The sequence below is a fragment of the Cajanus cajan genome, chromosome 6 (genome assembly GCF_000230855.2).
Source record: "Cajanus cajan strain Asha chromosome 6, NIPB_CcT2T_4, whole genome shotgun sequence".
NCBI lineage: Eukaryota > Viridiplantae > Streptophyta > Magnoliopsida > Fabales > Fabaceae > Cajanus > Cajanus cajan.
Window position 1 is genome coordinate 39,890,035 of NC_138522.1, and position 102,743 is coordinate 39,992,777.

The 102,743-nt window shown below is 33.4% G+C and overlaps 5 protein-coding genes, 2 non-coding genes and 1 pseudogene across 12 annotated transcripts; 4 read left to right on the forward strand and 4 right to left on the reverse strand.

Annotated features, from left to right (window-relative positions):
• Nucleotides 1-24,072: 24,072 nt before the first annotated feature.
• Nucleotides 24,073-27,536, reverse strand: LOC109806899 (proteasome subunit beta type-3-A). The gene is made up of 5 exons (XM_020369431.3): nucleotides 27,142-27,536; nucleotides 26,846-26,935; nucleotides 26,132-26,216; nucleotides 25,247-25,341; nucleotides 24,073-24,596 (listed from the first exon to the last, which is right to left on the reverse strand). The coding sequence occupies exons 1-5, from the start codon at nucleotides 27,435-27,437 to the stop codon at nucleotides 24,548-24,550; spliced, it is 615 nt and encodes a 204-aa protein (XP_020225020.1). The 5' UTR covers nucleotides 27,438-27,536; the 3' UTR covers nucleotides 24,073-24,547.
• Nucleotides 27,537-28,554: 1,018 nt separating this feature from the next.
• LOC109808662 (chlorophyllide a oxygenase, chloroplastic) lies at nucleotides 28,555-33,447 on the reverse strand. The gene is made up of 9 exons (XM_020371746.3): nucleotides 33,296-33,447; nucleotides 32,980-33,210; nucleotides 32,682-32,786; nucleotides 32,269-32,544; nucleotides 31,675-31,822; nucleotides 31,278-31,462; nucleotides 31,050-31,162; nucleotides 30,205-30,499; nucleotides 28,555-29,133 (listed from the first exon to the last, which is right to left on the reverse strand). The coding sequence occupies exons 1-9, from the start codon at nucleotides 33,371-33,373 to the stop codon at nucleotides 28,969-28,971; spliced, it is 1,596 nt and encodes a 531-aa protein (XP_020227335.1). The 5' UTR covers nucleotides 33,374-33,447; the 3' UTR covers nucleotides 28,555-28,968.
• Nucleotides 33,448-37,413: 3,966 nt separating this feature from the next.
• LOC109807527 (TRAM, LAG1 and CLN8 (TLC) lipid-sensing domain containing protein) lies at nucleotides 37,414-42,317 on the forward strand. Its single transcript, XM_020370067.2, has 3 exons — nucleotides 37,414-37,698; nucleotides 38,627-38,904; nucleotides 41,773-42,317. The coding sequence occupies exons 1-3, from the start codon at nucleotides 37,470-37,472 to the stop codon at nucleotides 42,088-42,090; spliced, it is 825 nt and encodes a 274-aa protein (XP_020225656.1). The 5' UTR covers nucleotides 37,414-37,469; the 3' UTR covers nucleotides 42,091-42,317.
• A 3,602-nt stretch (nucleotides 42,318-45,919) lies between these two features.
• Nucleotides 45,920-46,004, forward strand: TRNAM-CAU (transfer RNA methionine (anticodon CAU)). The gene is given in 2 exon segments: nucleotides 45,920-45,957; nucleotides 45,969-46,004. It is a non-coding gene; the product is annotated as a tRNA-Met (tRNA).
• A 71-nt stretch (nucleotides 46,005-46,075) lies between these two features.
• On the reverse strand, nucleotides 46,076-50,723 carry LOC109807593 (filament-like plant protein). Of its 5 annotated transcripts, none has more exons than XM_020370139.3 (5): nucleotides 50,539-50,723; nucleotides 49,595-49,742; nucleotides 48,382-48,703; nucleotides 46,737-48,001; nucleotides 46,076-46,613 (listed from the first exon to the last, which is right to left on the reverse strand). In XM_020370139.3, exons 2-5 carry the CDS (start codon nucleotides 49,694-49,696, stop codon nucleotides 46,242-46,244), a joined length of 2,061 nt encoding a protein of 686 aa, XP_020225728.1. In that variant the 5' UTR covers nucleotides 49,697-49,742; nucleotides 50,539-50,723; the 3' UTR covers nucleotides 46,076-46,241. The 5 variants fall into 5 exon arrangements, with proteins under 5 accessions (XP_020225728.1, XP_020225729.1, XP_020225730.1 ...); XM_020370140.3 differs by lacking the exon at nucleotides 50,539-50,723 and adding an exon at nucleotides 50,385-50,517; XM_020370141.3 differs by lacking the exon at nucleotides 50,539-50,723 and adding an exon at nucleotides 50,328-50,504.
• Nucleotides 50,724-57,431: 6,708 nt separating this feature from the next.
• Nucleotides 57,432-64,073, forward strand: LOC145958693 (NPL4-like protein A; annotated as a pseudogene). Its single transcript, XR_014434366.1, has 6 exons — nucleotides 57,432-57,548; nucleotides 58,196-58,209; nucleotides 58,372-58,425; nucleotides 59,971-59,998; nucleotides 60,338-61,200; nucleotides 61,428-64,073. The product of XR_014434366.1 is annotated as an NPL4-like protein A (transcript).
• Nucleotides 64,074-76,779: 12,706 nt separating this feature from the next.
• NPQ4 (Chlorophyll A-B binding family protein) lies at nucleotides 76,780-77,979 on the forward strand. The gene is made up of 4 exons (XM_020372912.2): nucleotides 76,780-77,062; nucleotides 77,146-77,253; nucleotides 77,340-77,574; nucleotides 77,672-77,979. Exons 1-4 carry the CDS (start codon nucleotides 76,841-76,843, stop codon nucleotides 77,917-77,919), a joined length of 813 nt encoding a protein of 270 aa, XP_020228501.1. The 5' UTR covers nucleotides 76,780-76,840; the 3' UTR covers nucleotides 77,920-77,979.
• A 10,386-nt stretch (nucleotides 77,980-88,365) lies between these two features.
• LOC109809573 (uncharacterized) lies at nucleotides 88,366-90,257 on the reverse strand. Its single transcript, XR_014434665.1, has 2 exons — nucleotides 89,894-90,257; nucleotides 88,366-88,979 (listed from the first exon to the last, which is right to left on the reverse strand). It is a non-coding gene; the product is annotated as an uncharacterized LOC109809573 (transcript).
• Between the last annotated feature and the right edge of the window lie 12,486 nt (nucleotides 90,258-102,743).

The window sequence follows — 102,743 nt, forward strand, 5'->3', positions numbered from 1 at the left end:
GCGTGCCAAACACGAAACCAACCTAGCCGCAGTACGGGCCGCTAATGAGGCTGACCTAGTGGCTCTGCGCGCGGAAAACAAGAGGATTTACGCTCAACTCCAGCGGCGACACTCTGATCATCCCCCCGGCTCTCAACTCTAACCTGGTGGAGCAATACGAGCCAAGGAAAGCCAGGAAACAAGGTCAACTCCCCTACAGGGAATAATCAGTACGATCGCAGGAGGTTTCGCAGGAGGGGGCGTCAGCAGCTCGGCCCGAAAAAAACACCTGCGCAACGTCAACCACACACACTTCACCACCTCGGCTTCGCACCAGAGCTCGCCGACGATCACTTTCACCGACGACGACTATGTTGGGATCAATCCCAACCAGGATAATCCTATGGTCATAGCCGTGGCGCTAGCTAATTGGGAGGTTCACAAGACACTGATCGACCAAGGGAGCTCGGCCGACATCCTGTATTGGCCAACGTTCCTCAGGTTAGACGTCCCCCACTCTCTCATACAACCTCACACAGAGCCCCTAGTCGGTTTTGCAGGAAGAAGCGTTCACACTCGGGGTTACGTGGACCTACTGACGACTTTCGGAGCACCTCTGGCCATAAGGCAGGTCATGGTTCGATACCTCCTCGTGGAAGCCGACACCTCCTACAACATAATCATCGGGAGGCCGACTTTGAACCAACTCGGTGCAGTAGTGTCCACCCCACACCTCACCATGAAATTCCCGGGGCATGATGGGAAGATCATCTCCGTCAAGGCAAACCAGAAGACTGCACGGCAATGCTACACCGAAAGCCTGAAAGTCGCCTCATTCGGCGAGCAGTGCAAGAACGACCCTCCCACCGTGGCTCACACCGATCAAGAAGAAATCACCGATCTCGATCCAAGATCCAACTCTCACGACGAACGGCCCAGCCCCTTCGACAAGCTCGATGACCTCCAGATCGGGAAACTCCCCGGGCAATCCACAAAAATCAGCAGACAATTGACTCCAGAATTGCGACAGCAACTCGAAGCAGAAATCCGCCGACCTCTTCGCTTGGTCCAGCGCCGACATGCCAGGCATAGATGTCGATTTCATCTGCCACAGGCTAGCAATACACAAGGAAGCAAAATCAGTCGCCCAGAGGAAAAGGAAGGTCGGCGGTGAAAGGCGAGAGGCCATCATCACCGAAACACAGAAACTACTGAATGCTGGCTTCATCCGTGAGGTCAGGTACACCACATGGCTGGCGAACGTGGTCCTGGTAAAGAAGAACTCGGGGAAGTGGCGTATGTGCGTCGACTACACTGATCTGAACAAAGCATGCCCCAAAGACTCATACCCCTTGCCGAGCATTGACAGGTTGGTTGACGGAGCCTCCGGACACGCCCTCCTCAGTTTCCTCGATGCCTACTCCAGGTACAATCAGATAATGATGTACTCGCCTGACGAAGTGCATACATCCTTCATCACCGACCACGCAAACTACAGCTATCGGGTGATGCCCTTCGGCCTAAAAAACGCAGGCGCGACCTACCAGCGACTGATGGATAAGGTCTTTCACCAACAGATCGGGAGGAACATGGAAGTCTACGTCGACGACATGGTAGTCAAGACTACCTCGGCGACAGACCATGCTGCCGACCTTGCCGAAGTATTTGCCCAGGTCAGAAAGCACAACATTCGCCTCAACCCGGAGAAATGTGTCTTCGGCGTCTATGGAGGCAAATTCCTCGGTTTCATGATCACCAGCAGAGGAATTGAGGCCAACCTTGAGAAGTGTCAAGCGAGCATCCACATGCAGAGCCCACAAACGGTGAAAGAGGTCCAACGCCTAGCTGGACGATTGGTCTCATTATCCTGTTTTATCCCCAGACTCGCGAAAAAGGCAGGACCCATCTTCACCCTGCTACGAAAACCCAAAGATTTTCGGTGGACGGATCAGTGCGAAGAAGCTTTCCGAAGCTTCAAAACCTTCCTCACAACCCCTCCGATCTTACAGAGACCGGATTACAAAACCGACCTCCTCCTTTACTTGGCCGTAGCAGAAGGCGCTATTAGCGCGGTAATAGTACAAGAGCACCAGAAAGCGCAGACACCAATCTACTTCATCAGTCGAGTCCTCCAAGATGCAGAGAAGCGATATCAGATGATCGAGAAGCTGGCACTAGCACTTGTCACCGCAGCTCGACGTCTCCGACCTTACTTCCAGAGCCACCAGGTGGTAGTCAAAACTAACTATCCCATCAAGCAAATTCTGCGAAAGCCTGAGCTCGCCGGACGGATGATTGCGTGGTCGGTAGAATTATCTGAGTTTGGCATCCAGTACGAAAGTTGCGGACCCCTGAAAGCCCAATGCCTAGCCGACTTCGTAGCCGAGCTCACGCCTACTTCTGCTGAGGAACCCCAGGAATGGACTTTACATGTGGATGGATCCTCCAACTCTAAGGGTGGTGGTGCAGGCATCATATTGGAAGGACCAAACCAAGTCACCCTGGAGCAATCCCTCAAATTTGGCTTCAAAGTGACCAACAACCAGGCGGAGTACGAGGCACTTCTCGCTGGACTAAAACTAGCTCGCGACCTTGGAGCTCGAAAGGTGAGTTGCAACAGCGACTCAAAACTCATGGTGGAGCAGCTCAACGGGACGTACCAGGCAAAGGACACCCTGCTGCAGCGGTACTTTCACACTGCGTCCCACCAGATCTCGTCCTTCGACGAATTCACCATAAAGCACGTGCCACGAGAACAAAACGCCCGTGCCGACCTCCTGTCAAAGCTCGCCAGCACCAAAAGGCCTGGACAGCACCGAACCATCATCCAGGAAACCTTGCATTCACCCAGCTTAGGCGACAAAGTCGTCAATGTCAGCGACAACGAAGACCTGGGATGGATGGCAGGCATCTGGGGCTACTTGAAAGAAGGAACCCTACCCGAGGACAAAGACGAAGCTCGGAAGATAAGGATGAGATCAGCTAAGTTCATCATCATCGGAGATGAGTTATTCAAGCGCGGCGTTTCCTCTCCACTGCTGAAATGCTTGACTGCGTCTCAGGCAGCCTATGTCATCAGGGAAATTCACCAGGGGATATGCGGCATGCATTCCGGGGCGCGCTCAATGGCTACCAGAGTACTCCGAGCTGGATACTACTGGCCCACTCTGAAGTCGGATTGCCAAAGCCACATCCAAAAATGCAAAGAATGCCAGCAGTTCGGCAACGCACACCGACAACCGCCCGAAACTCTCCACCACATGATGTCGGCGTGACCTTTCTCCCAATGGGGAATAGACATCCTCGGGCCATTCCCCCCTGCGAAAGGCCAACTGAAGTTTCTCCTGGTGGCGATCGACTACTTCACCAAGTGGATCGACAACTGTAGGTTCGGAATCCCTCACGCCCTCGTTACTAACAACGGCCGACAATTCATCGCACAGGAATTTGAGGACTTCCTCCATGAACTCGGAATAAAACACCTTCCGACCTCGGTGGAACACCCCTAGACCAATGGTCAAGCCGAAGCTACCAACAAGGTCATCCTCAAGGAACTCAAAAAACGACTAGGAAACGCCAAAGGACAATGGCCTGATGAACTCCCCAGCATCCTCTGGGCGTATCATTGCACTCCTCAGTCAACCACGTAAGAGACGCCCTACAGGCTGACCTACGGAGCTGACGCAATGATCCCAGTAGAAGTCGGAGAAACATCCCACAGACGCCAAGTTTTCAACAACGAACAGAATGCCCGAGAGCTTGCAGCTGACCTCGATTTAGTGGACGAACTTAGAGACGAAGCTCAAATCCACGAGGAAGCTTGCAAGCTCTGAGCATCCCGAAGATAAAACACCAGAGTAAAACCTCACTCTTTCCGAGTAGGTGACCTAGTATGGCGATTACTAGGCAAAGCAAGAAAAGACACGTCAGAGGGGAAACTCGCACCCACTTGGGGTGGCCCCTTCCGAGTCACAGAAGACTTGGGAAATGGAGCGTATAGACTGGAAGAACTCAGCGGGAAACCTATACCGCGAACTTGGAATGTTAGGCATCTCAAGTTTTACTTCAGTTGAACTTTGTACGAAAGAGCTGTGCACTCTTTTCCCGCCTCGGTCTTTTGTCCCAAAAAACTGAAAGATGGGTTTTGGCTGAGAGGGTTTTTAACGAGGCACGTTTTTCCATCAATAAAATAACTCATACCCTTTTATTCGCCCTCTTTTACCTTCACCGTCTTCCTACAAAACGCCTATGTTTAACACACTTATCCGAGGTCGAATTCGAACCTTGATGAAACACACATCACTCCAAATCTGAGGTCGAGCACGAACCACTTATCCGAGGTCAAATTCGAACCTTGATGAAATGTATCACTCCAAATCCGAGGTCAAATTCGAACCTCGGCAAGATTAAGGTCAAGTTTGAACCTTTAATCTACGGTCAAGTTTGAACCATCACGAAAAGCTAAGGTCGAGTTCGACCACTTATCCGAGGTCAAATTCAAACCTTGATGAAATGTATCACTCCAAGTCCGAGGTCAAATTCGAACCTCAGCAAGATTAAGGTCAAGTTTGAACCTTCAATCTACGGTCAAGTTTGAACCATCACAAAAAGCTAAGGTCGAGTTCGACCACTTATCCAAGGTCGAATTCGAACCTTGATGAAATGTATCACTCCAAGTCCGAGGTCAAATTCGAACCTCGGCAAGATTAAGGTCAAGTTTGAACCTTCAATCTACGGTCAAGTTTGAACCATCACGAAAAGCTAAGGTCGAGTTCGACCACTTATCCGAGGTCGAATTAGAACCTTGATGAAATGTATCACTCCAAGTCCGAGGTCAAATTCGAACCTCGGCAGGATTAAGGTCAAGTTTGAACCTTCAATCTACGGTCAAGTTTGAACCATCACGAAAAGCTAAGGTCGAGTTCGAACCTCGGTTTTATTACGGTAAAATTTAAACCTTCATGTAAAAAATATATATATATATATACAAGTAAAGTTCCCAGGATTCAACACTTGAGTTTAAAACAGAAATAAATTACGATTACAAAATTGGCCTACACAGAGGCATTATCGCTGGAGCTATCCTCAACGTCGTCCTCCTTGACCAGCTTCCCAAAGCGAACGACCTTCTCCACATGTATGCCGGAGAAGTCAAACCCTGGCGCAAGGAGCCTGGCCTGACGAGCAGCCTTGAGGAAGCCCCTCTTATGCTCCACCACGATGGAGCACTCAACATCCTCAAGTCTCCTCTGCAATGCTGCCTTCTCGGCCTCCAGCGGCGAAAGGTCTACTCTCTGGGCAGCAATCTCCTGCTCTTTGCTACCAATAATGACCTCATCGCGGAGACGCTCCTCGGTTACCGACACCAGCTCGCCCTTCAAAAATGCGACTTCATCTTCCAGAGAGCGAACCCGTTCCCGAGAAGACATCACCTCGCCCCGGGACGAGGTAACCAGCCCCTGCAGCTCACCCACCCAAGAAGCATACTCTTCGTTGGAGCGAAGGGCGATCTCCAAGGACTTCTGGGCCCTGGCAAGGCCCCCCCTCGCCGCTTGGAGCTCGGCCCCCTTCATCTTCGCTTCACCGAGGGCGGCAGTTAGAACCCCGTTCTCCTCCTTCAGGACTTTATTCTCATCCTTCAGAGGCTGAACAAGGCTCCTCAGCTTCGCCATGTCCTCCTGCTGCCTCGACCACTTGTGTTTCCAGTAATCCACAATGGTCGTTCCTCACTGAAGGAAGATCTGGGCAGCATCAAAACTTCCCATTGGCCCGGCCGACTCGATCATCGCCTGATCAGTCGTGCTCAACGACCCCTTCGGGAAAAACTTCTCCAGAGTCACCGCGGCGCTCCACAGAGAGTCGACCTCCTCTGACGCACTCAAGTGCTCCAGCCGCATAGGCGCGCCCTCTTGCGCATAGCAATACGCAAGGTACGGCTGCTTCGACTTCAGCACCGGACCAGGGGTAGGGAGCCCGAAGCTCGACCCCTCCCTACGGACCTCGGTGGAAGTAGGCGCAGATACCCAAGTGCCGCTCCCCGCCTGCAAAAAGCAAGGACACTCTCCTAAGAACAAAAGTAAATAGAAGGGTAAAACGCCAAATACCACAAAAGGGCCAACGACTTACCTCGCCAACCGGAGCAGCAGGTACTGCACCCCGGATCACTTCCTCAGCGGCCAAGGTGGCCCGCCCGGCAACAAGGACCACTTCCTCGGCAACATCCCCTGCCTATAGAAAACAACCTCAAGTCAAAAGGTGAAAAAAAAAGACTACAACAAGAAAAATACTCACCACGGCAACCCGCTCAACAGCTTGAGCCGACACCTCGCCAGGCTGAACGACTGGCTCAGCAGCCGACGCCACCCCTTCGACAGCCACACAGTTCATCCCCTCCGACGGCGGACTCCCAGCAAGGTCCACCGCCCCAGCTTAAACAACCTGGGAGACACCCTCCCCTATCTCACGAGGGGCAGAAGTCCCCCCGATCTCTCTCCCACCCCTCTTTCGTTTTCGGTTGATTTTCAGCGGGGAAACCTCCTCCTCTGGAGGCTCGGAAACCCCGAGCTCGGTCACGTTAAAGCAGGGCTTCACCTCAAGCCACAAGTTTTTTCTTATAAGGCCTACAGACCGAAAATAAGGCACATCAGCAAAGAAGAATTACACAAACATCAACAAACTACCAAGATGCAAAATACTCACCCTCCAGGACTCTCTCCCTGTGCGCCGAGTTCGCAAGCGACAAGATCGACTTGCAATCCAACGGGCGAGGCAAAACCGAGAGATTCTTAACGACAGCAGCCTCCGAAGCCGTCAACTCCAAAGGGTTCACCTCGTGAAACCTAGACAGTTTAGGGCACCAGTAAAAGGGGAACTTTGGCAGTCCACCAAAGTAGAAATCCCCATCCTCCAAAGGGTCGACGTCCACGAGGACTACCCGGAAAAACTTGGATTTGAAGTTCTTATAAGATTGGGAGTAAAGAGTGAATAAACCCCCTTCTTTACTCCCGTTCAAAGAAAGAATGCCATACGGCGGAACACCCAGCTTCAGCTGGTAGAAATGAAGGAAAACGCGAAGGGACAACTCCAGCCTTAGGACCGCACACAGGACCTGAAACGCCCTCAAAAAACCCCAGCTATTGGGGTGCAGCTGGCAAGGGGCCGCGTTGATGTAGTTCAAGAAATCACACTCAAACTGAGTGAAAGGAAGACAAACGCCCAGGTCCCTGAAGAAACTCTGATAGACATAGAAGTGGGGGGGGGGGGGTCGGTTGACTTCCCCATGAACTCACCCTCACCAGTCGGACAAGGCTCGAGCCGAATCATCCGCGAAATGGTGGGGTCGCAAACCCGGTGCATCTCCCAAACCGCATCGACCTCCAGGCGCGACCTGAACACACTTTGGATACCCCACATCTCTCGCTTGACCCATCGTAACCAAGAACACCCGGCTCCAGGTCCTTAGGCGGGGGCGGGTCTTTCCTCTCGGCGGTGCCCTTCCCGGCAGCCACTGCCTTGTCGCGGGCCTTGCCCCTGGCAGGCGCAGAAGAACCGGCGCCACGACCACCAGCCATCAAGAAGACTCGAAGAAAGACTGTGAAAACGAAGACGAAGGACGAACGGAAGTGAGAAAGCTAGGAACGAGAAGGCACAGAGGACTATCGTACCTAAGAAGCCAAAGAGTAGAAGAAAGTGGAGTGAATGGGAAGGGACGCGGGAGAGAAAAAGAAAGGGGTTTTTCCCACATTTCAAAACCGCCACGCCACGTGTCGGCCAGGGGACACGCCTGGCGACACATTAATTGAAAACCATCATTACATAACCGTCACTCCCATTAACGCGCCACTTGCACGATTTCGGGAAATGAACAGTTACAACACATGGCATCTCAACAGGCAGGCGTACGCGAAAGGTCACCTCCCCCTAGCGAGCTCGGTCTTAACTCCTCGACTTGCGGTCTTCGGAGCTCGGGGGGCTAGTGTACTATCCGTACTGCCAAGCCGAGCTCCAAGCTCGGCACCACAACGCAAACTGACCTCGGACGCGCACCGCGTGCCGTCAGCTCGGCATTTAAGTGAATCACAACTGATTCCCGAGGATCTCGCCCCGGACAAGATCCGTTAGCTAATCATGTTATATCTTATCTCAGGCCCAAGGCCTAAGGCAACCCAAAATCATACCAAGGTACGTGCATTACTTATACGAGACATATACTCATACAAACCCTAACTTTAGCATCAGAGTCTCTTTTGCAGGTACCACCCCATCTTGGAGCACCAGCGTACCAGTGAAGGAGGCTCACCGATCTTACCTGGCGGATCAGCTCTACAACAGATTTCCGGTAAGAACATTATATATATGAAATTATCACATATAAAATATTTTTAGAACCATATTATTATATTACCTTTCTAATTTTTGAGACAACAATTCTTTTTTCACCATTTTCCAAAGTTGGGTTTTATCTACTATTACTGTAGAACTCCACCCAATAGAATATACTTTTAAACGATGAACCTCCACAAAGAAAATACTATTTAAATAGATAAGCAATAAAAAAATATGAAGACTACCAATGAATTAAATTGAACCTTGTTGTCAATGAGATAAATTATTGAGAGTGAATACTTGTCCTTCCAAATATTCCATAATTTTTCAAAGTCATCCTCCTAGTAAATATAAGTAATATAATGAAAAATAGATGATAATAAAGTTTCATAATAAGTACAATATTATTTTGTTAAAGAGACAAAGTGTAGGTTTCCATATAGTACAAAATAAGTACAATATTAATTTTAAATTTGAAGATAAAATTCATATAGGGTCGCGAATTGCTTATGCACCGCAAATATATATATATATATATATATATATATATATATATATATATATTATTAGAAATAAAATATATTATTAGAAATAAAAATATGACTATAAAGAGTTGAAAAGTAATAAATTAATACAATGACATTAAGAAAATGAGTTAAAAAACTACCAAATAAATAAGCAACAGTTGTTATGATATTAACAACATAAGTTGAGAAATTAACATGGTTTCATGGTAAAAACGGATTAAATTTGAGAAAAATATTTTATTTATTATTTTTAAGTTTAATTTAATATATATATATATATATATATATATATTTATTTACTTAGGTAATTAAAAATAATTAGTTAACATTATTTATTTAACAAAATGACCAAATTTAATATTTATTGTATAAATTATTAAGATAATTACATGGTATAAAAATGACTAAACTTAATAATTTATTGTAGAATTATTTTGAATTTTAATTTTAAAAAATTTTAAAATAAATCAAATTTTAAAATTAATAATTGTAGTTTATTATTTAAAATTTTTGAATAAATTTATTTGATTCTAAGTTTTAAAATGAAGATTTGAAATTTTCACACTATTAAAAATTAAATAAAATTTAGTGTTAGGCATAATTTAAATTTAAATTTTTAATAGGTATTTTAAATTTAAAATCGTTGAAAAAATAATGAAGAAAAATAGAGATCATTGTTAAAAAAGACTAAACTTACATATATAGTTAAGAAAATGTATAAAATAATTAATTGTTGGAAGTTATAGTTAGTTATTGTTTTCTCTTTAGTATGCAAAATGCCAACTATTGAGAAATATCCATAAAAATGCCAACGATGATGAAGATTCAAAAGAGAGGAATAATATAAACCTTACAGCCGTGGATCCGGAATTGATAAAGCCTAATTCCGTTAGCCTTCAAGAAATCGGATGTGGACTCTGGATACAGTTCAAGACACAAACAAACATTAGGCTTTTAAATTAAGTATAAATTACATTTATATCCATTAAAGTTTTGGGAAATTGTATATATACTTTCTTGAATTGTTTAAAAAATAGTATATTAATTAAGTCACACATTACTAAAACCTATGTTATTTGTTTAATTATTTAAAAAAGATTACATTAGATCATTAATAAAAAAAATTGTACAATTTGTCAATAATTAAATTTATCTCTTTCCATATGATGGTTTGGAAACACTTTTGCATGCACTAAAGAAGCCAATAAAACAAAAAAAAAAGTAGTAGAAAAAATGAAGATAAGATTGAAAGAATGTACCAGAGCAACTCTTTAGGAGCATTAATTAGTGAAAAAATAACTTTTCCATAAAAATGAAGATGAACTGGTAGATGATCAAACTGCATAATCTCAGCAAATCTCAAAATGTTCACACAGTATGTTAATGATCCTTAATCTACACTAACACTATAATTCACAGATTTTCACCAAAAATCACAAACAAATCATACAAACAATAACTGGTAAAAGAAAACTGCAAAACTAACAAAATATCATTTTGAGTCCTTACATGCGATGAATTTGTAAGTAAAAGAAAGTAAAAGGAAAAGCGTAACATGCGAATATATCATAGTTATGAAAATCAGATAATCCATTAAATATTTTTTTACAACTTCACATCATGAAAGGGATCGTATCATCCTGTACGAAAATATAGGACCAAAAAATAGAAAGGAAAAAAATAATTTTTTTTAATAAAATAAAGTGACGTAGCAAATTTAAAGTCATGTAGCAAAAATTCAAGTAAATGAATGAGTGAATGCACACACAAATGAAACAAAATCAAAGACTAAATTTGATTTCCTGTGTCATGTGTATGAATGCACGTGTCAATCACAAATTGGCATGCACTTTAAAAAAAAACTATATGTTATAACATGCAAGCACCAAAAATAAATTTAAACAAAATAAAAACACTGTATGTGCTTTAAATATCACAAACACAGAGACAGAGGGATAAAAACCTTAGGATGGAAACTGTGCGTTTCACGTTTGAATCATCCTGGAATTGAAATAGTCAACCTTATAAAGCACAAAGACGTAGTTAAAAATATAGATAGATTTCTATATAGTGAGGCAGAGAAGAGCACAAATTTCAGTGAAGTAAAGTGTTCACGATTCATGAATTAGGGTCCCATTCACGCTACTAAAGTAATTCTTCCCTTTTTTTTTCTACTTTTTATTCAATTGATAATTTCTATTATTTATTTCGCATATAAGAAGGATTTTTTTTTGTTCGTCCCTGGAGTATCCACCGCCGACAGCAGTGACTAATCTCCTCGCTACGTTGGAGGCACCTCAAAGGGTGGGATAGCTGGCCCCAAGATTTAACGCGGCTGCATACACAAGGCAGGATTCGAACCCATATAAGAAGGATTTTAAATAAAAGTCACCATTGATAATATCTTCATGATTCACGTTAAATTTCAAAACTTTCCTTTAATTTTATTTAACAACCATAATATGTGCCATTAAATAATAACAATAATTTTTTTATAATTAAATTAATTACATACATTTATGTAATTAATAAACTCAACGTATTTCTCAAGTTTAGTCTTTTTTTTACAATGATTTTTTTTTGTGTATTATTTTTACAAAGAATTTAATTTTACTCAAGTTATTAAAAATTTAAATTTAAAATATCTCTATTTTCTGAATTCTTTTTTTCCCTTTGAAATTAAAAAAAAAATCATATTTAAACATACTATCTTAATAGACTTAAAAATTTAAATATATAACTATATTTTATTTAAAATTCAAATTTAATATATGTCTAATTTTAAATTTTAAATTTTAAATTCTAAATTACAAATTCTAAATTTTAACTTTTAAATTTTAAATTTTAGATTTTAAATTTTAGAATAAAATCAAAGGTACTAATAGCCTTCATCGATCAAAACACAATATGGAAGACATTGATGTATATCATTGGCAATGAGTTATGGAATCAGGATTCAAGCAGGTAAGTCAATTTCAACAAAGCGTTTTGACTTTTTTTAGGACAAAAAATATGTTTTGTTTCTTGCTTGAAAGTATAGGGAGTGATGTTGTTAGAAGAATCATGTGCAACCCAGTTAGATACGATAATTGTGTGATTTGGTGATAGCGTTGAATGAAAATTTTGATGAGAGAAAAAAAACACTATCTTACAAAACGTTGGATTGGGACTCATAATAGAGTGAGAATGGATTTGGTTTATAATTTTTTTGAAAATAACATACTTAACCACGACTATTTGTGTGATTATTATTTTGAAAGAAAGTAACCACCGTATGATTATTATTTTGAAAGAAAGTAACTACCGTATGATTATTATTTTGAAAGAAAGTAACCTCCTTACAGTTATTATTTTGAAAGAAAGTAACCATCAATATCAATAATAATAAGGGGTAAAATTGGATAAAAGAAAGTGGAGACCAAATACTTATAAGTTTTAAAATATTTTTTTTTTGTAATTTTAAAACTATTAAAAATAAAATTCAAAATTCAAAATTAGGCATATTTTAAATTTGAATTTTTAATAAAATATGATTATATATTTAAAATTTTAAATCTATTAAGATATAAGTTTAAAAATGAATTTTTATAATTTAAAAGGAAAAAAATGAATTTGGAAAATAAAGATATCTTAAATTTGAATTTTTAAAAAGTTGAATAAATTTAAATTTACTGTAAAAATAATTCCAAAAAAATCATGGTAAAAAATGACTAAATTTACATAATTTAATGTAGAATTTTTTTAATGAGCCTAAGAAAATAAAATTGAGAAAAGAGAATCAACCTGAAAAAACATGGTTGAGGAATCTGAGCGGGAGTGAGAAACTCTCAATCCTTAGACGCAATTGCGAAACTTCCAATCCTTGAAATCCTTCCCATGTTGTTAGCCCATCTATTCGTTCTCATTCTACGTCAAAACCAACGAACAATGATGGTCGTAATGTATACAATTGGTGAAATGTTTATTGTGGGCAATTTAAGTGGATTGAAAAATGAAAAAAAAGTAGAAAGGTTTGAAGGAAATGGGCCTAAGGGTATGGAAGGGAAAACAGAGAGACAAAGACGATAACAGGATATGATAAAGAGAATAAGAAGAAGAAGAAGAAGAAAGGTGTGAGGGGTTTGTTGCGAGAAGAAAATAATGAAATAAAGTGGCTGGTGGGGGAGGAAAAAATCCCTTTCTCTCGAATCTCGACTTCCATGAGAAAGGATGTACCATGAAATGGAGGATATATTATGCAGGGATATGAAGTCACTTTAACAAAAAAGAGAGGAAGCAAGAAAGAAAGGAATGTGAAAGTGCAAACAATGAGTGTAATTACTTAGATAATATGCAGTTAAAAGAAATAAAAGTGAGTAGTTACTTAAATAAAATGACATAATTACTTGTATTAATTATTTAATATGTAATATTATTAAGGGTAAAAAAGTCATAGTAAAAGTGGAGACCAAATGGTAGTTTAAGGGTAAAAAGGTCATAGTAAAAGTGGAGACCAAATGATAGTTATAAACGTTTGTATCCCCTTTATATCATGTTATAGATAGGAGATAGGAGATGTAACCGTTTTTTGGTCTTCATTTTTTAATAGACCATTATATCCCCAGATATAAAAAAAATCTTAAATTTTTTTTAAATAATTATACACAACTTTTTAATATTTTATTAGTGAATAACTATTAGAGGCATACCCCTCTAGTTTACTATTAACATTTTAGGTTGATGATATATACACCACCTTTTTATTATAAGTACACCTCCTTTTTTATTTTTTAAAATATCTTTAATTTTTTATCCTGTATTTTTTTTTAATTTTACTCCTTTATTATTTAATTTATAATTTTCTCCTTATTTTTTTATGTTCATGATATTTCAACAATTTATTTTTATTAAAAAAAAGAAGGTATACTTAATAAATATATATATATATATATATATATATATATATATATATATATATATATCATGAGTCAAACAAAGAAAGAGAAAGATGTATGTAAAAAATAAAAAAAAATGCTAAATTGAAAAATTGATACCTAAAAATAAAAAATTAAATATTTTTAAATTATTTTTAAAAAAAAAACGATATACTTATCATAGAATGAAGGTATATATATCATAAACCAACATTTTATTATCATTGTTTTACCTTATTAGTTTTTTTATTGAAAGTAATGCTCCCTCCTTTGTTTTGTCAAATAATAATACGTAAGTGTTGGAGATTCAATTAATGTGTACGGTTAATGGAAAATGCTCTCTCAAAAGATATGCCAAATTACTTTCCATTTATTGCCTTTTATCTATGTACATTTTGGTGTGTGTTTCAATTTTGGATTCTTCCATTTTATTTCTACTTAACTATAAAGAGTTAATAATTTTAATTTCTTCTCACCATTTTGATTGTTATAGTTGTTTCAAAAGTATAAAATCAGGTGAAACACTTTAGTTCCTTTTGACATTATGTTCTTCTTGCTAAGTTTGGTTAAGAGGTGAAAGTAAAAGACTCACCAAATTTAGTTATATTTCTTCAAATTTTTATTTTATTTTGATAGTACTTACTTTGTAGTTATATAATACGTGACCATAAATAATAGCAAAAATTAATCTACTAATATTGGTGTTAAAATAAGGTAAAAATAAATGATAAACAACTAAAACAAAAATATAAAATATGGCCATTTTAGATAAATTCACCTTATTGTTAAGAATCCTTGCATGTAAAACAAAAATTCTTGAAGCTCCATCTTTTACTGTTTATAGGCTTTCAATGATAATGCATAATATTATCTATAAACATAAAAACTAACAAACTTATAGTATATAGGAATAGATCATAAATATAACAATTGGAAGTCATAGTTAAGCAAGAAAAACCACCATTGATAAAAAATAATAATAATAAAGAAAACTAATATAAAAATTATTAAAAAAAATCTAGTCAAAATCTACATTCCTGCAAAATCTCAAGCAAAACCCATTAAATTTAATTTAAAATGAGACATATGAAGAATTTTTTACTCAAATAATACATTTTTAAATTTTTTTTACCCAAATAGCAACTTTGCAAATTTATTTCCCCAACTAGCACTATTTACTGTTCATCTTTTTTTTTCGCATTTCTGAACGGTCCGTTTTGCAACCAGAAAGGCCCGTTCTGCTTGAACATGCGTTAATTTTGCGTCTAAAACGGCCCGTTCCAAAGTTAGAATGGGCCGTTCTGACACCTAGAACGGGCCGTTCTAAACTACGTTTTTAGCCCTTTTTAGAAGTTTAGAACGGGCCGTTCTGGTTTTGGAACGACCCGTTCTAGGGAAGAGGGAAATGTTATATTCAAAAGGTTATTTTGAACCTTTAAACCATGCATTGATGGTTTTGCCTTCTACAAATCAATTGTTCAAGTTGATGGAACCTTTTTATATGGCAAATACAAAGGTACGTTATTGGTCGCAGTTGTGCAAGATGGTCGCAACAACATAATTCCTATTGCATTTGTTGCTGTTGAAGGTGAAACTAGCGATGCATGATTTTTTTTCTTAAGAACTTAAGGCGGTATGTAACACCGCAAGACGGGTTGTGCCTAATTTCTGATCGTCATGAGGCTATTCGAAGTGCTTACTCAAGAAATGGAAGTGGTTGGACAGAAAATAATTTTGTCCATGTCTATTACATTCGACACATTGCACAAAACTTCATGCAACGATTCAAAAATACAGCACTGAAGAAGAATGTCGTCAACATGGGTAATTTTATCATTACTTTTTTTAAAACATTTAATAATTAGTTTTCATTATTTAATTATATTTTTTTTAGCCTATGGGATGATTGAACCTAGATTCTTTTACTATTACAACATAGTAAGAGATACTAATGCTGAAGCAGCCCAATGGTTAGACAACATTTCTAGGGAAAAATGGACACTAGCATGGGACAATTGACAACGTTGAGGACACATGACAACAAACCTAATTGAGTCTATTAATTCTGTATTGAAGAAAACACGAAATATTTCATATTTGTTCCATGATAATGGCTACATACACTCGTTGCAACAAGTTTTTCGTTCAAAAAGGCAGGGAAGTGGATGCAATGATTAATGCTAGACATGTCTACTCGGAAATTGCAAGTAAAACTATTCAAGATGCACAGTCCAAGGCAAATACTCATAGAGTTATCACCTTTGACAGATCAAGCACTAGATTTTTAATGAGTTTTAATAAATTTATTTAGTTATATTTATAATGTTAATATTCAATAAATTTAATTAATTAATGTTACTCTTTGAGACTACGTTGTATTTGTGTTGAAAGGGTAAATTGTGTTTGCTGCAATGTTAAGTTTGAAGCTAGATTTAAAGGAAACACCTTTGAAGTATGAAACTATAGTGTCTTAAACTTAAAAACATGAGATGATAATAATGGGACCTTGTCTTAATATATTCGAAACTTGTACGAGTAAAACAGTGGCTAATAATGAAAAATCTGGATAACCTGCACATCACACTATGAAAACATGTTCAAATAATGTATAATTATAATAATTTATAAGCTAAACATTAAAATTCATATTACATTCATAAAAAAAAAGGTATAGTGCATCGAATTGGGTAGAATGGGTCGTTTCAAAAGTAGAACAGCCCGTTCCAAACTACTAAAAAGGGCTAAAATCCCTAATTTAGAACGGGTCGTTCCAACATTGAGGTTATGTGAAAAAACTCAACTCTAGAACTGCCCATTCTGGTTTAAGAACGGGTCGTTCCAGTTGCAAAAAAAACACGACGAGGATGCATGCAGAACGGGTCGTTCTGGTCGCAGAACGGGCCGTTCCAGTTGCAAAATTCCCAGTTTGCCTGGACCTAAAACGAAAAAAAAAAAAAAAAACATGTAAACTGTAAATGGTGCTAGTTAGGAAAATAAATTTGTATCGTTGCTATTTAGATAAATTTATTTTAAAAATATATTATTTAAGTAAAAAACTCGCATATAAAGCCAAAAATAAAAAATAAAAAACCACACATACAAACACGACAAAAACAAAATATGTCAACGGTACTTCAAATTCTGCTATATAATATTCACAGAAATAAAAAAAAAAATACAATCACATGTAGCAATTAAAAATAATTATCAAAATCTATTTGTGCGGTAGAATTTGACATTGCACATGTTAGGTTCAACTTATGTCAACAAAGGAAGAAAAAATAAAATAACAGCAAAAGATTGAAAGAAAAAAAAAAAGTAAGTTTCACCTTCTTATCTTTGATTTCACAAGATCAAAAAGTCTTAATTTGATTCTTCTACTTATGCAACTTCTTAATCTAATAATCTCTTTTTATGGGCTAGTTTTGAACTTCTTGTTTTCATTGATTTCATTGTGTTTTGGTAGGTATAAGAAGAGAAAAGGAAAAGAGAATGTACACTTAAAATGTGCACTTACATTTTGTGAATGTGGGAGAAGTGGTTTCAAAAAAAGAGAGATTCTAGCAAGAAGGATGTAATTTTTAAACAAAAGATTTTTTTTTCATTTATGTCCAAAATAATCATACAAATTAAGTAAAAGCGTAATCAATTAAAAAAGGGTATAAATATCTTAAAAAATTGTAGAAACAAAACCCATGCATTCCCTTTATCTATTGTTATAAATTATAGATAAAAATAATTTAGAAAAAAAAAATTATAATAAAAGCTACTTTTATGTTGAAGTCAATAATAGAAATTTTAAATAAAAATACAAGTTATTTGTTTGTTTGTAATTTTTAAATAAAAATTAGTTGTTTGATTAGTACATGATAATAAAAAAAAATGTAACTTAAAAGTTAAAAATACTAATATTTTGCGGTTTTGCCCCCTCTTTATTAGTACGCATATTAATTTAAAACTTTAGATGTTGTTAATTTTTAGGTTTAATTATATTTTTATCTTTTATCTTATTTTAAAATTTATTTTAGTCTTTTATTTTTTTAAATATTTATTTTTTAATTTTGAGTTAATTTGATCATTTTAAAATAATGATTATTTTTTCTTTTAAACACATGATTTTAAATTATTTTTGACTGATTTAAGACTTAAAATTTATCTCATTACATGAAAACTATTAAAAACAAGTGCTATTCAAACTAAAAACTATCATAAACATGGTAAAAAATTACATTAAAATAATCAGTCCAAAAATAATTGAAAATTTCAAAACTTCTAATTTTATATTATTTTATACTTGTTTGCAAAATAAATTTTCACATAGTTTTTACTATGTTTATAACCATTTTGAATTTAAACGACAATTCAATCTTATAATTTTTATATAGGTGAGTTTAATGTTATAAGTTTCGTATTTTAAAACAATAAAAAAAGTTATTCAAAATTGTATTTCAAAATTAAAAATGATCATTATTTTGTAAAAGTTAAATCGATCCAAATATAAAAAACAAAGACCTATAATAAATATTTTAATAAATAAAAGATCAAAATAAATCTAAGAAATAAGATAAAGAACTAAAAGTAATATATATATATATATATATATATATATATTTATTGTGGTTTGGATTAGTTAAGATGATTATAAATAATATATATTTTAATTAGTGTAACAAACAATTTTTAGAAAAAGTAATAAAACTTTAGTTAAATTGTATAATTTAAGTAACTAAGATCAATACTTTAATTATATAACCTTTTTCAAGGTGTGATTTATTTAGGCTAAATAACATTCTTGTTTTCCTATAATTAAGGTAACTGAATGAACAGTTCAAAAAATATATATATTTAATACAAATTCAGTCCCACAAAATAATATAATAATAGGTCAATTTTTAATTAAATCTAAAATTTGAAAAAATATTGTCTTAAACTATTAAGATATTTTGTTCCATCTCATAATAATTTTAATATTTATATATTTTTTACATTGTCTTCTTACCTGAGTAATAATTTATATAATAATTTTTTTTATTGTCTGACCTAATTATGTTTTTTTTCCATATATTTAAACTATTTAAACTATTTTATATTTTAATCATAGTTAAAAAAATTAGTATTAATATTTGCCCACTAATTTTCTCTCTTTGTTGCAGGGGTAAATAATTAACTCAAGTTATTTGATGTCGATATGAAAGAAAATATCAACATGCATATTAATGCTAGAATAAGCAATTCAAGCAAGGGAATAATCTATATGAGGGATATACAAGATTAATATATATATATATATATATAACGTGTGAATCAAAGGGAATACCTGCATATGTTTGGAGTTATAAGTATAGCATACCGATCACATTAAAAGAGAATGGTGCATAAAATCATCTAGGTTTTGTTAATTATTTTGGTGCCTTCCATCTTGCAACGTTGTATGGGTGAATGCAAATCAATTGGTGTACATGTTAAGAAAATTGTGTGCACATATATTTTTATAACATTGTATTGTGAATTATTGTTTCTTTACATTTTAATATTTAATTGATTTATGTTGAGATGTTGTTTGAATGTTTTAAAAATATTAAAGATTTAAGAATTTTTAAGAATTTAGTTATTTGAAGTTGTTTTTTGTTGAAGTTAAAGTTAACTAAATTTAAAGGAATGTATATAAGATTTTCTAAAAATTTTAATTTCATAAGTTCATTTCTCAGACTTTCCAAAGAAAAAATTTAGAGAGATGGACTCTGGAGGCAAAGGAGATCTTTCTTCTTTCTGACATCACAGGAGTGCTCTAATCCTTCTATGGAGCTTAGATTATAGTAGCTACGTTGGAATTCAAGGCGTGGGAGCTGAGAATCGGAGGTTTGTAGTTGTTATATGGCGGGAACTTGAGAAGTTGTTTTCTTTGGTGTTTTTCCTTCTCTTTATTGTTTTTGGAAGATTTGAGGTAAGAGAAGTTTGTAGTTTAATCTTCTAAGTTGTATAAGTTGATTGTATTGTGTTAATTCATGCTTTAGAAAACATTGAAGTTGAATTTGAGGCTAGAACCTTCATGTTCATCGTGTTTGGAGTTTTCTTGCTAAAGGAAGAAGAATTGGAGATCTTGAATTGTAATGTTTTTGCTTGTTGTTACTCTTTCAAATTATGAGCTATACGATGCTAATAGATGATGAATTATGAGTTGCATGTAGGAGTTTTGGAATTGGATGAGAGGATTTTGAGTTGTTAAGTTGGTTTCTTGTGAGTTGATGAACTTATTCTTGAACTATGCTTATTTGCTAGGATTGCTCGCTCAGAGCGTTAATGAGGCTCGTTTAGTGAGATAATGCGACCATTTCAAAGGTGGTATTTGACTTGGCTCACTTGGAGTGCTTACGTAGTCACTGTCGCAACCCGAAAATTTCCAATCTTGTGACCTATGGTTTAGATATCTTTTTGAAAATCTCATCAATTAAGGAATGCCCAGAGACCAGACTAATCCTTAATTAATGATTTTGAAAAATAAGTTCATGGAGTTGCCACCAATGTTTTACTCAAAACATTGGAAAAATAAAAGGTTTTTAAAAGTCCAATAATGGCCTTGATAACCATAATTAGGTTCGGGGGTCGTTTACGTTTAGGGAAGGTATTAAGCACCCCTACAATGCCCTTAATCGGTACCTTTATGATGAAGTAAGCATAATAAGAATTAATAAGTTAAATATTTAATCCCCTTTATTAATGATTATTTACATGCTTGAAATTTAAATTACACGATTGATCCTAAAATGTCTACATGGTTGCTTTTATTATAACGGTATTTAAAATGAGGGAATAGAGAAAATAGAAGAGAATTGATTGAAATACCTCTTAAACGAGCTTTACTGAATCTTCAAATATGGGGATCTATTATGTGCTTTTTGGCTACCTTTCACACTACACAAATTCCTCACAAATCTCAAGAAATACAATATGAGGGAGAGAGAGAGAGAGAATTTTCGAGCTCTAAGGAGTCTTGGACAAAATTTTTCTGGCCCTGAGTATAGTGTCCGAGTCTACTATTTATAGACATCAGAAATGGCCAGAATGGCCCATTCTGGATTCGAAACAGACCGTTCTGGACTAGTCTTTTAAAAGTAAATTTTGAATCTGGAACGACCTGTTCTGGAAGCAGAACGAACCGTTCTGAATTTGGAACAACCCATTCTGGGGTACTAAAACCAGCTTGTTTGGGCTTTAGGCCTTCTGATGTCATGTCCTGTTGTTTCTATACTTGGGAGCTCCTTTTTCTTTGATAATAGAAGTCAATTTCCTTGTTTGTATGTCCCGGGATGAAATTGGGTGTCTACAGTCACTTTAAGCGAATTTATGGTTCTTAGAGTAATTACATCATGCCTAGGAGCCAAGTCCTAAAGGAATCAAGAGGAGTGGGCTAGACTTGAAGAATGAAAACCCAAGCTCTTATTAAACTTTGGATCCTTTTTAGTAGTTTGCTTTATCTTCTTTGTGTATATTTTTCTTGCAAATATTTTCCTTATTTTTGACCTTGTATTTTTGGTCAAGTAGTGTAGGAATTTATTTCCTTGTAAATTTTATTTTTAGGAGAGTATATAATATTTTAGGGAAGGTGAAACTAGAAAATGAAATATGAGCTTGTTAAACTTGAATTAGCCTATGGAAACATCTTTTATGTGTGGTCCAACCATTTGGACGTCCACTTCTATTGGACAAGGTGATCTATGGTTAATTTAAACTCCAACAAGTCATATGTGTCATACTTAGTCACACTTTTGGCACTTTTCCAAGTGACAACCTCCTATTAGCTCTTCTAGATCTAGGATGGTGACATGAGTCACACTTTCCTTGTCTTTCCATGTGATAAGTTCTCATTAGCCAATCTAAATCTAAAATAGTGACATGAATGGGAGGGAAATTCGAATTTTGAATTGTAACTAGGATTAGTAGCCATGAGTTCAAGTTAACCTAACATGGGTTACATTTAACCTATGTCAACTTAACTTGCACCATAAGCTACAAAATCCTATATATACTTGTAACCTCACCTTAGACATCCACTTTTAACATTTGTGATATTATTATATTGAGTTTCTCTCCTTCAAAAGTCTTAGTTCTCTCTCTTGGATATACTTCTCCTTAAGAACTTTTATCAAGGGTTTCCTACTTATGGCAAGTTCAACACTCTTGTTTATCTTCTCTCTAGAAGTGGTGCATCTATTCTTATTCCTCTTCCATCATTTTCAATCATCTTGAGCTTGATTCAATCATGGAAAAAGATAAAGAGCATAAATGAAGCTAGTTGAAGATTTCCATCGTTAATCTTCAACCTAGTTGCATCACAGAGTAAGAACTCACTTGCTCAAGCGACCTAGTGCAACCATTTTAGGATGGTCTCTAACTTCGCTTGGAACGCTCGTTGGGCGCTCAAAGTGAATTTTCGTCACTCAAAGTGAGATCTTACTTACTTAAGCAAGTTGACTTCACCTCCCTGATGTGGTCTCTGCCTAAGCTCGCTCAAAGTGTGCTCTTCATGACTTGAAGTGACAGTCTCTTTGAGACTTGTAACTTCTAAGTTATGTTCTCTTTGGCTTGTGTTTGAGTTATGTTGTGATATGCCTGAGACATGTTGTGTTTGAGTTATGTTGTGATATGCATGAGACATGTTGTGCTTGAGTTGTGTTGTGATATGCATGAGGCATGCTGTGTTAAATTGTGTTGTAAACTTAAGATAAGAGGAGACATGTTATTTTAAAAATTGAAATATCTCATTGTGTAGGTATGTGTTGTGGTGCTCTAAGAGCCTTATTGTTGAAAAAAAAATTTTGAGTTTGTTGTCTCTTGAAGCAGAATGTTGAATCTCTTTTAAGTCCTCAATTTATTTCGTATGGGGACAAAGTCGAGCTATAATAGTTTTGAAGTGACCAATTTAGGTAAGGTATGGCGTTGAGTGGTAAAATCCTTATTGATTGTTGGAAAAGTGTGTAATATTTGGAAGATAGTCCGCAAGTTAATTGAAATCATGTTAACTTTATTTTGATAAGTTGAAATTGAAATATCATTGTAAAAAGTTTGATTTTTTCCTTTATAATAAATTTTTTTTATCTCTCTTTGATATAAATTTGAAGCGATCGTCTCTCCTAACTCCACAGAACCAGCCCTTAGGTCCATTGTCATCCCTATATACAATGGATGAATTATATTAATAAATTGTTTTAGTTAATCATAACTTATAATATATGCATTTTGGTTTTAAAAAAATCTTTTTTATATATAGAAGTTGAATAATAAATTATTTTGAGATGTTAATGATTATATGCTGTAAATGAGATGTGATATTTTTTGTGGTGGCCAATATATTTCAATTTTACAGTTGAAGAGTACATAAGATTTAAATATTTTTATTTAAATTAAAGAAAATAAAAAATTTAATTATTAGAAACATAAATAAAAAGAATTCAGTTAAAAGGTATAAAACCATTTTCAATTATTAATTTTTAAAAAACGTTACATTTAATATATGTATTTGTTTTATTTTACTATAGCACTAAAATGTTATTTCTTAATTCTTATAATATTCAATAATGATAAAAAAAAAGTATTTAAATTTTAAAAAGTAAAACTTTATATACTTTTTTTAATTAAAATTAGTTCTTACATTTGTTTAATGTAAGAACTAAAATATATTTTCATTTATTCTAACCCACATTCTCATTTTTTTTAAGAATCTTATAGTGGAACAACGACTTAAATCGCCTAAAAGGTTGAGTTTTTATTGAATATCTTTGCTTGAATACTCTCACTTTGAATTTTGGTTAACTTAAACAACTAATTATTTGTCATAATTTGAAAAATAAATATTTAATTAATAAATATATTACAAGCATGCGTGAAAACGATAATGACTGATTGATTGCACAGGATGAAAATTTACCGTTTACTTTTCTTAGCAAACTGTATCATCCCTCTTCAATTAGGTCCAGGTTTTCTTTTTGCCAAAAAAACATTAGATCCAGTTATACTTTAAATTAAATAAGCTTAACCTAAGTCATTAATTTGAGACTTAAACGACCTGTTTATTTATAATAACATTATTTAAGTAAACTTCCAAATCTTCCTCAAAATTATTAAGCCTAAACTTTTTCGTAATCAAATAAATTTAAGTCTTTATATAGATAGCCATATGTAAATACCAAGGCATCTAACAAAATTCGATTCAATAATAATATTTCATTTAAATAAGCTTTTGAATGATTCTAAATCTGATTTTAAACCAGTTTTTTATATATAAAAAAAATGATCTAACTTGATGAACTTAGCCTAACTTTGGCCCAAAATGAGCAGTGCGATAGATCGCAAAAAGTCTGGTCTATTACCATATCTTCATCCTTCAATTTTCCTATCAAACACCGATACGTTTTCTTTTGTTTTGTTAAATAAAGAACAAACTAACTTCTAAAAACAAAAATACAAAAGTTTCTTTTCTTCTATTTTCTATTCAAATTTTCCCCTCCTTTGCTTGCTTTCCTCTGAAACAGGATTTAAGACTTTCCATCTTGTAAGTTTCTTTTTATGCTCAAGATTTTCCAACTGATAACTTAAATTCACTCAAGACTGCTTCAACAATAATTACTTTCACTGATAATCTAAGTATTGAACTAAAACCGTTCGTAATTCTTTTCGAAGTGCATCTAGTTAAATGCCACAATACCAAGGTACCCGTCTGCACAATTGATGGTAAATGATTTTCATTTAAATCCAAACTTATGATACCAACATGACAACAAATGGGTGACTTGGGTGGCCTAAAAGTTAATCCATTCTTCCTTTCAATATCCTTTCCTTCACTTCGATTGGGGTGCTGCAGCAAATAAATGAAAAATCTGATAAGCCACAATAATAACAAGTTATGAACATAAACTTCAAAAGAATATGTTGCAACTTCGAATAATAAGCTTAAACATTAAACATCTAAGTGCAAAAAATAGAATCAGAAAGACAAACTAAAAAATAATGGTGAAAAATCAGTAAGAGTCCAAGTTTTTCATTCAAAGTGCCTACAGAAATCAGATTCAGTATAAGAACGAAATAACACCCTCCCCTCCCCCCCCCCCCCAAAAAAAAAGCTGTTTTTATTCATCAGTTTATCCTGTATATTGGCATTTGCCATGTCATCCATAAGGTGCATCCATGCAATACCACAGCTTCCAACTCTGACGCCCGTGTTACCAACACCAGATAGATAGCTGGCTAGTATATCATTACTGGGAAAATTGTGGCCCGTGGAAACTTATAGAGCACCACGTACCAAAACTCCACCTTTGGTCATTTGGAGGTAAATCAGGATTTGTTTACATTATGCGAAAATTATTTTGTCTAGAGAATGGCAAATGTGTCATCAACTACTATGCACAGATATGTAATTATATAAAAATAAAATAAAAAATATGAATGCTCACTCCCAAAATTATTGTCAGCTACTAGGAGAAACAGATAAGTCATAAAACTTACACAACATAAACATGTCCACCCCAGCCACTTAAACAATCACGATCAACAGATGATAACAGTGCTTGAGAGATCGTCTCAAACAATTCCTCTGGTTCCTGAGTCATAGTTAACAAACCAAAGGAACATGAATAAGCTTCTTATATTGAAGAAACTGAGTTTTAAAAATCTTTCAACTTTTATGAATACATAAGTATGTTAATGTGTGAGAACTAGGGAACTCAACTGCGAAATTGAGCCTCTATCAGTGGCCTGTTTTATTTAAAACCCAGAATCTGCCACTATCACAGAACATCAGATTCAATACCACAATTTTGTCCCTACATACATTTGGGTATTGTACACCTAATGTTTTCTGTAATTGTTATAATAGTTGTCAAAGAACCTTTAATAGAATACATGCAGATGCATGAGCATTTTTTATTATGTATTTACACAACCTCTAACATTAAGAAAATGAAAATAAATGACTTGCTGGTTTTAGTGTATTGGTTGATTGAAAGATTAGACATTTTCACAGTAAATGCAAAATGGAGTTTGCTTGTGCTGTGAACAAAAGATTTTGTTATAAAAGTGTTCCAAATACATAAAACCTACTTCAAGTTCAAGCCAGCAACAGACAGTTACACATACCAGGCTTTAAAACTCTATGATACAATATCCTGTATTCCTGTCTATTATACATGAATGATATTCTGAATACATGCAAGGAACTATTCACATTAAGGTTTGGTAGCGTGAAGACATGTCCATTTGCATATGTTTATTTCATAATTTGGTAATAAAACACTATAAACAAAAACAAAATATAGCTACGACTGCAGGAATTTGCAGATTCTCAAAAAATAAAGTGACATTAAAGACAACAAATTAAATTTTGGGACTAACCATGTCAGGCTTAAACATTGATTCACAAGCACCATAAAGAGACTCAGATGCAGTGCCAGCCACTACAAAATCTTTTGCAAGTTCCCTGTCATACCCAAAATGAAATCAAAAGAAGTTACTACTATCACAAACATAATAACTACAGGGGAAAAAGTTGCTTAAAATGCACTTTCCAAGATAAAAAATATGTTGAAAATTTTAGACTAAAGGATACAAAGAGTGTGGTGTGCATCAAAGAGAGTGAATCAAATAATTCTTTTATAGTTTCACTGTCAAAGGTATATGCATCAACGATAAGCAAACCATTTTGAGTGGGGAAGTGAAAAGTAATAAAACATTCGGTACATCAAGTATTTAGTTGTAGAAACCAACATCTGATTGTGAAAGTTGTGCCTCTTTGTTTGACTTAATAACAATGATTATTAACAGGAACATAAAAAGAGAAAAACCAAATAAGAAACTTCCTCTGATATCTGAATATAGAGTTGCAGAAATACCAAGAACTGACATAGTTCAGAAAATTTGTTCGGATTTGCAGATGTTGGTGGTAGTCACCAACCTCCAGCTAAAAGCATAGCAATACTTGAAATTTATCATAGAATTATGACCCAGAAGAAATGTAGACGTCATATGCATATCACTAGAACACTAACATTCCTCAACACCCGACAGAAAAATAAGGAAACAGATTAAACAATACTTCAACTTACTTACTTTGCTCCAATGGAATCCATTGTGCAAATGAATGGTTTGTCATCGTCTCCTAATCCAGCAATTACAGGCTGGCAAAAGTATGGACCAAACCTGAAAAAAGCAATAGAATGCATTTTGTTTTCACACTGATCAATTGAGGTGATAACTTCCACACACATAAAATAGAATTATACATATCATCTAAAATATGAATAACTATTACAAACCTAAAATCTCAGCATAAATAAAAGTACACTACCCTAACCCTAACCCTAACCCTAAGCATAATTGATGAAATTAGAGATGGAGAGACGTGCCTTTTCTCGTAGAGAATAGCGGAGACTAGGCTAGCAAAGGTTTCGGGCTTCATGTCCCTCTCTTCGCGCAGCTGGTACAATTTGTGGCGGAAAACGAGGCGCTGGTAGAGTGTCTGAGCGTCGGTGGCGAGGCCAGAGAGACCGATGAAGAGTTTATCGTGGATCTTTGAAATCCTCTGGAAATCGGTGGCGATAGTTTGGAGCTGAACCCCGAGTCTCCGATCGCTGGCGATGGCGAAGCAGTTCTTCCCCACCATAGCCACTAGGGCACTGCCGTTGTACTCGAAGATCGACATGGATGATGGAACTCTACCGATCAACGATTTTTCCGATTTCGCCAGAAATGAGAGGGAGCCTTTGGAAGTAAACCCTAACGCTATGGTACAGTTGGTATTTGTATTCGTATTAGTTTAGAGCCCCATTCGAAAAAATTAAAACATTTTTATCAAGTTTTTATAATATAAAAATTTATGTTAAATTATTTTTTCTCATTAATTTAATTTCATAATTTTATTATTAAAAAACAATTTAATTTTTTATTTTTAAAAATAATATAAATATTGAATATGTTTGTTTTAAAAAAATTTCTTGTAAAAGTATTTTTTTAATAAAATAAGCACTTGTTTTTATTTGTATGTTTGTCTAATTTTTTAAAATAATTAATTTTTAATTGTTTTAAGAAGTATTTCCTTCTTTAAAAAATTACTTTTATTAAAATCACTTATTTAAAAACACTTTTTTTTTAAATTAAACAAATGAACCCATTATTTTTTTTTTCGTTTAGTCTAAACTAATTCATAACATTCAATTTCTAGAATCACTTAATTCATGGTCGCTTTTTTTTTTTTTTTTACTATAAATTACATATATCCTTCCATTAATAATGGAAAATTAATTCATTTCAAAACGTAAAAATTTTTAAAATAAATTTCATTTCTTTCAATAAAAACTTGTTCACAGCTAAAGAAATGACTATTAATCAATTTAAGCACTCAATTATATTAAATGATAAACATCGCTTTTATTATTAATCACAATAAATAACATCCTAGCTAATACATAATTTATATAAGCTGTCGTGACAAAAATAGTGAATTTATTATAGGGATTTTTTTATAATTAAAAAAAATACAATTTTTTTATTCTTCGAAGTCATAATGACAATGATGACGGTTCTTCCAATAGTCCATATTCTATATCACTTTTTTTTTGACAGCACTCTATATCAATTTATTAAAGTTATCTATAATTAACAAATTACATTCTACATTTGACTTATCTGGGTGGAACTGGCCTTGTTAGTTGTTAATATTTAATGGCACTCTATCTTTCAACGTCAATAAAAACAATCTTGCATTATATATTCCCACAGAAGAAAAAGGGAATATCTAAATTCATTATAAACCGCAAAGGTCCAAACCAATGATGAATTCTTAATTATCATTGAGCTAAGATGGTAACATCATACAATACAACAAGCACCAGTGTTATGGTGCGAGGTTAAGCCGCCAGCTGAGATGCAAAAGTGGGGTAAAAAAAATGGACTTGATCCTGTACACAGAAATAATAAAAGGCCAAGTGTACAGTTGGTGCTATTTTACAAGGGGCTTGAATTAGAGGAGACAAGCTCTGATCAAATTTCGTAGTTTCCTTTGCATGGCATCGTAGGAATGCTTTGAAAGAAAGAACCAAGGAAAGGCAATGTACGAGTTCGAGTTGGCCTTTCTATTGCAATGGTGTATGATGGCTTGAGTTAATAAAGGTTGGTTCCAAGAAGCATGACTAACTGTGAGAGAAAAGGCACTCTAATCTTTATTACAGTACATTCTATTTGCTGAAGGGTAGTTGCTTAGCTCCTCGCTCCAAGGCATCTCTCCATAGTCTGTATCTTACTCCAAGCTTGTCATAGGATACAGGGAAGTTCCACACATTTGCACCTTTGTTCATCCGTTCTTGCTGGCCTAACACTAGTCGCAGATCCTCATTTAAAACCTTTAATAAGTCAACACCAAAACACAAAATACAAATGTTAAAAAAAGAATAGGGTAGTCATTCACACTGATTCAACATGTTAATCCAACAAAAGCTAAAGCTAAAGATCATTTTTGTTTCGCTGTAATAAAATAGTTCTCTACTTAACCATGCAAAATCATGATTCATATCAAGATTTCTTCTTAAAGCCTAGGCATAGTTTGAATTAGCATTCAGTTTAAGAGAGCTTTTCAATTGTAAAATCCTACTATTAAAGACTTTTCTAAAGTGTGCTGAGCTCTGTTATGTTTATAGACGCTTATACAAAAGTTGATGAAAGAACTTCTAAAAATATCGAGGTAAGTTGATTTTCACTTATGTCAAAAGTTTAATTCATTTTTACCTCTTAACTCACTTCCCCCCCCCCCCCCCCTATAAATACTTGTTAATAAGTTTATTAGAACTAGCGTACAAAAGGCACTTCATGCCTCCATAAATTATTTTTATAAAAATTATATAATAATGGGTGGTTATTAAAAATATAAGTGGCTATAGAGTGAAATTTACAAAAAAGAATAAAAAATTTGTAATTTGTAAAAGAGTGGTTATAAGGGTAAAATTATCCAAAAATGTAGACCCCAAATGGGACAGCCCCATTAATTAATACTAGTGGGGTCCAGGCACTCTTTCCCTCTATATTTGTTTAAAGGTGTTTAAGAATTACTAATGTTTGTTGAATCAACATGTGTCACACTTAGTCCTCAAACATCAAGGTATTGATTCGAGTCCTAGATTTATAAGAATAATTAATTTTCAATATTATTTTTTATTAATTATAATTTTAAGAGTAAAACAGTGTAAAAATTGTATATAGATATAGATAATATATAATATATAATATAATATATAGATATAGATTAACTCTTAGTATGTGACATAATTTTGTTAAAAACCTTGTATCATTGTTTTTCACATCCTCTTTTGAGTTAAAATACCCTAAATTTTTAGTATGAGTAGTGACCTTTTTTCCCTTTTGTTCCCCATTATCTCAAAACATAATACAAATGCATGCTGATTATTAAAATATTCTACCTGCTCTGCAAAATGTCTCCATAGATGTTGCATAAAAGGTACATGCTTAAGCACAGGAGCAAAATCCAGTGACATTCTGTATAGCAACCTTGTTTTTTGTTTTGAAGATGGTAAGCAGACATGAAGTTGGTGCAGGTGTGTGGTGCACTGACTGGTGCTTTGTCCTTCGAGTTTACCAGGCTTGGAAATTCCAATGGTTGATAGAACCATGCAAGGTGGCCGAAACTCCATATCAATTGGATAGGGGTCCCAGTATCCTTGTAGGCCAGATGCAGGTGTCAAAAATTTCACCAGGCTGCAAGTTGAAATCTATGCAATGAGACTAAGTGAAGAAATGTATGTATTCAGAAGATAAAGGTTAGATTTATGCCTTAAAAAGAAGCTCAACTTATCCATCCATTCATGCACAATTACAATATAAGTGTGAATGTATGACACACTGACTACATTATGTTATTAGAGATCTGAGCCTAGAAAAATATCATGCAAGATCAATTTAACATTTAACAACCTATTGACTACTGTGCATGACAGAATTCCAACTCGCATTTTGTGTCTTCCCTTGTTGGAGAAGAGTTTTTTAGAAACTAAATTCACTAGTGAAAACTGAAAAGTACCCTCTCGTGACACAGACACACACAAAGTTTAATACACTAACAAGTCGTGAACTTTTTGGAAATTTTTAATTAGGTTTCTAAACATATATAAATGTGTGTGTGCGTGCATGTGTGTATGTCTATAAGTAAGTCTTTTATATTTTCAACAGTTTTTATAATTGGATCCTTATAGTTCCTAGGGTAAAATGCAAATGGCTTTCAGTTCTCAGGGTATAAACAAAAACAAACCTGGGAACACTCCATCCCTTAGCAAAAGTTGAAGTGTGAGTGAAGGGGGCATGTGCAAGATCCAGAAGGTTGTCCAAAAGTAACCCATGTTCGATAGGAAGCTCCATGACAATCTGTGGCATATAAAGAGACACCAAGTATATAAACACAGCCTTTTTTACATGAATCATACTCAATCCTTGAATATTCAGTTGCCATATCTAATGGGACAATTTTTTCATAACATACCTCAGCATGGACTTCAAACCCAGATGGAGGTAGCAAAGATGGAAGGGCAGCTGTTGGGGGGTCATTGCCAGGCCAAATCCAGATCATCCCCTCTTTTTCAAAACATGGAAATGACTTTATCTTCACATTTAGCAGTCGAGTAGATGGCATTTTCTCACATTTTCCATCAGTAGTATATTCCCAGCCTAACATCCAACCATTAGTTATTTCAACCTGTAAGTTTTGATGTGTATAACATATAACTCATTGCTAGGATATATTTACATGAATGTGTATATCTTTTGATATCATATATGCATATATGAACCAAAGCATACAACTCATTGCTAGGATATATCATGTATTGAAGCAAAATAATTTCTGAAGCCAGCGTCAAGAGTAACCATTGACTACTAACCATGGTAAGGGCATTGGATACGACCCTCATTTACGGAACCAAGGTGCAGAGGACATGCTCTGTGTGCGCAGGTGTTCTGAACACATCCAGGCTTCCCATCTTTCCCTCTGAAGATGACCCATGGTTCCTCAAAACATTCTATTGGGATCTGAAAAACAAAAGGATTAACATGCTTATGATAATTTACATCCACATTGGAGTAACTTGCATTAAACCACAACTTTTCACTGGCTGTCTCTTATCTGACACAGCACCTCATCACCCCCAAGAAATTGAAGAAAGGGAGAAACTAAAAAATGCTGAATTGTTTTCATTGGTTAACTAGTCCAAATGTGCCACAGAAAAGCATCATAGTAGCCTCATGTAAAACCACTTGGGTACAATGAAATGCTCACTTGAAATCAGGGGGGATAAGGAGGGAAAAATTAATCTCAATCCAAAGATATTCCACATATTTATCTGTTTATCTATTATTTTATGAAAGACAATATTCCACTGTCATAGCATAATAGGCTTCCAATAAATTTGAATAGGTTGAAGCAGAAGACACAAATATACCCAGTGTAAGACAAAGAATAATAGATATCGACTTACCATTGTATCATCCTTCAAGTCAGTAGAAAAAGCCACAGGATACCAGAAATTCTTCAAGTGGGGATGGTATGACTGAACTGGACCTGACACATCCAAGCTTCTTCGTGGCGGTCTTCTCTTTTCTATATCTACAGATTCAACAGATGTACCGGAAGAAGATGATGTATGGGAAACTTCAGTCGTGCTTCTTTCTTGCAACAACTTATCATTTACCAGTTCTTCCATGTAAGCTAGTTTATCTAAAGCAGTGGACACCCTCGCCTCAGATATATGAACCTGTTGTTGTGCAATAAGTAACATGAATAATGACACACATCAGTAACTTGTGAACAGGTTCATAACAAGTTGGATGAATCTCAAACATCTCAGCTACATGTTGTGCTGATTAGCCCTTAACGGATAAGTATCAGTACCTGTCTGTGTGCTTGTGCTAATTCTTCTTGCAACTCTGCTAGCTCCTTTTTCATGGTGCCAATGGACTTATAATCACGAGCCAAAGGATTAAGAACTTCCACCACCTACACCCATAATTTTGGAGGAATAAATTCACCTTGTAGTGGGATGTTTGGCAGAAGTGAAAAGTTGATAATGAAACAACAATATGAATATGGTCCAATTTCATATAGACTAAACAAGACAAGCATGATACAAAAATTCATTGAAGGATCACACATAATTCTAAACATGTAATTAACCAACATAAGTTGAAACCTTTTCATGGAGAAGCATGATGGTAAGCAAGTCTTGGCGAGCTCGCCAATCACAGTATTGAATATCATATCTTGCGACTTCAAGGGCTTGATATACATCCAAAAACTTTCCTTTATACCGTGGCACCTTGGATCTTGGATCCTCCACATCAAAGAGCGCACTCCACGCATTCTTCTTATCATCTATCTCTTCTCCATATACAGCAAACACTCTAAACCGACCTTTCAAAGCCTGAAAAAATTGATAGACACACAACAATGTCATCAACAAAGCTTATGAGTAAAACATAAAACAAGTAAACAGAAGAATGTTGAACCTTTTTGGCGTCAAGCTTGGACGATCTAGAGAAGGAGAAAGGCAGAGAGAGAACTGCAGCAGTCGCTACGGCGTTCATGGCGCTGACAGTCTCTGGAGAGAGAAAGGTGTGGAACGTTGTTATGAGGATTTTTGTTGATAAGAGGTTGGAGTTCCGCGCGATCTCGGTTCTCCTTCCTAGGGGCGCCACGTGGACGAGCGTGGACTTCGTGGTCTCACACGTGGCGCATGTTTCTTCCACACGCTAGTTTTGAACTCTCACAGTGTTTTTGCATCTTTTGGGCCCTGACACCTTGCCAACTCGGATAAGGGAAGAACATCTCTCCTCTATCCTCTTCCAATTCGCTATTTTCTCCATTTTTTAGATTTTTATTTTTTCTTCTTAAAAATAACTAATAATATTTTGTATTAGACATTAGTCTAGAGAAATTGAATTCAACTATTATTTTCACTTTTTTAACACTACTACTTTTACTATTTTATAAAAATAGCTTCAATTTTTATGGTTCAATTCAATTTTTAATTAGTGTTTCTTCAATAAGTTTTTTAGAATATATATATATATATATATATTCTATTGGTTCAACTAAATTTTTAATTAATTAACTTCAAAAAGTGAACATAAGAAATCAGTTATTGAGTATTAAATTTAATTTTAATATATTATCGGTGAAAAAGTATTACATTTTCAATAAAAAATATTTTTATTATTTTTTTAAAATAATTGTCATAAAACTCAATGATTTTTAATAATATAAAAATAGTGGAAAAAACATGTTATCAATCTAGTTTAACTAAATTATTTAGTATTTTAATAATTTCCCATTTGTATAGCGCCTTCAATATCCTTCTCACATGGTATATGAATATGGTCAGATTCATTTTGAACTGGTACGTTATTTGTACTTTTTAAAATTTTGTCATGTATCCGAGTGGAATGTTATGATATGTTAAAGAATAACCCACATGTTATAATTTCTTAATACTTATATATTAGGAAAAGTAGAATTACATTGTAGAGTTTTTTTTTTTTTTTCTCACGGTGACCTCAATATGCTTAATAACTAGTTTGGAACACTTATTATCAATTCTTTGACTTTAAGAAAATAAAATAAATATTTTAGATGAAATTCCAATTCCGATAATAAAAGTATTTAAAACTTCATTTTTCCTTATAAAATCAATAAGATGAGTTGCAATCTATTTAACATAGAAAAACTTTTGTTACTTCTTGTACTTACACGAACTAGGTCGTCTTCCTAACTCGGATAAGTCATCTCTTCTGCTCGGCTTGTTTGAGAGCGTACGAGGTTGATTGACAAGATGGGATTCCTTCTCTTCGGTCTCTCTGTTTGAGCGTCTCGGATGTACTTGCAAAAAGGACTCCGACGATCAAGTTAGCCTAGGTTTTCCAGTTTTGCATATCATTATATTATTACCTGTGTGGAGTCGTCCGAATAACTGTGCAACTGCTATATGGTTATCTTCTGAGGGTGGTTACTTGTCCTTGTTTTCGTTAACTTACCGAGGTATCTTAATGATGCCTTCTATGATATGTCAGCATTCTCTGACGTCATCTTGGCCTGCTTAAGAGGTCACCTCGGGGTGGATTAATTTGTGGGTATAGCCAAGGTTAGCTCTAGTTAGGTTGGTACAATGAACTCGGCTCAGGTCGGCTAGAGTCAGGTTGGTACACTTCTCAATAAAAATTCAAATTCACTTGCATTATGTGAAATTAGATGAGTTGCACTCTGGTCATATAAAACGTGCACCCTATTTTGATTTTCAAAAATTGGACATGTGAGTTGCAATACCATTTGTTTTTATTCAATTATTACATTGTAATGTATAAATAGAGCTTATGTGCTTGGGAGATGCTGGGAATTCAACCGTTATTGTTTAGTATGCCAAGTCAAAAATTTCACAGGCTTTTGATTTTATAAGAAGATATATTCAAAACTGTTAACATATAATTGAAATAAATAAATGTATACTACCAACAATATATTTATTTCTTTATATTGCCTAACTTGCTGGGAAGGTAAGCATGAAAAATGTATTGCAAATAATAAAGTTAATATTTAATGCAAGATTTATAAGGCTGGAATTTTATATATATAAAAGAAAAAAAACAGATATAATTTGTGATTTATTTTTAAAAAAATATTAAATCAAAATTACTTTAAATTTGTCAACTATGTTACACATTTTTTTAAATAAGGTTGGTAAATAATGTTAACCGTCTAACTTTTGAGTCAAATAAATGATTATTTATTTGATGAAAAATAGTTTAAGAACATTGTAAATTGTTTCACTAAAGAGGATTGACATTAAAGAACTCTAATTGTTATTTAAACCTAAAATATTTAATGATTGTAATATTTTCTATCTATGTTTTAGAAGGTCCTATATGTATCAAAGCAGAGTTTGGCCCTCGTCTTGGGGCGGGAATGGAATTCATATCTCCTTTGTCTGCTCAAAGTTGTATCTTGAGCACAAATCATTTATTTTTTGTCATGGTCTCATAAATGAAGTTATATACTTATTACCATTAATAGTATTGTAAATCCCAACATTTATGATTGTTATCAAGCATACTTTCCAAATCACGAAACTTTACTCTATCTAATATTGTGAAGTAGTCAGTCAACCACTTGCTAAGAAGGATCGGTTAGACACTTGCTAAGGTAGGTCAGTTGGTCTAAAGGAGATCAACTTAGAAATATCAACTTAGAAGTTGCTAGCTTTAGGAGGTCAGCTTGAAAGAGTGTTTAGCCTATAGGTGATCAACTTGTGGATATTAGCTAGGATCATGTTGAAGAATTTTGAGAGTCTAAACAATTCTTCATTTCCAACAAAACTTTTTATATTCATACTTTTTTTTTTTGTCTTTTCATTAATCATTGATAAAGAATAATAATTTATATTTTTACACATGAAATTGAATAAAAAAATCAATTATAATATATATATATAATTATTCTTTTGGAGCTTAAGGTGTAAGCCTAAATGGCTTTGCAATAAAAATAACCTTAAGATCAATTAAAAGTGATCGTCTAAAAATGGTTAACCCAAAGGTGATTAACCTAAAAATGATAATTCTTAAGGTGTTTGACTTGGAGGTGATCAATTTGGAAAGATTGACCAAAAGTGACTAGTCTCAAAATAGTCAATCTAGAAAGGTCGACTTAAAAGTGATTAGTTTTATAGAATTTAGTTGGTAGAAGATCAAAACGATACATAATCTTCTACTTAGTATCATATCATATTATATTACATTATTACCAATATCATATTATGTAGAATAATAAATATCCTTATCATGTCAAATAGCTTGATGGATTAATTTGAAAATATATTTTATACTTTGCCTCTTTTTTCTTCATATTACTTATTATAAATTTATTTTTTTTCTTTTACTTTTTTAATATTTTTCTTGTCTCTCAGAATATGCACTTCAAAACTTATCAATTTCTTTTAAATATATCAAATAGATATATAATTTTTTCAATTCTTTTAACAATATTTTTATAAAATAAAATATTAAATTAAATGATGAAATGATAAAATTAAACACATATACAATAAATATTTTTAAAATTCTTATCAAACCCCTTAAACAATTGATATACTTTTTAATTACAATTTAATATTTACAAGTTCCATATATTTATTTTCATTCTTACTATTTTTAATAAAATAGTATTTGAATAGTATCAATTTTATTTAATTTTTGAATGTTTAATTAATAATATATTCAATATTTCATAAGTCAAATTTTTGAAGAGTTAAACAGATTGTTAAATAAAATCAAATCATATTGGACATCATTTGTAAGATTATATTGTAAAATTAATTAGGTAAAATAAAATTTTGACCCATATATATATATTCTAACTGTTCAACCGTATCTAAAAAAAATTGTCTCTGAAATATATATAAGAAAAAAATCTAATTGATTAAATACTTTTTTATTCGATAGATATGTTGTATAAGTTAAAGGGCATGAAATGCATATTTTTAATCACCGTAAAAATAGACATTGGATAAATTTTTATTTAAAATATAATTAAAAAATTTTGAGCAGAATTTAATTTTAGCGCATAACGCAGACAAATTAGGAATTAATAGAAGAGAATGCGGTTGATGGACATGAAAGAGGCGCGAGAGACGCAATGGGTGCGGTGGAGACGTTCTTCTCAGCCACTCTCATTCTCTGGTTGGCTTCCGTTTGTTTCCAGATTTTGTTGAACAAACGGTGGGAACTACTCTCTGTCATCGCGGGTTCCGTCTTCTATCAGACATTCAACTCCATAATTCGATTCTTCTCTTCCACTCAGAACGATCCTCTCTTCGTTAACACCTCCGTCTCTCTTCTCCACTCTTTCGTCACCTCCACTTCAGGTCTCTTCTACTTCTACCCACATCCTTTTATTTCGCTAATTGCTTCCTTTGCTTTATGGTTATCAGTCACTACCGCTTTTTCAACCTAACACACAACACAAGCTACTTTTTAGTCAAACCGGGGTTTTCGACACTATCAATTTTTCTCTAACAATAGCCAAACATTTTTATTCTTACTAGAGTGGCGTTTGGTTCTGATGCTTTACGGATTTTACCATAAGGCAAAATCAGTTTTAATGCATTATACCTTGATACCAAAGACACATTATTTTTGTAAGTGCTTATATGAACTACTGAGTGTTAACTATAGAATTTGATATTGATCCCATAACTCTGCTTGTAAGGTAGGTTTTTCCCGACACACTTCATCATGTCCGATATAATTGGACTTAGTGTGTGGATAAGGTGTCCCTTTTAATAGTTTTAGGGCAGCCTTGCTATTATTTTAAAATATGAGTTTGTACTTAACTCAATCTTAAAAAATTAGTTTATAAGGGAAAAATTGTCTTCATTTATATATTCTATCTTTCTTTTATCTCTAATTGATCTGATATTTGAGTTTTTCCTAATAGTAGCAACTTCAATAACTTACACCTTTGGTTGAATTGAAACCCAGTTCCTTGGCTATGCATCAGCTTGTTGTGGTTGATTTCCAAAATCGTCAGTCCAAGACTCTTTTGCTTGTTAGATACCGAAGAGTGATGAGTGGTGCTAGTAGAGAACATCCTTTAGTCAAGCGTTCTAGAAGTCCCGTTTTGTAATGGACACGAATCTGTAAAATCCTGTTTTTTTTTTTTGATTGGTGGTTCCTTTGATAAAATTATTTTCTGTTGGATTGCAGACAATTTCCGTAGATACAGTGATTTTAATATTTTTGTCCTTCCTCTTCTCATATAGGCCTTGGTATTATTGCCTTTTTCTTTTGCAGTGGTCTTCATCTTGTTCAGAGAGTTGTTAACTAATGGGTCAAGTGGAATGTTTGACCACTCACAGTTGGTTGAAAATACTTGGCCATGGGCGTTTGAAGCGTTGAGCTTTTCATGTGGTTACTTTGCATATGATCAGTGGGATATGCTTCGTTACCGCTTATATAGTGGTTGGATCCCCTCTATTCTTGTGCATCATCTGGTTCTCCTTATTTGCTTCACTCTAGCGTTGTACCGAAATGTTACCATCAACTACCTTATTCTCACTCTTATCTGTGAGGTAAGTCACATTTCCTTTTAAACTCTGATTTTTTTGTGTATAGTTTTTGTAATGACCCATCAATTCTTACACTTAATGACTTAACGACTAAAAAAAAAAGATAACTAATAATTTAGAGTTATATGTCTACTGATATCTGAATATGTATTATATATCATTCATATGAAAGTAAAACAATTGTACAAACATAAATGATATAAATACAATAATCAAATAAAAGTAAATTAAACAACCTAAGTTGCTGGTCAAATGACTCCTACTATCTACTAACTACTCTAAGGTAGCTCAAAATATCAATATCGTCAATCTCAACATGGCCTCTAAAATAGCTCCCATAGAAACCTCTGCTCTACTTATATATCAAGTATGATTATCACAGTCCATTCAATGGAAACATGCAAGGATAAGTTAGAGTTTATAGAGACAACATATATACAATGCAAATTATCCTCAACATTAAAATATCATCACATCTTCTCTACATCTTCAACACTATCAACATATAAGATCACAACACAACCAACATATATCTACTACAACACAATATCAAGTTGAACATCATTACATCAAATTTGGATTGTTCATCACAACAACACAATATATACAACTTAGCAACTACATGCGCTGTCACGCATTTCAATAGAAAATCTCCTAAAAAAAAGTGAATAGTTTAAGTGATTTGACTCTACCAAACCAACATATTAGGGTGATTTTTTTGGCTTGCTAGATCAACAATAAATTAGATATCAATCCACAACATAACAACTTGGTTTTTCAGATGTCGTGACTTAAATAAGGAAATCTAGTGTTATTATTATGGTAGAACAGTTAAGTATAGGTCTATCACAACATTAACTAACTTAACAAAGCCTTTTATGGATTTAACTCGTCTATTACCCTCCAAATACTATGCCTTTCAGATACTCAATTAGGAACTAAGTTCTTGACTTCGTATTTTACTCGGTTGGTTATTTGTAATCAATATAATTCATCCTTGCCCTCATACTTTGGTCGCTTTAGACACGTGTACCTTAATCTTACCCACACATGATACCAACTAAGGTCTTAGAGGAGACTCAATTGTCATCTTCAAAGGTCAACTTCTTAAGAAGGGTTTTTCAACAAATTGGACTCTTAGAACACCACAATACAATATTCTCACAATGAGGTATACAACTTTAAAAACAATCTTTCGTCTAGTCTTAGGTTGATTAATACAACTTTCAATACCATGCGTAAATTTCTAAAACATTCTTAACATTCATCATCTTAACAACACAACATCATGCTAAAAGCATATTCAACACTGTTACACCACCAACACACGACATACAACTTAACTCACTTTCAACTCTCAACCATCCATCATCTCTAATTACCATCATATATCAACTTATATATTATAATCAACCTTTAGCAACTTAAAACATGCATTAAACAACTCAAATCTACTCATTTCCCTCAACTCATACTGGAACCAACAAGAATTTTAATAAACATTCAGCGCCCGACACCACACTCCTAGGCTCATCAAGATAGGGAATCCGTTGCCTCACTTACGCCCAATGTCATACAACTTGCACCCAGCATGGATCAAGTAGAGGCCCTTGGGACCTCAGGCTTAGCGTGACAAAGTCCCATGTCCGACCTCATTTCAGACAAGGAGTCTCTACTTGACTCATGCCCGATGTTACCATATTGGTGCCCAACGTCGTCTAGGCAGAGAGTCTTGGCTTGACCATGTTGGGTACCACTCCACCAGGGCTTGACGTCACTAAGTTAGAGACCTCCTACTGCTCTCACACCTGACGCTAAACCATGCTCTATAATATTCCAACTCAAGACAAGTCTCTCTCCTCATTTCCAGTGGCACCAATCATGTGCTCAACGTGACAAGACAGAAGGCATCGTGTTGAAACCACATCCAACACCTCAAAGTTGTGCTTAGCATGACAAATAATATACACTTTTGCAGAACGTGAATCTGCCTTAAAGGACTTGAAATTTAGCAACTTCCAAGCATGCAACCTTACAAATCAACTATATACCTCACAATCAACACATAAATGCACTCAAAATCAACATGCGACAACAATTCATAGCAAATCATCACATTCTTCCTCATGAACTCCAAACCCCAATTCTCATTTGCAACCCACTATGATTTGATCAACACAACCATTAATCTCAAAGGAATTCATACAATATACAACTCATACATCACTATACAACTCAGCTACTCAATTAAACCAAAAATCTAGCTTCCCTTATCTCAAGATCCACTAAAAAATGAGTAAGGAAAAGAAGAGAAAACTCTGCACAACCTCAAGATGCTTTGCACAAACTAGACCTCTAGTTTCAAGTTCCTACTGTCCTAAAACAACACCAACCCAACAAGATTCAGTTTAGGGTAAAGGAATCGTTGTGGAAGAGAAGATTTAGAAGAGAAAGAAGTTCACGGACTAGAGTACTTCTCTCTAGACTTACTCTCTCTAGGTTGCTGAAGAACTAAACTTATGAACTTCAATTCAAAACAGAAACCTTATATACTTCCCCCATTGGGCTCAAATTGAACCTTTATCCAAAAAAACTCTCAACATTACTTAAACGTATAAGGAATTATCGTATTCTAAAGTTTCTCAACACATAATAACACTTAAACACAACCACTAATGTATAATTAAAACAATTTCAACACTTTACAACTCAAAGTGTTTAGTGTTATAGTTTTTTATGACTTTTTCCCCTTAAAATGACTAGAATATTTTGCCCTATGGCTTCCCCTTTTCTAATTTGTGTATATATATGTGTTGTTAAGCTCTACTGCATGCTGCATAGACTAAGGTGGACTTTTCTGTGATGTTACAGCTGCATTCTATCTTTCTGCATGTAAGAAAAGTGAGACGAATGGCAGGTTTTCGGAATGCAAAGGGCACTCTTGTTAAGATAGAATGGTTTCTTAATTGGTTCACCTTCTTCGTGGCAAGGTCTGCACCTCACATTCTCATCACAGCCAAGCTCATCAGGGATGCTCACAAATTTGAAAAGGGTATAGAGCTACCACTAGCTCTGCTTGGCATGGCTGGGATGAATTTGCTGAACATTGGTCTTGGCTTGGATCTATTTAAAGCTTTTAAGAGAGAGAGGAAGTCCCAGCAGGGTAATATTCATCACCACCGTGAATGATAGAAGAGAAAAGTGCAATACTGTGGAATCTTCACCAAAAGTGAAAAAACGGGGGGAAATGTTAAAACATTCTTGAGGAGCGATTGTCTGTACGAATATGTTCGATCTCTTATTCTTATTCTTATTATTAGTATTATTATTATTTTAAATACAACACAAATTGACCCCCTTGATTTTGTATCGCAGTTATTTCAATGTAATACAATTCCAACTCATTCTCTGAAAAATATTTGTTTAACTGGTGTTGAACAAATTTCCTAATATAGCCTTAATGGTGGAAACTAATTGTGATGACAAAAAAAGAAGAAGAAAGACTTAAGTGTTTAAATTTCTTTTTTTGAAGAACAAAACTCCTTATATTTTAAGGTAGCAAAGTCGTATTTGAGCGAATAAATTTTTGTCTAAATTGTTACCTAGTAATTCTTTGTAACAGAAAAGGCAAATAAATATGTCTGTACAATAGCAATTGGCAGAGATATGTATATTGTCAAATATCATTAGATACAAGTCCTTCAGTATATATGCATGCAATAAAATTACAATTACAATATGAGAATTGAGAAAGAAGATAGCATACTAACTAACAGTTTTACATAGTTATTTCATCATAAATCATCATTGTTTTTACAATAGGTATTTTAAAAGTCACGAATAAAAAAAATTATATTATCATGACATCACCATTGTTTGAGTTGTTGTAAATCTTCCTACTTAGTTTGTTTCTCATGGATGGATTAGGAAGAAAGAAAAAACAAAGAGAACTATGATACAAAATGTAACTGCAATATATATATATATATATATATATATATATATATATATATATATATATATATATATATATATATATATATATATATATATATATATATAGAGGAGGGTTCAAATGACATCGGTGTAACTTTAACTAAGTGTTACACCGCTCAATAACTTTATATTAAATGTGAATTTTGTAAATCCAACCGTTAGATTGAAAGTTCATATTTCTTAGATCATATATGTCAAATTTTGTTAAAATTGAACAACAACTTGAAGGTAATCAAAGTGTTCATATTTTAGTATATTTTGAAATGTATATATTACGTCAATTTTGTTTTATTGCAATGAAGTATCAAATTATCTTAGATTAATATAAAATTTGATATATATGATCTAAGAGATATGAACTTTCAATCTAACGGTTGGATTTACAAAATTCACATTTAATATAAAGTTATTGAGCGGTGTAACACTTAGTTAAAGTTACACCGGTGTCATTTGAACCCTCCTCATATATATATATATATATATATATATATATATATATATATATATATATATATATATATATATATATATACACTAATTTTTCATTAAATTTGAATCGAAAATTTACTCTTAACCCTTTCTATAAAAGACAAAATGTCCAAGGCGCAGGTTCTATACGTTCCAATCCTTAATAATTTATCATAATTCAATAATCAAATTGTATAAGCAAGAATTTACACCATACAATTTAAGCTTGAGTAATATATGTTCAACGTATTTGTTTGTACACTCGTATAAATTTTTCTTCTCATTTTTATTGCCTTTCTGTTAGTTAACACGAGTTTGCATGTTTTTCCCAATAGAATGGTAGTCAATCTTTCGTTCCTTACATAATACAAGTACTCTATTTTTATTCTGGATAAAAAAATCATACATATAAGACGTATTAAATAAGAACATTTTATGTGTGACAATGAGATAAATAAATATTAACCATTAATTTTTATTATTTATAGTCAAAATTAAAATATAAAAGTTGAGAACTTTTTCATTTACCCACTTTATAAAACTTAATTTTAATCATCTATTTATTTGTTTGTGTGATATCGATTTATCTATTCAACTATTTCGTGACGAATTTACTTTAAGCCAACCATCTTAATATTAATTTGAGTAGAGATACAAATAAGTCTCACATCGATAAAATAAGAGGAAAAATAATAACTTATAAAACACACACATACACCAATGTTAGAGAGACCTTTTGGGTAATGGCCAAGAGCAAAACCGTGAAGGCGTAGGCCCAAAACGAAAAATATCTCATCATCATGGAGTGCTTGTGTAATAGCCTTATAAACATAATTCTTATAAAATATTCTCTCTTGTTTGAGGGGAGGATTGTTGAGATACAAATAAGTCCCACATTTATAAAATAAGAGGAAAAATAATAACTTATAAAGCACACACATACTCCAATGTTAGAGAGACCTTTTGGGTGATGACCAAAAATAAAATCGTGAGGGCTTAGACCCAAAACAGACAATATTTCATCATTATGGAGTATGCTTGTGTAATAACTTTATAAAAATAACTCTTATAAAATATCTCATCAGACAAATACCACAAATAAAATAACCCCATCAATCTCAATCTGACTCACCAATAATTTACATTTTTCTGATTTTATGAGCTTAACTCGTGAAATTGTAAAATGATATATTTATTATTTAGAACATCAATATAAGTAAACTAAAAATAATAATTTATATCATGATAAACAGTTTTATAAAAATATAGAATAAATAAATTAAATAATAAAAACTGATCTAATAAGATTAAAAGATATAACCCTATTGTCATAAAATGTTAGGCTAAATGCCTAATTTGGTGATTCATAATAATTAAAAATTTTAATTTGGTCCCACTTTATTTTTTTATTTCAATTTAGTTCCTAATAATTTAAAAACACATCAATGTGGGACTTCCGTCCAAATTTCACAAACGGTGTTAAATGTGAACGACGTGGATGCCACGTAGATGCATAGGTGGTAAGGTCCCATGCGTATGTTGTTGTCGTCCTCCTCCTCCTTCTTTAATGCATCTGGAACGACCCATTCTGAAACCAGAATGACCCGTCTTGCTTGCACTCGTCGTGTGTTAATTTTGCATCTGGAACGGCCGTTCCAGATGCAAAATTAACACACGACAAGTGCAAGCAGGACGGGTCGTTCTGATTTCAGAATGGGTCGTTCCAGAATGCCAACAACATACGTATGGAACCATTAAAGAAGCATTGACTAATGTTTAAATTTAAGTGTTACATTTCAACAAAATGTTCAATAAAATGGTTCAAAGATTGAAAACAAAAATTCATAACATAACATATATTCAAAGACTGAAATATGGTTCAGAGACTGAAAACAAAAATTTATAACATAACATATACTAAGAAAGTTCAAAGAAATTACTGAGGAGGAAAATCATCTAGATAATGCTGAAGGTGTCAATTCCATCTCTTGCAATCGACGATTCATACACTGAATGGCTGACAGGATATCAACATTATCTACGTGTACACAGGTCGTTCCAGATGTAAAATAAACACACGACGAGTGCAAGTAGAACGGGCGTTCTGATTTCAAAACAGGCCGTTCCAGATGCATTAAAGAAAGAGGAGGAGGAGGACAACAACATACGTATAAGACTTTGCCACCTATGCATCGACGTGGCATCCACGTCCCCACATTTAACACCGTTTGTGGAATTTGGACGGAAGTCCCACATTAATGTGTTTTTAAATTATTGAGGACTAAATTGAAATCAAAAAATAAAGTAGGACCAAATTGAAAATTTTAATTATTATAAGGGACCAAATTAGGCATTTAGCCTATATTTTTATAAACTTTGCAATTTTAAAAATATATTTAAGCATGTTTGTCAAAACTTTTGCTTGGACAATATGATGTGGTGATTTGTATGCTTTGCAGACCAGAAAACCGCATTAGCACCATCGGCAGTGTTGTCGACATTACTGCTTCAATTTACAGATTTATAAAATATAGGAAACCACACTTTAACATCCGGGGTGGTGGCGCAGTTGGCTAGCGCGTAGGTCTCATAGCTTCTGAGTTATCCTGAGGTCGAGAGTTCGAGCCTCTCTCACCCCAACAATTTTTTAATTTTCTTTTTCTTTTTATACGGACAGGAGAAAAGAAAAGATTATTATATTCATGCCATATCCATGGTTCAACACAAACATAGATTTCGAAAAAAATGTAGTCATAGGATACATACCAAATGATATGATTGAATATCTAAGTTTTTTTCTGTAAGAATACAAGACCAAGTTTCTTAGTTATGAAAGAAAGAGTTCCAGCATTATAGTAAGTTCACTATTTTTACCACTAAATTCCTAGTTGGATTCCACTCTCAGTTTGAGAGAGAAATTTTGCAAAACCATTTCTACTCTTCTCAGAACTGTCATGCTTGAGCAAGTTGGTTGATGAGGGTGGTGAGCTTTCATCGTTTTTGTTTAAGGGTGGACCCGACCATGAAGTACCGGAATCTCTTCTAGGTGAGTGCGTGTCTTTTGAATGCAACTTCCACATTTCTCCACCAGCTCTAGCAATGAGTGATGAACTTGCAGAAAACTCTGGAATGCTGGCAGTGTCAATGAGGAAATCTTCTAGTGTTGTTAGTGAACTTAATTGATTCCCCAAAGATGCTATTGTTTTCTGGCACTCAGCAAGCTTTCCTGCTGCTAGTGCTAGGTCCTCCTGCCATAGAACATGTCACATGCATAATATTAGTTGTGTAAAACATGTAGCACTAATTACTTTTTCTCTTTGTAATTCATTTAGAACATATAGTATAGATGTCAATGATGAGTGATGACCAACCTGCTTTAGTTTTATTTCACTGTATGAGCTGGTTATTGACCCGAATTTCTCTTCCTGCTTCTTTCTTTCTAGCTCATCCTCCAATTCCTTACACCTAGTTGCAATTTCAACTGACATAGCCTTTTCCTTATTAACTTCTGCTTCTAATAAATGAAGTTTTGTTGTTATTGATTGAGCCTCAGCCTGCATGCTCATTAGTTCATTTTCTAACATTTGCTTTGATTTGTAGGCATTCTCTAGCTCTCTTTGCAACTCCTCCAATTTTGTTTCTGCCTCCTTCATTTGAAGCTGTGATGCCTCAATAACACACTCACTTTTCATTAAGCATAGCTTCACTTCATCTTTCTCTGCTTTGGCTTTCTCTAGCTTCTCTTTTATTTCATCCATTTGCCGATTTGTAACATTAAACTTGCCTCTGATGGAGCTCTCTTCATGAATGCATTGATTGTTAGCAACTGATTCCTTGATAAAGCTTTCATTCTTGGTATCAGGCAGTGCTGCAAGTCGTTCCATTTCAAGAAAATCATCCATGAGATCAATGTTAACACAACCAGATGGAGTTTGTTTATGCTTTTCATTCTTGAACTGATCAAGCTCAGCAATTAGTGCATATGCCCATGAGTCAGAACTTAACTCACACATTTCTGGTTCTGAGCCATTCTTCCCGCAGATATCAATATCCATTGCACTAGTCATGTCTCCACTGTCTGATTGACCATCTTTGAGAGATTCAACACAAAATGAGGATGATGTAATGGAATCTCTACAAGCCATGCTTTTCAGTCTCCGGCACTCAGCCTCAAGCTTGGCCACTTTATTGATGCTTTCTAAATGTTGCTTGCTAGCCATCTCAGCTGTTTGGGTGCTTAAATCCCTTTCTATTGTCCTAATTTCCAGCTTTTCAGATTGAGCTTGGAGCTCGTGTTCGAGTGCCATGTTCTCTTTCTCCAAATATTCAACCTTCTGGCGCATATCAGAATCAGTTGATGAAGGAGAACTAGCATTAGAAGCATTTGATTTTCTCTGGAGCTCCTTGAGCTGGTTCTCGAGTTTAGTTTTGGCTGATTCCAGCTCATGTGTTTTCTTTAATACAGAATCATGAATATTTTGCTCCTGTTCTTCTTTTGTTTGTCTTAGCTGCCTAACACACTCCTTAAGTGCACTGTCTAGATGTGTGACACGATCTTCCAGTGTTGAATTTCTTAGAGTTAGTGCCTCAACTTGCTTCTTTAAATCTGTCACTTCATTTTCAGCCTTTTCCCATCCTATAAGTTTATGGATATTATCCAATTAAGAGACAATCTAAAAGTGGAACAGAGAGAAAGAGAAGAAAAATAATATATACTCACGAATAAGTATTCACACAGGTTACAAATAAGCTACTGAAATCAAAATACTATTGACATAACTCATGCAATTTCTCTTAAAATTTCTGTAAAAACTCACCAATCCCACTTTTTGATGTGAAATTATTTAATAGTTTGATTGTTCAACGATCAACAGTCAGATGAATTTGTTTAGACACAAGTTTCACAACACCGAGCATATTTAACGAAGGATAACTTGTGGTTTTATTGCAAAGTCTAGAAACTAGAAAGGTATAGTGGAACAGGAAATATGCAATGATCAATGAAAACATATGCACCTGCAATAGCTTCTTCAGCGACTTTCGCATGTTGCTTGACCAAATCTTCTTTGGCACTTACATTCACAAGCGCTGCAGATAACTTTTCTGACAAGTTCCCCAATCCATCAGTTACATCTCCATCCTTTATTATATTATCCTTTGCTCCATCTTCATCTTCCTCCAATGAACCATTTATGTTTTCTGTTATGTGTGAGGTGACTTCAGGTGATTGTGCATGGATACAGGACATATCATTAATATCTTCAGCTCTGGCCACAGATTTTGAGGTGACATCCGGTGATTGATTATGTCCAATAGGAGATTCATTCAGTGCCTCGTGCTGCAGATACAAGAAAAACTAGACTTAGCATAAACTAGAAGAAGAAACTAACAGGATACAAGATCAACTTCCTGGTGAAGAACGGCTTAAAAGAGATTATACTTATGATTGAAGTGAAGTTGGTTATAATATATACATCTTTGAATCTACTGAACATACATTCATCCAAGTCTTGACCTCCTTACAAGAAAAGAAAATTGTAAATCCTAATTGCAGATGTAGGTGAGAATTATTACATCCAACAAGACAGACATGAATCTAGTTAGTTAGCCTAGTGAGTCTTGGTTTCCTTTGTTCAAACAATTACTAACATGAAACAATGTTGTCATTTTTCACTCTGGGCACAGTATTTGTAAGCATCATCTTAATCAAGACAGTAACACTCTCTCCAAAAGTCAAGGGAGAAACATCTGATTCTATTGGATGAACTCATTAATTCAAGACAACTCTTCCAGGAGATTTAGTCGTACTACAAAAATCTATAGCACGCGGAGAGAATAACTAATACAATTTATGTGCATATTTATTTCACATTATGATTTTTTTTTTATCAAGTAGGAAAAATTAAAATGATGACAACTGCTCAACAAGGTTGAAACCTATGACCTAGTGACTCTTGTCTCTCACATCATGACATTTAATGACAGAAGGGAGAGGAAAAAAAAATCTAGTGAAGGCCATCAAAATATACCAGTAATTGAATGAATAAATTAATCCATTAAGTGAGGAATTATAAGTTTACCATGCACTCATACAGTACAGTATTCAAATTAGAATTTAAAACTTTTGCTTGTTAGATACAAAGTACAAGAATTCAGATTTTTCAATCAGGTATCAAGTCTGAACAAATGTGCCAGGCTTGATATTTCATAATGACAAAAGAATGCTTACCTCTTCATCTGGTTGCTTCTCAGAATGAGTCAATGCTAACCCTGAACTTTCAGTTTCACCAGAAGATTTCCTCTCCCACAACAAACTATTTTTCTCCATCATGCCCTCTAATTACCTGACATTAACTTGAAAAGTGCAGGGAGTTCATCTGCAGACATTACCCAAATGTTCAGAAGCTCGCTCAAAACACACCACAAAATCCAAATCAATATTATAATGAAGAGAACATATAAACAAACTAGTCTAATGTTTCAGCTTGTTCGAGAACAAACACTTCTAATCTACATGCTCTATCCTTGAGAAAGTGGGAAGTCAAACTCAGAAACACATTTATTCTTCAACAATCTCGATTGATACAGAAAAGAAAAAAAAAAAAAAAGATAAAAATACTTGGCTTAACATTTCCATCTGACCAACTTTTATTTGTTAATAAATTCACACAGAGCATGAATAAAGAATGAACCTTAGATTAAACTAGTATACCACATAGATGGAGAAGAAGAAGAAGAATCACAGTTCTCGGAGAATCATTGAGATTCGTATCCCTATTCCCACTCAGGGATGAAACTAAAAATCCAATAGCTTCATAACATTTTTGTTGCAAATTTACAAACAAAGGTAATGAAATATCCTAAAATGAGTGACCCATTTAAGGCATAGAACAGAAAATGCCTCCAACATTCCCATAAATCAAACAAACGGTGCAAAAATCAGTTTTTTATAGCACAACTACCATTCTATGAACTATATAGCAGCAAAGAAAAATGTGGAGGAAAAAAAGATGAAACACCATTCACAGCGTAGATAACCTGCTGAATATCTGGAAACAAAAAAAAAATGGAAATTTGGGAATATAGAATAGAATGGAAAGCAAAGACGAGCAAAATACAAAATAGAAATAGTAGTAAAACAAATGTGTAGAACGAGAAATAGTAGCCACATACATAATCATAATAACTGCTTCTGCTACTGACAAACAAAACATGGGAGTTTCTATATTTTGTTTTTTGGGTTGCCCTTTTCTTTTCTCTTGAAATAAAAAATTAGAGGGGCATGTGACTTTAAATGTCCAGTTGTGAAATTCAAGGCACGAATGGATGGCATTTTTAAGCTTTCGAGAACAATTTTTAATTTAATTTCATATTTGATAGTGTAGTTTGAAATGAGCTTCTTTTATTCCCGCCATGTCTTTGTGTAAGGCCGACATAAATGCAGGTCACTGTCCAGTTTCCTTCTTAATCTGTCTACTCTACTCTCTAACATTACATGCTCTGCTTTATTTTTCGTTTGAAATTTCATGTATGGCGCCAGAGGCTATGTGCCAAAAAGTTTCTATATACAAAATTTCATGGTTTCATGGGCAAGCAAATACCTGTAATACGTAGATACAAAATTTCACTGTAGCCTGTAGGAGATCTATATCTCATATGGAATAACAATTTACTTTCCATTTAAATAATTTTTTTTTCATCAATAGTTAATAATATTAATATTGATATATTACATAAATAACGAGAATAACCAATTTTGTCCCATATATTATTTTGTCACATATATTAGTTTCACTCCACATATTCAAATTCACACAAATGTTAATATAAGAAAAATTAAATTCCATCTATTTAAACAACGTAATAGAAGAAAAAAAATGTGATTAAAAGAAATTATATTATTAAAGATGATCAACAATTTTTTTAGTAAAGAATAGTTATTGATAAATAAAAAATTGTGAATATTGTACTAATAATATAATTAGAAAAAAAAAATCATATAAAAGATCTTAACAACATTTTGGATTGAATAAGAATAAGAATAAAGATAAATTCTGCCAAAGAAGTCGAATAAAAATAAATTGAGTAAAAAAGGAATAAAAATAAAATTTTTCACGTTTTGTCTCATTCACATTTTTGTTATAAATAATTAAGGCTAAAAATCTATTTTAGTCCCTTATAATAATTATTTTTTTCAATTTAGTCCCACTTTTATTTTTTGTCTCAATTTGGTCTCTAATAAATTAATTGGTTGCAATGTCGGACTTCCATCCAAATTATTTAGACGGAGTTAACTGTTGGCCAAGTAGATACTACGTGGATGCCACGTGGAAGTCACGTGGATGTCAAATTTTTGTCATGCATCTAGAACTGGAACGGCCAGTTCTGAAACTGGAACTACTCATTCTGGTTTCACTCGTCGTGCGTTAATTTTGCATCCGGAACGGCCCGTTCTGGATGCAAAATTAACGTAGGAAAAGTGAAACCAGAACGGGCCGTTCCAGTTTCAGAACGGCTCGTTCTAGCTCCAGAATGTCCATGATTATATCCATAAATTTTATATCGTAATGACAATACTTATTCATATATTTATAATATTAAAAAATTTATATATAATTTTTTAAAGTATAAATATATGTTATAATTATTTTTTACAAGTTTTTATATATACAATTATGATTAAGGATGAAAATAAACTAAGTCAGATTATGTTATATTATAATTTAACAGATTTAAACCTAATTTTTGTTAAAAATACATGTTATAAATATTATATATTTATCTATCATAGACATTTTTTAAAATGTTTGGTTACATAACAATTTAAAAACTTACTTAATAATAATTTAACACTAATAAAAACATATAAATAAATATGTTAAATCTTATAAAAATTAATGAATAACTCCTCGAAATTTATATTTTATACATACGATTATATATATATATATATATATTAGAATATAATTTTTATTTTTTAAAATATATTATTTTTTAGATAAAAAAAATTGTGTATGTGTAAATGGTTTGCTTTCGATTTTTGAACTACACTGGTGCACTATGTTGGTTGGCGTTCTGGAACGGCCCGTTCTGAATCCAGAACGGCCCGTTTTGGATTCCAGAACGGCCTGTTTTGGTCTCAGAACGTCTCGTTCTGCTGCACGCGTTGGGGTTAAATAATGCATCTGAAACGGTGCGTTCCAGATGCAAAATTTACACACCATGAGTGCAACCGGAACGACATGACAAAATTTGACGTCCACGTGGCATGTACGTAGCTTCCACGTGACATCTACGTAATTTCCACGTGGCATCCACGTGACCAATAGTTAACTTCGTCTAAATAATTTGGACGGAAGTCCGACATTGCAACCAATTAATTTATTAGGGACTAAATTGAGACAAAAAATAAAAGTGGAACTAAATTGAAACAAACAATTATTATAATGGACTAAAATATTATTTTAGCCAATAATTAAATATTACTAGAAGTGATGGAGGCACTTTGTGCCTTTTAATTTTTTTAAAAAATTAAAAATAAAAGAACAAAAAAATAATGAAGTAGGTAATGAGTAACTATTGGGAGAGTGGAGGGATTTCTAATCCCTTAGAGATTTTAGAGCATCTGCAATGGGGTTGCTTATAAGCAATCTCATATGCCACATCACTGCTACATCAGCTCTGACTCAGGTTGCTTAAATTTTAGCAAAGTTGCTTGTAGAATCAACTTTGCTAAAATTTAAGCAACCCATAAAATGAGCTAGAGCTGATTTGGCAGTGATGTGACACAAGGAGTTGCTTATAAGCAACCCCCATTGGAGATGCTCGAGAAGAAATAATGTAATGAGTAATTATTGAAAGAGTATGAGAATATTGTTGATTGTGTGAGAAAAAATATTAAAAATTTTTATTTTTATTTTTTTAAAAATAATTAAAGGGTGTAACAATCCTCCAATTGAAAGTAAAGACAAAAAATAGTTATAAAGATATATTGTTATATATTACATTATAAATATTGTATTATTTTTGTTTACTGTTGTTTGATATATTATATTAAAAATTAGAATATTATTTTATAAGGATCAATCAAACTTTTTAATTTTGTTATGACTAAATTTTATTTTATTTTAATTATGAAGACTAAATTCAAACTTTAATTCTTATAACGTCTACTTAAAAATAAATAAATAAATAAATAGGGACGAATAAGATAGTGAAGCATGCATGTGAGAACAGCAAACAGTGATTTCAAACCCATGGGCATTATTATGTGTTTTACACGTTTCATCTTGGTGATAAATAAAATTCAAATGATCCTAATATTTTTATTTTTTTTGCTATTGCTCAACTTGCAATAAATCTATAGCCTAAATAAGTGCACATGTAGTACTGTTGTTTCCGAGGCTTTCTATGGTGAAGAATTGCTTCAAGTGTTTTATCCATCAACCATAAAAAATATTTTTTAAATTTGTATTTTAGTTTTTAAAAAAAAAATGATGATGACCTAACCTTTATACCCTTATCCCTTATCCACCAAAGAACAAAGAACAAAGAAAAAGAAGCAGAGGTACTATGCTAATTGTTTAGACTTTAGAGTCTTGTTGCTCATGTGATTACCGAAGCTACTCTCTTCCTAATGATAATGTTGGGTTGTTGGGTTGTTGGGCTTTTACTCAAATGCCGTAATTTTTTATCAAAATTTCTGAAATAGATAAATTTTCAAATTTTTTCAAAGACTCATACATTGTCGGTGTAAATTTTTTTATACGAATAATTAATCATAATTTTTAAATTATTTTATTTTATTTTTATTTCATTAAATAAACAAGTAACATAATGTAACGACCTGGCTGGTCACTACACACGGCACAGCACACCGGAAACATCAGACAAAAAAGAACAAGTATATAAATATAGGATCTAGAATATATATATATATATACAAGGTCCCAATCCGGCTAGAGTTAGAGTGTACAAAGCAAAAATACATTCAGAAAATGCTAACTAAGTAGCTAACTACATCAAAAGAATAAAACTTCATCTGCCAGCTGCAGACCCTCCTCAGCAAAACACCAACCTAACCCTGCCCTGCTCCCATACATAGTATGATCATTGCAGTCCAAACCACATGGAAACAACAAAGGGTAAGCTAGTAAAAAGAATCAGCATACATGTGAAAAATATGAATGATAAGCAACTACAGCTATCAGCACATCAGTCAGCTAAACAACATCAGCTTAAAATATCACAGCATTCAGCAATAACAGCACTGACATAACGGCTATAACAGCACCACATTAGTGGCTAATAACAGCACCGACATAGCGACTATAACAGCACCACAATAGTGGCTATAACAGCACCGACATAGCGGCTATAACAGCACCACAATAGTGGCTATAATAGCACCGACATAGCGGCTATAACAACACCACAATAGTGGCTATAACAGCACCGACATAGCGGCTATAACAGCACCACAATAGTGGCTATAACAGCATATAGTTCAACACAACACAACAATATCATCAAATACAACTTAAATCAACATACAGCACGGCTCAGCTTAACATCTAAACACAGCTCACAGCACAGCTTAAACATCCTTATTCAGCAATAACATCTAACAGCACGACATATTCATCAATTTCAGCTCATACTCAACATACAACAACATCTAACAGCATATAGTGAAATTTCATCTCCGCGCCCGACGCATTCATGGTTGTGCCCAGCGCGGTACAACCAGAGAGCACCAGGGGGCCAGCGCGCCCAACGCAAGCGTGCCCGGCGTGACCTAGCCAGAGAGCCCAAAGCTCACACGCGCCTAGCGCAATTCCAATTGTGCCTAGTGCACCCAGGCAGAGACTCTAAGGAGTCTCACGCGCCCGGCGTGCCCAAACCCGCGCCCAACGCGGGGAAGGCAGAGACCTCCCAAGGTCTCGCGCCCAACGCAATTCAAATTGTGCTCAGCGCCCCCATGGCAGAGACTCCCAAGGAGTATCCACGCCCAACGCAACAAGGGTCGCGCTCAGCGCAGAACCAAAACCCCCAAAACATGTCACAACTGGTATCGCGCCCAGCGCGGTCCAAGTCACGCCCAGCATGGGCCAGCCAGAGACCCACATTCTCAAGCGCGCCTAGCGCACTCATCATTGCGCCCGGCGGGCTTGCCCAAATGGAGTCCCCTAGTGGTCACGCGCCCAGCGCGAAGAACGGCGCTCGGCGTGAAGCTCAGCAGCAACTCACAAAGTTCGAAAATTTTCACCCAACCCTGCAAAAACAACCAGAAAACCAGTATGCAATCCATCCAAAAGTCCACATTTTCATCAAACATCAAGAAAAATACTTCATTTTCAACATGCAACCACAAATCCAAGAAAAACCCAAATTTTCTTCAAAAACCCCAAAACCCCGAAAACTCCATTTTTCCTCAAAACTCAGCCAATAACAACCAACTTCAACAATTGATGAGTTTCTTGAACTCATTTGCATCCAAAAACAGCGAAGAATCTAGCTTCCCTTACCTCAGTGAAGAAATCTGAGCTTCCAGGAAGAGAGCAAACTTGAACGGAGAGAAAAGGAGAAGAAGGAGAAGCTTGAACGACGAAGGAGGAGAAAAGAGAACTCCAATTACTCAGCTAGCAACCCGAATCTACTCCACACCACCACCTTGAGACAGAAATTTGAGGAGAAGAACAAAAGGGAAAATGAGAGAGTGAAATATGAAAGTGAGAGTTTAGAGAGAAAGTGAGTTGGGAAAAAACAAATCCGTACGAGGTCTCACACATAATACTATTAAAAGATATGATTGTATTAATACAAATGGAATATAACGAAAGAAAGATTTGAAAACCTCCACTTTTATTTTTTTGTTGACGACGAAATTCCAGATATATAAATAAAAAATAATAATTAATTACTTTCATGCAAGCTTTAATATAGCTTTTTTTACAGAACACTGAATACATTCATTTTGCTCGTAAATTGAAGAAGACCGCCAATACTTCCAACATAAATTGAATATAGAACAAAACAAACATTTATTAGTATTTAGTAGTATATTTGTATCAGATTAATTATTTTTATTTATACCATTTTATCATTAATAAAATAAATACTTTTTTCCCAAAAATAAACAGAACGTGATAAATAATAATAATAATAATAAGATAAGTATCATCTTACTAAATAAAATGGGTTATATAAATCACACACTATACTATTAGAGATAATTAAAGACCAAACCATTAATCATCCGACCATAACCGAGCAATCGAGCATGTTATAAAAACAGGATTAACTTCCAACATTATTTTGGATGAAATGAAAATTGGAATTTAAATTGTGAGACCCCTACTCCGTTCCCTCTTCTTCCCCAACTCCTTTCTTACTCACTTAAGATACACTCTCCTTCCTTTCTCTCATTCTCTCAATTGCTGAACCCTTGTGCTGATTCTGGTACTGACTAGAGCTTTTTGGGTTGCTGGACGAATTTCCTTTTCTCCACGTCGGGTTTCTTCTTCTCTCGTTTCAAGCCTTCTTCTTTTTCGTTGGATTCTCCCCGAAGCTCGGATTCTTGTGCCGAGGTAAGGGAAGCTAGAAAATGGAGATTTTGTTTTGCATGTTAAGTTGTTGAGTAAATAGAGGCTTGATTATGGAAAAATTGTAAATGGGGGGATGAATCCGAAGTGATTTTCATGTTGAACATTGGGGGTTTTTGGTTTCTTGATGGAAGGTTGAACATTTGTGTTTTTTTTTCTTTCTTTCTTTTTTGTTTCTTGAGTTTTGGATGCATGCATGTGGTGATTTTTGATGTTTTTGGGTTGCATGTGGTTGGTAGTATTGCATTTGAGTTGTAGCATGGACTGTGGTTCCTTGGATTGTAGGTTCATGGAGGTTTTGGGTGAAAACGGAGGTGAATTCCATGGAGTTTTTGGAAGATCAGAAACTCACAGCTATAGTCGTGGAATCACAGCTATAGCTGTGGAAGAAAAATGCACTTGTAGAAACCTACAGCTATAGCCATGGATTCACAGCCATAGCCGTGAAAGGGGAAAAACGTGATGGCAGAGACTTGCAGCCATGGCTGTGGTCTTGCAGCCATAGTTGTGGAGAAAGGCAGAAACTTGCAGCTATGCCCGTGGATTTGCAGCCATGGCTGTGGAGGGGAAACTGAACTGGCAGAGAGTTGCAGCTAAAGCGCTGGATTGAGCGCTGCAGCGGTGGGCCTTGATGACCGAATTTGGTCTCAAAGTCTTCATAAAAGTTGTAGCCTTTAATCTTAGCTTTCCAATGGCGTTGGAATCACCCAAAAAGGAGTTCTATAACTCTAGATATGGATGTTTTAGTGAAGAGGGGTCGAGCTGCTAGCTTTGTTTATAGCTTTTGCAGTTTTTATCCTTTTTAATAAGGTAGATGATGGAATTAGGACTTGGTGTATTCATGAGAGTTATAGTAAATCTTCTTATCTTTCATATGAGATAAGGATGAGTATGGTAGGATTAGTATAACTCCTGATACGCTATTTTATGTGAAGGTTGCCATTTCACAGTTAGTGATTTGGTTATGTTGAAAGTTGTTTTAGGTGCTTAGGTTGATTGGTGTTGTTTGGGTGGATAATTTGATAAGATAGATGAGTTGTAAACAGGATGGATGAGCCGTATTATGTGTTGAATATGTTGTATGTTGTTTGAGCTATTATTACGGTTAAGTTGACCTGTGCCGAATGTTGTTTATGCTGATTAATGTTGTTAATGTCGTATGATGAAAAGTTGAGCCGTGTTGTATATTGATTTAAGTTGTATTTGATGATATTGCTGTGCTCTAGAATGATGAGTTGAGGTGAGTAGTAAGCTGTGTTGAATACTACTAGTTGTGTTGTATGCTGATGTGTTGAGCTGTGCTGTTTGATTTCTGAGTTGTATGCTGTTATAGTCACTATTGTGGTGCTGTTATAGCCGCTATGTCGGTGCTGTTATAGCCACTATTGTGGTGTTGTTATAGCCGATATGTCGGTGCTGCTAGCCACTATGGTGGTGCTGTTATAGCCGCTGAGCGGTGCTGATATCGCTGAATGATTGTGGTGTAGTATAAGCTGTGCGAGTATGCTGATAGTTGTAGATGTTTATATTCATATATTTAAATATGTATGTTGTTTTCTTTACACTAGCTTACCCTTTGTTGTCTCCATGATGTTTGGACTGCGATGATCATACTATGTATGGGAGCAGAGCAGGGATAGGTCGGTGGCTGGTAGTTGGGCTATAGCTGACAGTCGGAGTTGACTCCTCTTGGGATGTTTGTCTTTTTGTTGTTTAGCTACTCGGTGTAGCAATTGATTGATGTATCTTTTTGTACACTCTAACTCTAGTCAGACTGGAACTTTGTATATCTATATATTATAGATCCTATATTTATATACTTGTTCTATCTCTCTGGTGTTTCTAGTGTACTGTGCCGTGTGTAGTGACCAGCCGGATCGTTACATAAATAGTTTATAAATTATTAGATTTGTTACCATGCGATACCCGAATCATTTTGGTAATTTGTGTAATATGATATCCAGTTTTTTTTTCATCATATAATAGTTGTATGATAAAGTGAATAACTCCTGAAATATTATTTTCCTTAGTTAATAAAAATATTGTATTGCTTTTTATATTGTATGATTTAATAAAATTATACTTAAATTATCATATGCATTTTAAGAAAATAATTTCATTTAATTATCAATTTGTTTCAAAAGTGAAATGCATTCATTTAATAACAATTTCATAACTCAATTTATTAATTAATAAGTATTGTTGATAATAATATTTATAATTATTAGTAATTATTAATTATTAACAAATAACATAAATTTTATATTCAATAAGATTTTTGATTATTTGTTTGTTTTAATTATTAAAATATTTTTATCCAAATTTTTTCTTTTATTTTGTGTAGCAACCTCAATCTCCACGGGACGACAAAATAAATTTTTGAGAGATATGGAGTCGCCACCAATGTTTATTTTTATGGAAAAAACATTGGAAAAAAACATTAAAGAAAAATGGTCTACGAAATCATATTGTTGAGTTCGGGAGTTGATTACGTGTAAGAAAAGTATTAGCACCTTACAACGTCCATCGTAAAGACGGTTACCTCTAATTAATCAAGCAAACTATTATACCTTTTAAAATATTTATCTCACCCCAAATTAATAGGAATTAACGATGATAATCACATATATTTTATTCCACAAGTGCGTTGAAAGTTGTTTATTATTATTATTACTGAGATAATATTATTATTTTTATTTTTGGGCTCGACAGGAATAATTTCCTGGTCCTATGTATCTCCATATGTAATGAAGAATTAGAGTCACGTAGTTCTTGAGAGAAGATGTTTTAATAATTTTTTATTTAAATTCACCATTTTAATTTAATTTGGGGCTTTTGAGTTGTCTCAGCTCATACAACCTAAAATTGACGAAGGTGTACACCAACGCCAATTTATTTAATTATTTAACTTTGATTAATCATGATTATTATACTTTTTGTGGCAAAAAACAAATTTAATCATTTTGTAATAAATTTTGTTACAATGTTTTTAAAAGTTTAGCAAAAATTCTATAACGGTGTTTTTAATGGTAAGAATTATACGTTTGAATTAATTTAGAAAAGAGTTATAAGATAACAAGTTGTCACAACTTCACTACTAGAAAGTTATTGTTCTACATCGTCAATTCTACATCGGTTTAGGTAGAACCGATGTAAAAACTGGATACGGTGGCATATTCGTAAATATGAGTTGAATGTAAAGCAAATTTACATCGGTTATATACAAAACTGATGTAGATTTAAATGCGCGGTGGCAATTTTGTAAATATTTACAAATAGATCTACATCGGTTTTCAAAATAACCGATGTAGTATTACCTCGCATGGAAACCCTTTAGCTTCTTCACACATTCTCTATCTCTATGCTAGGGTTTCCTCCTCTCCAAATCCCCCCAAGATCTCTTCCAATTCTCTGACTTCTCCAACCCCGTTGAGCCCCTCTCCGCCCTCCCCCTCGCCCACGACTCCATCCTCTTCCTCGCCTATGACGGCAAGCACCGCGTCCCCGGCCCCGCCTTCAACCCCGCCGGCTTCTTTGGCCATGGACAACCTCATCGCCAAGTAGATGCGCGTCATGCGCCAGGAGAATCCCCACTGCCAACTCGTCTCCTTCGACCGCGACTGCACCAACGCCTTCCAGCACTACGTCAACGACACCCTCGCCTTCGCCGTCAAGCGCGACAGCTTCATGTGCGGCACCGTCTCCGACAACGGCAAGGTCGAGGTCGACTTCATCTATGAGCCTCCCCAGCAGGGCTCCGAGGACCTCCGACAAGGAGAAGCTCGTCGATGCTATTGTCGTCGGCTTAGGGATGCGAAAAGCTGGCTTCATTTTCACGCAGACCATTAGCTTCAGGCTGAGAGTGGCTTGAAGGAGTGGGTTACTGCAGTTGTCAAGCTTGAGGTCAATGAGGACATGGCCGCCAATGTGCATTTTGAACCGTTTCAGATGAGTGATGTGTGTGTTAAGTTGTTCAAGGAAGGCTGGTTCGAGACAGAGATAAAGGCTCCTATTTGTTTAATTTAGTTATTTATTTTAAATTAAGTTACATCAAGGTATATTTGTATCTTTGTATGTTGATAACATTTTACCCTATTTTTTAGATTGTGCTTCATGATTGTGGCAGTGAAAATGTTTATGCAGTCGGAGGCCAAATTCATGTACCAATTTTTGGCAATGCAGAAATATCAATTCTAAACAGTAATATTGGAAGTGTTGAAACCCAGAAAAAGTATGTTTCTATTTTTGTTTAATATCTTATTTGTAAGTTTCTTTGGTGATATTTAGGATACTTTTGTTTTGTGATCAGTATGTCAGTTGATTCGCATTCTATCATGTGTTTGAAGTCTTAACTGAAATATGATTCATATTTCTGCTGCGTTTCTACTTGTAACTCTTGTATGCTTTTGATTTTATTTTTTTTAATTTTTGACTTTCATTTATTCTTTACCTATCCAGGCTAGATTTGGCTGGAAATGACGTTGTTTCACTCTCAGCTAATCACCTACAGAAGTTGAAGTTGTCTTTCCAATTGACAACACCTCATGGTCATGTTTTTAAGCCTCATCAGGTTTGCGGTTGAGACATGAGACAAAGGTTGAACACGTCTTTGTGGCTGGAAATACTGGCAAGAAGTTTGAGATAATTCTTGTTAAGTATCTCTTATAATATTATTTCATTGTCTGGGTTTTTTGAGGTCTTTCCCTGAGTACTTGTTCAGTTTGTTACATAGCTATTATACTGTTGAATTCACATAATTAATCTCTATGGTATGTATATTTTTCGATATAAAGGAAGATTAAGAGATGAGCATTATCAAATGAAAAATTATTTACTGATTATACCATATTGCAACTTTAATCACTGGTAAGGCAACAACAAGATTTTTTTTATCTTTTAACTTGGAATTATTGACCTGCTTTAACACTGCTTTTGAGCGTGGCTGTAATACAATTGCTTATCATTTTTTATTTTTCTTTTATATCAGGGAATACTATAACATTATTTTGATTCACATTTTCCTCCTATGGTTCTCTTTCTCTCTCTTGCTTTGCTTACATTGTTATTTTGACTTGTAGGATTTTCTTGGCTTGGTGGAGAAACTTTTTTATCTCTCGGGTAGATATGTGGATTCATTTGTTTGGGTGGAAGCTCGTGATTTGTTTAACCTCCCATTTTCTTCATTAATATGTCAGTTATGTAATTGGGATGAAACTATATATACTAATTATTTTTCCCCAATTTAAGGGATATTAAATGTGCAAATATATTGGTGGATGCAAGAGGATCAGTCAAGCTTGCAGATTTTGGATTGGAGAAGGCAACCAAATTGAATGATGTTAAATCAATGAAGGGGACAACATACTGGATGGCTCTTGAGGTTTGCCTCCAATCTAGGGAGCTGGTGGAATTTCTTGAGCTTGTTCTAGATTGGTAAGAATATTTTATTCTGGATTTATTTATAATTTTTTTAGAAGGTATGGATATGAACTATGAAATTATATTGATTTGCATAATGTAAGTCTATAGCTTTTGTATTGTTGCATACGATTCTTATGTTGTATGACAAGTACGGTTCTACTGAGTGGATAGAGGACTATCAATAACAGGTGTTCTTGAGATATTCAATTTGATTTATGAGTTGTTCTCACTTCTATTGTTATTGGACCCCTCAATTTCTTTATTGAGGTTGATGGATTCAGTTGGTTCTCTGCTTTTCGATGCCAATATCTGCACCAGTGAGTGGCAGCAGTGAAATCAACTAATCCAAGATAGCATTAATGTTACAACATGCAGGAAATTAAACATGTAGTATGAACTGTGTGTAATCAAATTAAAACAAACGTGTCAATGTCAAAATGAACCAAATGATTGCTTATTTCCAAACCCAAGAAACTATGCATGACAAATATGAAATTGAGTGGAAACTAGTCTTTATAAAGTTACTGTGGATGATTAAAAAAATAGCTTTCGTAGAAAGTTGTCATAGTAGTTCCAGAAGTTAGTGAAGGGAAATAAAATGTTATGAATGCCATGATTTATCATTATTGCAAATCGCAAGAAAAAAACAGATTTTATAGAAAATAGAAGTGGCATGACAAAGCATATGGCATCCCAGTAGTCAATAGTTATTAATTTGATTGTAGTGTTGCCTTATTAATGCAAAACTATTGCAGTGGATCCCCTTCTTCACCTTAACTATCACCTTTCTTATATGCTACACAATACAGATATAATGGTTGGCTTTTGGGTCTTAATTTACATACTACTTTTATTATTTTATTTTGTTAAGTTTTCACCACACTCTTTTTTTTTTTGGTTTCTTTGTCAATTTAAATTCCATGTTGTTCTCCATTTTTAATTGCTTGCATATTTTCATTGGCCAAATATTATTACAACGGTAAAAGAATCAAAAAACAAGCATATTTTTTTTAAAAAAAAAAAAAAAGCAATCTACATCGGTTCTCAGGAGAACCGATGTAGATTTATGCTTAAATCTACATCGGTTTTCCAGAACCGATGTAAAAATGTATACATTTTCTACATCTCTCTATTCTACATCGGTTTCAGAACCGATGTAGATGACTTTAGAGAACCGATGTAAAATATGCTTTTTGTAGTAGTGCTTGTATCCTTGCCTTCTAAGATTAAGAGAATGTCACATTCAAATAATCTTTTTGTCAAATATTACTTGAATTATTTTATTAATAAAATATAAAACTTGATTTTAAATTGAACTTATAATTTGTAATGTGCTTCATTTTAAAAGATCTCGAGATTATAAATTATAACTATACGTTCTTAGGCAATTTAGGAAACAAAAAGACGTCACGTCTATTTGATCATTTTCACTAGAAAAATATTTTTGTAATATTGTTTAGATTTTAAATCATAAATACTTAATTTTAACATTTGAAATATATATTTTTTTAAGAATTTTCAGAACAATCAAGTTGTCACAACTTGTGCTCTAAAAATTTTGAGAGTCAAAAATGTTACATTCAACCAAACTCTTTCATATTTTACTATTAAAAGGAATATTATTATTAATAACTGTTTTAATTAAGACGTAAAAGTTTGATTTCATTCTATTATTATTAGATGAGAACTTTGATTCCAAATGATTTCATTGATATTATTTTTTATCCTTATTTCAATGCGGAATTACGTGGTTATTATTTGATTCATATTCGGTAAGTCTACGATTCCTTCCTATGCTAGTCTAACTTTCATTAGTTTTGCACGCAAAAATATAATAAAAAAAGGCATGAACATATTCTATCCAAGCTAAAAAACAAAACCGCATGCACCAGGATTACGTGGCCTATGGAAGTGTGATATATCCAAGAAAGAAAGAAAAGGTCATGGTCTTGGTGACACGTGATACTGAGCTCGACTTTATGCATGGATGGGGCGAATAATATAACAACACATTATGTGGAAATACTCAAAGTACAAATGAAACGAAAGTGTGAACAATAAAAGATAGAAGTTGAGGGGATGAGGCAAAGATGGAAGAAATATGCCTTACCAACTCTTTTGCTTACGCAGCGGTTTCGTGTTTGTGGTGTTGATTAAAAGACAAATCTGGTTCGGGTGATTTGGTGGCAGGCACAAGTACTACTAATGCTGGAATGAAGATACAATGCTAGGTAGGAGTGGCTGCTAACTCGAGCTCTGGGACCGTGTGAGCCATGATGGATTCAAGGAAGATCAAAGTTTAATGTATGTGATCCAGATCTTCCAGTGAGTACTCTTTGTGTGTGAAAAGTGCCTAGTTTAAAGCATGAGGTGTGAGTATTGTCTGTGAGAAAAAGCCCCTCCCTTACAATGCGTTCAGTCTTATATACTGTGAGAGATGAGCTATCCTGCTCCTCCCCCTTGCAATGTGTAGAATGTTCTTCTATTTTTGTCCTTTTTCTTTCTTCATTTTTTTTATTCGTAGGGGATATGATTCCTTCAATATAGGTCCGCTACTAGCTAGACTGAGATTGGTGGCTGATTAGACAGGAATGGGTTGAGAAAGATTTTTGAAGATTTTCTGTTTATTGCTTTTTCGATATTTATTTATTTATTTATTTTGTTTTTTTGTTTTCGTATATATACTAAAACTCATTATTTTTGAAACACCAGATTCATTTATTATTTTTATATTTATCTTAACTTTATTCCTGAGAAAAGAAGAAATAGTATAATGTGATTAATAAAAAATGAAAAATAATAAAAAGAATGAAAAATAAATAAATAAATAAATAAAAAGGAGGACAAAATTGGGTGTTTACATTTTGATATATTTGTTATTTTAATTATTTTCAATAGCATTTTATCTTATACTATTATAGAGATCTAATAATTATAGAGAAAAAAATAAATATTAGAAGGGAAGGTTAAATAGTGTGTATAAAAAACTTTCATATATTTTTTTTTATTGTAAAGTAGTAATACTAGTCAAATGAAGCATAAATAGTAATCAAATAGAACACCGAGATTTGTCTAAATCAACAAAACTAAGTCTAGTTCTTAATTCAACTATATTAACTTTCACTATCTTTAAACAACAAATATACAAGTATTTTTTTAACAAGTCACTTCTGATTCAACCATAAATATTCTTTTATTTGTCCCTTCAATCAATTACTCAAATATTATTTTAACAAGTCTCTCCAAGCTTAACAATTAAGTAGTCTTTTTTAGGCAAGTCTCCCAAATTCAACCTTATAACAATGATTATGAAAGTTACAAAGAAGTTGTATTCGTTTCACTTAGATGTTATACAATCAATTATAGAGTAATGAATGTTTACAAAAAATTAATAAATTTTGTAGAGAATATGTTGTTGTACAAATGTATTTATATATGTTCGTTCTCCCTTCTTTCTTGTGCTATAAATCTTATTATATAATAGCATAAAGAAAATGATCGTTGTAACACTTTGAATTCAACTCATAAGTTTAGCAAGTAACCATTTGGTACATTTAATGCGAACATTAAATGTATTTTATCAAATAGTACCTTATATGATCAATGAAACTATTTATCAACTTTCCATACCAAAGGAAGCTTATAGTTTTTCTCTTTAATAATTTTTTATGAGTTCCAAGACGATCTTTTAATTCGATTTAAGGAATGAAATATTCAAAACAAACTTTATCATTAATCTGAGTAAAACTATCTGTTTCATTTAATTAACAACACCTTATATAGATAATCTGCATTTTATATTTCATCTTATAACTTTTCAAAGATACATTTCAAAAACATTTATTTTATATAAAAAATACTTTATTTATTAGCATTAAAACTCAAAATTAGAAAATTATCTGTCGACTTGATCAATTTTTTTTATGATTGTCTAAATACACATGACTATTATTAACGGTCTAAAAAGCGCATAAATCATACTGAGTAATATTTTAAGGACAATAATTCTACTATTTTTTATTCTCTTAATAAAGGGAATAATATCGTTGTTAAAAGTCCATAAAAATAAACAAAACATATATTTCAAAATAAATTCATCACCTGTCAGTTTCAAAATTATTAAATCTATCATTAAATTATAGCAATGCAAATAATATTTCTTTGTGTTACATTATTCTGATATTTTTGATCAAGATATTATTCTGGGTTTATTTCTCTGTTTCTTTATTTTCCTTAGTTCTATTTTATTTAGTTTCAGTATGACAATTTAATAATTTTAGAACAATAAAAAATTAGTAATCATTATTAATAATATTTATAATTATTAGTAATTAGTAATTAGTAATTAATAATAAAAATATTTGTTTTGATGATAATATAATTATAAATAATATTTATTTTCTTCCTTTTATTTTGATTTATTTAGAGGGAGTTTTAAAAACTGTTATTTCATTTTAAAAAAATTATTTTTGTGCATTGATGAAAAATATATTTGTTTATTTTAATTATTAAAATATTTTTATCCAAAAATTTTCTTTAATTTTGATATATTTTATTTATTTATTTTCATTAGCATTTTATTTTATATTACTATGAATATCTAATAGTGATTATTATTTATTATAATATTTTAATCCAATTTTTTAATGAATGCTAGTTACACATAACTATTATTAACAGTCTAACAGGATTAAAGGAACACATAAATTATACAGAACAACTTTTTAGAGATAATAATTATACTATTTTTTATACTCTTAATAAAGGAAATGATATCGTTGTTAAAAGTCCATAAAAATAGATAAAATATACATTTCAAAATAAATTCATCACTTATCAATTTCAAAATTATTAAAAGTATCATTAAATTTATAGCAATGAAAATAGTATTTATTTGTGTTAAGAGATGTTGAAATATGTAAAAAAATAAAATAAAATCGTTGAGACATTATTCTGATTTTTTTTTTATCAAGATATTATTATGAGTTTATTTCTCTATTTGTTTTCCTTAGTTCTATTTTATTTAGTTTCATTAGGATAGTTTAATAATTTTGCAACGATAAGTAATTAGTAATTAATAATAATAATAATAATATGATATAATATATAAACAATATTTATTTTTTCCTTTTATTTTAACTTATTCAGAGGAAATTTTGAAAAACTATTATTTCATTAAAAAAATATTATTTTCGTGCATTTGAAGGAAAATATATTTGTTTGTTTTAATTATTAAAATGTTTTTATCCAGATTTTTTCTTTAATTTTGATATATATATTTTATTTATTTTCAATAGAATTTTATTTTATAATATTGTGGACATCTAATAATGATTACTAATTATTATAATATTTTAATTAATTTTTTTCAATTTTTTACATATTTGTTTTGATATAATATATGAAAAATGTAGTAGTTATTTGTATTGATGTTATACTTTTTTTATATATAAATTCATTGAATTTTGTATTATATTATTTATTTTTATAAAAATATATATAATTATATAATTATATTTGATTTTGTTGGGATAAATTTTGAAGAGAAAGAAGTTGAGAATTTTGGGGGAAAATAATTATTATAGAACCTTTTTCCTGTATTATTAATTAATAATAGATAATAGAGAATCACCTCTTCACAAATCATAAATTCATAAGACTCATAAATGATTCAATACTAGTCTTGATCCATCTTTAAACCCTACTTAACAAGAGTGTGTTTTTGTCGGAGGGGTTTGTAATTTATATAGGTACGTGTTATTCACACTTTTTTTTTCATATCCTCCATTTATTTTTGTTTTTCTTTTGTATTTTTAAAATGTTTTTCTTTTCTATTACTTTCACAACCCCCACCTCTTCACAAATCTTAAAAAATCATAATTAATCATAATGTAGTTATGTTTTAATATAATATAAAACTAGTTCTCTCAAAAAATATATAGGTTATAATTACACTAGTGTAACTTTTACTAAGTATTATACCGCTCAATAATTTTATATTAATTGTGAATTTTGTAAATCTAACTGTTAGATTGAAAATTCATATCACTTTATACGTGTATATCAAGTTTTGTTAAATTGAACAACAACTTGAAGGTAATCAAAGTGTTCATATTTTAGTATATTTTGAAATGAATATATTACGTCAATTTTATTTTATTTTGTTTTATAAAAATGAAGTATCAAATCATCTTGGATGAATATAAAATTTTGTATATATGATCTAAGAGATATGAATTTTCAATCTAACGGTTAGATTTACAAAATTCACAATTAATATAAAGTTATTGAGCAGTGTAATACATAGTAAAAGTTACACCGGTATAATTATAACCCCCTCATATATATTGTTCCGGCCAAGGGGTGGACTAGGGTTTTTTCCTAGGTCGTGCCTCAAAGCCAGAGCATTCAAAAGTGTGTTCTGTCGTCCTAACTCTAGGGTTTTGGGTTTTATACTTTTGTCGTCCATGGGCCTTATGGGCCCCGAGAACATAGGGATTTCCTCAACCGTTCTTGCTACGAGGCCGCGCAATGAGTGAGGATTAGTTAAGTCGGATTTTTACCTAGATGGTACACTAGTCGGGTTTTTACCTAGATGGTACACTAGTCGGGTTTTTACCTAGATGGTACACTAGTCAGATTTTTACCTAGATGGTACACTAGTCGGATTTCGGCCTGGACGGTACACTTGCCTTCCAGCCTTGAGCCTGTAAGGCGAGAAGGCTTGTAGCCGGGTAACCTGGTCGGGTATTGTCCGAGCAGAAGATCAAGTCGGATTTTGATCTAGACGGTGCAGCCTCCACGGCCATGGGCCGGGAATAGGTGTCGGGAGAACGCCGAGAATCAAGTCGCCACGTGGGACCGTGGTTTTCCGGAGCCCTAAAAGAGGTATCTTTTTCTTTCACATAACTTCATGGTTGGCTGTTCTTATATACTCGTTCTTACAAGTTATATATATAAATTGTAGTGTTGCAAAACATGTCGTCCTAATTCCGACCCTAACGAACGGGGAATTTTTTATTTGTCTAAAAACTAAATCTCAATGTCACTAGTCGGCCGAATACCGACCAGAAATGCCACAATTTTTTCTGAGTTAAGAATTGAATTTCAAAGCATCTAGTCGCCCAAATACCGACTAGAAAATGCCACAAATTTTCTAAGTTAAAAATTGAATCTCAATGTCACTAGTTGGCCAAAATTTTTCTAAGTTAACCTGAATATCAAATCATCTAGTCGTCCAAATACCGACTAGGGAAACATGCCAAAAATTTTCTAAGTTAATATGAATATCAAATCATCTAGTCGTCCAAAATACCGACTAGGAAAATACCAAAAATTTATCTAAGTTAAAAATGAAAATCGAATCATCTAGTCGTCCAAATACCGACAAAGAAAACGCCAAACTTTTTTAAAGTTAATATGAATATCAAATCATCTAGTCGTCCAAATACCGACTAGGAAAATACAAAAAATTTATCTAAGTTAAAAATGAAAATCGAATCATCTAGTCGTCCAAATACCGACTAGGAAAACGCCAAACTTTTTCAAAGTTAAAATGAACATCAACTTATCTAGTCGTCCAAATACCGACTAGGAAAATAATTAATTTTTTCTAAGTAAAAAGTTGAACGTGATAATAGTCGTCTAAATGCCGACTAGGAAAATAATAAATACATGAAAATGATTGCTTCAAAGTTTCAAGCTTCAAAATCAACGGATCAATCGGCCAAATACCGACTGCAAAAGTGATAAATAAATGAGATTTTTTCTAACTTCTAACTTCAAAATCAATGGATCAGTCGGCCAAATTCCGACTGCAAAGATGATAAATGAATGAAATTCTTTCTAAGTTTTCAAACTTCAAAACCAACGGATCAATCGGCCAAATACCAACTGCAAAAGTGATAGATGTAATGAAATTTTTTCTAAGTTCAAGCGCCATTTGACCATGCAATCGGCCCAATGCCGACTCAAAATAATGAATGAAAATTTCTCCAAGCTCAAGCGAAATTTAACCATGTAATCGTCCAAACGCCGACTCAAAAACAATAAGTGAACCTTTCTTTAGATTTAAAATGAACTAGCAGAATTCAAATAATGGAATAGAACTGTCAGATCAACATTGAGCTGCAATTATATGCACGGGTCGCCCAAGCTCCGACTTGTGTGTCTGGAATCGTCAAAATTCTGATTAACACGGGTGAATAAAATGTGCTAAGTTAAAGAATTGCTTGTATCGTAATCTATGTCTTCGAGTTATTTATACTCGCCCCATCTGGACTATTGCCGACAATCACGAGTTTTATCAATCGAGTTATTTATACTCGCCCAGCCGGACTATTGCCGACAATCACGAGTTCTTCGAGTTATTTATACTCGCCCAGCCGGACTTTTGCCGACAATCACGAGTTTTATCAATCGAGTTATTTATACTCGCCCAGCCGGACTATTGCCGACAATCACGAGTTCTTCGAGTTATTTATACTCGCCCAGCCGGACTTTTGCCGACAATCACGAGTTTTATCAATCGAGTTATTTATACTCGCCCAGCCGGACTATTGCCGACAATCACGAGTTCTTCGAGTTATTTATACTCGCCCAGCCGGACTTTTGTCGACAATCACGAGTTCTTCGAGTTATTTATACTCGCCCAGCCGGACTATTGCCGACAATCACGAGTTTTATCAATCGAGTTATTTATACTCGCCCAGCCGGACTTTTGCCGACAATCACGAGTTTTATCAATCGAGTTATTTATACTCGCCCAGCCGGACTATTGCCGACAATCACGAGTTCTTCGAGTTATTTATATTCGCCCAGCCGGACTTTTGCCGACAATCACGAGTTCTTCGAGTTATTTATACTCGCCCAGCCGGACTATTGCCGACAATCACGAGTTTTATCAATCGAGTTATTTATACTCGCCCAGGCGGACTATTGCCGACAATCACGAGTTCTTCGAGTTATTTATACTCGCCCAGCCGGACTTTTGCCGACAATCACGAGTTTGCCTACAAGTCAGAATCAATTTGAAAATAGTGATTTTATTATTTGATGGTACCTCATTAAAAACCTTTTTAGCATAACACCCTCGCAGCAGACTCCCATGCTTCCTCCACGAATTGACATCTGAGCACGAAAGTCCATTAGATGTTGACTAGGATCCTGTTTCGCGTCAAACGGTTCCACCTGCTGATACGAAGCTGTTCTTTGACAAACCAGTCCTCAGATTGACAATCCGAACGGTCAGAATGAAGAACCTCACTTCCTGAACCTATAGTCCAAAAATCAGGCCGATCCAACGGTGAACGACTTCACACCGATTAAAACACAGTACCAGCTCTGTTTTGTGCTGGAACACTTTCACCTACTGATATGAAGCTGGTTTCTCCAAAACCAGGCCTCCGGTTAATAATCCGAACGGTCAGAATGAAGAACCTCACTTCCTGAACCTATAGTCCAAAAATCAGCCCGATCCAACGGTGAACGACTTCACACCGATTAAAACACAGTACCAGCTCTGTTTTGTGTTGGAACACTTTCACCTACTGATATGAAGCTGTTTTCTCCTAAACCAGGCCTCCGGTTAATAATCCGAACGGTCAGAATGAAGAACCTCACTTCCTGAACTTATAGTCCAAAAATCAGCCCGATCCAACGGTGAACGACCTCACACCGATTAAAACACAGTACCAGCTCTGTTTTGTGTTGGAACACTTTCACCTACTGATATGAAGCTGTTTTCTCCCAAACCAGGCCTCCGGTTAATAATCCGAACGGTCAGAATGAAGAACCACATTTCTAGAACCTACAGTCCAAAAATCAGCTCGATCCAACGGTGCAAGACCTTACACCGACGAAAACACAGAGCGCACTCTGTTTTTGTGCGGGAAACTTCCTCTCCTTCTCTCTCTCTGGGTCGCGCTCCTCTTTCAAGCCATTGATCAACGCCATCATCTCCTCTATGGTAGGGTGTTGTTGTCGTGGTTGGATGTGCCGCCTCTCGCCATAGTAGAGTGTAGGTTTTTTGTATTTCTTGGGGCGTAGGAAAAGTTTTTCCGTAGCCCCACGGTGGGCGCCAAAATGTTCCGGCCAAGGGGTGGACTAGGGTTTTTTCCTAGGTCGTGCCTCAAAGCCAGAGCATTCAAAAGTGTGTTCTGTCGTCCTAACTCTAGGGTTTTGGGTTTTATACTTTTGTCGTCCATGGGCCTTATGGGCCCCGAGAACATAGGGATTTCCTCAACCGTTCTTGCTACGAGGCCGCGCAATGAGTGAGGATTAGTTAAGTCGGATTTTTACCTAGATGGTACACTAGTCGGGTTTTTACCTAGATGGTACACTAGTCGGGTTTTTACCTAGATGGTACACTAGTCAGATTTTTACCTAGATGGTACACTAGTCGGATTTCGGCCTGGACGGTACATATATATATATATATATATATATATATATTCATATTTCAAGTAAACTAGTTTTTTAGATGTAAGAAAATACATTATTGAAATTATTTTTTCTAAAGTATTACTAAAACTCAATTCGTTGGCCTCGATTACTTCTGAAAAGGGCTTAAAGTCCCTTACACTTCTACCACCATATCTCCATCCATTGGCTTGAGATTGACTTGTATCATTGTTGTATCTCATATGTCTTTCATCAAATTTCTTCATTTTTCGCCTCTTGATTGGATGTTGAGTTTCACGATTAATTCAATGTTGTTCCTATCTTTATCTCGTACCAAAACCTCCTTATACCTTCGATTGATAATCCTTGGGACGTAGGAAAAGTTTCACCGTAGGTCCATGATGACCGCCATAATGTTTCAATCTAGAGAATGTTTATGGTTTTTGTCTAGGTGCTCAATTAAATCCAAAGCATTTCAAAGTGTAATTTGTCCATTTTTGCTCTAGGGTTAGAAATTTTATACTTGACTACTGTTGGTTTATGGGTCCAGAGAAATTTACTTTGATAAGATAATTACTTATTAGTACGCGATCTTGACTAATAAAGATAAGATTTTGTGTCAAACATGAGCCTCAGATCAAATTTTTGTTGATATCCTTTAGGGGGTTAGGTTGCTCAGCCTATTTGAAGTATGATTAATACTTGACTAGACCCTTTTGGCCAAAAAGGCGAGAAGGTGCACTGGACTATTGAAGATAAAATGTAGTCCAATCTTACTTAAATTGGTTTGATTCTGACCCCTCTTGAAAAATATCAATCGGATTATATGTTAAATATTATATGTCAATTTCAATCTGACCTGTGTATCAAATCAGGTAACCAATTACTAACCTTCACTTATATAGTCTCGGGTTCGTTCTTGACAAGCCTACTCGGGTTATATCCGAGACAATACACTTGCCTACTGAAATTAATCAGCCTTGAGCCTGAAACTATGTCAATTTTAGGACGACTAGAATGATATATCATATTTCATTTAGCCTTTCTCATATAGGGAGAACCATGTTTAATTTGATCTGAGATGATACAATATATATATATATATATTCATATTTTAAGTAAACTAGTTTTCTAAATGTAAGAAAATACATTATTAAAATTATTTTGTGTAAAGTATTATTAAAACCCAAATATACTACAAAAGTTAGTTTCTGTAAAATAATACTTTTGTTTGAAAAAATATAACAAAAATATATATAGTTAACACAATGCTACTTTTGAATTAAAAAAATACTATCAAGTTGAGTTAAATTTAACTAGTTTGATTCATTTTTTATTGTAATTACAAATCATGATTAAATTGATAAATTATGCTTTCATATATAAATTGTAACGACCCGGCAAGTCACCACACTCATAACCGCAGCACACCGGAAACACTAGACAGAATAGAACGAGTATATAAATATAGGATCTAGAATATAAATATATACAAATGTTCCAATCCGACTAGAGTTAGGGCGTAAAATAAAATACAATCCAAAATATCCAGATAGTGGCTTAACGTCCAAAACATCAGCCAATTAAGACTCCCCGTCCTCTACCAGCTATAAGCTTGCTCCTATCACAAATCTAGCCCTGCTCTGCTCCCATACAAGTATGATCATCGCAGTCCAAACACATGGAAAACAACAAGGGTAAGCTAGTATAAAAAAGAACAAGATATAGGGAAATTTTTAAGTAATAACAGCAATTACAACCATCAACAATTCATCAATAACATCTTGTCAGTCATTACCACACGGTTTTTCAATGCACACACAATGCGTCGTCACGCATATCACCTCGGAGATCTCCTACCGCACCTCAGCCTTTCGGCCTACACACCTCAGCCTTTCGGCCTACACACTTCAGCCTTTCGGCCTACACACTTCAGCCTTTCGGCCTACACACTTCAGCCTTTCGGCCTACACACTTCAGCACACGTATCATCACAACGGTATAACTCAACATATCAATTTGCAACAATGCACAACTAATACAACTCACCATATCATTTTTCACTCAAAATACAACTAATGCAACTCACATCAATCAGCAATATTATTTACTCATCATCACATCATATTCGTCTATTCCAATTCAACTCAGTATATAAGAAATTTTCATCTCCGCGCCCGGCGCACTCATGGTTGCGCCCAGCTTTCCACAACCAGAGAGCACCAGGAACCAATACGCTTGGCGCAATACTTATTGCGCCCGACGTGAGGGAAGGCAGAGGCCTCACAGGATTTCATATGCCCGGCGTACGAACCCGCGCCCAGCGCCGGATAGGTAGAGACTTTCACCAAGTCTCACACTCGGCGCAATATAAATTGCGCCCGGCGCCACCCCTGGCAGAGACTCCCATGGAATCTCCACGCCCAGCGAGACAAGGCCAAGCCCGGCGCCACACCAGAACTCAAAACTTAAGTCATACACTGATATCGCGCCCAGCGCGGTTCCACCACGCCCAGCGAGGGCCATCCAGAGACTCACATCCTCAAGTCCGCCCGGCGCATTCACCATTACGCCCGGCGTGCTTGCCTAAATGGAGTCTCTGATGGTCACGCGCCCGGCGCGAAGAACTATGCCCGGCGTGATACCCAACAGCTACCCTCAAACTTTCGAAAATCTCATCGGAACCTACAAAACAACCAGGAAATCCCACATGCAATCGGCCTAAAACAATGCATTTCCATCGAGCATCACGAAAAACCTCTCATTTCCAACATGCAACCATAGAATCAAGAAAACCCAAATTTTTGAAATGAAACTCCAACTCCCAAAACCCATTTTAGCAAATCACCACCAAGAATCAACAACCAAAAATCAGAAATTGAGTTTCTAGAACTCGTTTGCAACCAAAATCCACAAGAACCAGCTTCCCTTACCTCAAATCAAGGAAATTGAGCTTCGGGAAGAATAACAACGAGAGGTAAACGAAGAACGGCTTGTACAACGAAGGAGAAGAAGGGAAACTCCTACTCAGCTAGCAAAATCCCGAATCCGCTCCACACCACCACCTTCAATGGTCAAAACGAAAGATCGAAGGGAAGAGAGTGAGAGTGAGTAAGCAAGAGGGTCGGGGGTAGAAAAGGAAGGAAGGAAGGGGTCTCACATAAATTCTCTAAAATGAGGAGTTTTAAACCCTAAAATTTAGTACTACGTTTGTCCCTCTATATTTATAAGATTATTTTCACATTTATGTTTATTCATTTATACAAGATATTTTTTAAAATTGTTAGTTGTATTAATTATAATTGTTTTTAAAATATATTTATTTAATTAATAATTATTTTAAACAGCAGATCATAAATACTTCAAAGTAATTAGGTAAAAATTCTCTTACTAGAATGAATGTCTTATAGTTGAATTTGGAGATAGAATTAGTAGTGCACCCATAATATATTTTTGAGGTGCATTGGATGTTGAAGTGTTGTTTTAGAGAAGTGTTTTTATCCGAAGATAATAAATATTTGTGTACTAGGAATATCCAATGCAGTGGGTTGACGTGTCAAATCAGGATTTGTCGACTTCAGATTTCCTTGTCCAATCCTCCTACCGACTAGCGACTAACTTCCATGTTCCAATTCTGGACCGCATAAAACTCTACGTACAATTTGGAACACTCTACACACATACATACACTCTTCTCCTAATTCCTTATAAAAACTTCCTCCTTTATTTGTTTTTTTTTTTTTTAATTTATATGCAAAACCCAACAATCTATTAAAATAAAATAAAGAGAAATAAATCGACGAAAGAGAGTGAGTGTACTAAGGCTGAGGCAGGAAATGAAAGGTCCCAAATATTATGATTTTCTAATACTTGAAAGGAAAAAATTATCACCATGTCCACACCCACAAAATAGTAAAGGAGACGTGGTCACTCTATATGCCTGTCATCAACCACTACACCACGTCCACACCCTTGTTAAATTAAAGATTGTATTCTCATTCTCTCATATTTTGGTTTACTCACATTCAATAGCATAGCTAGGAATTGCAATGGCTCAAACCATGTTGCTCATGTCTAGTGTCTCTAGTAGTTATTCCGTGGCTTTGAACAAAGACGTTTTCCTCCAATTGCAGGCTCAAAGACTAAGACCTAAGTTCTCTGATCTCTCATTCAACCCACTTCCATCAAATTCTTTGTTTTCTTCACGCCCTACATTCACAACTCTCGCCCTCTTCAAATCCAAGACCAAAGCCCCTCCTGCCAAGACCAAGGTACCACTCTTTTTCCTTCTCTCCTCATTATTTTTCAGCACACTGAATGAATCTGGTTTCATGAGCTCAATTTATGCATGCAGGTTACAAAGCCAAAGGTTGAAGATGGTATCTTTGGCACTTCTGGGGGATTTGGTTTTACCAAGCAGAATGAGCTGTTTGTGGGTCGTGTTGCCATGCTTGGTTTTGCGGTGAGTAAAATGTTACCTTTTCAATAATTGGCACATGAGTTAGTATTAGGAAGATAGATATATAATATGTAGAATATTAATTGCAGGCATCACTGCTGGGTGAAGCAGTAACTGGGAAAGGAATTCTAGCACAACTGAATCTGGAAACTGGAATTCCCATTTATGAAGCGGAGCCTCTTCTTCTGTTCTTCATCCTTTTCACTCTGCTAGGAGCCATTGGAGGTTTAGGTGACCGTGGTAGATTTGTGGATGACGAACCTACTACTGCAGGTGTTATTCCTCCTGGCAAAGGCTTCAGAGAAGCTCTTGGTCTCGGTCAAGGTACGTATACATAACAATGCTACGTAACGTACCTAGCTACTTCAATTTATAAAATAGTACTATAGTCATAATTATTGACTTGCCATTTGGATTTCAGGTCCTTTATTTGGATTCACGAAATCCAACGAGCTATTTGTGGGAAGATTGGCCCAATTGGGTTTCGTTTTCTCTTTGATCGGAGAAATCATCACTGGGAAGGGAGCTCTAGCACAACTGAACATTGAGACTGGGGTACCCATCAACGAAATCGAACCCCTAGTCTTGTTCAACGTTCTTTTCTTCTTCATTGCTGCTTTGAATCCTGGAACTGGCAAATTCGTTACAGATGAGGAGGCTGATGATTAGACCCTTTTCTCTCTGTTATAACAAAACTCTCTATCATCAATGCATTCACTTCATCATAAACCAATCCTTCATTTCTCTCCACACATTCATTTTTGCTTTACCTATAAAAACTCATATATAATTAATGCAACTCTAATTACAACCGCGCAATCATCTCCTTATAAAATCTAATACCTACTGAATCAAATGAGATATATCATTCCGCGTGATTAATTATAATACGTATAATTAATTCTTTAACCACTGGAGTCGGGTTTAACCATGTTAATCCAAGTATAGTATGTATAATTAGTTTCATTCGTTATGCTTTTTTATTTTTTATTTTTTTATAACCAATCTCTTGATTCTGTCACATAATGATTGATTAATACAAATCATGTTTGAAAAATATAGATTCGTTCTTAGTTATTTCAGAAAAAAAATTATATATTTTGGTGTTTTCATATCTTATCTTTCTCTTGTTGGTTGGCACATGGCATGGTTGTAGCTACTTCATGTACACGTGTCACCGAACAAGGTTACTTGGAGTTTACTATTGCCTCTGTGTTGGCGCAACATGGAAACACGGAATATTTCTTCCAAATACTTTTTCTTTTCTCTGTTTTGAGGTAATAAGGAATGCTTAGTCTACGTCATCCTATAGTCTCAAACATGGTCCATAATTTGTGAATAATATAATCAAGCAAAGTTAGTCGTATCAGGTGTCGATCTAAGTTTCAATAATAATTAGCATATTTTTAATTCAAATATTTTATAATAAAAAAACAAATCTAAGAATAGAGTATTTTTAAGAGTAAAAATAGATTAATTAACGAAAATTATTCCATTTAAAAATATTTATTACACTTATAAAAAGAAACAGAAAAATATTTATTACATTTAAAAAGTTTATTTTACATAAGAATAGGAAAAACAATTACCTCAAAAATTGATCCAAAAAGTTTAAGCAATATTTAACTAACACAGGAAGAAATAGACATCAAAAATTAGGTTTTGAATAAAGTTGTTTTATAAGTATTTAAATTAGTTGATAACATCAAATTAGGTTTTTTAAAAAAAGAAGGTTAAATACATCTTTCAAATTTAAAATCAACTTATGTTTTTTCTATATAAAAGATTTAAATAAGACAACTTTTATATGAGTTAAGTGAGAAAAAAAATTGTTCCGGTATACCTAAAAGTCTCATATCGCTTAGAAGTTGAGGCTAAGGGTAGTTTATAAACACCCTCCCTCCTTAACCCACCGAGGCGCCTTTTCAAGGACAAAATCGTGACGGCCCAATGAGCGCCAAAGCGAACAATACCTCGGATGCGGTGACCCTAACGATGACAGCGGACTTACGCTAAGAACATTAGCGCTAGAAGGAGGACCCAGGCCACTCTTGCCCCTTAGCATTGACTGGGAGCTTGTTCCGGTATGCCTAAAAGTCCCACATTCCTTAGGAGTCGAGGCTAAGGGTAGTTTATAAACACCATTCCTCCTTAACCCACCGAGGCGCCTTTTCAAGGACAAAACTGTGACAGTCCAACGAGCGCCAAAGCGGACAATACCTCAGATGCGGTGACCTTAACGATGACAGCGGACTTACGGTAGGAACATTGGCGCCCACCGTGGGGCCGATCAAGACAGCTTTTATCGGCCACGCTTATGATTTTCACTCGAAGCCATAGTAGACGAGCAACAAACGACGTCGATCACACGACAAACATGGACAACGAAGCAACACACCGCCGATCTGCAAAACATGCGTGCCAAGCACGAAACTGACTTAACAGCGCTGCGTACCGCTAACGAAGCTGACCTAGCGGCTTTGCGTGCCGAGAATGAGTGCATTCGCGCCCAACTTCCTCGGCGACCTTCTGATCAACCCCCTCAACCGAGTTACCAACACGAGGAAGAGGGACACTCGGTTTCTCAACCATCGACAGCACCTAGGGCACCGACTCCCAGGCCTGCCACACATTGGTCACACGCACCGACGAACAGGTCGGTCCATGAAGTCAGCATTGCTCCTGCCCAAGCTCCTGGCAATCGAGCGAGCATCCGCCGCCACCCTTTTGTGGATGGCATTATGGAGACCCCCCTACCTTTCGGCTGGAAACCCCTCCACATCGACCGCTACGACGGATCCGGACGAGCACATCAACCTATATATCACGCAGGTAAACCTTTACACTAACTTTAGCATCGGAGTCTCTTTTACAGGTACCACCCCCATCTTTGAGCATCAAACGTACCAGTGAAGGAGGCTCACCGATTTTACCCAGCAGATCGTCCCCTACGACCGATCTCCGGTAAGAACAAAAATATTTTTACTTTATAACAAGTGTTTATGAATAATTTTATTCGAATACAATCTAAATCATAATTGTGTTATTGGTTGGATTTTTCAGTAAAAATTTTAATAGGTACTATATTTTATTGATATAATTTTTATTTATTATAAATAATTTTTTATATGATATATTTTTAAGATCATATATGATTGATAATACGATAATTTATATACTATTAAGCACAAAATGAATTCACACAAAATTATTCTAATTTAACTAGTGATTTCAAGTTTAAATCATGTGTATACAATTATATTAATACTTTAAGAGATAATTTTGTCATTCATAATAATTATGACTCAAATAAAATTGTTTTTAATAGAATATATATATATATATATATATATATATATATATATATATATATATGGTATAAAAAAAATACATGATAATTTATATGATTGAATAACAATATAAACTATGTTTATTATGTAAGTGTAAATAATTATTTATTATTAAAAATTAAATTATTTTAATGTTTACTTTTAATTATTATATTTTAATTTTAGTTTTGGTAACGATAATCATGACTTGTGAATCTAATTAATTATTATAGACATAATTATATAAAATAATTATAAATGTTACTCTTTTTAACTCATAATACCATAATAAGTGTTGCAATAGAAGAAAAAATAAGTTAATGTTATGTTAGTTTTTTATACCCATATTAATTGTCTCTTTTCTATTTATACTTCTAATAATATTTTTTATAAAATAGTTTTTTATTGCATCATTTATGACAAACAAGTTTAATAATATGATTAATTTTATAAATTATAATTCGTTTCATTTGTTTATTAGTTTTCTTTAATTTGTGTAAAATAACCTAGAACAATATTTATAATGGAGTGGAGAGAGTAAAATATATAAAATTTTAATTTTAATTTTTTAAATTATTGTATCCTCCGGATCTTTAAGTGGTCGAATTGGTCAATTAATGGCTCTTCATGTCGCTAACACTCGAGCTAGTAGGGTTGTATACCCTCCAGATCTCTAATTGGTCAAATTGATCAATTAATGGCTCTTCACATTGCTTACGCTCGAGCCAGGAACATTTATGTACCCTCCTAATCTCTAGTCAGCTGAACAAACCAAACAGCACATACTTTCCTAGTCTCCATCCGACCGAGCAACCCAAACTTTAGGACTAGTCATTGATGTATTAACAAGTAAATTCCAGTAAAATTAGTCAATGTTGTAATTCCCGTGATTTTTGCGTAGGTTTGATTACAATTATAAATACAATTCATAGGCTCATTACGGGGAGAGATCTGTGTGCATTTCAAGAGATTATGATCAAAGATTTGTATCATGGATATGAGATCCATATAAATAAGGAGGAAAGGGACCAATGAAAAGACATGGATTTTCTCACTCTTGAATGTTCTAGGTTAGGACGATAGCTAGGTTCTTTTAAAATTTATATCAATAAGTGTTCTTTAATTGTTATTTCCTTACTGAAACATAATTATCAACTTAAATTAATTATTATAAAAAATAATAATTTTATGGTATATGATACAGTAATATATAATTATCGACTAGTGTATTAGTACGTACAATACTCGAGTTAAATGTTTATTATATATAACTCAAATTTAAAATAAATTATGCTTTGAATATATAAATTATATTAAAATTTATAATAAATAATTTATATCATATTATAAAATTATTTTTATTTATCGACAATTTATTTCAAAATATTAAATTCGATTATTAGATAATAATAATAAATAAAAGTCAAATATGTTAAAAGAATATCTTTAAAAAAATGGTTAAAGAAATATTTTGATATTTATTATAGAAGGGGAGGAGACATGAGTGAAGATAATGTGAAGACGTGAAGTGGTTTGGATAGAGTCAAAGTGTTCCATATTTCTCTAAACTTGCAACCACATTTCATAATATTACAAGTCCTTTCGCATCACCTCTCACTCCCACCTCTGTTAATTCCCTTCCTCTTTCCCTCAACTATTGCTTGCCCCACTTGTCATTCCACCTTACTCTCATTTTTCTTTTTTCAAACAGACCTTCTTCACAATTCACATTTAAATCAACATCTTAAGAACATTTACTGAAAACAAAAATGCACATACCTCATGCACCTTTGCAATTTCAATCTCCAATCTCGAATCTCTTTAGATTTGTGTAGTCAGAAAATAATTTTAGGTTTGAGCAAGGTCTCAGATAATATATATATTTAAGAAAACGAAAGTAAAAGGAAATATATAATTGTTTTTTTTGGACCTCATTGTAGGTCCAGGTCCAACTGCATGGACCCGATGCTTGGAAGTGTATTCTTTGGGCCACATCTAGCACCATTTCCACTTCTCCTTATACTTGCTCAAATGCGTCTTAGATAAAAACTTTCAAGTGTCAATCTTCACTCACTTTCTGCAAAAAAATTAACTTCGGCTTAGAGTGCTTTCACAAGTAAATTTCCACCAAAATCAACATCATGAAAAGTACACCACAACCACCACAATTCTTTGAGGTAGTTTTTTTTAACCAACAAATGTGATTCCTAAAAAAATTGTGAGTTTGACCTATTACTTATCATGAGTTTTTTAAGATTTCATCTGATATATTTTAAAGTCTAACTTTTACTACATATTTCATATTACTTAAAGATATATTTCATATTAAAACTTTTAATATGTAGGCCTAACTTGTCCTTAAATAAGATAATCAGTTGTTGTTGTTATTATTATTATTATTATTATTTTAAGAAATAAAAGTATTTTGATAAGCAAATAAGATTATTAGTTGTTAGGCCAATGAGAAAAAGTCTATGTACAAAAATATATGAAAAATTAAATCAATAAGTTAGACTTTATAAAAGTCAAATTTGACTTATTTATACTATATAAGTTTATTTTTAAAGTTTTAATTTGACCTTTAAAAAAGTTTATTTTATACCCATATATCTAAATGTAAAGTGTGACAAAGCATTTTTGACATTCTAATTTAACTTCTCTTTTAATTTTGATGGAATCATGTTAAGGAAGGCAAGAGGTGACAACTTAAAAGATCCAAGAGGAGTGAGTTAGACATGGAGGTTTGGGCCAGTCAAAGCCCAATGGGCCCGATGGGCCTGGGAAGGCCCAAGTTGAACTTTTCATGGGCCATATTTTGTTATAGCTATTTTCATATGTTTTGTATACATCATGTTAGTATAGGTATCATATATTTTGGTCTTGTATTTTGGACCACATGTCACCTTTGGGTGCTTTATTAGAACAACTATGGTAGAAGGAGTCCTAAAGAGGGGGAGGCTTTCTTCCTTGGGCACCTCCAAGGAAGTAGCACAAGAAGTAGAACTAAGTGTAGTCCACTCTTTCTTCACTACATCTTGAAGTTGAGATTCATTTTTCTTTAGAATAATTTGTTCTAGAATCTCTACTTCATGACTAGTGGTAAGATTAGGGTAAGAGTTAAGGTCTTTATTTATGAAGAGAGTATTTTGTAAATGAATTTTAGTGGTAGAACAACTCTCTTCACTCACAAGTCCTTTAGAGGAATTATTTTCCTCCTTACTCTTCCCTAGAAGAATTTTTTTTCTTTCTTTTTCTTTTGTTTTTCTCAATTTTTCTTTTGCTAAAAGTTTTTCTTGCTTTTGTTTAAGAATTTGAATTTCTTCCTCTAAAATTGCAAGTCGTGCTTTTCTTTCAAGTTTTTCTTTTTCTCTTGTTAAAACTTCTTGCTTTGTCCAAAGTGTTAGTGATTTAAGCTCTTGAGTAGGATGTGAATAACTTTTTGGGGAGCTTAAGTCCCTACCACTTGAGGAATGTTTTCTCATAATTAAACAAAAAGAGTTTTCCAAAATAAGTTTTCAAAAATTCCTAAAGAAAAGTTGGCTAAAGATTACTAGCTAAACGTGGTTCTAAACAACACTAAGCCTTTGAAACTTAGAGATTGTTTCCCTTAAACGTCCACAAGCAAGCATATAGCAAACTTGACAATTAAACACATTGAATTTAAAAGCTTAAAAACAAGAGAAAATGTTAAGCAAACTAGTTAAGTTTCAAGAATTTTTAAAATGCAATGCAAAGAGAAAATATTTTTGGGTTTTTCTAGGAACAAAAATAGCACTTGGAAGTCTAAGTGTACAAGTTGCACTATCAAGGGAGGTGAGCTACTAAGAGCCACTTAATAACCAAGCCTTTTCAAGTGGAAATCACTAAACTCCTTTGTGATATTTCAATTCCACAAAAAATTTCACAGATTTTTATGTTGAATGCTTTTCACAATTTGTTTTTGAAACTTATCTAAACGTGAACAATTTAAAACTACACAATACTAGACGTTTCAAAGAAGCAAAGTAAACACAAATTTAAAGACAAGAAACTTAAAGGAAGCAAGGATAAGTAGTTAGTCGGATAATCCTAAGTGGAAGCTTGAAACATATGAAATTTCCAAGCCACTTCCACTAGTACTACACGTGAGTAGGCTATCAAGGAGTTAGATATACCTGACCAACTTCTTAATACTCCCTCCAAGCTTTACAAATTGGTTTAAAAATACAAAGAAATTGCAAAATTTAAACTAGCCTAGAAAGCAATTAAATGGCGGCTTTGGTGACCAATTAGTGACGGATTTGTTGTCCAACTTTTCTAACACTTGTTCAAGTGTTTTAATCCGCCACTAACCCTTGATTTAGGTTGCTCCTGGACCTGCACAATGAACACAACAAAATAGTTAAAGAAGGCTGCTCACAAGGTGAAAGGAAGGATCACTCAAGTGAAGGAAGTTTAGGAAAAGTTTGGTCACTAAATTAGGTCAAATTTTGTGGTATTAGTGTCCAAACCTTTCCTGCTCTTTGTTGAGTCAATGCTTGATCCTTAAGCAAGGATTTGAGGCCACTTCCAGCATAGGGAATTTAAGGAAAGAAAACAAGACAAGCAATAAAGCACAATTTGAAAAGCTTATACCAAAAATGAAGAGTAATAGGTGTATATGACAAGACTCAAAGAAGTACAACAAGTAAAATTGAAAATTAAGACTCCAAATAAAGCTAGCACATAGTTAGGAAGGTTCCTAGATAGGTACTAGAGTAGAAGAACAAAACAAAATTTTTTTGAAAGCAATTGGATAAGTATAGAACAAATAGTAGTCAAAACAATAACAAGGAATCAAGTGAATTTTTATCAATGAACACCTCTCGGCTTTTTCACTTTAAAATGCTTTCTCTATTTTTTTTTTAAATTCTTTCTTTTTCTATATTCAAATTGAGATTCCAGAGAAGGTATTTGCCTTTTGTTTCAAATTTTTTTATGATTCCAAGCTATAGAAACCGTGACTACAAAATTAGGTCAAAATTCAAGTGAAAATGAGAAACTAGTGCACTAGTCTTTAGGTGTTGTGTTTGGATTCCTTTTGAACTCTTTTCTTTTGAACTTTAGGTCTTTAGGCTCTGTTTTAAACTCTGTTTTTCAGCCTCTTAACTCACTTTTTTTTAAAAAATTTGAATCCACAAAATTAGTGCACTAGAAGTAGGATTACACTTGAAATTTTGATGTCAAAATTTTTTTTAGAAAATTTTCAATGGAAAGTGATTTGAAAACTTAAGTACACAATAGAAACCTAACTCTAAAGAAACTTGCTAGGACTAATAGCAAATTATGAACACAATAAGGTAAAAGAAAAAGCACATATAAGTAGGCAACAATGAATACAAACCGAGAGCAAAATGTAGACACAAAATTCAAAATAAAACTAGGTTAAACATGCTATTTAAGGAATTTGCAACATATAAGGACTAAACACAAACTTTTAAGACAAAACAAAGATTCAAAAACAAAAATCTAATGCATATGCATGAGGTCCATCAATTTTTTTTTTTTATTGTTAATGATATCATCACCAACTAATTTATAATTTTTTATCATTCATATACTACTTCAATTCAGATTGTAATTTTCATTTTCAATAAAACTCCTCAATTAGTACACTTGCTATATTCGGTAAACGTTGAATTCCTTTGATGTCCCAATTTCACTTAACTAGTTACAGACTCGTTATTTCTCATCTAATCTAACCTACCGATTATCTAGGAGTTTGGGGTGTTTGGCAACACTAATATCCTCTAGTTACGCTGTTCTTATCAATTACCACCCTTATCACAAGTACAAGGCCCTATAAGCTCGTACATGCTTAGCCTCTTTGCGTAATAATCAATGCCATCTTATATTTATATTCAACGTAAAAATAAATAAAATTATGTGTTTTAAATAAATATCTTTTTTGGCCAAAATGATTTCCAATTTAACTAGTAAAAGAGTGGTTTTTTCTAGAACTCTCCAAGGCATCGAGTTTCACAACAAAGCTCCAATAATAATATTATTTGCACACGATTTGTATCTTATTGTTCTTCCAATAATGAAACGAGATAAATAGACGATTTGTATATTTTGTTATTTAAAAGAAATAACGTGCAAGCAATATTTTTCTATCTTGAAAATAAAAAAGGTGATGGAATGAGGTGGCAACAAAGGAGAGGCTCCATTTCACATGGGGTGTGTTAATGTTGCAACATTGAAATGAAATTGACAAGAAAGTGAGAAGTTAAAGCAATAGAGGATAAGAGACCAATAGATAACAATAGGGACAGAGTGGGAGTTGTGAACAGAGGCCTATCTATTAACATGTCCTGAGTCAAAATTGCCATTATTGATCTTTATAATATTAGTATTTACTATTTGGTTTGTTGGTTGCACTCTGTTACATTATATGACAACTTTTTATTTTCCAAGTTTTGACAAACAAATTAAAGTGACTTATTAAAGACTATTTCGACCAAGGATCACTGGGAAGAGAGCTTTATAATGGTAGACTTAATTGTGTGGCCAAAGCAGCTACAGTTAATCAGTTGCTGTTCTACATTGTCATTTGTGATGGATGAGTTCACTTTATCATTAGATAGAACTTTGAGCACTTTCCTCGGGTATTTATTTTTTATGCAATGCATTATTTACAGATTCAGCACATGTGCACATGCAGACCTTCACAGGAAGAGACAACAGCTCTCAAGCATATATATACAAACACATGCTTACAGATATACCATCAAGAAATAAAAAAGAATTAAAGCTTAGGAGTTAAATGTGAAATTTCAATGGTATATGGAGGATGTGAACATATATATAACCCCTTTTGGCTGGAGAGGCACACTGTATAATTTTCTTAAATTTTATACATAAAATAAAAAATTAATTTAATTGACTTACAGTATAAACTGCAATCTGATCATAAACTATCATTGATTTTTACAATAAGAATTTTGCATGCTACATATAAAGTGAGTGTAAAAATTGTTAAGTGGATTTGTCAATTGTGTATATATGCACTGCTAGCTCTAGTTTCTTCTAAGCTTCTTTTTCATTTGAGTTGACCAATTAGACATAAACTGGATTTCTTTGTTTGAAAGGAAATGTATTAGTTCTTTGGTTGCAAGTATCTAAGCCTAACTCAGGAGAAAGCTACTCATTTGACACATCGCCGGGCCCTTGTATATATATCCTAAACGTAGTCACAAAGCAATATATGTTTGTGCTGCATTCTACAGAATAATTTCAATCATATAATTTCCTATGATCCAAAGGGTGCCACATTTCCCTCATCTGATGCATTTGTTGATTTTTAGTTGGGTGAGGATTCGATTGTGTCTTGTCATTTTCTTCTGCTCCGAATAAAGCTTTTTTTTCCTTCAAACCCTTCTAATGTTGTGGTCCTGATGTGGCAAATCCATGTCCCTACCCCTAATGCCACCCATCACTTGGGGACAAATTGGCTTTGTGTAGGACACCGTTAAGCAAATTATAAGGGCCTAAACGGACAAGCACACATGCAGTACGACTTGCGTGGGAAAAAAAACATAATATATGTATAACCGGGATTGTTGATTATTGAGGAAATAATTTACAGGTTAATTTGTTTATTAAAAAGGCATTAAGTGGTATATTTAGAAAATTGGGAACAAGACATTCTCCCCCTAGGACAACTATAAGACAAGTCCTGTAGCATAATGTTATAGGGCCCTTATGCTTCATTGTTTTTGTTTCACACTATGGGTATCTAACATGGGGAGTTTTGGCAGTGCCCCAGTATAGAGAATACTCAATTCTTCATCTTATTTAATTAAGTATATATAATAATATAAATCTAAAAAACAAAGCAATTTCAACAAACCCTTTTACAGCCTGTACTATAAAAAATAAAAATTACAAGAAGAAGGCATCCCCAAAGCCCCAAAGCATGCAAATTGCAAAGCACTAGCTAGCCTTTTTCTTTTGTTGTAATCTAAAGCACATTTTTGAGATAGTAACAAAGCTAATGTTTGACTCTAGGATGTGTATGAATATGATATAACTTTACAGTGCACACTGCAAAGTAAGGACCAAAGGCACAAATGCAAATGGTGTTCCTTTATTCCATGGTCGTTTTCCTCTTTGTCAGAGTCCTCATCCAACCCTTTCTCACCTTGGTGCCCACGTGGCACACACCACCACCCTTCTTCCACCGAATGAGCTGGAACATGTGCCCTATCCTCCTCCGCCACCTAAGCAAGTCACGTGACTTCCCATGCTCTATCACGCTCCTGCTCTTGTCCTTCTCATGCTTCCACAACATCTTCTTCTTGTTGCACTTCTCTAGGGACACTGTGCTCTTTTCCCACGATGCCACCCCATTCTCTTCAAACTTGATTGAGATGAATGACTCTGCAAAGTTAAAGTCATTCCAGAATATCATTGTCATTCGTAGCTACCAAGACAAAACAAGAAAAGGAAAAGGAAAATTCATTGCGGAAAAAAAAAAAAAAGAACCAATTACTTTAATACTTACTATTATAAGGTTTGTTTACTTTTTGGCTTGTACTTTAATCTATCTAGTGTAGTAGTCTTCATCAGTTTCACCTAACCAAACTTCTAATTTTGGGTACACCGAAGAAGAAAACAAATCTATGTCATGTTATTATTATTATTATTATTATTATATATTTACACTAAGTTAAGGTAATACTTTTTTTTTTGTGCTGCCGACGGTTTTGATAACGTATTTGGCACATTTTTTTTTTCCACTAGAGGGAAAAATACATATATATAGCTATCAAATTCATGAACATGAATGACATTTTGCCAGATTAGTTATGTTACCCTAATTCCCCATCAAATCCAAAGAGCAAAATCTTGGAAAATAATTTTGCAGTGTCATAATGCTCTTGGCGTTTGCATCTGACAGGCATATGCCACGCCAAGAGGAAAAGAATGACACAGAAACCGAAAGGCTAGCTTCACCTCCTACTGTCTTATAGCACCATTATCGTAGCAGCTACGCTTTTTGACCTTAATTTCGTCATCATCACATAACATAATCTTCCACATGAAGACACGCAAACATGCACTGATAATTCTCCACCAATAATGAAAGCAATTCATCAACAGTCAACACCTACCCCAACCTCCATGGACATTACATTACAAGTGGAAAAATATCCCCCACTAGTACTAACAATTATAATTAACCATACCCAATTAATCAAGCAGAAAACTTTCCTCTTTATTTATAATGAAGAATAATTACAAGTACTAAACTTTAGGTGGGTATTAATTATTAGTAAGATAATTGAGGTTACCTTCTGGACTGGGAGAGACATCATCATAGTCATAGTTGTGAGATTTGCAGTGGTGGGATTCATGGCGAGTGAAGAGAGAACCGAAAGCAAAGATCTTGTGAATAGAAGAAGATGGTTTTGAAGTTTGAAGGCTGTGGGAGGAAGAAGAACGGTTGTGGTGGTGGCGACCTTGTTTTGCAGCCACTATGAGGAGCCTCTCGTTCAAGCACAAGGGACACACCCCAATAAGGAGCTGTTTGGGGTGGAAATAGCAGAATGACTTTTCTTCTCTGAATCCATTTCTATTCATGTTGTGGTGGAGTGAAGAAGAGTGGAAGAAAAGTTGAAACCGAATGTGATGGGAAACAATTTAAAAAGATGGAAGGTAATGTTGGGAATATATATGGTGGGAAAGTGAAACTAAATGGAAAATCATGAGCATGGTCCCACCATCACCACATGTATTGTGTACTTGTACATGCACGAGGGTACTCTGGTAATTTTACTATTCTTGCTGGGTCTTCGTTTTTCATGATATATCCTAGGGAAAGAGAGAGGTACTTGCAAAAGACATTCTAATACTTAAGTCAGTCCTCGGTCTCAAAGATACCAATGCTAATCAAATTAATAATTATAAAAATGTACCTTTGTTTGTTACTAGTCACACTTATTCATACTAATCTTGGTGGGCCCATATTCATATACAGACCCATAAAAAAATTTATTAACGATACGAGAAATCTTCAGTGTGATCACGCGAGGAGTTATAAATTCTTATGTTATAGATTCTTCTAAGATCCTTTCCGTAATATTTATACTATTATCTGGTATAGTACTATATATCAATCTCAACAATGTAATTTACACAGTGTTAGTGGGTTAAGGATTTATACACTACAACACATTCCAACCTTCCAAATTCCTCCTTAACCATCTTTTTCCGTTAAAGCTAAGCTTTATCACCTTCTACCTTTTAATCTTAAATACATTTCATTAATAGATATTCTCTTATGCCTCTATTTTTTAAACTTTAACCAAATCAAAAAGGTTTGTTTTTTTTTACTTTTCATAAAGTTTAAAATCTATATAACAAATCAGTCTTTTGAAATTCAAAAGTGAATTCGCTGGGACACTAATAAGCTATATATATGTTTTGAATCCTCAAATACATATATAGTTATAAATAATATTTTTTTTAACCTCTAAAATCGCTTTCAAAAGAATTTGTTTTAAATAATAATATTATGATTTATGCATTATAGTGTGAATCTAGATAGCTCTTAAATTTAAATTTTGTTAATGTTATTGCAATTTTGATATATGAAAAAAAAATTGCATGTAATTCGATTGTCGAGTTAAGATTGTTAATTTTGTTTTAGCATCCTCCAAAGGCATCGAATAAGAAAAAATTTGTTTTGCCTACTATAGGCCATATTTTTTATTTGAGGGATTTAAATTATTTGAAAAATATTATAATTTGATTTGTTATTTTTATAAATAATTATAAAACTGTCGCATATTTTTATTTTATTTTTTTATTTGTATATGAAATAACAGAAATTAAATATTAAAAAACAAGGTGAAATGAAAACTGAAAAAATCATATTTTTATTATTTCCTGTGAAAAAGGTTTGAAAATAAAAAATACGATTAAAAAAGTGTTGATTTTATGACTATTTATAAAAATCTAAAATAAAGTTTTTTTTTTTTTAATGAATCAAATATACCTTGTGGTTGAATGTCTTCTTTCTCGGGTTGTGATCAGCATTTAAAAGGAAAGCTAAAACATACACCAAACTGATGGGAGATATGAATTTTCAACTATTCCCTTGTTTTTGACCAGAATTTAACTTAAATAAACAATTTTTTGTGTACATCAAATAAATAAATAAATAAATAAATGTTTTAGAAAAACGAAAATTCGTGTATTATATCCAAAATTGAATACTACATCCCTCTCATAGACAAAGCGGTGGGTTATATGAATGCAAAATAGAGCTCAGACTCTTTCCTGAGTTGAAGTAGCTGTGACCAATAAATGAAATAATATCACCATAAATGCTCTTTCTTTGAATGATGTAACATATATGAATATGAGCAGTGATGACGAGTGCAAGCTTAGTTCAAAATTAACACTACCCTTATAATCAACTCCGAATTTTTGTACATTAAACGTCAACCATTATATTATAGTATATAAATGTTTTCAAGACTTATTTTTTATAGACATGTACAGGCAGTACAACACATTAGATATAAGTATAATTTTGTTTTTGTACTGACAATTAATCAAAATCAAATTCATTATAGAAAATTATAATTACTACTTTTGGACAAAACATTATCATATTTCACCTATTATTCATCTATCTCAATTCTCAAGTAGTTGTACTGTATTAATTCCGATAAATGATCATTTTATCCAAAAGGAATCTTCAACTATTCTGGTGGGTGTTAGTAAGTGTGCTCTCTTTTAAATATAAAAAAGTAAGAATGCATTGAGTACATAAAAACAATTGGTTACATGGCTCTAATTAATATGCCCATAAAAAATCTAAGATCCAGCTCTTAAATCAGCTTATCTACTATCTAAAGAAACATATTGGGTAATTAGTATTTTCTTTTTTTATTATTTAACTTATTCAACTTATTTTCTCTATTTTAAAATATTTAATTTAATCCTATTAAATTTATAAAAATAAATATTTAATATTATTCTTCTAATACTAACACCATTATATTGGTGAAAGAGAAAGAGAAAAACAAATTTTTTATCGTAGTTTTTGATGAGGTTATTTTATTGGTATTTGTCTGAGGGGTTATTGTTATAAGGTTATTACACGAGCATACTTCAAAATGATGAGATATTTTCATTTTGGGCCTTAGCCCTCACGATTTTGCTTTTGGTCATTACCCAAAAGACCTCTCAATCATTGAAATATGTTTGTACTATATAAGTTGTTATTTGTTGTCTTATTTAATTAATGTGAGACTTGTTTATATCCCAACAGTTTCGTCTCACAACTTAATATTACATTTAATTTTTTTTTTACAAGAAGATTACATTGTCTTTGACAAAAACCAAAACTTTTACTAAAAGAACACATATTTACATGAACCACATTCCAAAATACAAACAAGTATTCTTTAAATCTTATCTCTTAAAAAAATTTATCAAGTTTTTTTTCTTACTTCTTCGTAGTAAGTCAAACTTTACAAGTATAAAAGAAGATAATAAATGATAATCTAACAATACTTAAGAGTATTTACAAGATTCACAAAGAATAAACTTTCATATATTTTTTGGATATACCAAATGACTTGTATATTTTTTAAGCTTTGACATCTTCAGAGTGTTTTTATTCGATAAACCATACAATAGATGAAACGATTTATATTAGACAAAACTTCAATAAATCACATCAAGTGGTCTTTTACTTAGATAATAAAAACAAGCATACAAACTTGTAAGATATTAACTTCAATGCAACACATGCATTCTTATACCTTCATTATTATCATTAAAAGTATTAAATAGTCACACACATAACATTAGTTGATCTCCACCTCATTGCACTAGTGTAAAACGAATTCTATTTTAATTTGCCCTTTTTTCGTTTTCTTTTGCAAACACATTAAATTGGAACCAAGATTGTATGCAGTTAAAAGCAACTACAGGGTGGTGCAGTCATGATCCGACAGTCATTCTAATTTCTATCTCATTTGTTTATTAAATTTTCAATTATATAGTATAAAATCAAGAGTTAAGATTTTACGCAAATGAAAAACTTAACGGGGGAATGTCCATTTCCATTGAATAAGAATTGAACGTGTTAAATTTTATTTTAAATTAAAATATTCTTTAATTGAATAACTCTCCTAAAAATCTATTTAAAGGGTCGACATCTTCCAATAAATGAATGTGTTCAATCTGGGAACTGAGTAAAATTGAAAGGACAGAAGTGTAAGAATAAGAGGCGAGTAAATTACTGCCTCGTCCCAAAAAAAAACAAACTTGAAGCATTGCACCGTCCAAATCAAGACTTACTTTTGAAAATATAGAAAATTATTTTTTTATAAAAAAGAAAAAAAGAAAAAGAAAAAACAAGTAAGGGGGATTCATAGATAAGGTCAAAAATTGCGACTGCCACATGATTTGGGTATTAGAGCTTTGACAAGGTCAAACTAACTCATACGGCTTCTTGGGCTATGGCCCATCTCATTAACACCAAAGCCAGAAAACGTGTCATTTTACCATACTTTCCCCGGATAAACTTAATTTCACTATATTTTTGGTAAATTTTATTATATTGTTTGACCTTGACATGGAAAAAGTTGTGTTACCATGTGCAGAAAAATCTCACAACATATTTTTGTTAAACTAGGATAAATGTTTTGTGTTAAAGATATTGGTTAAAGAATTAAATTTTTTTAAAATAATATATTTTCACTGTAATTTTAGATGAATTGTAATCGTGATTCTTAATAGAATTTTATATTATTATCTTATTAAGTAATACCCTTAAAATACTGGGACATTAGTCAGCAATACGCTTAAACTAATATCTAATACTGATTAAGGTTACAAACTTTTATTCACTCATCCAACCAATGACACTTATTAATGAAATTAATTAATTAACATCTATAATCACTGAAAAGTAGGCAACCATTTATAAAAATGACAATTCTTGATGTTTGAACTACTGCGAACACCCAAATTTGCATTCAGTAAAGGTGCAAAGTGGGATGAGTAGAGATCAAAAGTACTCTGCAAAGCACTCGGCAAGAGAATGGATTTTCAAGACAAAGAAATGCTAGTTAAGCAAATAGTACTTGGACTAGTTATTATGTAATTTAATTCTTAAAATAGTAAGAAACATCGATTACAGTCACATATTCCTTAGAAAATAATTGTTTGAGCAAAAATTCCTTCATCCAATAATGTCTCTGTTGCAAAGATGTGAATGTGATACACACCAGTTTAGTAATTAGTATGATACATGTGACTGACAGAAGACTCAAGAAGATCGATGACCACTAAATGCACTTACTTCCTCTCTGTATCTGAATAATATTTTTTTGTTAATTATTTTATGATACTTTTACACTACTCTAAGAAATAATACAACATTGTAGTGGATAAATGATATGACCCCCTTTATGTATAGAATACATTAGGAAAAGAAAGGGGAAGGGGAAAGTATAGATAAAATGAAGAAAAGGGAAAGTAGCATTGGATGAACAATGTCCATGAAACATCCGAATGGAAACAAACAAACTAATGGTCACATGGTAAGAGAGTGTGGGGACTCTTTCTGATTTGGTTGCGTTCAAGTCATGCTCACATCATGGCCCAAACTTGAATGTGGGTCTTCTTCAGTTTTAGTATCTCATGCATTTTCAACTTGTGTTTCACATATAACTCTTCAAATACTTTGAATTAATTTCAACACGGATATTATATATATATATATAGAGAGAAACCATTTTCCATAATTAACTTTGAGTACTCGAAAGGAATATACAACTCAATCAAAACAATTGATTTACAGTTCAACCTAAAGGACTGAAGATGTAAGTTTGCAATTGCACAGCTAAATCAGAAATTTGCACTGTTTCTTAAATAAATCTTAAGCTTTCCTATAGGAAAAAAGGAACTGCTAGAATGTAGTGGAAGTGTGTTAAACTATTAATCACTGCATGCTAATTAGTTTCCCTTCAATGACATAACCAGAGTCATGGAAATTGATGTTTGAGGAAAAAGAGAAAAAAAGATAAATGAGGAATGCAATCCAAGTTGGATGAAATGTTTGAGAAACTCATTCGATTGTCATGAGGTAGTATATTTTTTTGGTAAGATGGGGGTGGCATGGTAAGGCATGTCATCTTATGGAGTGGCATAAATGTTGTTACATACACAACCCTGAAAATGTTGTTTGTTTTAGTAGTGATGACTTGACTCAAATGATATATCATCATCACTAGAAATAATATATTTATTTTAGCGTTATATATACAAATCGTAAAATAAAAAAGTATTTAAAACTTAAAATTATATATATATATATATATATTATATATATATATATATATCATGTTAAAAAGAATATTTCCTATTAAAATTAAAAGATTTTATTAATACCAAGAGTGTAAGTAGGTGGAGGTCGTACAAATATCAATCAGTCCAACTTAATCTAATTACTTTTTGACTTAGTTGAATTGGGTCATTAGTTTGATTTGAGCTCATGTTTTACTAACTCAATTTGTAGTTGGGTTAGACATGACATTGATGAGTTTCAAACCCAATCAATACAATCCAACTTGAAGTACATATAATATTAAAAATAAATTATTAATTTGGGATATGTATTACATTTTTCTCATGATAATGATAGATTTGAATATTTGAATGTGTATTTAATTTGGACATGTACATATTTAAGGGTACTTTTAATCCTCTTTTTATATCCTTACTACTTTTACTCTTTGAACTTGTACTTCAAGTATGTTGAGGGGAATGTACTTATAAAAGACATTTTGATGTTCAAGTAAAACACTTAGCCAATATAATAAATGTAATTATTCAATGAATAATGTTTTTACCTAGATGTGTTACTATTTATATTAACTATGGTGGATCCTAGTTAGATGAACTTTTGTTTGGGATTAACAATTAGGCAATATGATTCCTAACTTATGCTTTATCATGGTTAAACTTAATTATTTGTTCATTCGTTGTTGTTTAAGCAGAAAAGTTGTTTAGCATCTTTAGTTGCCTAAAAGGGTGTTAGGTATTCAAGTGTGTCAAATGACTCAACTTGAAGTGCATTCTGTTGCTGAGGATACCATGGGACCGCTTCGTTGTTACTTAATCCAAAAGGTCACTTGATGTCTTTGGCACCTAAAAGGGTGCTAGGTATTCAAGTGTGTCGGATATCAACCTAAAGTGCATTCAACTGCTAGAGGGTACCGGGGGTCTGGTTAAGTGTTTTATCATGTGATGGTCTTGATTTCCACCTACCTCAACTACATGGGTAGGCTGTTGTAGATGGCATGAGTTTCGGTTGTTGGATCGTTTTAATCGTCTTGATGTTAATTGACTTGCTAGGATGGTCATGTTTAACTCATCCATCTGATTGTCAGTTGTTGAGTTCCCGTATGATATAGGATATATATAGGATCATTTGATAACATAATTAATTTATTATTAGGCTTAAAATCAAGAAATTTATTTGTGTAGTATTCTAAACTTTTGTAAAGTGCATATTGTGGTATTTCTTTTTGGTAATAAACAATTTAGATTATGATAAATACGACTCTATATAAGATTAGAGTCAACCACCAATCTATTTAAAGATTTGGTATTTGTTAATTATTTAATTTCTACGCATATTTAAATGCCTTAATTTTTCATTGTTTTGAAAAGGAAATTAATTAGTTCAACCAATCCAATCATGAATGTAACACTCAGGTTTAGAAGGGGTCCCATAAATTTATTCTTAGATAGTGAGAGTTAGAGTAAGAAAAATTGACCCTTTTCTTCTTATACATGAGACCTTCTTCTTCCCTTCCTACTTTATGTAGTTGATTAGTGCTAGAAGTGGGTCTTTGGTGTTAGTGAAACCCATAGGACTTAAGCGAAATCCTACAAAGTACGTGGAACTTCTTTTTTCCCTTTCTCTTTGGGCCAAATTTTGGTTCTCCAAAAAGGTAAAGGAAGCTTGCATTGTGATTGTGTTATGTGCATGTTGATTTGTACCCTTCTAAATCCTTGATTTTTGTTTTGTGTTGTTGGATTCGTGGTGGCTAAGGTGAATCCTTAAATTAGTGGATGTATGTTGCTTGATTGGTTAAGTTGTGATGTATAAGTTTTGTACAGTTGTTGTATGTTACAAAATGTTGGTTGTTGGGTTGCTATGCACAGGATTTTGGGCGAAAATCAATTTTGCATAAGTATAGAACTAATGTCGTGTTGGGCATGCCTCCACCACATCGAGCACAAAGAAACCAAAGTGTTCTCCTTTCTTTACATCAACCACAAAATTGGTGGCATCGAGTATGAGAAGGGGGAATAGCCTCGGGTTGGACTAGCATTGAGCGTGATCCAAAAGGTGTCATATGTGAGGAGAGAGACTCATTTCTATCTAGGTTCATGCTAGGTGTTGAAAGGTGCGATGTTGGACATAAGTCAAGCAAAAACCTTCTGCCTCATTGGAATTGAGTGTGGGTTTTGCCATGCCTGCTGCGAAAGAATGGGACACTTTTTACCTTAATCATGTCGAGCATAAGTGCTGCAACATCGGGCGTGGTTGAGACAGAGAGCTCTCTATCTCGATGGCACTGGATGTTGTTTAAGTAGCATCGAACACGACCTACATGTCATATGTTTACTATTTTATGTTGAACTATTGATGAATATTGATGACAATGATGTATGTATAATGATATATAATGATGAATACCTATGTTGTAAGTTGATAAATGAATTGATGATGTTAAGATGTAAGTTATAGGTTGTATAACTATTAAGTTGTGAAGCTATGTGGTTGGAATACATGTCCTAATGAAGATACATAGATGTTAGAGGTGAATTATGTTATTTTAAAGTTGGTTTTCCCTTTTGGATCTATGCAAATTGATATAGAGGTAGCCGAATCATATCCTAGTTGAATAATTAATCGAGTAAAGTACGAGGTCAGAGACTCAGTCTCTAACTTAGTATTGGAGGGTTGTGTTATTTGAAGGGTAGACGGTGGACTAACCCTCAAGGTGGCTTAGTGTTGTAAGTTAATGTTGTACTAGACTCGTACCTAAATTGTTCTACCTTGACATAATACCATACTTCCTTGTTTAAATGACAAAACTTGAGAAATCAAACCAATTTTTCTATACCTAGCTCTCTTTGAGGCTTAACATTGCACTATATTTAACTTGATTGAGATAGGCCTAACGTTGTGGTTCAATAGAGTCAAGTCGCTTAAACTGTTTACCTCTATTGTAGGAGATCTCCTTAGTCGATATGTGTAATGACATATTAGTTGTTAATATTTGTATGTTGAAATGTTGAATATATTGAAGTTAATAAATGTTGACCAAGTTGTTAAGTTGTGAGTTGTACTATTGTTGATATATGCTTTTGTTGTTTTTGTTATATTATTGTATGTTATTTCTTTCATAAGCTTATCATTCTTTTCCTTGTGGTTAAAACTGTAATGACCATACTTAGCATGTGAGTAAGGTAAGATTAGATGGTTAATTAGTGTGTTGGTGTCGAGTCATGTTGGAGACGACTTGTTTTATATGACTCTTCTAGAAGAGTCATGTTTTGGAGTTCTTAGCCGACCGTTTAGAGTGTATTTGTATAGTAGTTTAAGCTATGATGTATATAATATATGTACTAAATTTTTATATGAGGTATATATTCCATATATTTTACTTTATACTTGTATAATAATTTGTTCTGTATGTTAATTTGTTTAGATGGTTCAATATTTTAGCTTTAGTTTATGGTCGACTTTTATAGTAAGAGTAACGACCTGTTCAATCACTATAATGAATCGGTCTAATAATCAATTTTACAACTTCAAAATATCAAAGCATCTAAAATCAATGAAAATTGACAAAGTACTAATTAAACTAACGTAGTAAAAAATTAATATAGAAAATTAATTCAAACAAGTATTTTAAAATTTTTAATTTTCTAAATTTAGTCTAAGATATCTTTTTTAAAAGAAACAAAATTAAATATTTAACAATTTCACGTAACTAAAATCTAGACTTCAATATATTTTAAATTCCTTCAAATATCATTTTGTTTTATTTTAGTGCCTGTAATTTTTTTTTTGTCATTTATAGATCCTAGATATTTTTTTAATGTTCTTTTTTTATCCTTATCACCAACTCTAGTTAGTTTCATATTAAAAAGGGTAACAAAATATAGAATACTAATTAAGATATTAAGGTAACAAAGAATATTTTAAATTAAGATAATTAAAATATTTTGTGTATAATTTAGTTAAATAATTTATTTATTATTTTATATAAATAGGTAATTATATACAACTTTATTTTATAAATTATTTTTATTTTTTTCAATATATCATGAACACAAATTTTTATTACAATTAATTTTATTATTTTTATTAGTATTTAATTTTTATTACATGTAATTTTATTCTTACTTTTTAATTTGTTAATTTTTAAATATTGTACTGTTTTCGGAAAGTATATTATAATTTACTTAGACTGTTTATAATGCATTTTTAATATCTTACTTTTAATGTTGTTATAAATATCAATTTATTAACTTTATTTTATAAAACAATTTGATCATTTGACAAATTTTTTTTGTTAATCATCTTTGTTTGAATCACTTTCCCTAATTACTTTCTTTATTCATAATATTTTAACTTGATATCTTATTTTAGGGGGTGTATTGATTTAGGATTTTGTAGGATTTTAAAAGACTTTATTTGAGTAAAAAAGTTCATTGGTATTCAATCAGGATTTTATGTCACTTAAAAACAATCCAGTGGTATTCAATCTGGATTTTCAAGATTTTTTAAAGAGTCTATTAAAATTCACTGGCATTTATTTGAGATTTTTTACAACTTAAAAACAATCCATTGATATTCAAAAATATAAGGATTTTAAAGGATTGTTGTGTGAGAGGGATTTTGAAGGACTTTCTAGTGTTATCTATAAATACCAGTTTCATAAAACAATCCCATCCAAACCCATCGGATTTTGAAGGATTGTTTGAAGTGATTTTTCAAGTGTTTTTTCAAGTGTTTCAAGAATTTTCAAGTGAGTTTTTCATCTTTTTTTTTCTATGCTCCTGTCTTCTCCATTTTTTCTCTACTAATAATACTACACTATTGTTCATTGCTCATATATAATATTGTAGTACTGTTCTCATCCCATTCCCCTATTTTGTGAAACTCTGATATGTAAATGATAGTGTCATTGACTTGCTCTATTTTTCTGTTTGTTCTCTTTAATTGACTTGCTTTATTTTATTCTATGTAGTTGAATTTGTTCCTTTATATAACACAAAAAAAATGCTTGAAATTTCAACTTTTAAGTGATAATTTTTTTTATAACACACGTCAAGAAAAGAAAAAGGTGAAAGATGAAATTGATATCATAATCTATATATATACATATATATATATATATATATATATATATATATATATATATATAAAAAAGATGAATTTGTTAGGGTTTCTGTGAGTAGAATGAGATGAAAATGGATCTTAGTTGGGGGAAGAACCCTCTCAGCATAAAAACTGCGAACTCTCTCATTCCCTTGAATTTGTTACTCTTATCACTTCTTTTATGACTCAACAATTATTTTTTTTTTTTACTATGAATTTTTCTTTTTATTTTTATATTGTGAAATTAAGATTTTTTTATATTTTAAAAAAAGAAAATTAACATAAGACATTGCAGTATCTAATTTTTTAGGGTTTAGAATTTATGCCTTCATTAGCTTATTTTTTAAAAATAGAAATATTGTTAAAATATTTGTTAGAATAATTTACATTTATAAATATCGTTAAAAATTATCATATAATATATAACTAAAATAATATATATATATATATATATATATATATATATATGTATGTATATTCTCTATATCTAAATACTTCCGTTTATATAAAAAAATTATATATCTAAATATTTTCTCAGTATCGAATATACTGATTTTTTTTATATATAAAATTATCTTTTGTTTCTATATTTTTGTTTTTACATTTTTTTTATAATGATTGAGATATTTGATCCATTTGGATAGCTAAGATATATTCGATCTTGTGTCAGTGTGTGATTGGTGTGCTTCTAAAAATAATAATATAATTTTATTGATTTTGTCTCTTATCCATAATTATTTATATAACTAGTTTTCAACATATATTGTTTTAGTAATTCAAATGGGAGATTCACATGGAAATAATAAAGAAAAAGGAAAAGAGAAAGAAAACTATAAAGCTTGGACCAAGGAGGATTCCGATGAATTGTTACAATTGATAGTGGATGCTATAAAAAGAGGATAGGATATTTTGGAGAATTATTATTATTATTTATCTAGACATTATTGTTTTTTTTATTATTTTTGTTTTTGACTTTTTTAAATTTGAATGTATGAAATTTTTTTTAAATCTTATCAAATGTCAAAACTCTACAAAATCCCATAGAATCCATTAAAATCCTGATTTAAAAGTCTTGTAGAATCTATTAAAATCCTGATTTTAAGTCTTGTAGAATCCTGCAAAATCTTAAAAGTCATGAAAATCTTGCAAAGTCCGTTAAAATCCGCAGAATTTTTTTTTCACTAAAAAATTCCTTTAAAATCTTAATCCAATATACCCCCTTAGACAGTTGAGTTCAGATTCACTTAAACCAATGATTTTTTAGTATAATTTTTTTATATATATTATTTTACAATTTTATAAACTTGATTTCTCTTAATTTTGTATTACATGAATATTATATAATGTTAAAAATATATATAATTAATTATCAATTTCACTATAGTTAAATTATTAAACCTTTAATTAGTGTTTTCACTAATTTAATCATCAATCTGATTTTAAAAATATTATGATTTTGAATTAATTGAACTAATTATATACTTCATTTTTTTTAATTATGATTGTGACCAAATACTATTCGTACATGTGAGTTCTAAATACAAGTTGAGGTTACTAAGATTGATATAAGTTGTCTCATTAATAATAATTAAGAGTATGACAAATAAAAAATATTTAGTATTATATTAATATTATAAAATGACAATCAAATTAAAAGAAATAAGAACTACTAAAACTTCAAACAAAATAAAACAAAAAAGAATAACAAT

Bases quoted from the DNA above. Each gene is read 5' to 3' on its own strand.
- LOC109807593 (XM_020370139.3), bottom strand. From the start codon at position 49,696: ATGATGGAGAAAAATAGTTTGTTGTGGGAGAGGAAATCTTCTGGTGAA. The intron at 48,704-49,594 runs GTAAGCATTCTT...TTGTATCTGCAG, and splicing joins AGAAGCAACCAGATGAAGAG to CACGAGGCACTGAATGAATC. The intron at 48,002-48,381 runs GTGCATATGTTT...ATAAACTTATAG, and splicing joins CGCTGAAGAAGCTATTGCAG to GATGGGAAAAGGCTGAAAAT.
- LOC109807527 (XM_020370067.2), top strand. From the start codon at position 37,470: ATGGGTGCGGTGGAGACGTTCTTCTCAGCCACTCTCATTCTCTGGTTG. The intron at 37,699-38,626 runs GTCTCTTCTACT...TTTCTTTTGCAG, and splicing joins TTTCGTCACCTCCACTTCAG to TGGTCTTCATCTTGTTCAGA. The intron at 38,905-41,772 runs GTAAGTCACATT...GTGATGTTACAG, and splicing joins TTCTCACTCTTATCTGTGAG to CTGCATTCTATCTTTCTGCA.
- NPQ4 (XM_020372912.2), top strand. From the start codon at position 76,841: ATGGCTCAAACCATGTTGCTCATGTCTAGTGTCTCTAGTAGTTATTCC. The intron at 77,063-77,145 runs GTACCACTCTTT...TTATGCATGCAG, and splicing joins CCCCTCCTGCCAAGACCAAG to GTTACAAAGCCAAAGGTTGA. The intron at 77,254-77,339 runs GTGAGTAAAATG...TATTAATTGCAG, and splicing joins TTGCCATGCTTGGTTTTGCG to GCATCACTGCTGGGTGAAGC.
- LOC109806899 (XM_020369431.3), bottom strand. From the start codon at position 27,437: ATGTCGATCTTCGAGTACAACGGCAGTGCCCTAGTGGCTATGGTGGGG. The intron at 26,936-27,141 runs GCACGTCTCTCC...TGCTTTTTTCAG, and splicing joins GCTATTCTCTACGAGAAAAG to GTTTGGTCCATACTTTTGCC. The intron at 24,597-25,246 runs GTAAGTTTTATG...TATTTGCTGCAG, and splicing joins GGTGGACATGTTTATGTTGT to CACCCCAATCGAAGTGAAGG.
- LOC109808662 (XM_020371746.3), bottom strand. From the start codon at position 33,373: ATGAACGCCGTAGCGACTGCTGCAGTTCTCTCTCTGCCTTTCTCCTTC. The intron at 33,211-33,295 runs GTTCAACATTCT...CAATTTTTTCAG, and splicing joins CCAAGCTTGACGCCAAAAAG to GCTTTGAAAGGTCGGTTTAG. The intron at 30,500-31,049 runs GTTTGTTTTTGT...TTCAACTTGCAG, and splicing joins AAGGGATGGAGTGTTCCCAG to CCTGGTGAAATTTTTGACAC.